General features: G+C 45.5%; 4 protein-coding genes across 12 annotated transcripts; 2 read left to right on the top strand and 2 right to left on the bottom strand.

The window, feature by feature from the left end:
* Positions 1-13,326: 13,326 nt before the first annotated feature.
* On the bottom strand, positions 13,327-35,567 carry LOC114785440 (uncharacterized). Its single transcript, XM_028971718.1, has 10 exons — positions 34,959-35,567; positions 34,679-34,853; positions 23,109-23,197; positions 20,140-20,340; positions 19,740-19,886; positions 15,479-15,781; positions 15,272-15,406; positions 15,129-15,176; positions 14,566-14,760; positions 13,327-13,899 (listed from the first exon to the last, which is right to left on the bottom strand). Exons 1-10 carry the CDS (start codon positions 35,565-35,567, stop codon positions 13,327-13,329), a joined length of 2,475 nt encoding a protein of 824 aa, XP_028827551.1.
* Positions 35,568-52,254: 16,687 nt separating this feature from the next.
* txndc11 (thioredoxin domain containing 11) lies at positions 52,255-62,960 on the top strand. Of its 6 annotated transcripts, XM_028972091.1 has the most exons (13): positions 52,255-52,348; positions 52,445-52,536; positions 53,085-53,301; positions 53,375-53,472; positions 53,601-53,730; positions 54,866-54,959; positions 55,043-55,155; positions 55,499-55,699; positions 55,770-56,481; positions 60,522-60,664; positions 60,751-60,863; positions 60,946-61,026; positions 61,955-62,960. In XM_028972091.1, the coding sequence occupies exons 2-13, from the start codon at positions 52,457-52,459 to the stop codon at positions 62,484-62,486; spliced, it is 2,514 nt and encodes an 837-aa protein (XP_028827924.1). In that variant the 5' UTR covers positions 52,255-52,348; positions 52,445-52,456; the 3' UTR covers positions 62,487-62,960. The 6 variants fall into 6 exon arrangements, 5 of the variants coding, with proteins under 5 accessions (XP_028827924.1, XP_028827922.1, XP_028827921.1 ...); XM_028972089.1 differs by having other exon boundaries at positions 53,375-53,730; XM_028972088.1 differs by having other exon boundaries at positions 52,255-52,536; positions 53,375-53,522.
* A 4,005-nt stretch (positions 62,961-66,965) lies between these two features.
* On the top strand, positions 66,966-68,023 carry LOC114785886 (lipopolysaccharide-induced tumor necrosis factor-alpha factor homolog). Its single transcript, XM_028972536.1, has 4 exons — positions 66,966-67,182; positions 67,318-67,355; positions 67,485-67,617; positions 67,698-68,023. The coding sequence occupies exons 1-4, from the start codon at positions 67,022-67,024 to the stop codon at positions 67,804-67,806; spliced, it is 441 nt and encodes a 146-aa protein (XP_028828369.1). The 5' UTR covers positions 66,966-67,021; the 3' UTR covers positions 67,807-68,023.
* A 140-nt stretch (positions 68,024-68,163) lies between these two features.
* Positions 68,164-114,454, bottom strand: mslnb (mesothelin b). Of its 4 annotated transcripts, none has more exons than XM_028971959.1 (121): positions 114,411-114,454; positions 113,500-113,553; positions 113,223-113,312; positions 113,049-113,073; positions 112,765-112,813; positions 112,165-112,290; positions 111,565-111,746; positions 111,124-111,227; positions 110,899-111,011; positions 109,677-109,892; positions 108,912-108,986; positions 108,479-108,714; positions 108,323-108,404; positions 108,090-108,233; positions 107,630-107,832; positions 107,327-107,430; positions 102,517-102,635; positions 102,240-102,416; positions 102,118-102,149; positions 101,816-101,913; positions 100,623-100,648; positions 100,429-100,450; positions 100,303-100,330; positions 100,143-100,209; positions 99,845-100,003; positions 99,547-99,755; positions 99,352-99,452; positions 99,138-99,256; positions 98,871-99,044; positions 98,655-98,686; positions 98,434-98,531; positions 98,320-98,345; positions 98,211-98,232; positions 98,071-98,098; positions 97,904-97,979; positions 97,645-97,800; positions 97,351-97,562; positions 97,162-97,262; positions 96,966-97,078; positions 96,648-96,818; positions 96,512-96,543; positions 96,180-96,277; positions 95,969-95,994; positions 95,861-95,882; positions 95,699-95,726; positions 95,547-95,622; positions 94,631-94,789; positions 93,995-94,206; positions 93,700-93,800; positions 93,517-93,626; positions 93,240-93,416; positions 92,062-92,093; positions 91,871-91,968; positions 91,756-91,781; positions 91,658-91,679; positions 91,554-91,581; positions 91,380-91,464; positions 90,841-90,999; positions 90,540-90,745; positions 90,363-90,457; positions 90,156-90,268; positions 89,860-90,033; positions 89,408-89,439; positions 89,229-89,326; positions 89,117-89,139; positions 89,009-89,030; positions 88,817-88,844; positions 88,663-88,735; positions 88,419-88,565; positions 87,964-88,172; positions 87,793-87,890; positions 87,596-87,702; positions 87,297-87,461; positions 87,187-87,218; positions 86,857-86,954; positions 86,708-86,736; positions 86,600-86,621; positions 86,485-86,512; positions 86,320-86,401; positions 86,074-86,220; positions 85,784-85,995; positions 85,542-85,642; positions 84,289-84,398; positions 84,023-84,190; positions 83,888-83,919; positions 83,701-83,798; positions 83,595-83,617; positions 83,396-83,417; positions 83,280-83,307; positions 83,097-83,175; positions 82,694-82,840; positions 82,408-82,616; positions 82,067-82,170; positions 81,861-81,973; positions 81,613-81,768; positions 81,325-81,527; positions 80,009-80,094; positions 79,764-79,891; positions 79,509-79,634; positions 79,236-79,426; positions 78,300-78,388; positions 77,478-77,605; positions 76,822-76,952; positions 76,610-76,727; positions 75,883-76,098; positions 74,222-74,392; positions 73,969-74,118; positions 73,828-73,877; positions 73,623-73,752; positions 73,448-73,533; positions 72,531-72,654; positions 72,274-72,464; positions 72,055-72,145; positions 71,852-71,975; positions 71,584-71,771; positions 71,221-71,376; positions 70,577-70,713; positions 70,348-70,487; positions 69,972-70,066; positions 68,868-69,108; positions 68,164-68,704 (listed from the first exon to the last, which is right to left on the bottom strand). In XM_028971959.1, the coding sequence occupies exons 3-121, from the start codon at positions 113,272-113,274 to the stop codon at positions 68,616-68,618; spliced, it is 12,777 nt and encodes a 4,258-aa protein (XP_028827792.1). In that variant the 5' UTR covers positions 113,275-113,312; positions 113,500-113,553; positions 114,411-114,454; the 3' UTR covers positions 68,164-68,615. The 4 variants fall into 4 exon arrangements, with proteins under 4 accessions (XP_028827792.1, XP_028827793.1, XP_028827791.1 ...); XM_028971960.1 differs by having other exon boundaries at positions 113,223-113,315; positions 114,411-114,433; XM_028971958.1 differs by lacking the exons at positions 113,223-113,312; positions 113,500-113,553; positions 114,411-114,454 and adding an exon at positions 113,593-113,740 and having other exon boundaries at positions 102,118-102,146.
* Positions 114,455-122,763: the final 8,309 nt, after the last annotated feature.

Here is a 122,763-nt window from a genome sequence, read left to right as displayed (position 1 = left end):
AAGCTCTTCTGAAAATGTACGCTGAACAGGTCCTGACTCCTGATCTGGCCACCCGATTGGCCGTGGCGAGTCGGCTGTCCCTGTCCTCCAGCTGGAGCTTCAGGAGCCTGTTGGTCTCCGTCTGGACGGTCAGCATTCGGCCCGACTCTGCATCTCCTTCCTTCAGCTTCAGCACCAAACTCTGCAGGATCTGGAACTGGTGCAACTCACACTGACCACACAGAGTCAACGTGAGCTTTTATTTCATTTATTTTACTTGACATAAATAAATTAGACGTGTTGTATGGTTTTAATGCGACAACACACAACTTTACATCTGTCACAATAATATTTCTGTAATAAAAATGCATTTATGAAGCATTTACGTTTGATGACATCACGTTGCATTTCAAACGGACTAATTAGCACAAAAAAGCTCAGCAATTCTAGTCAGTAGAAGGTGATGAACTAATTGTGAAGAATACCAGAATCTGCAGCCCCTCCGTCCATCCTGATCACTGTTCTGTCAGGAATTCACCGGCTGCTAGAAATTTCATAAGCAAAATTATAAACGACAAAGAGCAGATTTTTCTGCTTCTGCAGATAAAAAAGATGAGTCCGAAACGTACGGACAGCGCCACCCTGAGGCGGGAGAATAGAAAAGCAACTACGCCTCATTTTCAATTACAAAGTCGGTTAGTCCCGCCCACTCATTCCTGATTGGTCAAAAACTTCCTCCTCTCCTGATTTTATTGGCTGAGCAAAGAATGACTTCCTTAATAGCCAATCACATGGAAGCAGTTCATAGACCGGCGCTTTGTCAGAAGTATTCGCTCCTGACTAATTTCCTGAGGGATTAATAACGTTTTCTGATTCTAATTCTTACGTTTTCTGATTATGATTCATTTCTGATTCTTACTCTATAGTTGGGCCGCATGGCGGCGTGGCATTTAGCAGTAGATCGTAAGTGTGACAGCGTAACAGGACTAAAAGATTCAGGATAATGAGAAAGGGAGTGACTATATAGTAATGGTTATTTTGACATTTATATAGATTAATATACAGTGAACGAGTGAATTTTTCATTTCTATGCCGTACAGGCTCCGCATCCCCAAATCCCGCACTAGCATCCTCACAACAACAACAACAAAAAAAAAACGAAATGTGATGGCTGGATGAAATCACAATGTTTCTGAGCTCTTGTTCTTTAGCATAATCAGCTGAATGAAACCAGCCAATCACATTCTTTCTGAGCTCTAGTTGTTTAGTGTGACTCACACAATGAAATCAGCCATTCACATTGTTCCTAAGGTCTTGTTCCTTAATCTGATTGGCTGTAAAAAAGAATGACGTCATCAACATTTCTATATTTAAGTGGCGAACTGACAAGAAACAAATCATTTCAGATTTTAGAGAGTTAAGTACAGAGCTACAGAAATGAAGCAGTGGAAGAAGTTTGTTAGATTGATCAAGCGTCCCTTCTGCAAAAAGAAGGTTCCTGTTGAGCCCAACATGACCGGCCTGAAATCAGTTCAGAATGGTCAGATGGAGGGATTGACAGAACAGATCCACAACCTCGAGGAGGTGATGGAGACGTTCCAGGACAAGGATAACTATGCAGAAAAGGAGCAGATGCTGAGGGCCTCTAATGATAAACTGAAGATGGCTCTTCATGAGGCGCGTGAGAACAATCTGGCTCTTGTTGGAGACCTGAAGCGCCTGAAAGATAGAGACCTTTCCATTCAGGTCCTTCGGCGAGAAAAAATAGCAGAACTGGAAGCGGCAAGAGACCGCGAACGTCTGCGATATGAGGATCTCCAAAGACAGCTGAGCATGGAGAGACAAGACAGAGAAGAAGCAGAAAGGCGTTTCTCTGATGAAGCAGAGACTAGTAAGCAGATGGAGAAGAAGAGTGAAGAGGCTCTTTATGAAGAAATGCTGCAGAAGGAGAATAAGGAGAAGGACGAGTTAAGAAGGGAAATGGAAGATGAGCAGAGGAGAAGAGAGGAAGTTGAAAGAGAACTTGAAGCAGAAAAAGAACACATGGAAGAGGCAGAGAGGCTTCTCCTGGAGACCAAGAAAAAGTTCCACGAACAGCTGGAGATCAAAGAAAGTCTCAACGAAGAGACACTCCAGCCAATAAAACAGGAACTTGAAATGATGAGAGCCGTAAGAGACTATGAGCGCGAAGGACGAGAAGAACTTCTCAAAGAAACGGCTACCAGGAACGAACTGGAAAAACGTTGCCTGGACATAAATCAAACAACTGGGAGTAATGAGATTGAGGAAATTCTGGAGATCCTCCTCAAAAGGGAGAAGGAACTGTCTGGGGAACAGGAGAAGACAACAGAAAGGAAAAGAGAACTAGAGCGTCTTCTAGAAGCTTCACAAAAAAACGCGAAGAAAGGAAATAAATACAAGCCCAGGCCTGGGCAGCGACAGAGAAGAATGATGGATGGAGGAAACAGCAAAGAAACAAACATGTTTTACATGCGAGGAGGGGTCGGGTGTGGATTAAAAAATGTGTCTTTCGAGATGAATCTAAAAAAATTGTTTAAATAAAAAATATACAAATAAAAAAGAATGAAGTCTGTCTGACTGTCTTAAGCACCACACATCTGAAACACCTGGTCTTACATAAGAGAACCATTACAAATCATTTAATAATCCAGTACAAATGGTCATATAATAAAATGTATAAACAATAAACAAACTTGCACTGGTGTCCAATTGGCCCATTTGTATAGGGGGCGTGGCAGCTCGTGAGGTAGGATTGGTTTTTAAATACCTTTAGCTTAAATGTAGATGACTAGTTTATTGTGTGTTACGTACACTTTCTAAAATAAATGAATAATAATAAAAAAAAGGTTGTATTGTGATTTGTTATGGGAACGGTACGTACAGACCAGGTCTGGATAAGGGTGTCTGTAAAATTGTCACGACTACGGACTTACGGGGGAAGGAAGCGCAGAGGTCTGACATGCTGGGAAGGGTTTTATTATAACAAACAATAAAGAAATACAAATAAACAATGGCGCGGTGGCCGAAAACAATTTAACTTAAATAAAGAACATAAACTAACCCGTAGGCGTGTGGCGATTGCCAGAACTCAAAAACATAAAGACATTCACTCACTGAAGTCAAGTTCATGTCTGAGTTCACGAAAATGCCAGAGACAAGACGAATTTGAAAAGAAGAAGTAATCTGCTCTGGCCCACTACCGCAGTTTCGGCGCAGCGACGTGTATCCTCGACACAAATTGCTGGTTGTCGCTCGAGTCGTGTCCAAAAAACCAAGTGGGTTTTATTAATAACTGGCCAACAGTTCGGGGGAAGCCTGGTCTTTTTGGGCGAGACGGCATCCACCCCAACTGGGCGGGCGCCACTCAGTTGTCTAAAAACGAATCTGACTCGCCAGAGCCGAGACCAGGCAGCAGACAGACCGGCTAAACCGAGCGTCCGCCATTTGCGTAGAGCCGCCACCCAGCGTGTACAGTAGTGTCTTTACCTCGCGCTATTAAAACAAGAGATCCTACAAGAAACGTTATTAATAAAACTCATAAATATGCTGACACTGTGTCTGTTCCCCGGGCTGGACGGGGTGTCTGTTTCAGCAACTTACTACCCGTTACTATCATTCCTTCTGAACGTACCACCAGCACCCCCGATATAAGAATAGGATTATTAAATGTTAGATCCCTTACACCTAAAACGCTCATTGTCAATTAAATTATTACAGATCAGGGGTTTGATGTACTGTGCCTGACCGAAACTTGGTTAAAACAAAACGAATTTGTAGCATTAAACGAGTCTAGTCCTCCTGGATACAGCTATGTACACCAACCTCGCTTAACTGGAAGAGGAGGTGGCGTTGCAGTAATTTATAATGTGTATAGATACACAGTTGTATCCATCAGCAATGCCAGATGAGAGGCAGCAGCTGAACAGAATAGAGAATTGTCTGAAGGACATTAGACAGTGGATGCTCACCAACTTTCTTCTGTTGAACGCTGATAAGACAGAAGGTCTCGTACTTGGGCCTCAAGCAGCCTGACCACAAGCTGTCTGACCACATCATAACCCTGGATGGCCGTTCTACCTCACCATGTACTGAAGTAAAGGATCTAGGTGTCCTCATTGACACAGGTCTCTCATTAGACTGCAACTGGGAGCAGATCCTTCTCCTATAGAGCTCCGCAGTTATGGAACGTCTTGCCGTTCACTCAGACACAGTCTCAGTGTTTAAATCTAACCTGAAAACACATCCCAGACACAGTGTCAATTATTACGTTCACTTTATCACACAGTCACCCTGTTAAGCAGACAGTGTTAAATTCACCCTAGTTAGGCTGTCCTAGTTAGGGTACCGGGCCACCTTAGCACCAATATACCACAATAACCACATATTTCAGTGTCGGTCGTACGAGGCTTCTGTTTGTTCTCTCCGAGATACTGAATAAGGCGCCCAGACTACTGGCAGACTCCAGTGAAGAGACCAGCAGACAAATCCTGGTTCCTGGCAACTGCTAAACAAGGACATACCATGAAACAAACCAGAGGGTCACCACAGCCACCACCACCGTAACACCTAAAGCTTCAGGGATCTTTAAATGGACCAGTAGCATCATAATAGACACATACTTTTCTCTTATTGGACAATCACCAACCCTGCACTGACACCACTTGCAGGCTCACTCTACCCTCTCTGTATCACTCCTTCCCAAGGTTTCTTCCTGTCTGTTTTCTCTCTTCTAGAGTTTTTTTTCATGTGGAGATTTTCCTTGTGTGCAGAAGGGTCAAGTGTGGGGGGTGTCAAAGCCCATTGAGACATACTGTATGGGATTATGGGCTATATAAGAAATAGCTGTTGTTCCATGTGTTCTTTTTCTGCTTCAAGCTCTCTTTCAGCTTCCTCTCTTCTCCTCTGCTCATTTTCCATTTCCCTTCTTAACTCGTCCCTCTCCTTCTTCTCCTTCTGCAGCATTCCTTCCTTCATAAAGAGCCTCTTCACTCTCCTTCTCCATCTGCTCACTAGTCCCTCCTTAATCAGAGAAACGCCTTTCTGCTTCTTCTCTGTTGCATCTCTCCATTCTCAGCTGTTTTTGGAGATCCTCATATTGCAGATGTTCATGGTCTATTGTAGCTTCCAGTTCTGCTGGATATCTCACAATTCTGCATAACGACCGTCAGGAGTCCTCTATACAAGCCCCGTGGGATCCGGAGTCGGGGGTTACGGTCACGGACAGGCAGACCTCGGGCGTGACAAATCTGAATGATTTGTATCTGTACTTTTCCTTGATATGTTGTAACCAAGAGAAACACACTGGACAAAAAAACAGTTTATGGATCATTCTCATGCATTCATTGAAGGCCATTTATTTAGAACGTGAACGCACAATTCGACCTGCCGAAATGCAAAAAGTGTTCAGTTTGTGGCTTTTTCCAGTCCAAAGCTGGGTTCTTCATTGTCCCGCAAACACCCTCCCACTTCGAGGACGTGGCTATGCAGAGGTCTGGCCTCTGAGACGATGATGGAATTGAAGCAGACATGTTTCACCTCGGCCTTGACATGATCCAACGCCTGCTTCACCTGTCTGAACATCAAGCAGGGCACGTGAAGCACGATGTGTCTACAGACTGACACTGTGTGGTCCTGAGAAGAGACATGTTCATGTCCTTCCACTGGAACGCATTATGAGCGACGGAAGAACTTGTCTTTGGTCGAGCTCCTGAAGGATCTCCTTGGCTGAGCAGTAGATGTCTCTAGATGTTCAGTGTCTGCAAAGCGCACCAAAGAAGATGCATATTCAGATCTATACTAAATTACATAATACACCCTCCTCTAATGTGTTCGCTTGAAATTTAAAACGGGATTGTTGTAATGTGAATTTAACATTAAGTGACTGCAACCTTTCATTCCAGATCCGGGTTGATAAAGAAGAGAAGAACGATCACTGATAAATCTCTAACTATGAAAACGCGGTACTTACGCAGTGTTGTTCCCCGTCTGGTCAGTCATCCACACGACACTCCAGATACGACGGTCCTTCAACTGACAAAACACACCTTTTGTTAATAATGTGGAAACCTTTAGAACATGTTCTCAGAGTAAATTAAATATATGAAGTGTGAGGGCATTTTTGATGGTCGACGGCAAATGTGCCAACTAAGGATATGTGGGTGAGTCAAACATCTCTCTGACTTGTGATCTTAACTATAACTTGAATGTTTTTTTTGTTGTTTTTTTTAGGATATGAGAAACGCTGAATCACAGCACACGGTGACACAACGAAATGGGTCCTCTGCATTCAACCACCACCCTTGGTGAGCAGTGAGCAGCCATGACAGCCATTGCTTTCTGTGTGATACATTTCTAAAATTACAAACAAACATACATACACACTCACACACACGCACATATATATGTGCGTGTGTGTGGTGGATGTCAAGGTTCTTACGTGTCTGATAAATAGCCTTTCTAATTTTTAGATTAATTGGTGGCCTTTCTAATTTTTAGTTTTAGTCTAGTCTTTGCGTCACGTCCAGGACCATTTTAGTCTAGTCAATTTTCAGTCGATTATTTTAGTCTAGTTTTAGTCAATAAAAACTTGTGACATTTTTGTCTAATTTCAGTAATGCAATTCTTTTTTACCTAGTCAATATAGTACAGGTGCCTAGTAGGAAGAGACGAAAACTAAATTATTTTGGTCACACCCATTTTACAATTAAAACAAGGTTATCTTATTAATATATTATTGTTATGTTATAGACACAAGAATACTCTACATCCATTCCAGACACGGAAGACACTCTGATTTATAACATTTATTTGCCAGCAAGACATGTTTCAACTTAAAAATAGAAAACCACATCAATACAAAGCGCAAATAAATGTAAAATATGTATTTATATTGACATAAAGTCTTCACCCTCAGAGTGTGTATACAGTTAAGTACATGCATGCTTCTTGCTTGTCTGTTCAAGCTGGTCCAAAACTACCATTTAGGCTTGTTCACTTTGAGGAAAGCACTTCTTTCCAAAATGGTCCTAGGTCTGTTCCTATGGCCACAAGTGGGGCAACCAGTTAAACTGAAGCCCCTTTCTGTAAAGGTCTGAGAGGCAGGCATTGCCAGGAGGTCCAAGGCCAGAGGTTTCAGTGTTGGAAACACAGTGGAAGAACACTGAGTTAACCAATAATCCTCAGCACTAGTAGCAGCGGTCTGGTGGCACTCGGACAGTCCCTCTTTATACTTCAAAATCTCCTGCATAATGTTTATTGTCTTGGCCGCCTTGGGCCTGGATGGACGATTGGAACTGAAGAGCTTGAATCGACGCCGCTTCGCAGGGGTTGTCGCTGGCTCCTCTGTACCCTCATTTGCAACTTGCTCATCATCTGTCAAATGCTCTTCTCGTGGCACAAGATGAGCAATGTAGTCCTCGGCCCTCCTGACAAGCTTCTGTACTTCATCGTCATCGTTTTCCAGAAGGGTTTCAGCTACGCAAGGGTCCACAAAGCATGCTGCAGCAGGAAGGGGTGAGAAGTTGTCAGCTGCTATGTCAAGAAACACACTAAAGCGGCTATCCATGCTGGAAAGCATCTTCTGAGCCAGGGTAGCGGCATCTTTGTAGGTTCTCCCATGTGCAAGGGAAAACTCTGACAGGTGGTTCTTCAGATCAAGGAGTGCTGGCACAACAAGGGAAAGCGATTGGGTGTCACTTTCGAGTGACTTAGTGTGCTCCGCAAACGGCAGAAGGAGCTCCCTCAGCATCCCGATCTCCTGCCACTCGCTGGGCCGCAGGTCGTCCCAGCCCATGAACTCAGCCACAGCCGCGAGGTGCTCCTTCACTTCAAGACAGCGCGAAATCATAGCAAAGAGACTTGACCACCTGGTGGGACAGTCTTTTGCCAGGACCAGAGCGCACTTCTGCCGCAGCCGCTCGGTGGCGACAGGTGACTTCCTAAACTTGTCCACCAAGCGCCTCACTTTGTCCAACAGCCTTCGGATTGAGGGCTCCTTCTGGACCATGTTCACTACAAGCTGTACTGTGTGAGCCACACATGGGGTCCTCTCTATGGCTCCAAAGTCATATCTACGTGGAAAACATGTAAACATCACATTAGTTCAACTAGTTAACTTACACAAACCTTTCAGATTTTATGTATATGAAAATAAATCATGACCAGTTTCAAACAGAAACATTTTTATCCTTTTACATTTCTACGGATTATTGCTCATTGTCATCATTGGCATTGTCGTGCTCCTCCACCTCTGATTCCTCTTCAGAAGTCGTGGCCACTCCTGCATATGTTCGTGACACGCGAACCGGGACCAGAACGAGAGAGACGTGTAGGAGGAAACGAGAGACCTCAGTGCGGTGGGACGCAGGGAGGCAGGTAAGTTCCTCCACGTTAATCTGCGAACGTGGACGGCGCGAGCCGCAACACCACACTGATGCTGTCGTTCGCGTATTAAGACACAAGACAGGGCAGGACAGGGTGACAGGAAGGAGTTCAGGAATCAGGAGAACATAGAGGACAGGTACGGTCTTACTGGGAGCGGGTTTTCGGAGCCGAGTCGAATGGCGTGCGTCATTCAATGACTGAGCAATTGGCAGCTGCTCTCCAGCCTAATATATAGGAGTCACGTTACCTCGTTTCCGTGTTACTCCCGGTCACATGATGGGATCATGTGACAGTACCCCCCCCTCCAGGGCCGACCCCCGACGGCCCCGGAGCGGCGGCGGTACGCTGCCGGTACTCAGCCACCAGAGACGGGTCCAGGATGAAACGACTCGGGATCCAAGACCGTTCTTCTGGTCCATAGCCGGTCCAATGCACCAGGTACTGGACCCCCCGACCTCTGCGGCGCGAGGCAATGATGCGCTCCACAGTGTAGGCGGGTCCCCCGTCGACGATGCGTGGCGGTGGCGGATCCGGAGCAGGAGGATGAAGCGAGGATCGGACAAAGGGTTTGAGTTTACTGACATGGAAGACTGGATGGACACGGATGGCAGGAGGGAGTTGGAGACGGTATGTGAGGGGGTTGATCCGACTGAGGATCCGGAATGGTCCGATGTATCGAGGGGACAGCTTGTGTGACTCAGTCCTGAGACGTAGGTCTTTGGTGGACAGCCACACCCTCTGTCCCACTCGGAAGTGCAGTCGACGAGGGTGCCGGCGATCGTGCTGGGTGGACATCCTTCGGGAGGCGATGAGGAGGGCCGACCGCGCCGATTTCCAGGCCTTTCGACAACCGCGGATCATCTGACGGGCCGAGGGGACCCCACCTGCAGGCACCTGGTGCGTGAAGATGGGGGGCTGATATCCATGGCAGATCTCAAAGGGACTATGGCCGGTGGCGGAGGAGATTTGCAGGTTGTGGGCCAGCTCTGCCCACAGGAGAAACCCGGGCCAAGTGCGTTGGTGTTCGGACGCGAAGCATCGCAGGTATCGTCCCAGCTGTTGGTTGGCCCTCTCCACCTGACCGTTGGTCTGGGGATGGTAGCCAGAGGAGAGGCTGCAGGTGGATCCGATAAGGCGACAAAACGCCTTCCACACAGCTGAGACGAATTGGGGTCCCCGATCAGAGACGATGTCTTGGGGGAACCCATGGAGGCGGACCACGTGTTGAAGCACAAGGTCAGCGGTTGTGGCAGAGGACGGTAGGCCGGGCAGGGCGACCAAGTGGACCGCTTTGGAGAAACGATCCACTATGGTCAGGATGGTGGTCATACCACTAGCTTCAGGGAGGCCGGTGATGAAGTCCAAGGCGAGGTGGGTCCAGGGGCGATGAGGAATGGGAAGGGGACGCAGGGGCCCAGCAGCCGGAGTGTTGGGAGTCTTGGCCCGGGCACAGACATCACATGCATCCACGTAGGCCTGTACGTCCCGTCGTACTGAAGGCCACCAGAATGCTCGGCGAATGAAGGAGAGGGTCCGTTGGCGTCCTGGATGGCCTGAGAGGACGGAGGAATGGCCCCAATGTAGTACATCGGGCCGGCAGGTATTTGGGACGTACAGGCACCCGGGTGGGGTGTTGTCTGGGCCAGGGTCGGATGCCTGTGCTGCCCGGACCTTCGTCTCGAGGGACCACCGGAGAGGGCCTAGGATGCGATGAGGAGGAAGAACGGGTTCGGGGTCAGAGGATGGTGAGTCTGGGGCGTGTTGACGGGACAGGGCATCGGCTTTCTGGTTTTTGGAGCCGGGACGGTAGGAGAGTTGGAAGTCGAACTGTTCAAAGAATAGTGCCCACCTCGCCTGGCGGGGATTGAGCTGTTTGGTGGTTTTGATAGAGATTAGGTTTTGGTGATCGGTCCAGACCAGAAAGGGGGTGTCACTGCCTTGCAGCCAGTGCCGCCACTCCTCGAGGGCCCACCTGACTGCCAGCAGCTCACGGTCCCCCACCCCGTATCGCTGCTGTGCAGGGGTGAACTTCCGCGAGAAGAAGCAACACGGGTGCAATTTCCGGTCCGGACCGCGTTGAGAGAGGACGGCGCCAGCACCCACCTCTGACGCGTCCACTTCTACAACAAACGGAAGGGTAGGGTCTGGGTGTTGAAGAATGGGGGCGGTGGTGAAATGATGACACAAAGATTTAAATGCTTGAATGGCCTCCGGGGTTAGGTGAAGCGGACCTGGTGACGGTTTGGTGAGAGCAGTGAGGGGTGCTGCGACCGTACTGTAGCCACGGATGAAGCGACGATAGAAATTTGCAAACCCAAGAAACCGTTGCAGTTGCTTCAGCGTCGTGGGTAGGGGCCACGACGCCACTGCTTCTAGCTTCTTGGGCTCCATGGCCACACCCTGGGACGAGATGGTAAAACCCAGGAACGTGGTGGAGCGCTGGTGGAAGGCGCATTTTTCCAGCTTACAGTACAGTCGGTGGGCGAGCAATCTCTTTAGTACTGCCCTCACGTGTTGAATATGGGATTCTAGAGTGGGTGAATAAATGAGTACGTCGTCCAGGTAGGCGTACACCCACCGTCCCAGCATGTCCTGGAGAGTATCATTTATGAACTGCTGGAAGACGGCGGGTGCGTTGCATAGACCGAATGGAATTACTAGGGATTCAAAATGACCAGTGGGGGTGATGAAGGCGGTTTTCCACTCGTCGCCCTCCCGGATACGAATCAGATTGTAGGCAGACCGGAGATCCAGCTTCGTGAAATACTTGGCTCCCGAGAGGGCGTCCAGGGCGGTGTTGGTGAGGGGTAACGGTGTTCGATTTTTGATGGTGATTTTATTGAGCCCCCGATAGTCCACGCACGGTCGCAGACCACCATCCTTCTTGGTCACAAAGAAGAACCCTGCCGCGGCCGGGGAGGTCGAGGGGCGGATGGTGCCGTTTTGAAGCGCCTCTGCCACAAACCGCTCCATGGCCAATTGCTCTGCCTTGGAGAGGGAGTAGAGATGTCCTTTCGGAGGAGTGGTTCCTGGCAGCAGATCAATGGCCATGTCGCCTGGTCGATGGGGAGGCAGCTGGGCGGCTTTGGCTGAACTGAAGACGGTGGCTAGGTCATGGTAACAGGAGGGGATGTTGTCTAACACTGGAGGACTCGGTTCTGGGTTCGTGGAGACAGACGAGGAGGGTTGTGGCAGAAGGCAATGGTGATGGCAGTGCGCTCCCCACTCCAACACCATGCCCGACGACCAGGAGAGATGGGGTTCATGTAGGGACAACCAGGGGAACCCGAGGAGGAGTGGTGAGGTGATGATCTTGGTCACCAGAAATTGGATTTTCTCCACATGGGAGTCCAGCCGGAGTTGCAGAGGGACCGTACGGTGAATGATGGGTCCTGCGGAGATAGGATGACCATCCACGGAGGTGATTGTGAGGGGACTTGGGAGGAGTTCCAGGGGAATGTGATGTTGTCGGATGAAGGAGTGGTCTATGAAGTTTCCAGCCGCCCCGGAGTCCACAAAGGCTGTGGTGGAGATGCTTCGCTGATTACATTCCAGGACGGCCGGGAGAGTGAGTCGGGAGGTCGGTGGCATCAGATGTGGAGGAAGGGGCCTAGATGGCCGTGCCGTGCTGATCTGCTGGGTGTCCCGTCTCCCCGGACGAATAGGGCAGGTCAGGCGGATGTGTGAGGGGGAAGCGCAGTATGCACACAAACCCTCCCGAAAACGCCGTTGCTTCTCTTCAGGCGTGAGGGTTGTCCGTCCCAGCTGCATGGGTTCCCCCCTATGGTCTGGAGGAGTGACGGTGGGCTGAAGTGGTGATAGAGGCGGTCGAGGGGTCTGATGCAGGGTCGGAGTGGGGGCCGCAGTTTTCGGGAGAGCCAGCAGATGGCGATCAATCCGCATTGCGAGTTGTATGAGGGCCTCATACGTTGCTGGCATCTCCCGACTGACCATCTCACCCCGAATTCGTGGGGCCAGTCCCTCATAGTACATCATCCGGAGGGCGTGGTCGCCCAGCGGAGTCTTTGCAGCCAGGGTCCGGAATCTGGCGGTAAACTGGCTGACCGATGAGGTACCCTGGCGCAGATGGTAAAGCTGTGACGCGACGTCTTCCACACCGTCCGGATGACAGAAGGTGATTTTTAATTCCTCCACGAATTCGGCATACGAGAGGGACGCAGAACTTGGGGAATTAATTCGCGCAGCCGCCCACTCTGCGGCGGAACCACCGAGCCGGGTTAGGAGTAAGGCGATTCGGGACCGGGCACTGGGGTAGCGGCTAGGCTGTAGCTCGAAAATCAACGAGAGAGCGGTGAGGAGCACCTCGCCGCTCCCCTCGGTCCCGTTCCAGCGCTCCGGGAGCGGCAAACTGGGTTCGGGAACCGCGGGGGGGCGAGGGCTCTGCGCCACGCTCGCCGCTTCATGGTCTCGGTGCGCGGCGGTCACTTCCTGAACGCGCTGCCGCAGTAAGCGAACCTCCTGCGACAGACTTCCAAAAAGACTCTCCTGCCGCGCTATCCGATCGCACAAAGCAGCGAGTTGTGAAGCGCGTAATTCGGGCTCAGTCATTCTGACACGCGAACCGGGACCAGAACGAGAGAGACGTGTAGGAGGAAACGAGAGACCTCAGTGCGGTGGGACGCAGGGAGGCAGGTAAGTTCCTCCACGTTAATCTGCGAACGTGGACGGCGCGAGCCGCAACACCACACTGATGCTGTCGTTCGCGTATTAAGACACAAGACAGGGCAGGACAGGGTGACAGGAAGGAGTTCAGGAATCAGGAGAACATAGAGGACAGGTACGGTCTTACTGGGAGCGGGTTTTCGGAGCCGAGTCGAATGGCGTGCGTCATTCAATGACTGAGCAATTGGCAGCTGCTCTCCAGCCTAATATATAGGAGTCACGTTACCTCGTTTCCGTGTTACTCCCGGTCACATGATGGGATCATGTGACAGTTCGGAACGAAGCCACCGCATTGCTGCCATTGCCAGTAATGGTCGTAAGGACCTTCCCTCTAGGGATCCCCCATTCTTGCATTGACTCCTCCACAAGCGCACTAATCGACTCTGCGGCGTGAGGGTGGACCATCTCCTTCAAATTCAGGAGTTTGTGTTCAGCCTTGCTTTCCTCGGGGTTGAAGTAACAGGCACTGACTGCAAGGAAGGATGCGGCGTGCCCCTTTGTAGTCCAAATATCCAGCCCTGTAGTTATTCTGCGTGCTTTGGCCAGGTTTTGTTTGACCTTTTCTTTCTCTTCATTGTACATTTTTTCAATCAAGTTTAAAATTTCAAGCTTTGTTGGCACTTTAAACTTTTTGTCCATCATTGCCATCATCGTGATGAACTCCTCATCTTCGACCATGCGTGCTGGGAGTCCTGTGCGGCCTACCCACTGCGCGATCCCCTTCTCTTTGGCATGTTGCTCTGAAGAACTGTCGCTGTATCTCCTCGTGGCAAAGAGATCCTGAGCAGTGGTCGGCTTGTCCGTCTTCTTGCATGGGACTGCTGTTTCTGGAATCTAGCACAGGAGTAGATACCATGTCAGGACAGCTACAATCCAACTGTTGTAGATATTAAGCAGCATAAAGTCCTGCTATTAGGCCTATTGGTTGTAATTTAGCTTTTTCATTTCAGCTACAATTCTTAAAAAAAAAAAAAATAATAATAATATAATAACATCCACAAGAACATTATTTCACAACGTGGATTGGAACTAGCCTGGCAAGGATTCAAGACAACTCTGGAGTGACTTGTCATTGTCAATTTACAGTGGTGGCCTAGCCGTGGCGGCCCCGTAATCAGAAGGTGGCCGGTTCAAAGCACCGTCCCCACACGCTACTCCCCGGGCGCCTGTCATGGCTGCCCACTGCTCACCAAGGGTGATGGGTTAAAAGCAGAGGACACATTCCGTTGTGTCACCGTGTGCTGTGCTGCAGTGTTTCACAATGACAATCACTTCACGTTCACCTAGCTTTAGCTTGCTAAAATGCCCTCATAGTCTTCCCTTTACCCACATATATCTTATAAGACCTCTTCTCATAAAGGATGTTGGTGTCCATGCTTATGGAATATCATTTTCTCCAAAACGTCTAAAGACAGCAGGCTGACATCTATTGCTGATAATGACATGTTAACCACAGTTTTCTAAAATAGAAAGTAACGTTACGGTAATGTCTTTACTTACCTCAATGTCATGGTGGAATGCCTTGAGATGTCTTTTGAGGTTTGTGGTGTTTTTCCCAGATATTTTGTAGCCGCATTTCTCCCCATTGGTTCTGACCACGCACTCGGTTTTCCGTTCCACTTGTCTGTACAGAAAATGTTTCCAGAGGTCGCGTCTTCGTTTTCTCCCAACCATCTGCTTACCCACCACTGAAATCTAAAACATTCCGCGAATATGTATTGAGGAGGTGGCGTGATCTGCGCGACCAGATGGGAGACACAGGAAACAGAAATACTGCATAATAAAAATAGACACGATTAAACGAAGGGAACTAACATCTCGGCTCGTTTTTGTCAACAGAAACAAAGAGACATTTTAGTGTACGTGACATATTTTGTTATGGTCATTGTCACATGACCAGCACGACGGAGATATTCGGCAGTAAATTTCCGCGTCCGGGATCTTTTACTCATCTAGAGGTCTGTTCTCTGTGGCTTACGTTTGGCCTGTGAGACTCTTCCCACTTGTCACGTGATGTAAAGGTGACAACTAAGCCTAGCCCTGAAGGAAGTAGGAGCACTCACCTCTTCCACTGGTGAGGAATGCTCAGCACCGCTATCTGACGTAACCACCTGAAGAAGAAGAAGAAGAAGAAACAGCCCTCAAGTGAGTGGACGTGAAGCAGGTCAGAGGACCGTGCAGCCAGTGACATGCTTGGTGTCGCTACCTCGTCGAACGGAAGGATGAACTCCGACAGGACGTACAGCGCGCCCTGCCCGCAGAGCCGGAGGACCTCGGACCCGTTCCACGGCACGTCGTGGGACGTCAGTGGCGTCGTGAGGAAGCGGGACCCAGGCAAACACTACACACAAATGCACAAAAGGCGCGGTCGGGGACACGAACCAGCAGACAAGGCGAGAGCGGCTGAACTTACCTGGAGGAACGTGAACTGCATTTCGTCTCGCAGGCCAAACGCATCTTGGAAGAGGGCGCTGATCTCCGATCGCACACAGTCTGCGGACCACCCGGAGCGTATGTGCAGTTTACCGATCAGCCCCCGCGCGGCAAAATTCTCCCGCTCCCGGCCTCTCGGCACCTTCCACTTTCCTTTATGGGAAGGGGTGTTGTTCGGGAGACAAATCACGTCCTTCGTAACGATACGCTCCTTCATCCGGCACCGCCGGCCCAGGAAAGAAGGTCTTTGACCAATGAAGGCTGAGGAAGAAGTGGGGAATCTCTGTGGGAAAACATGGTTTTGTGGTAAATGATATTTGAAAGACTCCAAGGGATTTGATCAAAATCATTGAAAAAAAATATTAATTTACAACAGGAAGCAAGAATATCTACTGCAAACGGGGGGTCAATAAAAGTTACTAGAGAGGAAACTCAAGTTGTATCCTCTGAATCTACAAAGAATGTGGATGTCTGGCCCTATCGCTGGTACGTCAGGAGGGTTCTCGTCCTTTTTGGAGAACTTGAGCTTGGATGAGTTGAGGTTCCCTGTTTTGAGACTTGGCCCACCCAGAACACTAGAAAGAGGACCGGATCTGATGTGCTTCTTAATCCCATCGCCACATTTGGACAACTGACACTTGTGAGCCGGGACCAGAGATTTGGACCAGGTCTTGAACCCAGATCATCATAGTTGTAACCCAGGGCGTTTCCAAGAGAAAAACATATTATCACCGCAAATGATGTGCAAGTTCCTCAAGATTTATTTTTATTCTAACCTCTCAGGTGATTAACCCAAAGAGCTGGTCCCACGCCTCGCTCAAGCACTTGTGCTCCTTCAAACCCTCCGTTCTTCGCTTCTGTTTGGCTTTACAGGATCTGTATGGTGTGAAGTGATATATGGATTGTCTTTTGGGGGCTGGTCTGTGGTTCTCCCAGCTACTCTACAGCTAAGTGCTTATGCCATGTAGGCATGATTACAAAACATTAATAACCAGTAGGTTCCTGGGTTATCCCTACATGGATGCATCTTGACCAGTGCCATATTGCTGATTTTGAATGACATGGACTTGCAGAGTTTATCAAATGTAGTGACACTTCACTGCCTTAGAAGACGGAGTAGAAGACTGAATGTGAAGTATTCAATTGTGTATTCCATTGATGTTTATAGAAATTATATGTATTCAGAATACAATAAAAACACTGTATCCTTCTTTTCTTTTGAAATATTTCTGGGTGGTGAAAACCGATATGAATGGACAACACATGAAAGACCAGAGTTCTCCAGTGTTCATTTATTTGATATTTTATTGACTTTTATTAACTGAACAGAGAATAATAAAAAAATAACATTGGATATCAAGACAAACACATCGAATACAGGACATTAGGAATAAAAAAAATTAAATAAAAAAAACACCGTTAAATGCAAACAATTACAACAGCACTAAAAAAGCACATATATTAGCTAGTGTCCATCAATCGTTCTAACAGAAGCGGTGGGGATCCACACCTTCTACATGAACAGTATACTGTATTCCATACAGTCTTCCGTACAAATAGCTACATGAAAAATGTAATCACATCTGAACATCTTATGGCCAGTCAATATAAAAATCACCCCAACGTTACAAACTCGATCAATACTATAGTGATCAACAATCTGTAATTATTCGCATCAAGTAGGAGTAAAGTAAAGAAGGAAATGTAAAAGTGCTACATATACATGCATCAGAAGACAATGTGCAAGTTGCAAAAAAGTGATTGGGAAAATTTTACAGTAAGATTCACTGTGTTGAGCAGAATTGTACTGCCCCCCCTTTCATTGTTTCATGACACGATAAACAAGTACAGAATATGGAAGTTACCAAATTACTAAATCTAGTAATCTTGCAATGAAAGGTGCTTTGTGCCAATGTTCTTAGTAAAAAAAGCGCTTTTCTAAATAAAAGATTGTTTGACTAGTTAAATAAGTTCATAAGTGAATTTGTTCCTCCTTATGAATGTGTTACAACAATTTCTCATAAAACCTTCAATATTTAGGGCAATAGCATCCACTGTTTACCCGACAGTGTGCCGATCATATTTCTCCCCATACTCCCCTTTGTCCCGCACCAGATGAGTTGGTGACCTGAAAATCTCTCGTTCTGGTGAGAAGACGAACGAGTGATGAACTCCATAGAAACCTTCGTATATTTGTGGGCGTATGAAACGTTACTGTTCTAAGGATTCAACCCTCCCTGCTCGGCCTTGGTCAGTGCAGGGTGCGTCTAAGGGGGGGGACAGCTTCCATCATTCCGCTGCCTTTTCAGGCATTTCATGGATCGGGGTTTTTCTTTAATGTCCATGTTTGCTGTTGTAGATTCACAGCTAGCAGCAGCAAAACCTGCACTTTTTACTTTATGACCTCAAGCTGATGAAAACAAAATTTACATACATTTAATCGTTCTTAAAATCACCCCAAATAAAAAGGGACCTCCAAATCTTCTAAAACAAAACCCTGCATGACGAACTATGCAATCATTAACAATGACACTGTACGAAAGACAAGCCGTGAATAGGTACCGATCATGATGACCAAACTATGGTTTTAATTTGTTACGTTTTTTACTATACGTAATATACGTTCACATATACGTAAAAATGGTGTTCTCAGGGACACGGACAAAGTGGAAAAGCCCCGCAAATACTTTTGCTAATTCAATGCTTTTTGGTTGTCATTCTTCTAGCAAAAGGGAGGATATGGGACCGTTGTATCGCAGCAAAAGGACCTGCTCAAAGTGCACATCGCTCAGTCGGCAGCGATTCGGCGTGAAGGGGTCTCCGCCGCGGACGCAGAGGCGCTCGACGGTGGCGCCCGACGGCAGCGCCATGTTGTACTTGAGGAATATCTCTTTCACGGTGGGAAAGTTGGTCAACGAATCCAGGTTTTTGTTGCAGCTCTCCAGGTACCTCGCAAGTTCGTCCTGCGCGTTTCTTTGCGGGCCACTCTTGGAGCCAGGGCCGAAAGAGAAGAAGTCCTCTTCCGGACTCTCCGAGCACGCCGGAGCAGCGGAGTCGTGAGTCCTGGGTGCCATGTGAGAGGCTTCGCTCAACAGGGCTTTACGGACATTTTTCTCATCTTCTCCGGACAGCCACACATGGTGGTCGTGGCTGGAGAACAGGTCTTTGAACCGAGAGTCGATGGCATCGGTAATAGCGCGGATAACGTTAGCGTGAAAGCGGACGTGGGGCTGCTTTTCGGAAAGCTTTCTCTTCAACGTAAGGAGCGTGGGCAGGACCAGGCCCAGGAAGCACTTCTGCTCATCCTGAAGGAGCTCCAGGGCGACAGCTAGCGGCCTCAGGACGTCGACATGTTCCCTGAGGAACGACATTTCGTGAGGCTGGAATGTTGGAAGGCCGAGACCTTCGCACACCTCCTTCAGCCGCGTCTCGGCGAGGGACGCGATCCTGTGCACGGCGGCGAATTCGGAGCTCCAGCGCGCCGCGGCGGGGACGAAGGGCTTCGTATTCCCAATCCCTTCCCAGATCTGGCCAGACGCGCGAGCCCGGGTCCACACCGCGGAGCACTTGGCCATGGAGCCCAGGTAGAGCTTTCGCGTGGCTTCCTGCGACATCGCCCTCTTCAAGTCCTCGGAGGCAATCAGACTCAGCGTCTGCGAGGCACAGCGCATGTGCGGCGGCAGGAAGAACCGCGGCTCCGGGCGCTCGTCGCCGCCGTTATCAAGCGCCACACCCAGATCCTCAAACGAGAGCGAACCTTCCTCATTGCCGTCCTCCTCGTCACGAGAAAACTCCCCGAACGCCTTGACAAAGGCGCTCCCGTTGTCGGTGAAGGTACACTGCACTTTCCCGCCGATGCTGTACTCCGCGTGGATCTCCTGCAGTTTAGCCGCAACGACGGCGTACGTCAGGGGCCCCTTTATTCTGGCACAGGCGAGGGCTGCGGACCTTCTAACTAGGTCCTCTTCTTCGATCCAGTGGCAGGTGACGGCAAAAAAGCTGCGGCCGCGGGCCGTCCAGACGTCCGCGGTCGTGCAGACGTACTTTACCTCGCTAAGCTTTTCTTTCAAGACCTCTTTCATTTTCTGGAAAGCCTTTTCAACCCTAGCCGCCAAGCCTTTACGGCACATGACCTTCCTCCCGCCACTTATTCCTTCAACCAGGTCCTGAAAAGCAGGCAGCTCCACAACAGAAAAGGACTGCACGTCCTCGACGACAAAACGCAAAATCAGACCGTTCACCTTGTTCTGGGAGCAGGGGTGTGGCGCAGTGTCCATTTTTTGCTGCTTCAGTGGCCTTTCTTCTTGAACTTCCGAGCTGCTTGTACTTGGATCGTCCAAGAGAATTCTTTTCGGTTGGCTTGTTTTATACACGGCAGCATGTTTTCTCTGGTGGAACGGCAAAAATAAAGAGGAGTTAAACCTATTTTCTTCTTTGTGAAATTCTAAACATATTCACCTACCAAACGAACCAGTACTTTGAGCTTTCACCATCAAATAAAACACTAGAAAATGTTAATTCCACTTGCACAAAGTTGTGTTTAATATGCTGGTCATCAGCGTCTACCAACAAGAGTTAAAAAGCTAGCTGGTCAACTCTAGTTTGATATATATATATATATTACTTGAAAAGGCTGCTTACCTCAAGATGTTTCTTTAAATTAGAAGTTGTGTCCTTTGACGCTGACAATGTCTTTGTTAACGGCAGGCACAACAGGCATTCAACGGTAAACGATTTCCCACTTTTTGGCCGAAAGTTGGAAAAATGATGCTTATATTTCCACGACGCAAAAGCACCATACTCAGTCATGGTTGCGTGTGCTGATCTACTTCCACCGTACCACTAGGGGGGGCAGTGTACCAGCAGTGCCCGCAAAAAAAGACAAAACACAACAAACAAAAAAACATGTTTTTTTTTTTTTATACTAGAGCCGAAGTATTCTAAAAGTATTTCATCATTTAAATACTACCTTGTAAAATTCACCACCAAGAAAACTGCAATCAAAAAATGTTCTCTTTGCATTTTTTATTCCTTTAGAACAATAACAAAGTTCAGATTTATTTATTTAAAAAAAACTCCATAGTTTTTTTTAAACACAAGCCTCTACCAAACGGTTGAGATTTCCATTCGAAGTAAAATATTTTTAAAAGCTTAATAAAACAGGTATAAACTTCTGTAACTTAGCAGCAGAATAGACTGAACAGGTACGAGAGAGTTGTGGTGCTACAGAACCAACTACATCTGCAATCTCTTTATTTCTGGTGATATGCAACAAAGCACTGCTGGTGGGCATTCAGACACAGAAACACTTTGCACTTCTGACATTTCCACCTTGACACTCCCTTCGGACAGAGGCTACATCGGCCCCGGTTGTCAGAGTGAAGTGGCAGGTGTCCCAAGTTGTCATAACGCACATCTCGTTGTGGATGTGAAGGTCTTGGGGTGTAGCGTTTCTGCTGAGGCAACACTTGAGGTGGAGAAGAAGAGGACGGTCGACCAACCTTTGATACAAGCTTGTTCACCTGCATCAAACTGTGTGCAACTGCGAGACAAAACCTTTTGAGAGAGAGTGGTTTCTCATTCAGTAGAGCACAGTCCCTCTTGTGCACAAGCCAGGCATTTGCGATGCACAGGTCGAGGATGTAGCCAAACAGCGGAAAATACCATCTCCTTGATTTTGCTGGAGTCTTGTACATGTGGACCAGCATGTCTGATAGATCAGTGCCTCCCATATGGTGATTGAATCAGTGATGGGCATGGGACATCGATCTTTGTGCAGGCCTCTTTACTCCATCGTTTGACACATTTTTTGTGGACATGATCCCACGTGCGTTGCTTAGAAGGTTGACACATTTATTGTCAAACCATTTGACAGCAAGAACCCCTTCAGCAGACCTGAAATTAAAGGCTCCACAACCTTTTTTGACCAGTTCTTTGTCTGTGATGAGTGTAGCTCCACCCATTCGATTGGGTCTGACAGTGTCAATGCATTTGACCCCCAGATTTGTATGGAGGTTTTGTATCAGATCAAAACTTGTGAAGTAGTCGTCACAAAAGACAACTGAGAGCTGTGGCTCTGTGATGGTTTTTGATAATGTTGTCACGACTTTGGCTCCAAGAGGTAGCATTTGTTCCTCCTCAGTAAGAGGGACATTGAAGAATGTGGATGCACCTTGGTAGAGCAATAGGTCATGAATGATGCCAGAGGAACTTGCACGGCAGAACAGTTTAAAGCCCCACTTGTCTGGTTTGTTGGCTATGTATTGGCGGAGTGTGCCAGCTCTAGTGCCTTTATAAGCCACCATAACTTCATCCTCACTATGCTTGTGAGTAGATGGAATCTGAAGGCATTGCTTGCGAAGCATCTCAAAAAGGGGGCGGATTTTGTAAAAGCGTCTGGGCTCCTGCATAGGAGCTTGAATCTTTTCCTTGGAATGATATCAGCTATCATGTTGTACCGGGAATCATGGTGCCAGTAATCTTCCATGGCTGGGAAGCTGAAAACCCCCATGAAGAGTCAACTCAGGGCTACAGTTGATTGGATCCCCCAATTCTTGGGCAGAGTAAAGGTTTGTGTGGTTAGAAATATGTTGAATCATCTCATCTGTGAAAAGTGTCTTGAAATACTGCAAAGGTGTCTTCACAGCATCAGGAGCTTCAAATACAGAATCAGGAACATTGAATTCATTGATGTCTTCATGTTTCCAGATTCTGCGAGGAGCTTTCCTTGGGTCTGGAGATGAGCTTTGCTCAAGAGTTTCAACTGGTTTAGTTACTGAAATTTTTTTTCCGTTACGTCTTTTCTTTTGGGGTGGTGGTAGAGACGATGTGCTCGTGGTTTGAATCTCCTCCTCACTCATGGACTCAAAAGAAACTTCATCTTCCTCTTGTGTGGGATGATAGTCAGGATCTTCTGTTTTGTCATTATTATCATCGCTCAGATCAGCATCAGAATCTTGTGGCTGTTCTGGTATCAGAGCCTGAGAAGTGTGTGTCCTTGAACCATAAACCATGTGTCCATCTAGCATACGTTGATCAAAATTAAGGAAAATGGGGACATGGTAATAGGTCAATATGGAATGTTTTTATATTAAATCATTAGAATTTACAGTAAAAAGAAAATTTTCAACAATATTAGTTTTGTATCAGTGCCATTATTATAAATGGACAAATCAACCGTTTGGTAACATGTGTTTTAAAAAAAATTATTTAAACCTCATAACATTATCTTTCCTTCATAATATTATTATATTTAGTAAACCTTTTGACATTGTACAATGTTGAAAAAGTATGCCTACCTCTGATTATTTTGTCAAAAAGAGCTCTCTTCATATAGCAAGCTCAACTCTTTGCTAACATCCTGTGAACCCCTGTCTTAAACAGGTCTATCCTATTAAGTCACAATTTCTTTGGAATTACAGATGTAAACCCATTGGTAGAAAAGACTCAATGAGGTAGGGCGATTTCAGTGAAAGCCTCAGTTACATATAGGGCCTCAAAATGTACTCGACCAATTGGTTGACCAGAACGCTAAAGGGTAAACCCCTAAGGAGCTACAAAATGGAGTAAAAGCTAACTGGTTAGGAGAGACTAACAAGAGCCCTACTTACCATATACAGCTGACCGCTGGTGTTAGGACTGTCCTGGCTGGCCGACCTCTGAACACGCAGCAGAGTGGGGTGTATGATCGCAGCTCCATCTGCAGTTCAAGACACCAGTGATTCCACCGGGATTGGTAAAATGTCTGACCTCCTTGATTAAAAGCAATTCATAGGGGCGTTCTACACACACGATCCAAACCACATTTTACCCTGACACTTGTATCATTTACGATGGCTTGATTTATACAGTAGTAACACCGTAAAAAAAATTAAATGCTACGGTACAATGTAAAAATATGGTAATGCACATAAAAGTTAAAAACCATGCGAACCAGTAACTATTGCAAGTACTACCAGCTTAGTTCTTCATGACCCTTAAACAAAAGCACCGCAGGTATGGCACTTAAACCAGGAATGGTTAAGTGAGACCAGATTTTGCTCACGACTAAAAAAAAAAAAAAACGGTACATAACGGGCTGCATAAATGTCGAAAATGGATGTGTTGTATCGAGAGTAAACAGAGATTTATTAAATATATAACTATGAAAGTGAAGTGATGGTCATTGTGAAACACTGCAGCACAGCACACGGTGACACAACAAAATATGTCCTCTGCTTTTAACCCATCACCCTTGGTAAGCGATGGGCAGCCATGACAGGCGCCCTCAGTGGCACCTCAGACTCGAACTGGCAACCTTCTGATTACGGGGCCGCTGCCTTAACCGCCAGGCCACCACTGCCCCAAACATGAGGGTAATAACCACTAATTCTTTCATTTCAACAGGACATGACCTACCAAGGTAGGCATCATCTTCCATTTTTTCCTCCTTCACGGTTCGCTTCAACTGCGCATCCGTTTGGTGATGTTCCACCTCTTCGTGGTGGAACATCTCCTGATCCTGTGGCAGAGTTGGTTCTCCCACCAACTCCGGACCCACACCAGTTTGCGTACCGTAGCAATAGGAGCACAAAGGATGCAGTCTCCATAGCTCTGCGATCTGTACTCACTCACCTGGACAAGCAAAACACATATGCACGGATGCTGTTTGTTGATTTCAGCTCAGCATTTAACACTGTCATCCCCTCTAAATTAATCTCTAAACTTAGAGCCCGGGACATCAACACCTCACTTTGCAACTGGATTATGGACTTTTTGACCAGCAGACCACAGCATGTAAGGTCAGGCCACATCCGCTCCACTACTGTCACGCTCAACACTGGTGTACCACAGGGCTGTGTGCTGAGCCCCTTCCTCTACTCCCTCTTCACCCATGACTGCCGACCTATGCATGGATCAAACTCCGTTATTAAGTTTGCAGATGACACCACGGTGATAGGTCTCATCGACAACAACGATGAGACTGCCTACAGGGAGGAGGTCCAGCATCTGGCCACTTGGTGCACAGAAAATAACCTTCTCCTAAACACCACCAAGACCAAGGAGCTCATTGTGGACTTCAGGAGGGAGAGAAGAGGCTCGCATGATCCCATCCACATCAATGGGATGACTGTGGAGCCTGTCACATCCTTCAAGTTGCTGGGGACCCACATCTCAGAGGACCTGTCCTGGAGCATTAACACCTCCAGTCTGGTCAAGAAGGCTCACCAGCGCCTCTTCTTCTTGAGAACATTAAAAAAGAACCAGCTACCCACTACCATCCTGTTGAACTTTTACCGCTCTACAATAGAGAGCATCCTTACCAGCTGTCTCACAGTGTTGTATGGAAGCTGCACTGTTGCTGAGCGTAAGGCGATGCAGCGGGTGGTGAAAACTGGCCAGCGCATCACAGGGACTCCACTTCCATCCATCGAGGACATCCAGAGGAAGCACTGCCTGCGTCGCGCTCGCAGTATTCTTAAGGACTCCTCCCACCCGGCCCACGAACTGTTCTCTCTCCTGCCTTCGGGCAGACGCTTCAGGCTACCACGGACAAGAACCAGCAGACTTAGGAACAGCTTTTTTCCCAGAGCTGTTTCCTTGCTGAACTCCTCTGCCCCCCCCCCATACACTCCTGATAATCACTGCACTGTACTACTCCTGCACATATCACTTTGTCCTGCACATATCACTTTATGTATATATATAACTTATTTGAACTGTATCCTGCACTTGCTGCTTATTGCACTTCTGGTTAGACCTAAACTACATTTCGTTGCCCTGTACTTGTACATGTGTAATGACAATAAAGTTGAATCTAATCTAATCTAATCTAAGATGACCGCATGGACGTCAAGTGACGTATTTGTGTCACTACATTCACTCTGTGTGCTCCTGAAACAGGAGGAAAAGTTACAGAAATTGAAGTGGTAAGTCCAAAATACACATATGTACGTGTGTGTGTGTGTCTATATATCTATCTTGAGGTGCATCCATGCATCGTCACTTGTTCCTACCTCAACTGCCACTTCAGCTGTTCCTGGAGCGCCTGTCAAAAAATGTGACCTCTTGTCCCTGGTTCTTGTTCATGATTAGAATTCAGGTAACAATTATCGTGTATTATAATTTTTTTAATCTTTTGTGGCACAGCGCCATGGAGTCATGTATTTTTTCATTACACTTTTTTCTCAAAATTAATTCCTAATAAAATCCTTATAAAGCCCTGACACAAGTTTAACTTGACACGGAGCCCCGCCCGTTTTCCGTGATTCCAGTTTCTTGTGCTTCCACTTTTCCCGTGCCCCACTTCAGGTGCGCATCAGGTGACACCGGGGCAGTCCGAGAGCGGCCAGTTGTTTTCGGTAAGTAATCCTGTATGACGATTTTTTTTCCAATTGTAGACATGGACATCGGTTTCCCTGATATCCACGCGTCTTTTCCAGTGCGCTGAAAAACAGAAGAGTAGAAAAAAGCGAATTACTGTTGCTCCGCTGTCTTACTGGAAAACGGTGTTACCTCAGTCCCATAGAAAATGTCATTTGTGGAAAAACAACAAAACAACAACAGATTACTCTATCCGACATTGTTTTAGCCAGTTCAAGCAACTCTATAAAATTATCTTTAGCTATTTCCAACTGACGTAGCTGGACATCCTTAGTACTGATACTGGAATATAGCGCTGACACAAGTTCCTGTTTGAGACAGTCATTTCTGTGAATGCCTGCGCACTTCTATAGGCCGCACTCCTCCTTGTCCCGCCTCTCATCTCCTCGCCCCGCCTCTCTCCTTCTGGTCCAGCCTGTCTATTACTCATCGCGCCTCTCTCCTCCTCGTCCAGCCTCTCTCCTCCTGGTCTTGCCTCTCTCATCCTCGTCCCACCTCTCTCTTCCTCATTGCGCCTCTCTCCTCCTCGACCCGCCTCTCATCTCCTCGTCCAGCCTCTCTCCTCCTGGTCTCACCTCTCTCTTTCTGGTCCTGGCTCTCTCCTCCTTGTCCCACCTCTCACCTCCTCATCCCGCCTCTCTCCTACTGGTCCCGCCTCTCTCCTCCTCATCCCACCTCTCACATCCCCGCCCCGCCTCTCTCCTCCTGGTCTCGCCTCTCCTCCTCGTCCCGCCTCTCTCCTGGTCTCACCTCTCTTTTCCTGGTCCCGCCTCTCACCTCCTCGTCCCGCCTGTCACCTCCTCGTCCCGCCTCTCACCTCCTCGTCCCGCCTCTCTCCTCCTCGTTGCGCCTCTCTCCTCCTAGTCCCGCCTCTCTCCTCCTGGTCCTGCCTCTCTCCTCCTCGACCCGCCTCTCATCTCCTCGTCCCGCCTCTCTCCTCCTGGTCCCGCCTCCCTCTTCCTCGTTAGATCCCACTTCACCATTAATAACTCTCTCAGGATATGGCGTCAGATTAGTAAGACATTTAAACTGCCAAATACTTCCACCTTTGCTCCTGTCTTTCGTAACCTTGCCCTTAAACGCTCACTATTAGACCCGATGTTCATAGATTTGGCAAGAAAAGGAATACTCACCTTGAGAGACTTATATATATAGACAATAATTTTGCCACTTTTTCTCAACTAAAAGATATATTCAACCTTCCTGCCTCACACTTCTTTAGATACCTAGAAATTAGAAATTAAGTTTATCCACTATGCCAGACTTCGATATTCTGCCAACTCATAATGAATTACACAAATTTCTTACTTGCGTTCCCAATAACCCAAAGTTAGTTCGCTTGGTCATCTTTTTTGGGCATGCCCTAAAATCAGTGAATTCTGGTCAGAGGTTTTTCAATTTCTTTCAGAAGTTTATGCTTGTGAGCTTCCCTTAAATCCTGCAACTGCTATTCTTGGCTGTAGTGTCTTAATAAGGCTTTCAGAGTGCCTATACAGTACAGTATGATAAATGCAAAAAAATCTATTCTTTGCATGTGGAAGAACATGTCAAAGCCTCTATTCAAGATCTGATTGTCTGAGCTTTCCTCCACCCTTCATGTAAAAAGGCTTAGATATAGTATGTCTGGAAATATAGATCTATTGGAAGCTTCTTGGAGGCCTCTTTTCAATCACCTGTTAACGATTTCTGATAATTGCAACGCTACTTGAAACTCTGTAGTTGTAATGTAGGTGTTAATACACATTTTTTATTTTATTTCATCATTTATTTTCTCTTCTGTTTGTTTTCTCTCTAAATCTCTTATTAAAGTTACCAATAGTGCTGACATTTGCAAACCTATTTGATATCTATCTCCATATCTTCTTCCCCCCTCACTGGACCCCTTCCAGTTTGCATATCGGCCCAACCGCTCAACCGATGATGCCATCTCCACTGCACTCCACTCAGCACTCACACATCTGGACAAAAAAGACTCATATGTTCGAATGCTGTTCATAGACTTCAGTTCAGCATTTAACACTATAATCCCACAACAGCTCACACAAAAGCTGATCCAGCTGGGGCTCAACACCTCACTGTGTAACTGGCTGTTGGACTTCCTCACAGGAAGACCACAAGCAGTACGGGTTGGCAGTAGCACATCCAGCACCATCGTCCTTAACACGGGGGCTCCTCAGGGATGTGTGCTGAGCCCCCTTCTCTTCACTCTGCTGACCCACGACTGCACTCCGTCACACTGCTCCAACCTCTTCATCAAGTTTGCGGATGACACGACTGTGGTGGGACTCATTAATAACAGGGATGAGTCTAACTACAGAAGCGAGGTGAGCCGCCTGGCCACGTGGTGCGGAGACAACAATCTCTCCCTGAATGTGGAGAAGACGAAAGAGATTGTTGTTGACTTCAGGAGAGGAAACACTCAGCATGCTCCTCTGACCATCAACGGTGCATCTGTGGAGAGAGTGAGCAGCACCAAGTTCCTGGGTGTGCACATTACTGAGGATCTCTCCTGGACAAAAAACACCACTGCATTGGCCAAGAAAGCACAGCAGCGTCTCTACTTCCTCCGCAAACTTAGAAGAGCAAGAGCACCAGCCCCCATCATGTACACATTCTACCGAGGAACCATCGAGAGCATCCTCTCTAGCTGCATCACTGTGTAGTTTGGAGCCTGCAATGCGTCCTGCCAAAAAACTCTCCAACGCATAGTCAGAGCAGCTGAGAGAATCATCGGTGTCCCTCTCCCCTCCCTCCAAGACATCTACAGCACACGCCTCACCAAGAAAGCCCTCGGCATAGCAGCTGATCCCACCCACCCAATGCAAACCTTCTTCAGCCTGCTGCCATCAGGGAGGAGACTGCGGAGTCTCCAGGCCAGGACCAGCAGACTGAAGGACAGCTTCACCCATCAGGCGGTCAGGAAACTCAACTCCCTCCCGGCTCTGCCCCCACTCCCCTCACTCCCCTCTTCAGCTCCACAAACTTTCTGAACTCTAACACACACAAACTGACCATGCACCAGTCACTCTGTGCAGCTCTGGTCTGCCAACTACCTCACTTGTCACTTCGTCACTTTAAACTTACCTCTGTTGCACTATTGGTTTTGCACTCTCCTGGTTTTGCACTCTCCACCATGTGCCCTTATTTGTATATGGTGTTTTTAAAATTGTATATTGTGTTTTTTTTTAAAATTGTATTTATACCTTTGTATTCAATGTTACTGTTACTGTTTTTGTATTTAATGTTACTTGTATGGGTCAGAGAGTAACGTAATTTCAATTCTCTGCATGTCCTGTACATGTGGCAGAATTGACAATAAAGCTGACTTGACTTGACTAGTTTCAAGCTTGAGCAAATTATGTAATTATGTAAAATTATATTTTTTTCACTCCCCCTATCACTCTTGCTATAAGTACCTTGGTGACTATATATTCCTATTTGTATTTCTATTGTCATTGTTATTCACAATGTTACAATTTTATTCTAAGTTTTTTTGCCTATGCACAGTGATGTGGTTGACTGCTGTATTGAATCTATCTGAAGGAGATGTGTTTTGTTTTGTGATTTTTTTTATTTTTGTATGTCTGTAAACTAAAAAATGACCTCAATAAATATAGTAATAAAAAAAAAACAGGTCTCGACACTAATGCATTATCAAGCTTTAGGCCGATTTCAAAGTTACATTTTATTTAAAAACTTTATTTAAAGGTCCAGCTACAGCCCTTTTTCAGCAGATATGCAATCCTGGAAGATTTTCTGTTTAGGTTTAAATCACATCACGGTATACATTTGGCTCTGTTAAGAGTTTTTAATGACAATGTCTTAGCAAATGATTCTGGGGACTTCTCGATTTAACAGCAGTTTTTGACACAATTGATCATGTTATTCTTTGTTAAAGTCTGGATCCTTGGGTGGGTATTAGGGGTCCAGCCCTTAAATGATTAAAATCATATCTGTGTGATAGAAGCCACTGTGTCTCTATTAAGGACTCTTTCTCATCTATAACTGTACTTCCGTGGGGGGTACCTCAGGGCTACCTTCTGGGTTTTTTTTTCTCATTGTACTTACTCCTCCTTGGAGCCATTTTTGAAAACCCAATGTTTCTTTTCAGTTCTATGCAGATGACTGTCAAGTCTACTTTCTCCTTAAGTGTAACAAGGGAAGCTCTAATCCAACCTCTCCTTGACTGTCTGACTGATGTCAAGAGGTGGATGGCCTTAAATTTCCTGGAACTAAATGAGAGAAAGAGAGAATGTATGCTTTTTGGTAGTTGTGACCCCCATATTGACCTTGCTTCCCTAGCCCCTGTTGTAAAATCGTTGATTAAAACCTAGGCGTTAAAATGGATTTAACTCTGAAAATGGTTAACAATATTGAGTTAACAATATTGTAAAATCATGCTTTCTTCAGCTGAGGCGCCTAACCAAACTCAAGCCAGTCCTTTCTACACGAAATCTGGAAACAGTGATTCACGCTTTCATTACATTATGCCTTTACGTCTGGTGTTCATTGCTGCACGTTTTCTCACTAGTACAAAAAGGTGAGCTCACATAACCCCAATCTTAACCTCACTACACTGGCTCCCTGTCTGTTTTAGAGTCCATTTTAAAATTCTAAAAATTAGTTTTTAAATAAGTTCAGCGGTCACAGGGCATTTAAAGTGGCTGCCCCACGTCTATGGAATGACCTAGCAATTAGTGTCAGACAGGCGCCGTCAATCACTGCGTTTACATCTCATTTAAAAACTCACTTTTACACCCTGGCCTTTAACCCAGTGTGAGGTAGTTCTTGTACGATGTTCTTGTGCAGTGTTTTATGTGGTTTCTTAGGCAGTCCTTTCTTAACTATTTTACTATGTTGCCTGAAATGTTTTCTGTTTTATTCGACCGCTTGTTTAATTCAAATTGCTCCATGTTTCTCTCTTATGGTCACGTCCATCCCGGCTCCGCCCCCCCAACACACTCACCTTCCCCAGAGTATTAGACTGTGTGTCCGTGTCTGTGTGTCATGTCGTATAGCTGCGGGTGCTCCGGTAAGTCCCAATTCCCTAGTGTGCACTGGGCGTGTCTGTTATTACAGTCCTGGGTCGTGGGTTCCTCAACACATTCCCTCCCCAGGCTCCTTTGGCGCGAATAGTCATCCTCACGGGATAACGAGCATCAGGTCTAATCCGCCTCGTCATAAAAGACCCGCGTGATCCAGAGTCTACAGAGCGATTCTCCAACGCGACTTCCGGAGTCTTATCCCCTTTGTGTCTGTGGAGTGAGGTTTGTTTGTGTGTCTAAGACCCCTGTGGAGTCTCACGACCCTGCATGGCATCTCATGCAGGAGCAATTGTGAGGGAGGACTCCCCAGCTGAGCACCGCACCAGCCCGAGGGTCTAGTGGGACTCCGCCCCTTCCCTCTGTTCAGCGCACGCCATGGTGGCTTAGTTTATTGGTTTTTGGACATTTTCCCTGGCTTTTTGTTCCCTTGCAAATAAACTGTTTTCTCTGACACCTTGCCGTCCATCATCCTTCCCAGGAAGTCTCCGGCATGACAGTGCCCCTGGTAGGGTCTCCCATGACAAATTGGTCTCAGGTAAAGGATGAGACAAAGAACAGTTCAGAAGATCTTTCATGGAAGGAAAAATAAAGAGTATGAATACCCGTCCCAGAGGGTTACCAGAGTCCCACCCTGGAGCCAGTCCTGGTGTTGGGGCCCATGAGCGAGCGCCTGGTGGCCGGATATATGGGCTTATGCAACTGTGGACCCAACACCCGAAGGAAGAACATTTAATGTGGATCGGGTGGCAGACTGTTGTGGTAGCTTTGGCAGTTCGATCCCCGTACAAGGAAACTGGCTATTGGGACATGGTGTGGTGGGAATTTTCCTGTCTGGGGAGCTGCAAATGAACAATCAACTGAGTTGATTTTCCAAGTTACTTCCCCATGCGCATGGGGGGGACTCACAAGAAGAACTCCCACCGTTAGTAAGTTAACAAGCATATGTGGGTAACGAAGGGTAGGAAAGCAAAATCACGCCAGCTTCATCATAGGCGCCTGGACAATGATACCAGAATCTGTCTTGTGTCCAGCATAACACACTTGTTTGGAAAATATCTTAGCCTTGTACATCACCAAGGTTTAAAGTGAGATAGAGTTGTTTTCTGACTGTTCCATGACCAATGGTGAAACACGTGGAGTGACCAGGCCTACACATTCTTCCCCTTACACATTTTAATGATCACCACTATAGGCACAAAAATGTATATGACCTAAACGTAAGGAAAGTAGTAAAATAATGCAAAATAATGAAGAAACATGACATACAAACAAACATCAAAGTGTACCATTCGAGCAAGGGTATAAGGTAACAGTTGTGTTATAAATGAAAACTGAAAACAATTAAAAACAAAGCAATCAATGTTTTGGATTACATGTCTGCATCGTTCTCATCCGAGGAGGAGTCAGATTCAAAGCATGATTGATCACTAAGACATCAGTGTCATCAGGGTCTGGGGTCTGTTGGGGTTCTGTTGGGAATAGAGAAGGTGAGGGACTTTTTGACCTATGGCGGTATCAATAATTCTGACTACCAATGATCTAAGAGCATCCACAACAGCATCCACACAGAAATTAAAACAAAGGGCAAAGGCCATGCAAATGGAGACAGCTAGATTTTTAATTTTCCCAAACATATTTTAGTGTTCTTTCAATTTAGCACTGAGGGTTCTGAGGTTATCTACCGCACGAGTCAGCTTCCTCAGGGGAGCCGTGTTGTTGGGGATAAAGGAGCAGCATTAGTCGCCAAAATCAAATTCCACTTTTCTCTGGCAATAACATATCAACAGTGATGCGGCCCTGGAAGGCCATAAGTGAGGTGGCTTTGAGTTGTTCATGTACAGCTTTAAACACGTCTCTTGTGAAGTTTGATACGTTTGATGGGACTTCTATGCAAGCTGCAGTTTGGCTATAGAGAACAGCATGTGCGAACATAAGGATGCCCATTGGTACACTTAGTACCAGGGCAGCCTAGGTCGCAGGTCAGTGATTGACTTTATAGTCGTATCATCTGACCGGCGGCCATATGTTTAGGAGCGGAGCTGCCACTTAGACCTGGCAGACCCATACATATAGTGAGGATCTGCTGGGAACGTATATCAAGATGGTCTTCAATTCCCACCTCCTTTTACCACGTTGCGAGAGCAGTGGGGGACATTGAGTCTGAATGGACCTTGTTCTGCTCTGCGATTGTTGTTGCTAGCTGTGGTTGCAAGGTGGCCTGTGCCAGTTGTGACGGTAAACACCGTACCCACTAGTGGACAACAGAGGTTATGGGAGCCGTCAGGCTGAAGAAGGAGGCCTACAGGGCATGAATGGCCTGTGGTTCTCCAGAAGCAGCAGACATGTACCGAATGGCCAAGCATTGTGCAGCAGTGGCATTCGCCGATGCAAAATCCGCAATGCCGGCAGTAAGTTGGACCTGTTCCTGGTGAGGGTTGGACTCCGCAGGACTGCTCTTCTCTGCTTTTTGCAGATGAAGTGGTCCTCCTAGCTTCATCAGGCTCTGACCTTCAGCTCTTGCTGGGTAGGTCTGCAGCCGAGTGTGGACGGGTGCAGCCTTTGAGATAGGTTCAGTACATTGTACATTCGGGATTAGAACTGCTGCTCCTCAACATCGAAAGGTGCCAGTTGAAGTGGTTTAAGCATCTGGTCAGGACGCCTCCTGGACATGTCCTGCCAGCAGGAGGCCCCCGGGTTGACCCAGGACACTCTGGCACCTTAGTGTATTGTGATTTGAACAGCCAACCTACAGGGCCGCTTCCTTAACTGCTAGTCCACACCTGCTTCAGGCTGTCTGCTGGCAAGGTGGACGTGAGGCAGCCATGACAGCGCTGAGTGGTATGACTGACCGTTAACTCTACAGAATTATCCCTGAATTATCCATGCATGTCTCTTTTTGCGTGTGTGTTCATTTGAAGTTAACTGTGTGAAAAGACAGGCTTCATAATATGGATCAAAAATATACTACAAAGGTTCTCATATATTACAACAGTAGCAGCTTTTGTTTCGTTTCACTATGTACTGTCTAACCTGTATGTAGCTGTACGGACAATAAAACTAAACTTGATCTTCAGCTGAATTTCTCCTTCCCGCATTGTGGATTTACATTCACCAGACGCCGTCACCCTGAACCAATTACTATCAGTATACTTACAGGGACAGTCCCCTGGGGACACTCAGGGTTAAGTGAGGCAAACGCAATATGTGTACTAAAGCACTAATATAATCATAAGGGGAGTAAACTAAGGAATAGGCCATGTTTCCAAATAGTGACCATCAATGGAAGAAAGCCTTGTGATGGTCTGGAGAGCTGCTGGAACACTCTCTAGTTCTTTTCTTATTTCATCTGTCTCCTGAATTAGCCCAGCACAGTATTTTCTCTAGTTTCAGCAATTCCTCTTTAGTCATCTCTTCGTAAAGAGCCTGCTTGTTCTCCAGCTGATCATGGAGCTTTGTCTGTGTCTCCAGGAGAAGCCTCTCTGTCTCTTCCCTACTTTCTTTTTCTGCTTCAAGCTCTTTCTCGACGTTCTCTCTGCTCCCCTGCTCATCTGCCAAGTCGCTTCTCACCATGTCCTGCTCTTTCTTCAGTGTCTTTTTGTAAAAACCCACATGGCTCTGTAGCTGCGTGTGGATCTGCTGCAAGTGTTGTTCTAGTTCATTCCTGGTTACCGTTTGTTTAATATGTTTTAGAAGCTTATTTATTTTTCTGCCCCCGTGATCTCTTATCATTTCAACTCCCTCTTTTATTTTCTGGAGCGTTTCTCTGTTGAGACTTTCTTTGCTCTTCATCTGATGACGGAACTTTGTCTCCCGGAGAAGGCTTTCTCTCTCTTTCCTGATTTTTCTTTCTGCTTCAAGCTTTTTGTCGACTTCTTCCAATTTTCTTCTCAGCATTTTCTTCTCATTCTCCATCGTCTCTTTATAAAGAACCTGCTTCGCATGGACGTGCTGGGAACGTTTTACCAATTTATTCATCTTAGCCGTTTCTTTGAGGAGGGCTTTTCCAAGTTTTTCTCGTCTTGTGCACTCATGGTAAATTTAGTCAACTTTCACTTTAAATTGCTGGAGCATTTCTTTGCTCTCCAGCTGAATATTGTACTTTGTCTCTGCCGCTTTGCTGATTTTTCTTTCTGCTTCCAGCTCTAATTTGACTTTTTCTAATTTTCTTCTCAGCATTTCCTTCTCATTCTCCATTGTCTCTTTGTAAAGAGTGTGCTTTGTATGGACGTGCTGGAAACGTTTTTCCAGTTCATCCTTCTTAACCGTTTCTTTGAGTAGCGCTTTTTCAAGTTCTTCTCGTCTTGTGTTCTCATGCTCTCTTTCGGTTTTCATTATTTCAAGTTCTTCTTTTATTTGCTGGAGAGTTTCTCTGTTGAGACGTTCTTTGCTGTCCATCTGATCAAGGAACTTTGTCTCTGTCTCCAGGAGAAGCCTCTCTGCTTCTTTCCTGATTTTTCTTTCTGCTTCGAGCTCTTTTTCGACTTCTTCCGATTTACTTTTCAGCATTTTCTTCTCATTCTCCATTGTCTCTTTGTAAAGAACCTGCTTCGTATGGACGTGCTGGAAACGTTTTTCCAGTTTGTCCTTTTTAGCCGTTTCATTGAGTAGCGCTTTTTCAAGTTCTTCTCGTCTTGTGCTCTCATGGTCTCTTTCGGCTTTCATTATTTCAAGTTCTTCTTTTATTTGCTGGAGCGTTTGATTGTTGAAATTTTCTTTTCTGTTTATCTGATCACGGACCTCTGTCTCCTTGTCCCGGAGAAGCCTCTTTAATTGTTATTTGCTTTTTCTTTCTGCGTCAAGCTCGTTTTCGAGTTACTTTCTCATTCTCTGCTCATGAATCACTTCATGTTTCAGCTTCTCCTGCGCCTTCATCACTGTCTCTTCGTAAAGAGCCTGCTGGCTCTGCAGCTGCGTATGGAGGTTTGTTTCTATCTCAATCTGCTTGCAAGATGTTTCCTGTTTTTCTATGACCAGCTGTGTTTCAAGCTGCTCGAATTGCACGTGTTTAAGATCATTTTCTATATCCAAACTTAATCTCTTTTCTATCTGAATAACCTACAAGGAAGACTGGGTATCTTTCTCTTGCATTAGGTCTACATTTAAAGCCAGACTCTCCTTATGTGGGTCATGAGTAGCCGTCTTACCATGATTATTAGAGGTCTTTTGTATCTCTTCCACTTCTGCTTTACGTCTGTGATTCTTCCTCAGGAATTTCTTCAACACCCGCTTGAAGTTGTTGGTGTCTTTATTGATCCTCTTTTTTTCATCAATCTGAACCGATATCTTGTTGGTTGCATTGCGCTCAGAAGGAACTTCATCCTTGGCTTATTTACCCTTAATCTTTCGAACAAACTGTTTCCAGTATTTCATTTTTATTTCTACTAAATCTGAAATTAATTATTTTAACTTATATAGTTTATATATAGACAATGTCACTGTTCATTTGCATTGACGAATACCAAAGAAAACTAAAAACTAACACTAACTAATACTAATACTAAAGAATATGAGCTCAGAGACACCGTCACTGACTGGGGAGAAACATCATTTCCATTTACTCAAACCGTTTTGCTTCTCTAACATGTTCATGTAAATGTTACATTAAAAGTTCCCTACTTCATTAACAATCGCCATCTTTTCTGGTTCCAGTCTGTGTTGGGCCAGCGTACAGGGCCCACAGTTATTCATTTCATCCTCAGTATCGCAATGAAGGCACCAAAATTGTACAAAGAAGACTTTTCATGGAAAAAACAACAAAGAGCCAGTTTACCCGTCATGGATTGTTACCGGGGTCCCAACCTGGAGCCAGGCGCGAAATGGAAGGAATACTTTGAGTAGTGGTGCCTGGGTATGGATCTCATCCACCACCGGGGCTCCACTGCTGTGTACTGTTTGATTACTTCAGCATCTTCTGCCCCTGAGATTGAACAGTCCTAGACTGATTCGTCCTGGTATCTCATGGCTATGGATGTTGAAGGGCTGTCATGGTTGACACATCTCTGCAACATTATGTGGTCATCAGGGGCAGTTCCGGTGGAGTGGCAGAATGGAGTGGTTGTCCACGTTTTTAAGAAGAGGGACGAAGAGTGTGTTCTAACTATAGGAAAATCACTCTCCTCATCCTCCCTGGAAAGGTCTACTCCAATGTACTGGGGAGGATGGTCTTCAATTCTATATTGAGATCTCTACACATATGGCAGATGCTCGGTTTAGCCTGGTCTCTGCTCCAGCGAGTCAGATTTGTTTTTTGGTTCGTTCAATGCTCACGTTGGCAATGACAGCATGACCTGATGGGCATGATAGGGAGGAACGGCCCGCCAGATCTTAACTCGAGTGGTGTTTCGTTATTGTACTTCTGTGCAAGCTGCAGTTTGGCCATAACAAACACCATGTTCGAACTTAAGGATGCCCATCGGTACACTTGGTACCAGGGCAGCTTAAGTCGCAGTTTGATGATTGACTTTGTAGTCGTATCATCTGATCACCGACCATATGTTTTCAACACTCGGATGAAGAGAGGAGCGGAGCTGTCAACTGATCACCACCTGGTGGTGCGTTGGATCAATGGCAGGAGTAGATGCCAAGTAGATATGGCAGAAACCAAACATATAGTACGAATCCGAATGGACCTTGGAAAAGTCTACTCCAAGGTGCTGGGAAGGAGGGTCTTCAGTTCTGTATTGAGATATCTACACATGTGACAGATGCTCGTTTTAGCCTGGTCTCTGCACCAGCGAGTCAGATTCATTTTTTGGTTCTAAGACTATGAGCCAGATTTTTAGATAACTGAGTGGCATCCGCCCCGTTGGGGTGGATGCCATCTCGCCCAAAAGACCAGGTTTCCCTCAAAATATTGGCCAGTTATTAATAAAGCCCACTTGGTTTTGGTTTTACTTTGTTCTTCTCTGGAATTCCAACCTTTCCCTGTCGAACTTCAGCTCCATCCCACTAGAAGATGCGTTGTCGAGCTTGAGGTAAACACGGTGGGCATTTGATGAAGCTGAGGCCAAGCATCGTGTCTTGCCAACCCAAGATCTTCCCGGTCCAAAAACGACTTGCCATTCCGCGCCTGGCCGAGTCTTCTCTTACATTTTAACATGCTAAATTCCATTCTTATCTCTCGTTAACGGCCTCAGCTGAATCCCTTGAAAATTTTAAGCATTTATTTATGAAACAAGTAGAATGCATTAGGGCCCAGATTGTGCCACCTCTTGGCCACCCATCGATTACACCACTCTCCATCATTAACAGTAAGCCTCGTCTCCAGTGTGGTGCCCAAAAGGTTCAAGCATGCTATTGTTCAGCCCCTGTTTGAAAAAATCAGGTCTCGACACCAATGCATTATCAAGCTTTAGGCCGATTTCAAAGTTGCCTTTTATTTCTAAAGTTCTTGAAAAGGTAGTTCATGTCCAGCTACAGCCCTTTTTGAACAGAAATGCAATCCTGGAAGCTTTTCAGTCTGGGTTTAAATCACATCACAGTACAGAATCGGCTCTGTTAAAAAGTTTTTATTGACTCTCTCTTTGCACTGACTTTCTCTTAAAGGAGTCTCCAGGAGAAGCCTCTCTGCCTCTGTCCTGAGTTTTCTTTCTGCTTTGATCTCTTTTTCGACTTCTTCTTATATACTTCTTAGCATTTTCTTTTCATTCTCATTGAGTAGCTCTTTTTCAAGTTCTTCTCGTTTTGTGCTCTTATGGTCTCTCTCGGCTTTCATTGTTTGAAGCTCTTCTTTGATTTGCTGGAGCGTTTCTCTGTTGAGACTGTCTTTTATGTATATATGATCACGGAACTTTTTCTCTGTATCAGGCAGAAGCCTCTCTGACTCTGTCCTGAATTTCCTTTCAGCTTCGAGCTCTTTTTCGATCTCTTCCAATTTACTTCTCAACATTTCCTTGTCATTCTCAATGGTCTCTTTGTAAAGACGCTGCTTGCTCTCCAGAATCGTATGGAGCTCCTGGAAACGTTTTTCCAGTTCGTCCTTCTTTGCCGTTTCTTTGAGTAGCGCTTTTTCAAGTTCTTCTCGTTTTGTGCTCTCATGGTCTCTTTCGGCTATCATTATTTGAAGCTCCTCTTTGATTTGCTGGAGGGTTTCCCTGTTGAGACTTTCTTTGCTGTCCATCTGATCATGGAACTTTGTCTCTGTCTCCAGGAGAAGCCTCTCTGCATCTTTCCTGTATTTTCTTTCTGCATCAAGCTCTTTTTTGATCTCTTCCACTTTACTTTTCAACATTTCCTTCTCATTCTCTATGGTCTCTTTGTAAAGATGCTGCTTGCTCTCCAGAATCGTTTGGAGCTCCTGGAAACCTTTTTCCAGTTTGTCCTTCTTAGCCGCTTCATTGAGTAGCGCTTTTTCAAGTTCTTCTCGTCTTGTGCTCTCATGGTCTCTTTCGGCTTTCATTATTTCAAGTTCTTGTTTTATTTGCTGGAGCGTTTGATTGTTGAAAGTTTCTTTTCTGTTTATCTGATCACAGAACTCTGTCTCCTTGTCCCGGAGAAGCCTCTTTAATTGTTATCTGCTTTTTCTTTCTGTGTCGAGCTCGTTTTCGAGTTTCTTTCTCATTCTCTGCTCATGAATCACTTCATATTTCAGCTTCTCCTGCTCCTTCAGCACTGTCTCGTCGTAAAGAGCCTGCTGGCTCTGCAGCTGCGTATGGAGGTTTCTTTCTATCTCAATCTGCTTACAAGATGTTTCCTGTTTTTCTGTTTCCTGTTTCTCTATGACCAGCTGTGTTTCAAGCTGCTCAAATTGCACGTATTTGAGATCATTTTCTATATCCAAACTTAATCTCTTTTCTATCTGAGTAACCTACAAGGAAGGCTGGGTGTCTTTTTCTTGCATTAGGTCTACATTTAAAGCCAGACTTTCCTTATGTGGGTCATGAGTAGCCGTCTTACCATGATTATTGGAGGTCTTTTGTATCTCTTCCACTTCTGCTTTACGTCTGTGATTCTTCCTCAGGAATTTCTTCAACACCCGCTTGAAGTTGTTGGTGTCTTTATTGATCCTCTTTTTTTCATCAATCTGAACCGATATCTTGTTGGTTGCATTGGGCTCAGGAGGAACTTCATCCTTGGCTTATTTACCCTTAATCTTTCGAACAAACTTTTTCCAGTATTTCATTGTTATTTCTACTAAATCTGAAATGAATTATTTTAACTTATATAGTTTATGTATAGAAATATCACTGTTCATTCGCATTGACGAATACCAAAGAAAACTAAATACTAACACTAACTAACACTAATACTAAAGAATATGAGCTCAGAGACACCATCACTGACTGGGAGAAACATAATTTCCATTTAATCAAACCGTTTTGCTTCTCTAACATGTTCATGTAAACTTAACCTAATGACATTATGCAGGTAGAATGTTACATTAAAAGTTCCCTACTTCATTAACATCCGGCATCTTTACAAACGCGTTTGTGGTTCCAGTCTGTGGTGGGCCGGCGTACAGGGCCAACAGTTATTCATTTCATCCCCCCATGTTTCATTCACAATGCAACTTATGAATGCTATGAGGGAGTATCGCAATAAAGGAAAAAATTTTTACCTTCTTACCTCCTCCTTGAACTGTCACCTTATCATGGTGGAGGAGTTTGAGAACCCTAATGATCCCATGAGCTATGTTGTCTGGGGCACTTGGTGCCCTTGGTAGGGTCTCCTATGACAAATTGGTCTCAGGTAAAGGGTGAGACAAAGACTGGTTTAGAAGACCTTTCATGGAAAGAGCCAGTTTACCCAGCATGGAGTGTTTCCGGGGTACCACCCTGGAGCCAGGCCCGGGGTTGGGGACCATGAGCAAGCGCCTGGTGGCTGTGCTTTTGCCCATGGGGCCCGGTTGGGCCCAGCACGAAATGGCTCATCCAACTGAATGAGGAACATAAAGAGTCCAGTGCAATGTGAATCGGGTGGCAGACCCAGGTGGGAGTTTTGGCGGTCCAATCCCCGGACAAGGAAACGGACATGTGACAATGGGGCATGGAACGTCACCTCTCTGTCGAGGAAGGAGCTCGAGCTTGTGGAATAGGTTGAGCTAGGTACCGACTAGATATTGTTGGACTCACATCAACACATAGCATTGGTTCTGGAACCCAAGTCCTTGAGAGAGGTTGGACACTCTCCTTTGCTAGAGTTGTTCTAGGTGAGAGGCAGAGGACTGGGGTTGGATTTTTGTTAGCCCCAAGACTCTCAGCCTGTTTGTCGAGAGGGTAGCTTTCCTGCACCTTCAGGTCGGGGAATTGGTCCTGACTGTTGTTTGCGCTTATGCGCCAAATAGTAGCTCAGAGTACCCACTAGGCAACCCACTAGGGCTGCAACTAACGATCTGTCGATTATTTTTTTGGATTAATCGTAGAAGCATTCATTTCCAACCCTTTATTCAAAATCAGAACCAAAATCTTTAGAAAGTGCACAAACATGTTGCTCCTTGAGCTGTTATAATAATAATAAAATAAAACTAGAAGCCAAAATTCCAGGGGAAATTTTGATGGGTCTGTCCGGGCATTGGTCACAGCTGCGGGCATGGGATTTGTAAAATGGGGCTTCTTTACTGTGGTACTGCAGTATCACTTCAAAGAAGTTTTATTTTACAAATCCGTTGTTTCTTTACGTTTGACGGTCTTCGCGTGGCGGTCTTTAACGTAAGACATGTTCTTTTTTGCCATTCATAGCACAATAATAAATGGTCTGTCTTCCTGACAGACCCAATAAAAATTGACGAACACTAAAAACATACACATGTATGCTTTACATCTGCCAAATATAGACTTTTTTTTTTTAATAAAGTGCCACCTGAGCTGCCAGAACGATAAATAATTTATAGAAAAATAAAGAACAATACAAATCAGAACTGAATGTCAGAACTTGTTCTCTACACTACACTACACTGCAGATGCACACACTTGCAGACGCACACACTCACAAACTCTCACACTGACTCACACACACACTGCAAAAAATACTTTTCTAACTTAGTAGTTTTGTCCTGATTTCAGTCCAAATCTCTTAAATCAAGATACATTTACTAGACACATGAAATAGCATAAGAAATTATGTCTTGTTTTCTGATAAAACATCTCAAAATTAAGTGATTGTTTGTTTAAAACAAGCAAAATTATCTGCCAATGGGGTAAGAAAACTAATCTTAATGAGATATAATCTCAAACAGAAGTTTTAAGCATCACTTAATTTTCTCATGCCATTTTTCTTGTCTAGTAATCTTGATTTAAGATTTTTTTTAGATATTTGGACTGGAAACGAGACAAAATTACTAGGTAAGAAAAGCTTTTTTTGCAGTGTAGCTATACATGACAACAGATTGAAAAATGAATGGTCCAAAAAAGGCTACTTAATAGTCTTTTAATGCAAAGTAACTATAGCACCCCTGCTTTACTACTGTTATTTACGAGCTAACACTAACTTGTCATTCCTGTCAAGCTGGATGACGGGTAAACATTTACATTTACAGCATTTATCAGACGCGCTTATCCAGAGCGACTTACAATCAGTAGTTACAGGGACAGTCCCCCTGGAGCAACTTAGGGTTAAGTGTCTTGCTCAGGGACACAATAGGCGATCGTCCGCGGAGACGCTGTTTCATCCCCCCTCCACACCAACAAAAAGTAGGATTCAGTAGCGACTTACCCTGCTGCTGAACTCCCTTCTTCCTCCTCAAACACTCCAACATGTTTGCGTTTCAGGTGCTGGATCTTTGCCGTGGTGCTCCCGTGCCGTGCCATGTCGCTTTTGCATATTTTCGTGCAGATTCTCTGCCTCCGCCATGTATCTGTCCTCTACCTCCGCATCTGTACCAGTGCCGAAACATTCTAGCCCAACATGCCTGAATGACTACCGCCCTGTAGCACTTACACCCACAATCATGAAGTGCTTCGAGCGGTTAGTCCTGGCACATCTGAGGGACTTTCTCCCACCAACTCTGGACCCACACCAGTTTGCGTACCGTAGCAATAGGAGCACAGAGGATGCAGTCTCCATAGTGCTGCACTCTGTACTCACACACCTGGACAAGCAAAACACATATGCACGGATGCTGTTTGTTGATTTCAGATCAGCATTTAACACTGTCATCCCCTCTAAGTTAATCTCTAAACTTAGAGCCCTGGACATCAACACCTCACTTTGCAACTGGATTATGGACTTTCTGACCAGCAGACCACAGCATGTAAGGTCAGGCCACATCCGCTCCACTACTGTCACGCTCAACACTGGTGTACCACAGGGCTGTGTGCTGAGCCCCTTCCTCTACTCCCTCTTCACCCACGACTGCCGACCTATGTATGGATCGTTATTAAGTTTGCAGACCGTTATTAAGTTTGCAGATGACACCACGGTGATAGGTCTCATCGACAACAACGATGAGACTGCCTACAGGGAGGAGGTCCAGCATCTGGCCACTTGGTGCACAGAACATAATCTTCTCCTAAACACCACCAAGACCAAGGAGCTCATTGTGGACTTCAGGAGGGAGAGAAGGGGCTCGCATGATCCCATCCACATCAATGGGATGACTGTGGAGCCTGTCACATCCTTCAAGTTCCTGGGGACCCACATCTCAGAGGACCTGTCCTGGAGCATTAACACCTCCAGCCTGGTCAAGAAGGCTCACCAGCGCCTCTTCTTCTTGAGAACACTAAAAAAGAACAAGCTACCCACTACCATCCTGTTGAACTTTTACCGCTCTACAATAGAGAGCATCCTTACCAGCTGTCTCACAGTTTGGTATGGAAGCTGCACTGTTGCTGAGCGTAAGGCGATGCAGCGGGTGGTGAAAACTGTCCAGCGCATCACAGGGACTCCACTTCCATCCATTGAGGAAATCCAGAGGAAGCACTGCCTGCGTCGCGCTCGCAGTATTCTTTAGGACTCCTCCCACCCGGCCCACAAACTGTTCTCTCTCCCGCCTTCAGGCAGACGCTTCAGGCTACCACTGACAAGAACCAGCAGACTTAGGAACAGCTGTTTCCTTGCTGAACTCCTCTACACACCCCCCCCCCCCCCCCATACACTGCTGATAATCACTGCACTGTACTACACTTTATCCTGCACATATCACTTTATGTATATATATAACTTATTTGAACTGTATCCTGCACTTGCTGCTTATTGCACTTCTGGTTAGACCTAAACTACATTTCGTTGCCCTGTACTTGTACATGTGTAATGACAATAAAGTTGAATCTAATCTAATCTAATCTGTGCGCGAGAGAGACCGAGTGTGTTCACCCCCATTGTCCTGCTGGGGGACTTGCTCACGTGGGCAATGACAGCTGACCTGGAGGGGCGTGACTGGGAGGAACGGCCCGCCAGATCTGAACTCGAGTGGTGTTTCGTTATTGGACTTCTGTGCAAGCCGCAGTTTGGCCATAACGAACACCATGCTTGAACATAAGGATGCCCATCGGTACACTTGGTACCAGGGCAGCCTACGTCGCAGGTCGATCATTGACTTTGTAGTTGAATCATCTGATCTCCGACCATATGTTTTGGACACTCGGGTGAAGAGAGGAGCGGAGCTGTCAACTGATCACCACCTGGTGGTGAGTTGGATCAATGGCAGGGGAAGATGCCACATATACCTGGCAGAAACCAAACGTATAGTCCGTATCCAAATGGACCATGTTTCGCTCTGCAATTGTTCTGCTCTGCAATTGGGCTATAGTCGAGCGGTGGAAGGAATAGTTTGAGGAGCTCCTCAATCCCAGCAACACACATTCCAAGGCTGGGATGCCTGGGTATGGACTGTCCAATCTCAGGGGCAGAATTTGCAGAGATAGTCAAATAGCTACACAGCAGTGGAGCCCTGGGGGTGGATGAGATCTGTCCTGGTATTTCATGGCTTTGGATGTTGTAGGGCTGTCATGGTTGACACGTATGTACAACATTACGTGGACATCGGGGGCAGTTCCGGTGGAGTGGCAGACTGGTGTGGTGATCCTTGTTTTTAAGAAGAGGGATCAAAGGGTGTGTTCTAACTATAGGAAGATCACACTCCTCATCCATCAACAACCGCGCCTGGCCAAGTCTTATCTTGGCACAGAGGTCTTATCGGTAAATAAAACCTACATCCTCAAGGTCTTTTTTACTTCACATTAACTGGACACTCTTTGCTTGACAGAAACCTGGATGTGTCCTGGTGAGTCCAGTGCTCTAGCCGAACTGCTGCCATATGACTGCTCCTACTTTACTTCCCTGTGATGTTCTGGTTGCAGAGGATGTTTAGCAACAACGGGAGGTGGGTACTTTCAAGCCCCAGGTCGGAGCGACAGGATGCGACAGACGGTCACCATCCCCGCAGGCAATGCAGGTCGCTTCATCCCGTGTGGAGCGGGAGGAGAGGAGGCGGCGGCTCCAGACAGGGGCATGTCTCCACTGTGGGAGCCGGCTCATTGGAGGGACAGCTGCCCACGCCTCCCCTGGTCGGAGGGTCAAGAGAGGAAGGTTCCCTCCCCTACTAACTGTGGACAGTTCCTTATTCAAGTGTTGATGACCATCCCTGTGTTTCCTTCCGTGCTCTTGTAGACTTAGGATCAGCAGGTAATTACATCGCATGGTCTGTTGTGTCTACCTGTTGTATCCCTACCCATCCTCTGCAGTACACGATCTCGTTACAAGCCCTGCACACCTGTGTACGCGACGTCTGTCGAAAGCCCGCGAGCGCAGTGCACTCCATTCCTCCCGAATTCCTGGATTTGCACGAGGCCTTCTTGATTGACAAGGTGACGCGTCTTTTCCACCGCACCGTCCATGGGATTGCGCGATCGACCTCCTGCCAGGTAAAACCCCTCTTCGGTCACCTATTTATTCGTATTCCTCCATTGACCACAGCAGCGGTCAATGGAGGAATACGTGGCCGAGGCCCTACATCAGGGTTATATAGGCATTCACGTTCTCCCGCCTCCGCCCGTTTCTTTTTCGTGAAGAAGAAGGACAGGGGTCTGCGCCCATGCATTGACTACTGGGGGCTCTATGAGATCACGAGGATGTATTCATATCCTCTTCCAGTGATTCCCGTTACCATCGAGCGGCTCCGGGGGGGGTGACCTTCTTCAGGAAAGTGGACCTCTGAAGTGCCTACAATCTGGTGTGCCAATGCTCCGTCCGTTTTCCAGGGGTTCGTGAACGACGTCCTCCGAGACATGCTGGATAGGTTTCTAGTGGTGTACATAGATGACATCTTGGTGTTCTCCAAAACCCGGGCTGGACACCTCCAGCATGTGAGGTCAGTCCTCTCCCGCTTGCTTGCGCATCAATTGAATGTGAAGTCTGACAAGTGCTCGTTGTGCATGAAGGAGGTGGCATTTCTTGGCTATCACATAAGCTCAGCAGGAATCGCTATGGAGGAACCCAAGGTAACCACGGTGACTGAGTGGTCTGAGCCCACGTCTATTAAAGGGCTGCAGCGCTTTCTGGGGTTCGCAAATTACTATCACCGCTTCATTAGGAATTATAGTATGGTGGCAGCGCCGCTCACATCCCTCCTCCAGGGACAGCCAAACATGCTCCAGCGGACCGGTGCTGCAAAAGAGGCATTCTGTGCCCTAAAGGAGTTGTCTGTCACAGCACCGGTTCTCCAAATTCTCGACCTGACGAAGCCGTAGGACATGGTGGATGCCTCGGAGGTGGGATTGGGGGCGGTGCTGTCGCAGTATCATGGTAGCGGCAGGAATCTTCACCCTTGCGCCTTCTATTCACAAAGGATGACTGAGGCCGAAATTAATTAGGATGTGGGAAATCGGGAATTGTTGGTTGTACGAGCAGCGTTGGGGGAGTGGCGGCACCTGCTGGAGGGAGTGCAGCATCCCTTTGAGGTCATTACTGATCACAGGAATCTTGTTGGACTCGTTGGAGGCGCATTGGAATTTGTGGTGACGGTGCTTTGCGACACCTCAGTGGCACCTTTCAGATCGGAATTCGAACCTGCAACCTTCTGATTACGGGGCCACTTCCTTAACCGCTAAACCACCAATGCCCCAGATCAGAAGAAGACTGCTTACAACAACCAGGATACAGGGTCAATTAATCACTCTGCTTTTACTATGTATGAACTTGACCTTGGCCAAAGCCCTTCTGGGTTTTGAGGCAGGGCGCCACACGCCACATGTGAGGTTACCCATCTCCATTTGCTGGCCAGGTGTACGTAAGGCATCCATGACAGCGCTGAATTGTCTGACTGACCTTTAACTCTCCAGAATTTTCGCTGCATGTCTCTTTGTGTGTTCGTTGGAAGTTAACTGTGTGAAAAGACAGGCTTCATATAGCCCATAATTCACAATATGGCTCAAAAATATACTACAAGGCAAAAATATACTACAAGTAGCAGCTGTTGTAAACCCTGGGGTAACTCAGGGTTAAATGAGGCAAACGCAATGTGTGTATGAAAGCACTAATATAATCATAAGGGGAGGAAACTAAGGAATAGGCCATGTTTCTAAATAGTGACCATCAATGGAAGAAAGCTTTGTGATTGTCTGGAGATTGTCTCTGCTCATTCATGTTCCTTTTCTCCATGTCCTTATGTGGAGCTTCTGGAAGATAAGTTCTTTTCTTATTTCATCTGTCAACTGAATTAGCCCAGCACAGTATTTTCTCTAGTTTCAGCAATTCCTCTTTAGTCATCTCTTCGTAAAGAGCCTGCTTGTTCTCCAGCTGATCATGGAGCTTTGTCTGTGTCTCCAGGAGAAGCCTCTCTGTCTCTTCCCTACTTTCTTTTTCTGCTTCAAGCTCTTTCTCGACGTTCTCTCTGCTCCCCTGCTCATCTGCCACGTCGCTTCTCACCATGTCCTGCTCTTTCTTCAGTGTCTTTTTGTAAAAACCCACATGGCTCTGTAGCTGCGAGTGGATCTGCTGCAAGTGTTGTTCTAGTTCATTCCTGGTTACCGTTTGTTCAATATGTTTTAGAAGCTTATTTATTTTTCTGCCCCCGTGATCTCTTATCATTTCAACTCCCTCTTTTATTTTCTGGAGCGTTTCTCTGTTGAGACTTTCTTTGCTCATCTGATCACTGAACTTTGTCTCCCGGAGAAGGCTTTCTCTCTCTTTCCTATTTTTTCTTTCTGCTTCAAGTTTTTTTTCGAATTCTTCCAATTTGCTGCTCAGCATTTTCTTCTCATTCTCCATTGTCTCTTTGTAAAGAACCTGCTTCGCATGGACGTGCTGGGAACGTTTTACCAGTTCGTCCTTCTTAGCTGTTTCTTTGAGTAGCGTTTTTTCAAGTTCTTCTCGTTTTGTCTTCTCATGGTCTCTTTCAGCTCTCATTATTTGAAGCTCCTCTTTGATTTGCTGGAAAGTTTCTCTGTTGAGACCTTCTTTGCTGTCCATCTGATCAAGGAACTTTGTCTCTGTGTCCAGGAGAAGCCTCTCTGCCTCTTTCCTGATTTTTCTTTCTGCTTCGAGCTCTTTTTCAATTTCTTCCGATTTACTTTTCAGCATTTTCTTCTCATTCTCCATTGTCTCTTTGTAAAGAACCTGCTTCGTATGGACGTGCTGGAAACGTTTTTCCAGTTCGTCCTTCTTAGCCGCTTCATTGAGTAGCGCTTTTTCAAGTTCTTCTCGTTTTGTGCTCTCATGGTCTCTTTCGGCCGTCATTATTTGAAGCTCCTCTTTGATTTGCTGGAAAGTTTCCTTGTTGAGACGTTCTTTGCTGTCCATCTGATCATGGAACTTTGTCTCTGTCTCCAGGAGAATCCTCTCTGCCTCTTTCCTGATTTTTCTTTCTGCTTCGAGCTCTTTTTTGACTTCTTCCGATTGACTTTTCAGCATTTTCTTCTCATTCTCCATTGTCTCTTTGTAAAGAACCTGCTTCGTATGGACGTGCTGGAAGCGTTTTTCCAGTTTGTCCTTCTTTGCAGTTTCATTGAGTAGCGCTTTTTCAAGTTCTTCTCGTTTTGTGCTCTCATGGTCTCTTTCGGCCATCATTCTTTGAAGCTCCTCTTTGATTTGCTGGAGAGTTTCTCTGTTGAGACTTTCTTTGCTGTCCATCTGATCACGGAACTTTGTCTCTGTCTCCAGGAGAAGCCTCTCTGCCTCTTTCCTGATTTTTCTTTCAGCTTTGAGCTCTTTTTCGATCTCTTCTAATTTACTTCTCAACATTTCCTTGTCATTCTCTATGGTCTCTTTGTAAAGACGCTGCTTGCTCTCGAGAATCGTTTGGAGCTCCTGGAAACGTTTTTCCAGTTCGTCCTTCTTAGCCGTCTCATTGAGTAGCGCTTTTTCAAGTTCTTCTCGCCTTGTGCTCTCATGGTCTCTTTCGGCTTTCATTATTTCAAGTTCTTGTTTTATTTGCTGGAGCGTTTGATTGTTGAAATTTTCTTTTCTGTTTATCTGATCACGGAACTCTGTCTCCTTGTCCCGGAGAAGCCTCTTTAATTGTTATCTGCTTTTTCTTTCTGCGTCGAGCTCTTTTTCGACTTTCTTTCTCTTTTTCTGCTCATGAACTACTTCATGTTTCAGCTTCTCCTGCTCCTTCATCACTGTCTCTTCGTAAAGAGCCTGCTGGCTTTGCAGCTGCGTATGAAGGTTTCTTTCTATCGCAATCTGCTTGCAACATGTTTCCTGTTTTTCTGTTTCCTGTTTCTCTGTGACCAGCTGTGTTTCAAGCTGCTCGAATTGCACGTGTTTGAGATCATTTTCTATATCCAAACTTAATCTCTTTTCTATCTGAATAACCTACAAGGAAGGCTGTGTGTCTTTTTCTTGTATTAGGTCTACATTTAAAGCCAGACTGTCCTTATGTGCGTCATGAGTAGGCGCCTTACCATGATTATTGGAGGTCTTTTGTATCTCTTCCACTTCTGCTTTACGTCTGTGATTCTTCCTCAGGAATTTCTTCAACACCCGCTTGAAGTTGTTGGTGTCTTTATTGATCCTCTTTTTTTCATCAATCTGAACCGATATCTTGTTGGTTGCATTGCGCTCAGGAGGAACTTCATCCTTGGCTTATTTTTTACCCTTAATCTTTCGAACAAACTTTTTCCAGTATTTCATTTTTATTTCTACTAAATCTGAAATGAATTATTTTAACTTATATAGTTTATATATAGAAAATGTCACTGTTCATTCTCATTGACGAATACCAAAGAAAACTAAAAACTAACACTAACTAATACTAATACTAAAGAATATGAGCTCAGAGACACTGTCACTGACTGGGAGAAACATCATTTCCATTTACTCAAACCGTTTTGCTTCTCTAACATGTTCATGTAAACTTAACCTCATTAGGTTAAGTTCATTAACATTCGCCATCTTTACAAAAGTGTTTGTGGTTCCAGTCTGTGGTGGGCCGGTGTACAGGGCCAACAGTTATTCATTTCATCCCCCCATGTTTCATTCACAATGCAACTTATGAAAGCTATGAGGGAGTATCGTAATGAAGGCAAAAAATTGTACCTCCTCCTTGAACTGTCACCTTATCATGGTGGAGGAGTTTGAGAACACTAATGATCCTAGGAGCTATGTTGTCTGAGGCACTTGGTTATAGTATAGTAGCTCAGAGTACACACCCTTTTTGGCGTCCCTGGGACGAGTGCTAGATAGTGCTACGACTGAGGACTCCATTGTCCTGCTGGCGGACTTCAATGACAGCATGACCTGTAGGGGCGTGACTGGGAGGAACGGCCCGCCAGATCTTAACTCGAGTGGTGTTTCGTTATTGGACTTCTGTGCAAGCCGCAGTTTGGCCATAACGAACACCATGGCTATGAGTTGTCATGGTTGACACGTCTCTGCAACATTACATGGACATTGTGTGCAGTTTCGGTGGAGTGGCAGATTGGTGTGGTTGTCCACGTTTTTAAGAAGAGGGACCAAAGGGTGTGTTCTAACTATAGGAAGATCACACTCCTCATTCTCCTTGGAAAGGTCTACTCCAATGTACTGGGGAGGAGGGTCTTCAAATCTGTATTGAGATCTATACACATATGGCAGATGCTCGGTTTAGCCTGGTCTCTGCTGCGGCGAGTCAGATTCATTTTTTGGTTCGTTCAATGCTCACGTGGGCAATGACAGCATGACCTGGAGGGGCGTGACTGGGAGGAACGGCACGCCAGATCTGAACTCGAGTGGTGTTTCGTTATTGGACTTCTGTGCAAGCCGCAGTTTGGCCATAACGAACACCATGTTCAAACTTAAGGATGCCCATTGATACACTTGGTACCAGGGCAGCCTACGTCGCAGGTCGATCATTGACTTTGTAGTTGAATCATATGTTTTGGACACTCTGATGAAGAGAGGAGCGGAGCTGTCAACTGATCACCACCTGATGGTGAGTTGGATCAATGGCAGGAAAAGATGACACGTAAACTTGGCAGAAAACAAACATATAGTACGAATGCGAATGGACCTAGTTCCGCTCTGTAATTGTTCCGCTCTGCAATTGGGCTATAGTCCGGAAGTGGAAGGAATACTTTGAGGAGCTCCTCAATCCCACCAAGGCTGGGATGCCTGGGTATGGACTGTCCAATCTCATGGGCAGAAGTTGCTGAGGTAGTTAAATAGCTACACAGCAGTGCAGCCCCGGGGGTGGATGAGCTCCGTCCTGGTATCTCATGGCTTTGGATGTTGTAGGGTTGTCATGGTTGACACGTCTCTACAACATTACGTGGACATCGGGGCAGTTCCAGTGGAGTGGCAGACTGGTGTGGTGATCCACGTTTTTAAGAAGAGGGGTGTGATCTAACTATAGGAAGATCACACTCCTCAGCCTCCCTGGAAAAGTCTACTCCAAGGTACTGGGAAGGAGGGTCTGTATTCCTGGCGAACTTCACCTCAATCCCACTGGAAGATGCGTCGTCAAGCTTAAAGTAAACACGGTGGGCAGTTGACGAAGCTGAGGCCAAGCGTGTCTTGCCAACCCAAGAAGATCTTCCCGGTCCAAAAACGACTGGACACTCGCCATTCCGCGCCTGGCCGAGTCTTCTCTTACATTTTAACATGCTAAATTCCATTCTTATCTCTCGTTGCTGAATCCCTTGAAAATTTTTCCAGTATTTATATGTAGACAATGTCAAAGAAAACTAAATACTAACACTAACTAATACTAAAGAATATGAGCATATATATACACACACACACACACACACACACACACACACACATATATATATATATACACATTCACACACACACACATATATATACATACACACACACACGCACACAAAATAATATTTTATCTGTTCTTGAAGTGTGACAATGCGTACGAGGCTCTAACTCAAAGAGATTGTCGTTAAGGCGACAATCTCTTTTTACGTTTTTCGTTTCTACTCGATAGCTGCGCGACGGTCCCTAACTGACGTAAGCGGAAGTGTTAAGTCTACGTGGGAAAGGAAGGTTGGCTCAGAATGGTTGCGAGTGAATGCGGCTTCGCTGGTGGGTGGGTGTCTCGGCGTTGGTCCCCTGGCTCCTTCCCGCCCCTTTAGGTAAACGTCCCGGCGCCCGGCGGGCCGGAGAGAATAAATGGGAGGGACGGCGCGACATCTGTAATGCTGCGCCGGTCGCGGGTGTTTCTCCGGCAGGTGGTGAATCTGATGGCCCGGAGACCCGACCTGTTCTGCGGAGCCATCGTGCTGAGCTGCCTGCTCGTCCTAGCGGTCAAGCTCACCTGCAGGTAAAACCGGGACAGCAGGCCAGTATGCACGTCGCGTGCGAGACACGCGTTTCGTTTCGTTTCTTTTCACGTCACATGTCGCCGCTGCCTGTTCTGTTCTGGCCGGATTATGGACCGTGAACTTCACTTGACTACTAAATTACTTCTTCCTGCATGATCTCTCCATCTGATGAGGTGGGAGGAGAGACCAGGCCTTGCTTTCTGTCGGTCATTTTAAACAATCCGGCCATTCATACACTTCTTTTAAGCCCATCAGAGAGTAATGGCATAAATTACTTTTAGTTTTAGTAAAGTGTCCTTGTGGGCTAGAACTTTTGACAACGACACACACAGTTTGCAGAGAATAGTTGTCTGCTTCTGTTTCTCTCTCCTTCCTCTTTGTCCAGCGTTTAAGAATAATTGCGTACATTTCAATAGTTTCTGGGTTGAAGGTGTCGGCATTTTGGCGTTATGTGCTGAACAGTTGGCAGCCATTCTCAACGGCATTAAGACCGTTGAGAATGGTCGCGTGTGCGACCCTGAAGTAACCACGTGGCCTCGCCCTGCAGCCGAGCGAAGAATGTGGTGGCCCCGCCTCGTCCCCCGGTGCGCTTCTTCTCGCCCGACGTGCCGGTGGTGGACCTGTTCCTGGGCCAGCTGGAGCAGGTGGACCGGCTGAGGGCCGTGGCCGAGGTCTCGCTGGTCTTCTTCTACGCGCCGTGGTGCGCTCACTCCATCGCTGGCCGCGAGGAGGTGCAGCAGGTGGCGCTGCGGCTCGCCAGGGAGGTAAAGCGGCACGACGCCTTGTCCTAATGCACATTTTTACAGGGGGCGGTGCTGACCGTTGCTGAACCCGCAGGTGCAGTTTGTGGCGGTGAACTGCTGGTGGAGTCAGGGGAGGTGCAGACGGAAGCTGAACTTCTACCGGTACCCCGTCGTCCATCTGTTCTATCGCAGGTGCAGGAAACCACATCTAGGCTCCGTGTGTCAGTTCATCATGGTTTGTGGTGCGGCTCGTTGGTCCTGAGCTGCTTCTGTTTCGGTTCCGGTCATTGTTCCTTAACTCGTGTTTTTGGCTTTTGCAGTTTTGGGCCGATTGAGTACAAGGGACCCTTCACGGCGGCTTACGTGGAGCGTTTTATCAGGAAGGTGGTAACCCCCCTCACCTATCTTCCCTCCAGAGCGGTCCTCCGAGAGTTCCTGTCCTACCACGAGGTACGCTCGGCAAACCACACGCATGAAATGCCTGATTCCACTAGAATCTGCCGATTAATGGCCCTGTTGGCTTGCCGTAGTGGAGGCCTCATAGTAAAGTTACTCAAATCATTATTAATTATTACTACTACTTCTTAATAGGCTTTGCTAAGGAGTTAAATTCATGTGGTCTTGTTCTTTTCATATTAAGTGACATTAGTACAATGTCACTTAATAATGTCACCATTAGGGGCGCCCCTCTGGATGTGTCTCCCGCCGTAGTCACAATGAAGCCAAACGCTCGTCATATGTCCTCGTCTTCGATCTCAGGAGACTTGCGTTTGTCTGATCATCTCCGTCTATCTCCGCCTCGGCAGGAGTCCCCCATGATTAGAGAGGTGCTGCACTAGACCCCTGCTAGACCACTATAAGCATTTTATATCAAACTGGAGAGGGCGTGAGAAACCATATGGGCTGAGAATAGGTCAACCTGTCAGTATGTATGGAGCTGCTGGAGATGTTTTTCTACTTTGTTCCTGGTAACCATTTTTTAAAAAGATTTTTTGCTAGTTTTTTTTTTTTTTGGTTTTCTGCGTTCATGGTCTCTTTCATCTCTCATCATTTCAACTCCCTCTTTTATTTGCTGGAGCGTTTCTCTGTTGAGACTTCCTTTGCTCTCCATGCGTGGACCTGCTTGAAATGTTTTTTTCAGTTCGTCCCGCCAGTGGCAGTTGTGACAGCGACGTGATTACGAACTGTCCGATTAGGGTTAAAGACGTGCGTTTTTTACATTTCTATTCATTTTGCGACTGGTTCTGTTCTGCTGTGGTCTTTATTATCATTATAAAGACTTCAATTCTACACTGACAGCTAGCGTAGTGAAGTTTTTATTTATTTATTTTTATGTAAAGTCACTTGACTGGTTTTGACATCGGTGCTCCAGTCCGGATGTTTGTTCTTGGCGCTCAGAACACACACGTTGGCATATCAGCGCCTGTTCGAGTTCAAGGACACGCTAAACAGCTTACAGTTACGTTGTGTCCTGCTTTGCGAAACGAGGGCGTGGCGTTTTGCATCTGTTTTTACTGCCCTGGCAGTTCCAGAACAGTACAGTACTACAACGCCACTAACTTTTGCGTACTGTTAATTTCCTCAGCCAGGTGTGGTGGGATTCTTTGAGTTTAACTCCTCCCCTCAGCCTCCTGGCTACACCACCTTTCTGTCTTCTGCACTTCACGCCCTAAAGAGAGGTGAGACTTGACAAGACCCGGATCGTTGCAGCATGACACCATGCTTGAAGCTGATTTGCTTTGTTCCTCTGTAATTGGTCCAGATTTCCGAGGGGCGGTGCGGTTTGCGGTTGTGACTAATAAAGACGTGGCAGCGGCTATCTCCGTCCACGAGGATGAAACCGTTTACCTGCACAGACGCTTCAACTCTTCTCTGGTATGCATCTTTTAATAGAAAACAGTTCTTTCAGATGCCTTTATGATGTCAATAATATAAAAAAAAAAAAAATTCTCAGATACTGACAGTTGAGGGTCAAAGGTCAAGAATATTATAGATTTATTTCTTTAATTGTGTAATTTCCCATTTTATTCTTTTTATCAATGTGCCATGGGCCCTGGGTGACATGTTCTTTCAAAGATTCTTTTCTATCACACGTATACATATAAAATACATACAGACATACACATAACATGTTATATAATATATGATTTTATATGATTCATAGTGACATTAAAGATAACATCATTTGAGATATCATTCTGTATCTTCCCTCCCCCAGACCTTCCCACGGCAGGAGCGCAACTTCACGTCGCAGAACATCTGCAGCTGGGTGTTCGAGCACAGTGAGAGCATTCTGCACTGGCTGTCCCCCACCGGGGCCAAGAGCCGCAGCCTGGAGGAGGAGCTACGCAAGGGCCCCGCCCTACTGCTCTTCATCCCACACAACCCGCTCGGAGCCCATCACCCGCTCCTCACGCAGGTTGGCAATGTCCTTGCTGCCTAGATAAAGCTTTACTCGAACCCTAACGCCCACCCTGTCTGCTTCTCAGATCGCCGATGTTGCCGAGCGGTACCACTCCTGCAGCAGCCCGTCATTTTCGCACTTCCAGGGTGGCGATGGCTTCACGCTTCGTACCCCAGACGGCTCTCGACCGCTGTGCTGCAACACCCTGATGCTGCCCGGCTGGAGGTCCGTCTCTCGCTCCTCTCAGAGCGTCTGTGAGCTCTGTCTCAACCGCTCCATCTTTGGCTCGGATGCGGGCCTAGGTCTTGGCGTGGCGCTGTCTGCGTCCGGTCGCTGCTCCGGGGTGGAGCTGGAGGCGGCGCTGGGTCCCTACCTCCGGCAACTCTCAGTCTCAGGACCCCAGCAGCTCCTGTCCTTCTCTGCAGCCTGCAGCAACGTCCCCGACGCCTACAGCCCCTTCACTCACTACAGTGCCTGCTGCCGCAGCCTTCAGCCTGGTGCAGGGGTTCCGGAGCCCCGCCCACAGGAATCAGGGCAGCAGACGTCCAAACCTCATGCACTTACCCCGTCTGCAACTGGAGTCGATTGTTCATTAGCCGACTCGATCACAGGACTTCGCTGTCGGACCAATAAGACGCTACGGTTCTACCTGCTGGACTCACACTTGCACTGGACATTTGCTGCTGGACTGGGAGCGCTGGGAAATGGCAGTGGACAGGTGTTCGCCACCATAGTGAACCTCCCGGACGAGACACACTACGTTCTCAACCACCAGGAAGGCCTGAAGGAGTCGTTAGGTAAAGATGCCTTCATACAATAAATAATGAAGGAACTGGCTGAAAATTATTAATTTGCAGCTGAATGATGTATTACAGTGAACCAAACTGTCATTTTAGTTTTTATTAGTCTTAGTCATGTCTAGACTCATTTTAGTCTAGTCAAATTTTATTAGAATAAAACATTTTAGTTGTATTTGTCAGTCTAGTTTTAGTCAATAATTTTTTTTTCCTCGTTATTCATTTAACCCAGTCAATATATCAAATTCAAATTTAATTTGACATGTACACAGTCATAGATGGTATGATATGCAGTGAAATGCTTTTGCTACTGCTATTGACCTTAATATTGCGTGAAGTGAAACATAGTCTTCGTCTTCCTCCGCTTATCCGGGTCCGGGTCGCGGGGGCAGTATCCCTAGTAGGGAATCCCAGACAGCCCTCTCCCCAGCCACCTCCATCAGCTCCTCCGCCAGGACCCCAATGCGTTCCCAGACCAGACTTGAGTAGGGCTGCACGATTTGGGGAAAAAGACATATTGAAATTATTGAGATCAATATTGTGATATGCGATTGCAATATGATAAAGGACACTTGCTTGCATATCAATGAAAAGTCGCATACAAATTACTAATAGTGAAATGTTTAATTTCAAAGTGAAACATACAAACTACTTATAACAACTTGAAATGCCCAGTGCTTTCAAAATGCAATATTCTACAAGATTAAATAATCACAAAAAACTCTTTACATTACTGTCGAACGACAAACCCTGGTAAGGCTTAAACAACTGTTTTGATTATATTTGGCCATTATAAAATCCTGTATTATAGTTCTTACGTTTAACAACCAAAACGTTGTTTGGAGGCTGACTTGAATGCATAGCTTCGCTAGCTTAGCCTCTCTTAGCTAAGGTTAAGCCTAATAAAACGGCCAAATATATTCAAAACAATTGTCCAGCCTTACCTATGAAATGTAATCCCCCGGGATCTGGTTTGGAGCGTACAGCGGTTTGTACAGCCCCAAGCAGTTCTACTCCCTCCCAAATGTCCGAGCTCCTCACCCTATCTCTAAGGCTGCGCCCGGCCACCCTACGGAGGAAACTCACGTTGACTGCTTGTATCCGCGATCTTGACCGGCAAATCGAGAGCCTTGCTTTCTGGCTCAGCTCCCTCTTCACCACTCGTGAACAAGACCCAGAGATACTTAAACTCCTCCACTTGAGGCAGGACCTCTTTCCTGACCCAGAGTTGGGAAGCCACCCTTTTCCGCTCGAGAACCATGGTCTCAGATTTGGAGGTGCTGATCCTCATCTCAGCCGCTTCGCACTCTGCTGCGAACCTACCCAGCAAGAGCTGAAGGCCAGAGCCTGATGAAACTAGGAGGACCACATCATCCGCCAAAAGCAGAGACGAGAACAGAACTGGTGAAACAGAGCAGCCCTGGCAAAGTCCAACCATCACCAGGAACAGGTCCGAGTTACTGCTGGCTATGCGGACCAAACTCAAGCTCCTCGGGTACAGGGACTGAATGGCCCTTAACAAAAGGCCATCCACCCCTTACTCCTGGAGCGCCCCCCATAGGGTGCCCCTGGGGACACGGTCATAAGCTTTCTCCAAATCCACATGTAAAAAAAGACCATGTGGTGTGGTAGAAGAGAATAGAGTGTGTAAAACTCTTTCTCCCTCCACACAAAGCACTGTATTCAACCACTCCAATTTGATGTTACCTGGCAGAAAGAGGCATGGCACAATAGAGGTTAAAAATGAACAGTTTCTAATTTATTAACACCGGTAAATAATTATTGTAGATACATGTGAATATTGAATGTAAAAAGGTACCAAGGTTACAGAGAAAATAAAAATGAGAAGAAAGAGTAAAGGGGGAGAAGAGAAAGAGAGGGGGAGAGAAAGGCTCAGAAGCCTTCTGGCTTCCGATGGAAAACCCCCTGAGCAAGAAAGCTCAGAGGTCCCTTTTTCCACATGTGAGCAGACTTTTATACCCCTGGCCTACAGGAAGTTGTCACTGGCCTACAGGAATGTCACACCTCCCCCTGCAGACATCTGTTATGCAAGGCAAAAGCAGGCTCCCGTGATGTCCATTCTTACACACAAAACACAGGTGCATTGGTTGGGCAAACTCCCATGCCCCCTCTATCCCCCCAGCAAGGGTAAAGAGCTGGTCCACAGTTCCATGGCCAGGACTCAATCTGAGATTTAACTGTCGACTGGACCCACCTCTCCAGTACCTTGGAGTATACCTTTCCAGGGAGGTTCGACTACCTCAGCAACTTCTGCCCCTGAGATTGGACAGTCCATACCCAGGTATCCCAGCTGTGGTTCCTCCTCGGAATGCGCGTCGATGGGATTGATTACCTCCTCAAAGTATTCCTTCCACCGCCCAACTATAGCCCCAGTAAACATCAGCAGCTCAACATCAGCACTGTACACAGTGTGAACGAGTTGCTGCCTTCCTCTCCTGAGGCGTCGGATGGTTTGCCAGAACCTCTCCTGAGGCGTCGGATGGTTTGCCAGAACCTCTCCTGAGGCGTCGGATGGTTTGCCAGAACCTCTCCTGAGGCGTCGGATGGTTTGCCAGAACCTCTCCTGAGGCGTCGGATGGTTTGCCAGAACCTCTTTGGAGCTGATTGGTAGTTTTTCTCCATGGCCTCACTGAACTCCTCCCACACCCCTGAGATTTTGCCTTCTGACCACAGCTAGCAACAGCCGCCTCAACAATTGCAGAGCGGAACAAGGTCCATTCGGACTCAATGTCCCCCACTGCTCTCGGGATGCGATCAAAGCTCTGCCCGAGGTGGGAATTGAAGACCATCTTGACAGGTTCTTCTGCCAGATGTTCCCAGCAGACTATTACTATACATTTGGGTGTGCCAGGTCTATGTGGCATCTTCCCCTGTCATCTGATCCAACTCACCACCAGGTGTCCCAGCAGGACAATTGAGTCCCCAGTCGGAGCACTCTCTCTCAAGGTCTTGGATTCCTGAGCCAATGCTATGTGTCGAGGTGAGGTACTACTCAACCTCTTCCACAAGCTCCAGTTCCTTCCCCGCCAGAGAGGTGACGTTCCATTTCCCAATAGCCAGTTTCCTTGTCTGGGGATCGGAACGCCAATGTTCCCGCCTCGGTCTGCCACCCGCTCCACATTGCACCGGACCCTTCATGTTCCTCCAGCGGGTGATTGGTCCACAGTTTGATGAGCCCATGTATCTGGTTCGGGCTGGGCCCGGCCGGGCCCCATGGGTGAAAGCCCAGCCACCAGGCGCACGCTTACGGGCCCCAAACCCAGGCCTGGCTCCAGGGTGGGACCCCGGTAACCCTCTGGGATGAGTACTCTGACTCTTTGTTTTTCCTTCCATGAAAGATCTTCTGAATCATTCTTTGTCTCAGCATTTACCTAAGACCAATTTGTCATGGGAGACCCTACCCCAGACAACATAGCTATTAGGATCATTAGGGCTCTCAAACTCCTCCACCACGATAAGGTGACTGTTCAAGGAGTATTCCAGTGTCCTACGGCCGCTTAGTCTTTTTCTCCCAGCCATCTGCTCACCCACCACCATATATCTATAACCCACCACAAGCATTCTGAAATCAAAATAATGCGTGAGTGGGAATTGAGGAAGTGCGACTGAATATGATAAAATCATTTTTATTATGGAAATTTACTTATCAGGGAGAATGATAATCACTCACTCACAAGTTTTTTTTTTTTTTTTTTTTTACATTGCAGATCGAATCTGAAGACTCAAAATAACACACTTGACATTATGTAGTAAAAAGATTTTGTCTCCATGAGCAGTGGGCAGCCATGACAGCCGCCCGGGGAGCAGTGTGTGGGGACGGTGGTTTGCTCAGTGGCACCTTGTTGGTTCGGGATTCGAACCCTTCTGAATACTGGGCTCACTGACTCCTAAAAAACGTTGAAAGGGATTTCGTTTAAATGCAGAATCCATTTTTAAAGGAATAGTTTTGTATTTTGGCGACGTTGAACTGACTGAAACGGACCGTTTTAAAATCTACAATGGTTGTTTTGTTGCTTCAGAACACTTGATCCGGAACTTCAGTGCTCCTTACAGTCTGCTGCAGAGGCACCTGGTTGGTGAGCGAGATCTTCGCCCCCCGTCTTCCCTCATTCAGGAGGTGACGACCGCCTCTTTCCTCAATGTTGTGATGGACCCTAAAACGGTGTGTATTTCAAACTGCCTATTTCTCAGTCATTCGCGGTGCTCTGGACAGTCCACGTGAAGCTTCTCCCTCTCGCCCTCCTGCAGGACGTCTTGCTGTTCTACTACACCAAATGGTGCGGGTTCTGCACGGCCCTGAACCATGTCGTTGTTCAGCTGGCCAGGCTGTTTGAGGGCGACGGCGGATTCACCGTGGCCAGGTGAGCGGCGTGGGTCGGGGGGTTCTCGCGGGATCTGACTGTGGATGCGGGGGTGTAATGTTTTGTCCCGTGGTGTCACCAGGGTGAACGTCGGCAGTAATGACCTGCCGTGGGAGTTCATGGCGGACCACGTCCCTGCTGTGCTCTTCTTCCCCAAACACAGGTAGGAGGAATAGTGTGTGCTGACTTTCCCCCGGGACAAATCCCAAAACAACACTTTATTTCAAATTCAAATACTTGCTTTTGATTATTGGTGTTGATTTGACTGGTAGCATGGATTCAAGTTTCCCCTTGTTATGACTGAAGTGCACTGAAGTCCATCAGACCGAAGAGCATCTTGCGCCATACTCAACAGAGCGACTCGCAGAGCCTGTAGAGCAGGGGTCACCAACCCTGGTCCTGGAGGGCACCAGTCCTGCACATCTGTGTTTGCCTTCATTTTGCACCCCTGGTTCAACTTCTGTATGTGTTGAACAAGGTGTGGTGGAACATGGAAAGTGCAGGACTGGTTTAACTTTGACCTCCGCGTGCTGTGAAGAATTAGCGCTGTGAAGAATTAACAAAAGCATCGAAGCGGCGCTCAAACAAAGTTGGAGGAGAGGTAGGTTCTAGCAGTGATTATTTAATTCTGCCGTATGCGCCACAGGAAGGCGGTGAGAGAAAAAAGGATGCTGTAGGTCTGCCAGGTTTGTTCTGACCGTGAACGTTGTTGGCAGTGTAGTAGAAATAATGAGACATAGTCATGATCGCGGGGGCAGTGCTCAGTCATGGCGTTAACCCCTTTATCAGGAGTCCATTCCTTTTTTTTTTTATTTGTCCATTCTTTTTTTTACATATATCATTATTATATTGTATTTATTTTTTTACATTATCCATTCATTTTATACATTCCCAAAATATATATTTGTGATCTGCATTATTTTTTTTTTCCACATCGTCTCTTACTTTATCTCTCTTAAGGTTAAAAATACCTAACAATTAATTTTCCAAAAATTTCCTTTTGTTGTGTGTGTGTGTGTTGTGTTATGATGGCCATGTTACACCATTATTATAGTAGTGTTTTTTTTTTTTTTTTTTTTTCTGTCTTACAGGAAGCACCTGAGTGTGAAGTACTCAGACAACGCCCCCATCACCCTGCCCAACTTGGTCCGGTTTGTCCTGAAGCACACAGATCAGGCAGGGCCAGGGCCGGCGGCGGGGTCTGGGGCGTGGTCTCTGCTGGAGGCGGAGCTGCGGCAGCTGCAGGGGGAGGTGCGCACGCTGCAGCGGGCGCGGGAGCGCCTCTCACAGCAGCTGGCCACGCTGTGGCGTGACAACCGGCGCATCTCGCTGCACGCGCATGCCGTGGAGTCCCAGAATGCCGAGCTGCAGCGGCAGAGCCAGCAGCTGGAGGAGCTGCACCGGCAGAAGAACCTGCAGCTCGGCGACGCCGTCCGCAGGCTGCAGGAGCTCGCTGACGCCTCCGAGAGCCTGCTGACGGAGAACACGTTGCTGAAGGTGCTGCTCACCGCCATGAAGGAGCGGCGAGCCGAGCAGGAGGAGATGCCGGACGATGATGCAGACGAGATGACGGACGATGAACTCGATGGAGAACAGAAGGAGGGCAAAGAAGCTGCTTCTTGATTATAAGAATGATGTTCGGAACATAATTAGTCCAGACGAGGATAACGAGACCCACCAGAGCAGCAGGATCTGCTGGAACGGGATCTTGTTCTTGTTGGCAGAACATGTGCAGATTTGTGGAGGGGGAAAAATGTTCTGAACATTTCAGGTATTGATCTGAGCATGATGAAACCAACCAAGACCTGGACTTGGGTTCTGAATTCTGAGGAGACGGGGAGCCAGAAATCTGATCAAACCTTGGACATGGACGTTGTTTGGCGCGTTATGTTTTTCCTTCAGAGCCACGTCTGTCTGTCTGACTGTCTATGGTGGCAAACCTTTAATTGCCAAAGACCATTTTCTTTGATAAAAGTAAGTCTATTTTTACACAAGAAGCATCTATTCTTATGTAATGATTCAGGTATGAAGAACAAAACTGCTGCATCTGTTTACAGATAGATTTCTACTGATTAAAACCTGTTTAATTTAATTCTTCTCCTTGGCTGCCTGGTTTATTATAAAGCACTTTGGGGGTCCCAGACGTAAGGGACCTTGATGGTCATATTCTGAACCAAACTAGTCCTGGCTACAGGGCTTTCTGTTTGAAATATTAATTTTTTCAATTTAAATATTTGGGTTCGACAAATTACTCAAGAATTTAATGGGTTTATTTGGCAGTAAAAATCTTCATAAAATAATTTAGTATTTTTTAAAAACAAATCTTGTATATTATTAATTTATACGTCTCCGTGCCATACCTGAATAGATTTTTTACTTTATTTATTTTGCCCCAGTTAATAAATGATTGTGTATTTCAGTGCAGATTTCCAGCTCGAAGGACTTTTATTTTGGGGCAGTGGTGGCCTAGTGGTTTAGGAAGCGGCCCCATAATCAGAAGGTTGCCGGTTCGAATCACGATCCGCCAAGGTGCCACTGAGCAAAGCACCATCCCCACACACTGCTCCCCGGGCGCCTGTCATGGCTGCCCGCTGCTCACTCAGGGTTATGGGTTAAATGCAGAGGACAAATTTCATTGTGTGAACTGTGTGTTGTGCTGCTGTGTATCACAAGTGACAATCACTTCACTTCAGTAGGACATGCAGAGGACATGTTTAGTTGTGTGCACTGTGCTGCAGTATCTCACAATGACAATCACTTCACTTTCTGTCTTTATGCAGTGGTGTTAGATATTTTTGATTAACTTCATCAAAAAGTAGAGGAGTTTCCATCTCTTTTAATGTTCTGTGCAGCTTGGCCAAGTTGCCTCGTATTCTGTATAAGACACTCTAGTATAAAAAAAAGTTACGTGATCACTCATAAGGGGCTTTTTTTTTTTTGTCGGGAAAATGCCAACACGTCTTCCTGTCGGCGCCACACATTGTTCCTAGTGAACCAGATTTGATTACTTCATTGATGGTAACATGAAAAAACTCTCGATAAGGGCGTCTAGCCAAATGCCTTAAATGTAAATGGTGGTGCTGGAGATGCTGTTCCCGATCCGGACAGACTGAGATCTCTGAGTCAGGAAGTCCAAGATCCAGTTGCAGGTGTTCAGGCCCAGCAGGCTCAGCTTCTCGACCAATTATGGTGTTGAATGCTGAATTGAAGTCTATGAACAGCTTTCGTGCGTATGTGTCTTTATTGTCCAGGTGCGTGAGAGTCAGATGCAGGGTGGTGGCGATGGCATCTTCCGTAGAGCGGTTGCAGTGGGTCCAGGGTGGAGTGCAGCAGGGTCTTCATACAGGGAGTGCAGAATTATTAGGCAAATGAGTATTTTGTCCACATCATCCTCTTCATGCATGTTGTCTTACTCCAAGCTGTATAGGCTCGAAAGCTTACTACCAATTAAGCATATTAGGTAATGTGCATCTCTGTAATGAGAAGGGGTGTGGTCTAATGACATCAACACCCTATATCAGGTGTGCATAATTATTAGGCAACTTCCTATCCTTTGGCAAAATGGGTCAACAGAAGGACTTGACAGGCTCAGAAAAGTCAAAAATAGTGAGATATCTTGCAGAGGGATGCAGCACTCTTAAAATTGCAAAGCTTCTGAAGCGTGATCATCGAACAATCAAGCGTTTCATTCAAAATAGTCAACAGGGTCGCAAGAAGCGTGTGGAAAAACCAAGGCGCAAAATAACTGCCCATGAACTGAGAAAAGTCAAGCGTGCAGCTGCCAAGATGCCACTTGGCACCAGTTTGGCCATATTTCAGAGCTGCAACATCACTGGAGTGCCCAAAAGCACAAGGTGTGCAATACTCAGAGACATGGCCAAGGTAAGAAAGGCTGAAAGACGACCACCACTGAACAAGACACACAAGCTGAAACGTCAAGACTGGGCCAAGAAATATCTCAAGACTGATTTTTCTAAGGTTTTATGGACTGATGAAATGAGTCTTGATGGGCCAGATGGATGGGCCCGTGGCTGGATTGGTAAAGGGCAGAGAGCTCCAGTCCGACTCAGACGCCAGCAAGGTGGAGGTGGAGTACTGGTTTGGGCTGGTATCATCAAAGATGAGCTTGTGGGGCCTTTTCGGGTTGAGGATGGAGTCAAGCTCAACTCCCAGTCCTACTGCCAGTTTCTGGAAGACACCTTCTTCAAGCAGTGGTATAGGAAGAAGTCTGCATCCTTCAAGAAAAACATGATTTTCATGCAGGACAATGCTCCATCACATGCGTCCAAGTACTCCACAGCGTGGCTGGCAAGAAAGGGTATAAAAGAAGAAAAACTAATGACATGGCCTCCTTGTTCACCTGATCTGAACCCCATTGAGAACCTGTGGTCCATCATCAAATGTGAGATTTACAAGGAGGGAAAACAGTACACCTCTCTGAACAGTGTCTGGGAGGCTGTGGTTGCTGCTGTACGCAATGTTGATGGTGAACAGATCAAAACACTGACAGAATCCATGGATGGCAGGCTTTTGAGTGTCCTTGCAAAGAAAGGTGGCTATATTGGTCGCTGATTTGTTTTTGTTTTGGAATGTCAGAAATGTATATTTGTGAATGTGGAGATGTTATATTGGTTTCACTGGTAAAAATAAATAATTGACATGGGTATATATTTGTTTTTTGTTAAGTTGCCTAATAATTATGCACAGTAATAGTCACCTGCACACACAGATATCCCCCTCAAATAGCTAAAAATAAAAACAAACTAAAAACTACTTCCAAAAACATTCAACTTTGATATTAATGATTTTTTTTTTGGGTTCATTGATAACATGGTTGTTGTTCAATAATAAAATTATTCCTCAAAAATACAACTTGCCTGATAATTCTGCACTCCCTGTATGTTTCATGACCAGCCTCTTGAAGCACTTTATCATGATTGGTATAATTACAACGGGATGGTAGTCATTGAGACACGACACTGAAGACTTCTTCGGCAGGGGTACAATGGTGGTGATGAGCGAGATGTTGAAGATGTCAGTGAGAACATCTGTCAGGTTGATGATTCGTGGCTACTGAGGCCTGGCCATTTTTGTTTGCGTTGGCAAAAGTAATAAACAGTCTACTATTAAACATTGTACACCCATCTGTGACACTGCCTTTTTCTGGGCCTTCCGAACCTCCACATGATTTATTTGGCCTTGGCTGGGCCTTGCTAGTCTTATCTCAGTTCTTCCCATACCTCCCAAACTTTGGTTTGCCTCTGACCTCTAGGAGTTTTCTGCATGTGAGCCCATGATCTAAGAGTACATTTACATTTACAGCATTTATCAGACACCCTTATCCAGAGCAACTTACAATCAGTAGTTACAGGGACAGTCCCCCCCTGTAGCCATTTAGGATTGTCTTGCTCAGGGACACAATGGTAGTAAGTGGGATTTGAACCTGGGTCTTCTGGTTCATAAGCGAGTGTCTAACCCACTAGGCCACTACCATTGGCCCACTACCACTACTCATTGAAAGGGCATATAAAGTTTAGAAGCTTTGTACCTTCTGCAAAAGCCCACAGATGTGGTTCAAAAATATACCATTCCTGAAGGCGGAGTCTCAAGCTTTGAGCGGTTCATGTACCTCTGCCGTCATCCACAGCTTCTTGTTTGATCGTGTGGTGATGGACTTGAGGACTGTAACGTCATCAGTGCAGTTGCTGCTGTGGCTGTTCACTGATGTTGCGTACTCCGCCAGGTTGATGGTGTTGCAGTCTCCCGAAACATTTGCCAGTCGGTGCACTCAAAGCTGCCCGCCAGGTTCTCACGTGCATCAGAACAGGTTTTTGGCGTTGTTTTCCCCGATGCCCATGTGTCTCCGAAGAAAAACGGAAGAATACACAAAAAAAACACCATTGTGGAACCAGAGAGGCCGCTGCGAGGTACATCTCACCATCTTACGGATATGACGTAATTTCCTCTCCTCCTCCTCATTAGCATTTAAAGCTACAGACACCGGAAATCTCATTGTGGGACTGGATCAAAGTGGCTATAATTCTGCACCAAGGCTGAATTTCGGAAAGACACTTCAGATTCAGTATTGGGGGACCAATAAGACCGAAGCAACGTTTGATGTTTTATCGTTGAATTGGTAGGAGATAAAACGGCCTGTAATGCTGAAAGGGAGCCTATCCCTGAGAGCGGACAGAAGGTCCCTTTCACGTCTCAGTCATGTGAGCAGTGGTCAGTGGTGCCGCGTGGGGCAGGATCGGGACCGACTGTGCGCCGTTTGCTCTCTGAAACACTTTTTCTTTACCCGGAGAACTTCAGCACAGTAAGTACCCCACACCTGCACATTGACACATGCCAAGGCGGCATTTTTGCACCTATTGTGAACTTGTAACTGTAAGCATGGCCGTATTTAGCTCCGCTCTCCAGAATGTTAACAGTTGCTGTTATCTAATCACAGAACAATGGCCAGTTCTGCAGGTCTGCGTGTTCCTGTGGGTACGTACCCATCTGGTTTCGGTGCTGTGTTTGTTGGGGAGGCTTCGGCGCGTCACTCAATTTGATTTTAATTTCAAGCATTTGACTGCGATTGAAGCTTGACACAGAGTTGTCAAATCATCCAATCAGCTTCCATCGGTCCATTCGGGGACAGTCCAGCGCAAGTGATGTGTCCCAACTGCCAGCAGATGGTGGTCACTAGAGTGGAGTTCACGGCCGGCCTGCTGTCCTACCTGTCCTGCGGTGGTCTCTTCTTTTGTGGGTACGGGGGCACACGTTCATTTTAAGGAGTGAGGTCGGGGTGACAGGCTGATTTTTATGATTTTATTTTCCCTCCTGCAGTTTTGTGCTCGGCTGCTGCCTCATCCCATTCTGTGTGGATCGTCTGAGAGATGCCAAACACTTCTGTCCCAACTGCAAGTCCCTGCTGGGGCTTTACAAGCGCCTCTAACCCCCGACCCACTGTGCTCCTGGGCTCTCGCAGTCCGTTTCTGTGCCAGTTCAGCTCATTTCCCAATTCTTCAGGTCACATGGCTAATTTACTCTACAGGCCTCATCTAATTTTCCTAAGCAAGATTACTGCAGTTGTTCAAATTACGTTTGTTTCCCTTGGAAACAGCCCGTGCATCATCTCAGCAGGGGATTTTCATTAAACTGTCCAAACAACTGTCAGATTGTCGTGGTGTTCTTGGTTTAAAAAAAAAAAAAAAAAAAGTCTTGTTTTCTGCTTTTAAATTACTCAAAAGGTTTGAATTAGCAGAATATGTGGAAAACAATCATTACACATGTAGTTGTAGTAAAAATTTGCTTGAAATCATTGGTAAACATTTATTTTTAGACAAAATGGAGACGTAAAGAGATGCGTGTAATAAAGTGCAGAAGATTTTGTTCAGATGTTTAGATGTTTCTGAATATCCACGCTGTTCTTAATAGCTCAGTGCCTGGGCCGAGGGTATTTAAATCTTACCATTCATCTTTGGTCTTACTTTCGTTACAGTTTCTACAAGAAATATGAGGTGTTTTCAAATGGCTAAAAGGCTAAAACCAGAATGCATTGAAAGTATGCAGAGCAGTCCACATTCAATTATATTAAATATATTTCCCGTATGCAAATCCATCCAACTAAAACCCCTGTGATATTTACAGAATGGATATTGTTAACTTTACACTCTATTGTCTTGTTTTTTATATATTTATATATATATATATATATATATATTGATGGCTTTAATGTATCCTTCAGTGCACTTGTTGTTTTCCTCAATGGAAGAGACAGAGTGCAGTAAGAGCGAGGGCCAGCAGGAGGCAGTGTAGACTTTGTGTGGATCTGGTGCTCATCCCTCCGTTTCCTGAGTGGCACAGAGCAAAACGAACATGTCAGAGTCAGACGCAGAGTCACCTACTAGAATCAAATTCAGATTGAACACCCCATTAGTCCTAAACCATGACTGAATTCTGAAAGCAAGGGTCTTTTTTTTTTTATGGCCACTGATAATTTTTCAACCCTCTTACCGGTGGTTTGATTGGTGGTGGCTGTGACGGAAATATTGGAATTGGTTGTGTTTCCCGTTCCTGATGGTGAAGCTGTGGCTGAAGCAGTTCTGCCTCCGGTGAGACCCAGTCCAAGTGTGTCCAAGTCGGTCTGCAGCTGCCGGCTGATCCAGTCACTTATGATGGTGTTGTTGTTGTAGGCCTTCAGGTCGTTCACGTTCGTGTTTCCCAGTAGTGCCTTCACAGTACTCACGTTTAGTGCCTGGAAGAGACGGAGCAGACGAGTACGAAGAACACCAAAATTGTTATTTTTAAATGATTATTATATTTTATATATTATTTGATATATATATACAATAAAATTGTAACAATAAAAAAAAATAGTTGTGTTAATGATGTTAATGTGTTTCACATCTCCATCAATGGCCACCGGAGCAAAATGTAGGATTGAGAAAAGTAGATTAAGTTGGCCATTGAAAATGGAGACACCGGTCTGTTCCACCTGCACAGCTTCAACAGGGAGTGTCCTTACTTCCCAAACACGTATTGAGCTTTGATGAAAGATAAAAAGGTGATGTAACACAGTGGTAAATGTGCCCCTGTTCCAGCTTTTATGGAATGTGTTGCAGGCATCAAATTCAAAGTGAAGATAAAAAAAAAAAAAAACAATAAAAACTGTCATTCTGAACAATAGTAATCTAGTCTTTGTAGTGTATTCAGTTGAATATAGTTGGAAAAGGATTTGCACATCACTGTATTCTGTTTTTAGTTATGTCCCAACTTTATTGGAATTGGGGTTGTATGCGTGTCAATACATTAATTGTACAAACATCATTAAAGATTGCTTTTCTGGGCAGTGGTGCAGGTTAGGAAACGGACCCTTAATCAAAAAGGTTGCCGGTTCGAATCCTGATCCGCCAAGGTGCCACTGAGGTACCAGCGAAGCACCGTACCCACACAACGCTCCCCGGGTCATGCCTGCCCACTGCTCACCAAGGGTGATGGTTAGAAGCAGAGGACACATTTCGTTGTGTCACCGTGTGCTGTGCTGTGCACTTCACTTTCGCTTAATTTATGTAACTTGTCTCTTTGTTCTCACCCATGAAATATGAGTGTATGCTTTACCTGAATGACAGTTGGATCCAGGCCCAGGAACGTGTTTATGTCCATGCTGATGTTCGAGGTGGCAAGCGTCCTAACAAAGTCCAGTGGGGCTCCACCTGCAAACCAAAACTCATGAATAAACCGATTTCCACTCATCTCACCGCTGTACACATCGGTGGCTAACAAGGTGCCACTGAGGTCCCCTTGATCAAAGCACCGTCCCCACACAATGCTCCCCAGGCGGCTGTCATGGCTGCCCACTGCTCACCGAGGGTGACGGTTAAATTCAAAGGACACATTTCGTTGTGTGTTTCACAATGAAAAAACTTCCACTTTCCTTCAGTTTGCATGACACAAGTAGCTTCTTTAAGTGAAAAAAAAAAGATGTTTTCCGTACCTAAATAGGGCTGCATGAGTTGGTACTGGTTAGCTGAAAGGGTTAAGGCTTTCACCGCGACAAATGCCGGCTGAGCAATGTTGAACAGAATCTTCTTTGTCTCGAGGGCACAGGTTGTTACGTTCAGCGCCGCTGCCTGACTGCGAGACGAATAAACACATTATAACACACGACGGGTGCGCATAGATATACAGCACAAGAATAATTCAAACCCCCCAGTAATACTCACAGAATGCTGCCGGAGGTGATGGTCTGCACAGTGCCGGTGAGTAAGGCACACAGGTTAGGCCCTCCGATGGCATTCAGTTCCAAGCTACCCAACGCGTTGCCGCTGGCATTGACGTATTTGGAGAGGATGGCCTGAACCTGCGAAATGGAGGTACAGCGTAGCGCCAAAACCATATTACAGCTGTAATTCCTATGCAGACTCCGACCTTTCAGCCTCAGCTGAACACCATGATTTTGTGGCCAGTGCCATTTTCTAGTGCCGGAGTGGCAGAACAGGTCAGGAAAGCTGGTTCTGTGGTGGGTGAGGAACTGGACAACACGAAAACTGTGTCTGAGAGGACTTCAGTCCTCCACAATGTGGTGGACAAACTGAAAGGTGCTTTTAACCACAGACTGACCACAGAGCCCCACTGAACGCCACAGAAAAATCCTTCCCGCCCACTGCTACTAGACCCTACGGCTCGGTTCCACCCCCACACAGTAACCTGTGCATCAGCCCGATGCCTCTGCTACGCATACGTTTATTACAAGTTAAAACTGGCATTGTGTCAAAGACAGAATTCTATGTGCAATACCTATTAGGCAAAGACTGGTCTCTGCAAAAACAAGCCTTCTTCTGGTGTAGCAGATGGGATTTAACGTCACCTGATCGGGTGTCCAGCTTCCATCATAGGACTTCATCAAGGCAGACAGTGTATCGATTCTGGTCACATTCCAGTTGCTGATGTCATTGGTTGTGGCTGCTCGGGACACTGGGCCCAGAACCATGAGGATGTCGTCCGAAATGCCGGCGGGGTAGGCCTAGAACGTGAGCAACACCGTGACCATAAAGAACCGACAAACATGAACCCGTCGTAATTCTACAAATCCGAGCACCTCCCTAACAGCAAAAATTTCTCCTCTTGAAGCATTCTGCAAAACTGTGAAGCTCCATGGCAGAAAATTAAAATTTTATTCTATTCAAAAGGGACAATTAAGTAGAGCTAGTCTGCCATTGTTCAGCCTTACTTGATTCAGCTTCTGCATTATGATTTGCTGGTATGCCGGATCATTCGTCTTGTCCGATATGGCTGCCAGGTTGTCTTTCAGCGCCGGGACACTCAGGCAGGCATCGAACTGCGACGGGTCGTAGCTGAAGGGGAAGGCGTCGTCGCTCACCTCCACCTGAGTGATGTTTCCCACCGTGCACAGGCTCGCTTCGGGGGTAAGAACGGACCGGGGCAGTTAGCAGGTGAGTAGAAATCGGCCGGGAAACAGGAACCGGATTCCAACTCACACGTGTCGCGTCTGGACCTGACGGGGCCCCTGGCCTGCGCCATCATGGAGTACAGACGGGATCGGGACATGCCCAGGCCTTTCAGCATCTTGATGAAGGTCCTCAAGAATGCCTGCCTCTCTCGCTGTTGGTGGTAGGACAAATTCATGAGGCGACATGCGAGTGTGAGGGAGAATGCGTGTGAGCCCACAGAGGTCGCTCACCATAGCGATGTTTTTCCAGAAATTGTTGGTGAGGTAGAGTGGCAATGGGCTCAGGTTATTCAGGGTGTTTTGATTCCAGGTAGATGGATTTCTGTGCAAGAAAGGAGGGAAAATCCGTTCAAAATAGAGCATTAAAAACTGATATAGTTCCAAAACTCTGTAGACACCTTCTTCTGTTGAGGTTACAGATAATGGCATTGCGCATGCCGGATTGCGTACCCATATCTGGTTGTGCCAGAGAGGAGGAGGGTCTCCATTGCAGCAATTTGCTTGCTCGTAAAGCCGTTGCAGTTCTTGAGGTTCTGCAGAATGGACTCGTCCGAGTTCGGAATGTAGGAGCCGTCTAGTACGCAGGCCAAGTTGCCCAGGATGCCGACGCTTGTTGCGCTGAGATTAACGCCTGTTATATTCTGAAATGGCATTTGCAGACATTATGGGGGTGAAAAGGAAGGGGAACACCTCACCGAGACACTTACCAGGCAGCCTCTGGCGTTGCTGATGAGGTCTTGTATTCGTGACGCATATGCACTGGACAGGACGGAGAAGTCTGCCGCTCCCAGCTCGGTGAAGTAAGATTGGCAGTTTATCACCTTCGAAAAGCTGCAGACACAAACGCACAAACGCACTTTCTTTAGTGACGCAATCTTACATCACAAAATATGTTACTGTATGTAAGGAAGCCACCTTGTGACCATCACAGATCTACGGCCAGTTGGGGGAGCACGTAATTGAAAAACGTGATTAATCATAGTCATGCTTGACATACGTCATGGGTGGTAGCAGCCTAGTGGGCAACACACTCGCCTACGAACCAGAAGACCCCGGTTCAAATCAACAACAACAACAACAACATTTATTTCTTATATAGCCCAAAATCCCATACAGTATGTCTCAATGGGCTTTGACAGGCCCTACAGTTGACACCCCCCCACACTTGACCCTTTCGCACACAAGGAAAAACTCTAGGAGACAGAAAAAAAAGAAAGGAAGAAACGTTGGGAAGGAGTGATACAGAGAGGGTGAGTCTGCAAATGGTGTCAGTGCAGGGCTGGTGATGATTTGTACAATATAATAATAAGTCCTACAGTTGTAGGGTTTGAGAAGTCCAGAATGTAGTCCAGTGTCATGGTCTAGATTACGTGTCCATAATGATGCTACTGGTCCACTTGAAGATCCCTGAAGCTGTAGTTGTAACGGTGGTGGTGGCTGTTGTGACCCTCTGGATCGTTTCATGCTATGTCCTCGTTTCCCACTTACTACCATCGTGTCCCTGAGCAAGACACTTAACCCTGAGTGTCTCCAGGGGGACTGTCCCTGTAACTACTGACTGTAAGTCGCTCTGGATAAGGGCGTCTGGTAAATGCCGTAAATGTAAATCTGAATGTAAACATACTCATAGTACAGCAGAAGTTCCGGAGGGTAGTCGGAGTAGGTAATGATATCATTGTCGTTCTTGATGAAGTTGTACATGCAGGTCAACTGGAAGAGATGATCAGTGTGTATGTCAATTCTTTAATATCTCTGTTTTTTACTGCCATCACGATATTATGTCACCAACGTGCACGCACCTGTGTTTGCACCAGGCTCACTTTTTTGGAACCTTTGCGCCTGCAGCCTTTGATCAGGCTCTTGACTCTTGCACCGGTGAAGGTTTCCACGCGGGTGCAGGAGAAGCCCTGCATGACCTGAGAGGAGATCCTGCAGAAGGAAGGTTGACAGGTGAGCCATGGCAGCAGAGGCATTCTGGACCAAAAGTAATGTTTCCCAACTCACTGGCTTGCATCACTGATCCCATTTGCTACAACGTCGAAAAACAGAATAGCCTGTAGAAAGAGAGGAGAACAAGGTCAACTCTGAACCCAAGTCTTTCCATGTAGGAAACAATGTAAGAAATCTCGAATTCTCTCTACCTACCTGGTCATATGTCCAGGTTTTTTGGTTGAGCCTCGTAATCTCCTGGGAGGTTTGCGAGAACCCTTGCAGGAACGACCTCGGAACCTGTCCTGCCATTGCATCTGGAACATTAGCGATGATGGACTGCACATTTGTGCTCACAGTGATTATCTGGGGGGGGAAACATGATGAATCAGTCTCACCGAGATGGCGTGTACATGTTTGGTTGATATTTTCACGTAGTTGGATGGTATTTTCTTGCCGGTGTGCGCACCTTGTTAACGAAGGTCTCCTGCACAACGGTTGGTGCGCTGATGATGTTGTTAACGAACGCGGCCGACTGCGAGACCTTTAGGATCTCCGCTGAACTGATGTCACTGATAGTGGCTGAGGGGACGCCGGTGATGAGGGTTCCCAGGCTCAGTAGATCACTGCTAACAGAGATCTGGCGAGAAAAAAAAGTCTGGATTAGTGCATATATAGTATTGTGGGGGCTGACCTCCGTGAAAGGAGACTTTTTGGGGCGCCTTCAGGCATCCAAAAAGACAGTTGGAGCCCCAAAAAGTCTCATTTCACAGAGGTCAGCCCCCACAACACTGTCATTATGTTTCACCCTCACTAAACAAGGAGACACTTTTGTGTAGGTGGAATATGTTATACACATATATATTTTGGGGGCCACTCTACCTATCCCATAATGCCCCACTGAACCGATAACAGTTATCATGACTTTGGTCCACGACAAGTTAAATAACTGAAATCTTATTTTGCCAAGTACACCAAACAGGATGATCTTTGTCTAGCAGGGGCTACACGAACAAGCAACACACACCCTCTCTCTCTCTCTCTCTCTCTCTCTCTCTCTATCCCTCTCTCTCTCTCTCATTCAGCCTTGTTCGCGCTTCTGTCAAGTACGGCGATGTACACACTACTGTCTCATGTTTGCGTTTTCAAGTTTCCGGGATATTTTATTCAATTCGCCGCAGCCATCAATATGCGAGAGACTCCCGGGAATGTCTTGGAGACTTGGGATGTCTGCAATACTATTAAATACTATACTATTACTAGTTTTCTTTTCTTTAGTGTACTTTGGTGAGGCAGGACAAAATCACCCGCCCTGGCCAGGTCCCTGCGGCAGATGGAGGGAACGGGAGAACGCACATCGCCACAGTGAATAATAATACTCCTGCCGGCTGAGGGCGGCATGTGACAGGTTCAGCTCCGTGCAAGGCAGGGCTCAGCTGCACACGCCACCGGAAGGGGTCGCTCACACCGCTACATCTCTAGGAGTTTAGTTTGATGTGACGTTGTGTGTTGGATGGTGTGTCTGTTTCTGGTTGTTTCTCTCTCTCTCTCTCTGTATTGGTGCAGGATGATAACTCATCAGACCATGGTTGGACTCCTCCCCCCTCTTGCTGTGATTGGTGGCCTGAAGTAGGGCAGAGGACTCAAAATGGTGACTGTTTGGGACAGACATTTGAGAGGGGTGTGGCAGGAGTGATAAAAACCAGGAGCTGAACAACAACAACTCAACTGTCCAGAACAACCATATGGGAGGAGAAGAAAGAAGGGGCGAGGAGAGAGTGGTGGCCTGCATGGTGGCCCTTTTGTCAATTGCTATTAACAGATTAACACCCTTTGGCTTTGGGTTTTACCTCTGTGTGTGTTTGATTAAGCAGTTTCCTTCGGGATTAATAAAGTTTTCTGATTCTGATTTGTTTAATTTTTGCTTAAACCAGTCACCGTTCAACGTATAAGCCTTTTGCATCATTTTGAGCCTCTGCTCCCCTCTCCCTTTTGTTATGTCCGTGACCCTAGACTGGGGCCGTGACATCGTTGACACAACGACTTTCCTGTTAATGCCTTAGTCTGGATAAATTCATTGGACAAACTGTAGGTATAATTTAAAGGACCCCTGAGGAGCTCTCACCGTACCGTGAATTTTCCGGATGCCAGGAGCTTCTGGACGAGCAGCATGGTTTGGCCCAGGTTCCAGCCCACCAATGTGTTCAGGGCCGATAGTGAGGAGAAGATGGCCGTGGGGGTTGAACTTGACAGCTGGCCAGTGCTCAGGCCAATGCTGGAGTTGCCCAGCAAGCTGAAGCTGGAGGCCGAGATACTTTGGAGATTACTCGCCAGGGCAGAAGATACCTGATGAGCAGCCACAAGATACCTGATGAACAGCCTCTACACTACACCAAGGTCGTGGACATGCAGTATTTTTACATTATACCCTGATGGAGTATTATTTCTACAGTATTCTACTGATCCCATTTGAATCAACATTCCAATAATAACCGAATACTTTTATTAGCCGAAACAACTAACTAAACAAGTTTGTGTCTACCATTAAATGATATAATAATAACGCTTAGGAATGGAACATTTTCTTCTTTCCTGGTGAGATAACAGCAGGATTCGTAGCTCTTCATGTTGACTAATGAGTGTTTTATGTTGAACATGGATCATGTTGAAATGGCTTGCATGGAAACCAAAAGTAACACATAACTATAAATGGTTTACATTTACAAGATCTGTGTACATCCGTGTAACATTATAAAAGTAAATACGTCAGCTGTGCAGTAATAGATCCTGTACTTAATGATGCACGTAGACTTAGGAAATCAATAAACCCTAAAACATGAAGCCTTCAGACACTCACATCGGGATCAATGGAAGAACAGCTCTGGGACAGAGATGTGGAGAGGACACTGGTGTCGTGCATGTTCAGTCCAGCGAAGGCAGAGGCTGGGGCCAAGCATCGGAAGGTCATGGGAAGACTACGGTAAAAACAAAACGGCGTATAAGTGATAAGCATGGATGGAATGTTCATGAGAGAAGAAATCAGGCTATTTTAGTGTGAAGCCCACATACTAGATGGGGTTAAAGTTGGGGTTCTCCTGGAAGAGTAGCTCTGTGTAAAAGTTGACCACACTCTCCTGGATGAGGCCGGCTGACTGGTTAAAGAGCTGGATGTTCTCAAGGTTGACAGTGAAGGGCTGGAGCTGTGAGTAGAAAAATAAGATAAGATCTGCCATTGGTGTACTTGTGTATAAATAATAATAATGATTACTTTTATTTAAAGGCGCCTATCAAGACATTCAATAACACCCTTTACGTACAATATTACAGGAGGGCATAGTGAGAAAATTGGAACAAGCTGATCTGAGAGTGTATAAATAGGAAGAGGAGCAGAAAGGTATGGAACAGTATCCAGAGGCCAATGAAACTGAATTGCACATTTTCTTAAGACGTTACACAGTGACAGATAATTAATAAAAGCTGTCTGAAACGCTGCAGTCAAGTTTTATTTTTAAAAACTTGTTTTAAAAAAAATGTAAAATAAAATTTTAACAAGTGGCCATTTTGAGAGCCGAAGCAACAAAACCAGAAGTAAGGGATGATATAGGTTATAAATGGAGCAATGGAGAGCACGTACACTTTTTTACCAAATGGGTTGAAAGTGGATAAAACTGGACCTAGTCCATTCACCTGACACAGGCAGATACATGACAGTCCTTTTTACTCACCAATGAGCCACCAAAACTATTGAAGTCATCCAGTGAAATGAAGGAGATGAAGACGCCAATGTTGTTCACGAACCAGGCCATGGAGCTTAGTTGTGGATCAGAGGCGCTGTAGCACTTTGGGGGAGTACCTAAAAGATGAAAATGTTTCACATGATATCAGTGGACATTTTCAATATATATATTAACATCAGACTGTGATGTTTGCTGTGGGCAGAGCCAGGTCAAGGCTGGAGAAAAGTAAGCGGTGCTTTGGGTTCTCAAGAGCACTTGAAAGAGCACTAAGGTGGTGGTGGGGCTTGAGGTCCTCAAGCCCCTTTAAGCAAGATACCGTCCCCACATGCTGCTCCCCGGGTGCTTTTCATGGCCACCCACTGCCCACAAAAGGTTATGGTTAAATACAGAGGGCACATTTCATTGTGTCACCGTGTTCTGTGCTGTGCTTTACTTCTGGTTGAACCAGAAGACCACAAAGGCACGCTTACTGCCATTGTGTCCCTGAGCAGGACACTTAACCCTGAGTGTCTCCAGGGGGACTGCCCCCCTTGAAGTTATAGTCATTGTGATACCCTGCAGCACAGCACATGGTGACACCACGAAATGTTACTCGAACCGGCAACCTTCTGATTACAGGGCTGTTTCCTTAACCGCTAGGCCACCACTGCCCTTGGTTGTAAGGCGCTCTATATAAGGACATGCTGTAAAAGAAGTTTCTCCTCTACAATATACAGCCAACAGACAAAGTATATCTAAAATAACACTGAACAAGACTCAATGTCTATAATTAAACTTGTTGGGTTGTAGAAATGACAGAGCAGTGCTGACCTGTGGAGAGGTAGTTTCTTATGCTGGAGTAAACGTCCTGACTGGTAAAGCCAGCATTGGTCAAGTCACGAGTGCCCAGGACCTGAACACTAAAAGGGGAGCAGAAATTCATTAACGTCTCACACACACACACACACACCCACACACAAATCTGGCATACCAGTGAACAAAATGTAACGAGAATGTCATCTTTATTTAATTTTTCAGACATTAAATGAGACACAGAAGTAATCATTAACTTAACAGCTTAAATTGTGTCCTTGTGAAATTGACCTTTTATGTGTAACCCCTTTTTTGCCGTAGTTGTTATAATCTACTCTGGAGTTACACTCAGATAGCTTAAACAAACTGAGAACTGGGTCTCCAGCTAGTGATTGCGAATTTTTGGATTTTCCTGTTTATCACGAAAACATAGTGAAAAAAAAAATTATACCAATCAATTACCCAACAAGTGCAGTTATTATCACTGTAAAGGAGGAATTGGGAAAAACCAATCAACATTTATAGATTTTTTTCTTTGACTGGTAAGATTCAGGTAACGAAGTAAACGAAGGGAAGGGAACACATTAGATACCGAAAACTGCTGTAGTCACACCCAGGATTTCTCCCACCCGGTTACACTGAAACAACTCCAATGTCTCTGCACTAATGAGCAATATAACATTTAACTCAAAATGTTACGTCAATTCCGCAAAACCACAAAATCCCCTTTTCTTCCTCTGACCCCCAGAACCAGCCGGAACCAACTCACTCTCCCATCTCTTTTCAATACCCATTGGTCATTATCATCCACAATCCAGAGATAAGTGCAATGACTGGTTTAAGGAAGTACTTTCATGGATAGAAACATGAGCCTGGGAATCCTGGGAAATGGAGTCTACTGCTAGAGCAGAACACAAGAGAGCCCTACGTATGTATAACCTTTCAGACACTCACAACTTCCTAAAAGCGAGGCACTGTGCATTGATGATGATGGAGGGACTGATGAGGTCCTTGTTGAGGAGACCGAGGTACTGAGTGAGACCGAGGTCAAACCACTGATCCACTTCAGCCTGGGTTTGGGCATTGAGTGCCTGCGGCCATACGCATGTCAGAGTCGGCTGCTGCAACGACTTGGGGACTGACTCCTGAAGACAACAGCAGAAAGACGGATGGATGGACGAGTCCAATGTAAATGCATTTCTCTCTGTCCCACACACAGACACACACCGTTTGGAGGAACTGCAGAGTCTGACTGTAGCTGTTGAAGATCTGGCAGAGTTTGGTCTGGTCATCAACAGCTCCTGGTTGTCTGAGGAAGCTGCCAAGGTCAGCAGGCGTCATGGAGTTTATGGTCTAAGAGAGAAAAACATGCCTCAGTAACCCAGGCTGGCCGTGGACCTGGGATGGTGTCCAAACACCCGTTGAGTGCAGTTGTAGAAAGATGGCAGATTGAAGGATTAAAAATGCTGTTTCGGAGGTTACCTCCGTGAATTGGCCGGCAGGTATTAGGGCAAGGAAGGTGGTCAGGCTGGGGAACTGGAAATTCAGGAAAAATGTCTGCAGGAATGTGTAGTAGCTTTGGCCACTGTAGCATCGGAGAGGTGTAGGTCCTAGACACAATTTTGAATACATTTAAAATATTCTGCTCATTTAAAAGACATATAAACAAATGCATGTTTGAAATGACTGATAATAGTGTGGATTTAAGGTGAAGCTCTTTCGAATACCTTGAAGTAAACTGAGGATATCATTATAGATGTTTTTCTGTGTGTCGCTGGAAAGGGTAGACCTGGTGGAGCTCAGCAGCCCCACTCTGTCAAAAATGTGGAAAGGCAGAAGTTAGGCAGGGCAGGGCAGGGCGGGGCAGTAGTGGTATAATGGGTAAGGAAGTGGACTTGTAATCAGAAGGTTGCGGGTCCAAACCACACTCTGCTCCCCACACACTGCACCTTTCATGACTGACCACTAAGGGTGATGGGTTAAACGTACATTTCCTTGTCTCACCGTGTCTTAGGCTGCAGTGTATCACAATGTAAACCACTTCACTTTTTACTTTTACTTAAAATATAAAATATATTACAATATTATTTATTAAATTGTGGAATGATTTATGAACATTTCAATAAACACTAGTTGTCATTCTTACATTGTTATAAAGAATCATTAAATAATAATAACAATTTCTGAAACAAAAAAAAACTAAACCAAAAACACTGATCCTCTATCTAACTGTCTAATTCACTTGTCTTTTTCATCTAATCTAAATACCTTTTGTTACTGTGGTCCCAGCACCCGTGAGGGCCAGAATTCTTGCTTGATGTAGGTACTAAATACTTTGATATAACATACATGTAACGTACGTTTTAAATGGGGCAACTTGCACAATTGGTGGCTGTTTATTTGCCCCACTGCATATAAACCTTGCTGGTGTGAGGGCTCCGATCTGACCTGCATAAGTGTCGAAAAAATGGCCCAAGTAAAAACAAAAAAAAACTTTCCCCCCACTACTGACACTGAACTGCAGGCCAAATGTCAAAATGTTGGTCTTGGCAAGATCTACGAGACGTTTTTTGGACTAGAATAATAAATGAAATTGTAATTTTAGGAATTGCGTGCAACCCGTAATCAGAAGGTTGCGGGTCCAAACCACACTCTGCTCCCCACACGCTGCATGGAGACAAGCCATATGTTCAATCATGTGGGAAGGAAAGCCCCTGGCATGTTATCGCAAACCCCACAAAAAAAAAAATTTGTCCAATTTTCCAACTTTGTTCCCCGTTTTTGGGTGACCCGTAGGTCCCACCGAAGCAACCTAAATGTCAGACCACGCGGAGAAAAAAAATATTCTGTTCTTTGCAAGGGCTTGACCCAAATTTGTGAATAATGCACTTGTTTAAATTGTAGCTTTGTGAGGATTGAATGCATGCATGTACACACTGCTCCAGTGAATGATGTAATTTTGACAGACATTTAGCATCATTAAAAGTTAAAGTTTATGTGATACAACATAAAAAAAGAGAGATAATATAGAATGCAGGCTTACGCATTTTGACAGGTGCTGCATTTTCTGTTTTTGAAAATATTGAAGTAGGGATCAACATTGCTGGGCAAGAGGTCGGGCAGGAGGAAGGTCATACGATTGTCCAGCCATACCAGCACCTCTTCATCGGACACGGTCGGCTGTGAGAGATTTGCCCGCTGGAACACCTGCTGTAGCAGCGCTGAGCGCACTTCTGCCGGAAGTGGCTGAGACGAACAATCATCAGACGTAAAACAGTGAATACCTCCGAGGATTGAAGAAGAATTAGGGGTCAAGGAAGAATTACGCTACCTGGCTGGCTGATGCGAGTGAGTCAAAGAATGCGGCAAACTGGCTGTCCACAACGTACTGCATGAGATTGACGACATCAGCAGCGCTGGTCAGGACCCCGGGAGTGAGGGCCACCTCTGCCAGCTGCTTCACGCTCACATATGACAGGACCTCTGTCTATAAAAAACAAACCAAAGAACTGAATAAGACATTAATTAGGCAGCTGACGCATTTTATGTTGCATGAAATTAAAGGCAAATTTTAAATACCACTGAGAAGCCGCTATTCAGCGACTCCAAGTCGTTCACTGAGGCGAAGCTTGAGAAAGGCCCAAAGTTCAGCTGCAGCCAGTCCGAGGTCAGCTGACCGCCAGCAGTACAGGCTGTTCAGATGGAAACACCCATGGGTCTTCAATTGTTCTCTGTCATGGGGTGTCGTCCATCTTTGTTATAGAAAATGAGTAGAAGGCTCCTACCTGACGTGGCTTTCTGTGAGAGGAAGACTTTGATGAAATCAGTGTAAACTAGGATCTTAGTGGACTGGTCCATCGCAGTGGAACTCTGGCCCAGGGCGTTCACGCTAGAAAACACAGCAGTTCAGAGTAAGAACACAGACACGATAACTTCGCTGCTAACCAAGGTGAAAAAACTTCACGATTCCATCATCACATAAGCTCCCTCAGAATAAACTCCGCATGAACTGAAAAGTTTTCTACATTTATCTGACAAGGCATTAATGCATTCAGAGTTGAGAAGCCAAGAACTAGTTTGGCCAGAAGCATATGAGCCAGATACCCCTCTTTACTGCTTTACTTACACGGCCTGGTAGGTCTGACAGCTGAAGTTCCTGGTGGCCAGACAGGACAGGAACTGCTTGGTGACAAATGGCAGGAACGGCTTTAGTCGTGTCTGGAACCAGAGGTTTACAAAGGCCATGTCTGTTGCTTGGTCCGTGAGGAAGCTGTCAAGGATCACCTCACTGATCATGTTGACAACTTGCGTGACGGACGGGCTGGGTGTCAGACTCTGAGCATGAGATTCACCAGAGTAAGCAGTGGAGGGAAGAGGGACAAGATCCATGAAATAAAACGGGTGTGTTTTACCGTGCTTGTAAAGAGGTCCAGGGCTGGCCCCAGGATGCTGCTGACTTTGGTCATGAACAGCTTCCACGTCTGTTGGGATTGGCTCTCATTGCTGTCCAGCTTGCAGGTAAACAGCGTCGCCAGATCCTCAGCTGTCAATGAAGACAGCTACGCCGAGTAGCAAAGGGGAAAAAAACACTTATCAGTCCACAAATTACAAATTACCATTAATTAAAAAACTGTATCACGTTATGAAAATAGATTTGCTTTAAAACATGTTTGAAATATGCACTGCATACGTAAAGGGAGTGGATGCATTTCTAATATTTGCACCATATCATACGCAGTGCATTTTGACATTAAAGCCTAAACGGGACAGCGAAGTGAAATTTGACTTAAATTAATTATAAAGTTGTGAACAAACCTCTGCACAAGCATACTGTACAATGCTGAAGTCACAGACAGAACCTTGATTGGTGCTCAGGTAGCTCTGGAGGGTGGTGCTGTTTTCAATTAATAAAAAACTCAGATTATAGATATCATTTGCCAGGATTATTGATGAATCATAATGTACAACGTACAGAGACGCAGCGATTAGATGAATTACCTGTCTACATTTGGGCAGATCTCTGTCTCTACAGAGGCCAAAGTATGAGGGAAACTCTATTAGTGAAAAATACACGACTTCAAGACTGTTGGCATGTATCATAGAGTCACACTTACCATTGTATGGAGTGATATTGCACTGGGAAAAAAAGAAGAAGGAGAAACAAAGGATGTGTCAAATGAGGAATCCTGCTTTTCATTTATAGTTGTGTATGATACGGATATGAATATGATGTGAGTCGCTCTGGATAAGAGCATCTGATAAATACTGTAAATGTAAATTTAAATGTAAATGTAAAATGTATGAAAATCTCACCTCTCCAGTATAAATGGTGCAGCCTGAAAGTAAAGGGGTTATATAAGAATATGATTACCTAATATTCATCAATAACTCAGAAAAGAGCAATGCCTTGATACTGTACCTGGTTGGACTCCGTTCAATAGCTCCAATTTTGTGGATGTGATAATTGTCTCCACTGCTACAGACACCACTGGGATGAGGGTGTCCAATCTGTTAAGACTAATGAATAACACGTGTGAGTATGTTCACATAATGTATTGGACTACACCTTAGTGTGAGAAGGTGTAGATAGATTTTACTGTACTTACATAACTTTCAGGGAGGAGCACGAGATGGGTTCCTGTGTCATGAAGAAGTATGGTCATTTTCTTTTTTATATTCATCCAAGATCAGAGAAACCCAAAGAGCACTAAGACACAGTAATGGAAGGGCATCCACTGCACCTGCTGGGTGGTGATCACAAGGAGCTGGAGCACTTCAGGCAGGAGTGGAGATACTGCCAGGAAGTCAAACACTTGGTTGATAATGGCATTGTGGTTTATTGGTAGAGAGAGATTTAGCAGCATCAGATCAACAATCTGCATGGATGAGAGGACGTCCAGGGCTGCCAACTGAAAGGCGAGACATTGCAGACATTTTTTCATTGGAGTCCACAAAGTCACTGGTCTCAGGCTCAGTATTGAAAGTCGTATTATGCTTTTAGGTTTACCGGTTTAAAGTTTGTGTTTACAGCCAGCAGGTCAGAGAGGGACATCAGCGTTGAAAATTCCCCAAAGTTGTTCCATAACCATGTTGCACTATCATTAGAGAGGCAAGATTCTGAGAGAGGAAGAGAAAAGTCACACAGTACATGCGGGATTATTAATATTCGACTGGGTTAACGCATGTAACTCAACAGCTGCAGCCACAAGATATATATTATATATGATCGTAAGTTGTTTAATTCATACAATATTAAACAGTTGGTTGCAAAAGTATTCGGCCTGCTTGAATTTTTCCACATTTTGTCACATTACAGTCACAAACATGAATCTATTTTATTGGAATTCATGTGAAAGACAAATACAAAGTGGTGTACAGTTTAGAAGTGGAACAAAAATCACACATGATTCCAAACATTTCTTACAAATAAATAACTGAAAAGTGGGATGTGCGTAATTATTCAACCCCCTTTGGTCTGAGTGCAGTCAGTTGCCCATAGACGTTGCCTGATGACTGCTAATGACTAAATAGAGTGCTCCTGTGTGTAATCTAATGTCAGTACAAATACAGCTGCTCCGTGACGGCCTCAGAGGTTGTTTAAGAGAATATTGGGGGTTATTGAGAAATTTAAAGCAGGCTTAGGCCCCAAGCCTTGAACATCCCATGGAGCACTGTTCAAGCGATCATTCGGAAATGGAAGGAGTATGGCAAGACAAGGCCGTCCACCTAAACTCACAGGCCAAACAAGGACAGCGCTGATCAGAAATGCAGCCAAGAGTGTTAGAATGGCCCAGTCAAAGTCCACATCTAAATCCAATCGAGAATCTGCGGCAGGATCTGAAAACTGCCGTTCACAAACGCTGTCCATCTAATCTGACTGAGCTGGAGCTGTTTTGCAAAGAAGAATGGGCACGAATTTCAGTCTCTAGATGTGCAAAGCTGGTAGAGACATACCCTAAAAGACTGGCAGCTGTAATTGCAGCAAAAGGTGGTTCTACAAAGTATTGACTCAGGGGGCTGAATAAATACGCACACCCCACTTTTCAGTTATTTATTTGGAATCATGTATATGGTACGATATGGTTTTTGTTCCACTTTGGAATCTCGAGTGTACGCCACTTTGTATTGGTCTTTCACATGGAATTCCAATAAAATAGATTCATCTTTGTGGCTGTAATGTGACAAAATATGGAAAAGTTCAAGGGGGCCGAATACTTTTGCAACCCACTGTATTATATATGATCCTTTACTGTGTCGTACTTGGATTTGCAGTATTGAGGAAAGGGAAAATGAAGTTGTAAAGCACTGATTCATGCTGAGACGTGTCCATGAAGGCAAACTGCTGACTGAAAGCCTGAAGGCTGAAAGCAAAAAATGGACTTTAAAAACAGTTCTATAAACACAAAAAAACTTAAATTGAATATTTACTGGCTTGAACCTTGATGAAAATGATTACAATTAGTATTTGTGAATGTGTAATTGAATTGCCATTGTGTACATACACATGCAGATAGGCTGCACATGTGAGGTTCTTGCTGCTCAGGCACTGCAGGAAATCAGTTGACGCTGAAGACAAAAATGGCCTCAGAATTCCTCCAAACCACTTCGAAACAAAGTCAACATCATTCAGCTGGTCTGGCCTGAACTGGTCCAGTCTTATTTCCATAAGCACATCCAGAATGTTGGACACAGAGGGTCCACTAATGTTGTCAGACTGTAAAAAAAAACAAAGGGAATAATAAGAATATGTTCATATTTCCTGCAGAGTTTCATCAGTTTAAGCAACTCCCACCTGGTTGGAAAGCGTCTGAAGCGCATTGTTGAGGATGGCTGAGGTATCGGTGAGGAGCAGCTTCCAGGTCTCTTTTGAGTATGTTTGTGCAGTGGGCAGCTTGCACTGAAGTAAAGTGACCAGCTGGTTGGATGTCATGTTCAGTAGCTTCACCAAAAAAAAAAACAAAAAAAAAATGCATATTGTAATCCTGATTGAAAGTAAAACCAAATGTAAACCATGGACGGTTGATTCTTTCATACATACTGAAGCACAGGCGTATTCTGGGATGCTGAAATTGCACAGATCTGTGGCGATCCCTGTGTCCAGATGTTGCTCCAGGGAGGTACTGCAACCACAGACGTGCAAATTGGTGCTAAAACATGTATGAAGTCTGCTAATGGACCTTGAACAGATTACAAATATTCATACCTGTTCACTCCATCACATACAGATGAGGCTGAAAAAGTCATAAAGAACGAGTTTGCATGGATGATAACTTAAACTTTATTTAATATAAAAAAATAAAAAAAAATCTCAGGTGTACCATTATACGGAGTGGATGGGCACTAAAAATAAAAAACAGGGAACAGAATAGTTTAAAATATTGCTTTTGAAGATTTTTTAATGGATTATATATCTGATTTGAACTCACCTCCTTTGTCATTGGGAAAAGAGTACAACCTGTGTGACAAAAATGGGAAATATCAGATGAACTAGTGCATATGTGATTGGTATTTAAGAATAATAATGTAGGTTGTTGTTGTCATCGCCTTATTGCTAATGTATATTAATTGAATTCACCATGTGGCGCTGCATCGACGAGGTCATAAATGCTCGCCCAGATAACTGGCTCCAGTGTCCCAGGTGATGACATGAGGAAGTCGTTTAGTCTCGTGAAACTGTTTTATGCAATTAAACAAAGTGATTAATGCATTTCATCTCGGTCTCTGTCCTTTTGTGTGTCTTCATCAGCTTGTATTGACTTGTCTCACTTCACTATTTTATTGTCATACATCTGGACATGATGGCTGATGGTATATCTTGTATGCATGGCTTGCCTGCTCTATCCTCCCATCATGTACAATGGTGGCATTACATGCAACAGTACAACTAACAGCAGCTTTGACTTACACGGTCTGCAAAGACTCACATCCCAGAGGATTCTGAAAGCAGCAGAAAACGTTTCAATTTTGCGCAGAGAAAATAATGCATTGAAATGGTGACTCTGAACATGTATTCACCAGTCTTGAAAGAACGACCAGGCTGTGTAAGAATTCTGACAGCCCCCTCTGCAGAGGTGAGTCTACCAGGTAGTCAAACACACCGTTGATGACAGTTGAATTGCTGGAGGGCAGAGCGACCAGCTCAGCCATCTGCTGTGCAGACAACTGACCCAGAACCTCCAACTGCGAGAAGAAGAAGGAAAACTATTCACAATCACGTTGGCGTATTCGTGTGAAGACAAGTCATCCAATAGAAAATAAGCAAACAATAAGTAGAATATTTAGTATTGGTCGTACACTGAAGAACACAGACTTACTGGACGGAACTGGGGGTTCACTGAGATCAGCTCCGAGATTAGAACCAGCTCAGAATAACTTCCGAAATCGTCCTGCAGCCACTGTGAACTGTTGCTCGATATGCAGGCTGATTGAGGAGAGCATGAACATACGCGGAATCAGCAAAAAAAACCCCAAAAAAACAAGGATAGTCGCAGAGTTCAGAGTGTGAATTTACTCGAAGAGTTGGAGAGGAAGGGTAGCATGAAGTCTGTCACCACCAGCCCTCTCCTGGCTTCTTCCATCTGGACGAAGTAGCTGCTGAACTGCTCCACTCTGTGTAATACACCAGACAGGAGTTATGCTGGTGCCAGCGCCTTACATTAGAAGTGGACGATGGAGCACGCACATGAGCTGGTAGGCGTCACAGCTGAGGCTCTTTGCGCTGAGGCATTTCAGGAAGATCCCCGACATGGACGGCAAGAATGGCCTCAGTAGGTGACCGAACCAGGTGCTGATGAACTCCACGTCCAGCAGCTCCTGAGGTGTGAAGTCCACACGCATTTCGCTTATCACGTCAAGGACGTTGGACACTGTGGGGCCACTGAAGGTCACGGACTGCAGAAGACGGAAAAGAGATTGGTAGCGGGACAGTTCAGAATCAGTACGTTGATATATTGGCATGTTCAGAGGCCCTGGTCTGATCACCCTCAGCCACTGAACGGCTCAACGAATGGGAAAGTGCCTGTCTCATGAAGGCCCATCGTAAATGTATCAACAACATGGCAGCGTATAATAAAGAGGCATATTACTGTATAATAAAGAGTTGCCCAGCGTCCTGGTTGCAAGGTTGTAAAAAATTACCATGTTCGACAGCAATAGCAGGGCATCGTCTAGAACTGCGGAGGCTTTTGTGAGGAGCAGCTTCCAGGTCCCCCGAGCGTATGTGACACTGCTGGACAGCTGGCAGTTCAGAATGCTGCTCAGATTACCTGCCGTCAGTCCTGTCAACTTCAGAATGAATATATATATATATATATATATAAATCAACAGTGCGGATGCTTAGAAATCGGATAAAAAAAGCGGAAAAGTTGTGACAGGTCAAACCTCAGCACAAGCAATTTGTGGCAAAGTGGAGTTGCAGAGGGACTGAGTTCCACTCCCAGACAGGAGAGATGAGCTGACGGGGGCAAGTTAAGATAATGACAGTTCATAAAATAAAGTGTTGCACTATTTACCTGACAGACTGCACAGATGTTACCTGTCCACGCCATCACACATCTGTGTTTCTGTAAAAAAAACACAAGGAAATGTATAAAAAATGATGTATTATGAGTGCTGGAGAAATGTTTCTGGATGTCAGCTCTTGCCTTACAAATCCCTCCCCATACCGCCACGGTATTGTGGGTAAGGGTGAGGGTGACATTACTAAAGAAAAGAAAAAGCAACTTACCATTAACCGCAAAGAGTGGGCACTGTAAAAGAAGCATTATGGCCACATTCAGCACTTTAAAATCAATATTTAAATTACAAATATCCTTAAAAGGGGTTCTTCTCTTACACTTCCAGCGTCAGGCAGGCAAACTGTGCAAATGAAAGAACACAATGAATATCATATTAATCATTGCCAAAAGGAAATAACCGAAAGTTCTTGCTAAATTTGACACTATTACCTGTAGGAGCATTCAGCATCAGGTTGTCTAGCACTTCCCAGACTTGAGGCTCCATCTCATGCGGAAGGATGGATACTGCCTGGTACAGCCTCTCAAATCTGTATAAAAATTCAATATTTATAATATTTTACAGAATACACCTCTGGAAGGAGAGAAGAAAAACCAGCTACAGCACTTACATGACTTTGTAGTTGTCACATTTTATCACAACCTTCAAAAAAGAAACGAGTGTTAGGCCGGATATTGTACGCATGAAAAGGAGAGGTTGCATTGGGCAACACACTGCCACACCCTCAGTGTGGCCCGAATTTCTCTCTGTCATTTTCCTGTCATTTTTTTGTATGAAATTCCAATGAAAGTGATCTCGGTCTTTACCATGTACAATTCTCACCATGGCGGTGGCTGCCTAGTTGGTAGCACACTCCCCTATGAACCACAAGGTCACAGGTTCAAAGCCTACTTACCACCATCGTGTCCCTGAATATGACACTTGAAAATCATAATGACGTCTGAAAACTGCTGTAAATGTAAAATTCTTATGATAAGAACAGATTTACACGAACATAATGACTGTGTGCTATTGACATTTGTCTCCTGTGGTGGCACCCAGATATGAATAATGTAGTTGTACCTGCTTGGCAAGCAGAAGCAGGCGCTGCAATGCCTCAGGAAGCCCTTTTGTCACCGGCGCCTCCACCAGGATATCGAACACTCTGTTAATGACGTCTTCATCTGGAGCTTTTGGAAGAGGCAGGGCCAGCACCTCGGCGAGCTGTTCCGGAGCGAGCTGGTCCAGGACCTCGGCCTGGGAAACAGAGAAAAGAGTATGGAGCAATCTTCCGAGTTGTATTTCATTTACTCTTTGAACATATAGTTTTTTTTCCCATGGTAGCGGTAGATTGGGCATGAGGGTGGTCAATATAATACCGGTTTGAAGAAGCTGTTGACAGCGAGGACATCCTGGAGTGACACCAGCACTGAGAATGAGCCAAAGTTATCGGAGAGCCAATTTGCGCTGTCGTTGGACGAACAGGCACCATCTGAAAACCGAGGGTTTAAAACATGACATCAGCAACGTGTTTCAAGCGGAAACAAAAGCATGGTCTGCATGGTGTCCATGCTCCAGCCTTGTACCCGAGTTTCTTAAGAAGGGCACGATGAAATAATTGAGAACAGTCTCCCTCTCCATCTCGTCCATAGACGGCTCCTGAAGGCTGAATTCGTGGACGCTGGGGAGACAACGAATGTGCCATGAGATGTGACGAATTCCTGAGGTCGATGAATGTGAAGCGAGGTCAATGCTGGACCTACATGTACTGGAACGTGGCGCAGCTGAGGTTGTGGTTGGAGATGCAAAACAGGAGAGCTCCTGAGGCAGCCGGCAGAAACGGCCTCAGGCTGTCGTTGAAGAGAGCTTGAACGAAGCGCAGATCGCCCCACTTATCAGGGCTCAACCTGTCCAGCAGTACCTCCCCAAGAACCTCTAGGACTTCAGATGCAGTGGCGCTCGTGGCATTCTATGGCCAAAACCGATACAAGTTAAACACATCTAAATAGGTTGGATGTGATCATTATGGAGGTGATGGACAGAGACAGCAAGTTCTGTTCCCACCTCGACAGAGACCCCTTGGGCGAATTCGATCAAAGCTTCATCCAGAACTGCAGAGACTTTAAAGAACAGCAGCTTCCAGATGTCCTTCGAGTAGACAGTGTTGCTGGACAGCTGACATCTCAGGAGCCACACCAAATGTTCAGAAGTGAATCCTTTCAGCTAAATCAATCAACAAATCAATCATGTATCTGCGGAATGATACACCCCCGCATGTGGTCCAGTCAGAAACAGTGTGTTCATTTTCCTTCTTGTGGCGAATACGGAACTGCTGAGTGCTGGTAGCGGGCCCAGTTCACAACCCAGAAAAGGAAAAAGGAGACCTTTTGTGAAGAAAAGGCAAAGAGGTCTAAAAGAGGACGAGGGGAGGCGGAAGAGAAGAGGAGAAGCAACACAAATCCTACATTTTCTATATTAGAAAGTCTGAAGAACTTGCAAGGTTGCAATTTTTATAAAGATATACCGCAACTTCCAGTTCTAAGTGGTTTGAATTTTTGTGTAACATTTTTGGGGGCGAGTCTGACCGAGCTGGAGACGCTTACCGCAGAGCATGCGTACTGATTCAAGCTGACGTTGCAGGGAATGTCGGTCGGCTGCCCGGCAGACAGGTAAGAGTCCAGGGAATCGCTGCGGACACGTAAACACAAAACCCGTCCTTTTAGTCAGGCGCGACTTCCCGGCAGTCGCGGCGGAGACGTACCGGCGTTGCTGCCTACCTGCTGACCCCATCACAAATGGCAGTCACTGCGAAAAAGAGGTTAACAGACAATGTAAAACAATAGTAAACTAGAAATTTCTTTCATTTTCAGTGGGAACATACCGTTGATCTTTGTGACGGGACACTGAAAAATGAGCAATAAACAATGGTCATGCTCTTATTACACGTCATGTTCTTATTATACAGAGAAACAAACTTACCAAAGGTGGTGACGGTAATATACAGTCTGTTAAAAGGGAAATGAAATTTACAGTACTTGTTAAACAAAGACAATGAACAAGGTTGATTTGAATATTTTTATGGTAAATAAGGCACCTGCTGTGACACCGCTCTTGAGATTTGCTGTGGCTGCATAGATCATCTCATTCATGCCATATGGCACAAACGAAAGGGCTTCATAAAGCTTCTCAAATCTTAAAAAAAAAAAAAAAAACAATCAGCCACTTCTGCTTGTCTGAGAATAAAAGATAAATGATTAGTTTCATCCTCTTAAACATTCTACTTACAACATTTGGAGGGTCACACAGGTCACAGCATTCTATTAAAGAAATAAAAATAGAGTCCTTAAATAACACAGTAAATTCTGGTCTTTTTTTAATGTAAGTATGAGGAATTACAAAGTCAACCAAAACTGACATGTAAACTCATTTTGGGCCATTCTTTTCCAGACTGTTTTACACCACAGAACAAAACTGACGGCTCAAAATCATGAACGTGAAAAGTGAAAGTGAGGTGAAACACTGCAGCACAGCACATGGTGACACAAGGAACACCCTTGGTCAGCAGTGGGCAGCCATGACAGGCGCCCGGGGAGCAGTGTGAGGGGACGGCGCTTTGCTCAGTGGCACCTTGGCAGTTTGGGATTCGAACCGGCAACCATCCTATTATGGGGATTGATCTTTTCTCCCCTTTACTCCTCTACCGCATCGCCCTTGCCTGTCTTCTGTTTGCCTCTGATGTTACCGACCACCTGCCACCAGACTGAACTAACCGCGTGGTGCCCTGTACTGTTCCCCTGCACCCAAGCATTCCCCCACCATAGCCCACACCCTTCCACCCATGGTCTTCCTGCTTCCCCCAACATATCCAACATGTTGGCAAATGCGCCCTCTGGCCCTCCCCTCCTGACTATTCCATATTCGAGGCTTTTCAAAGCAGTGAACTTTCGCTGTGGTGACAGCATTTCAATATCTTCTTGCTTCTCTCAAGCACTCTCAGGTTTCCAATAGTCCTCAAAGGACCTTTCTTCTCATGTCAAGAAGCTGATGACAGTCATGAAAATACGGCCACGGTCTCCAGAGACTCCACAGAGTAGGTGAAACTAAATTTCTGACTGGTAGAGTCCTCCTCTGAGCGATAAGCAGTCCCACCCATTTCATGAGGGCATGGGACACAACAGGGACTTCTCTTAAGGTAAGTTACCAACACAGGTAGGGGCAGTGGTGGCCTGGCAGGTAAGGAAGCGGCCCTGTAATCAGAAGGTTTCTGTGTTTGAATCCTGCACCTCAAGATGCCATTGAGGAACCGTGCCCACACACTTCACCAAGGCCGAACATTACGATTGATTTGTTAAATCCGACTGCTTACTTTCAGATGACTGTCAAGGGCCAGAAACAGAAAGTGGGTTTATGTTGAATCGGGAGGGATGTGGTGCCATTTGCTGACACTTCAACAGTACACTTACCTCTTCTGAGAACTGGACAAGGTATGTCAGAAATTCCGAGAATCTCTGCTCCACTGGGGCTTTCAACAGTTGATCAAAGACTGAATTTATGATCACATCCACTCCTATGGCATAAGGCAGAGGCTGGGACACCAGCTCCGCCTTCTGTTGGGGAGAGAGGACCTCCAAAGCAGCCAGCTGAAAACGGGAACGCCATCAATCTCAATCAATGAGATCAATAAGACTCAATCATATTTCTGCTAGTTAGCTCATTTTGGTAAGTGTATTTGCTGAATACCGGATCAAACTCTGGATTGAGTGTGAAGAGGCTCTTCAGCGGCACGAGGACAGAAAATTGTCCATAGTTGTCAAGAAGCCAAGTCACGCTGTCAGCTGAGAGGCACGCCCCTGTGGATTTATTATGCTCGTGACATAGCTGCATGCTTCTCGGGTGTGGGAGATTTAAAAGGCCGCCCCTTACCAGTGCTGTTTCTGAAGAGGAAGGCCTGAATGAGGAATTTGATCACCTCCTCCTGCTTCGGCTCAGCCAGGTTTTGGAACTGCGCGCTCATCTCGCTCACTCTAAAACAACCAATCACAGAAGGTGATTTCAGCTTTAAAAAAGGAAAAACATTCTTGAAAATGAATATAAGATTATTATTATGTGACATCTGTTTACAGCGTGATGACAATGAATGCAGCAATTGAAGTTATGAAACTTCGTGTGAACAATGGCACAGTGCTAGGGCGGGGCAGCCGTGGCATTTATGACGTACACGTGCTGGAACGTTGCACACGACAGGTTCTGGAGGCTGACACAGTGGAGCAGGCCCGGTGAAGCTGCCACTAAAAACGGCCTCAAGCTCACGCCAAACAGGGTGCTGACGAAGTCAGGATTTGCCCACTGTCCATCGCTAATCTTGGGCAGCTCTACTTCTCCCAGCGCATCGAGTGCAGGGGTCACGGAGGGACCAGCGACCGTGAGGTTCTGCCAAAAAAAATAAAAAAAATTCTATAAATATTCATTTGCTGAAACTGCAACATCATATACACATATATATACACATATATACACACACACACACACACACATATATATACATATATATATGTATATATATGATGTTGCACACACACACACACACACACACACATATATTTATATTTATGATGTTGCACACACACACACACACACACACACACACACACACACACATATATATATATATATATACAGTATAGTCTATGTATATGTGTGTGTGTATATGTGTGTGTGTATATGTGTGTGTGTATATATACACACACACACATACACACACACACAATTATATACACACATATATATATACACATATGTTATATGACGTTGCGGTTTCAGCAAATGAGTAAAGCAAGAAACTATCATGGCTCACCATGTAGGGGACCAGGTGGGAGAACATGATGAGGGCTTCTTCCAGAACATCAGACACATTTGAGAGCAGAAGTTTCCAGGTCTGCTTTGTGTATGTGGCATTGGTGGACAGCTGGCATCTGAGAATGTCAGTAATGTTCTCCGCAGTGAAGTTGACCATCTGAGGGTGCAAACAACACATTGATTTGACATTTAACTGCACTTAACATTATTTATTGGACATGTATGTGAGTGAACACGTACAAAGAATTTTATTCTGGTTGATGGTGTCTCTCAAGCACAACATTATAAAGAACAACAACAGTATACAATATAAACAAAAAATACTAATATTACAGAAAAAATACAACAAGTGTACATATAGGTGTTTAGCAGTGTGACAGGCCAGCCGTCAACTGGTCCTGGTCTGCAGGCTTCTAGATCATCTGCAAGAGCTTCTTCCCACAAGCCATCAGAGCTCTCAACTCACTACCATCGCTTAAAGGTTGTTAAACTCAAACAACACTTCACCTTTACACAACTTTTGGCATTTGCACAATTTCAACTGTCTACCTCATACTAAATCTACATTTGCATGTTTTGTGAAATTTGCAAGTTTGTCTTGTCTCGCCGGTGTCTTGTTAGAAATTTCCTGATTATACTTGTACCAGAAACAATAATTTCCATACCACATTGCACAGTGCGCATTGCAACTTTGAAGCATCTTATCTGATGTTGTCCCTTGTTGAGTGTACAATTTGAGTGTAATTTTCCTAAATTCATTACTGTGTGTAATCTTTCTATATATGTGTAACTGCACTGTGTGTGAAACAGCATTTGAATGCTGTTGACAATAAGCCAGGGTGTCCTGGCCCTTTAATGCGCCCTAACATCTTCATGTTTTAACATGCTGTGAGTCAGAATCAGAAGGTGATCACCTGTGAGCAGGCATAGTCCTCTAAACTGATGCTGCAGGGACCTGCGACATCAGCCAGGTCCTGTTGCAAGGCACCACTGTAGAGGTAAAGAAAGTTTGGTTGTCCTACCAGATGTGTGAAAGAAATGGAAAGACAGCACTAGCGACACCCACCTACTGGATCCTTGACAGACACTGGTCACTGTGAAACACACAGTAATATTATTTTATTTAAGATATACTATATTATATACATTATATAAGTTATCAATCAGTATGTATGTATGTGTATATGTTAATATCTCAATCAGTCTTCTTCATACAGTAGATACTCACCATTGACTTGTGTTCTTGGGCACTTGATAAAAAAAGCAAATAGATCAGTTAATAACAATCACTGTAACAGTCACAATAACTTGCTGAGCGGTAAAAAAGTGTCTTTACCGTGGACGGTAGAGGCACTGGGCAGTCTGAAAAAAAAAAAGAATAAATAAATAAGTAAGACTTGCAATGTAGAATTGTTAGAAAATCAGGAAAACACTAGGAAAACGCGTGCAAATACACTAAAAACATGCAAGAGAAAAGATTCTTGATGTGAAGAAAACAGCTGCTTATCGTCCAGATGCACGCAGCTACGTGCAAACTCTTAACTGACCTAGTGGACTGGACAGCAGCAGCGAGTCTGTGGCGTCACTGACAACAGCTGCCACGTAGCCGTCCACTGACGATGAAACGTTGTACAGCCTCGGAATTCTAAAGAAAAAGCATCACATTAGGGTGGTAGTAGCCTAGTGGGTAAAACACTCGTCTATATAAACCAGAAGACCCAGGTTCAAATCCCACTTACTACCATTGTGTCCCTGAGCAAGACACTTAACCCTGAGTGTCCCCTGGGGGGGGACTGTCCCTGTAACTACTGATTGTAAGGTGCTCTGGATAAGGGTGTCTGATGTAAATGTGAATAAGCATCAACAAACTTTTACGTACATTATCAAGTAGGGCTCACAGGATATTTTGACCTAATTCGAAAAAAAAAAAAAAAAAAAAAATCACGTTAGGCAGCAACAGTTACCAAAACTTGAAAACTCAATTGTTCAAAAGTGCTGGATAGGCATGGCTGTACCGTTTGGGAAAGGAGGATGACTTCACTGAGGACTTCTACCAAGAGTCCTTCTTCTGGAGACTGCAGCATGTAGTCAAAAACCTTGTTGATGAATACCTGTTTCTCTAGAGGAACTGGCAGGAGCATCATCTGTGCAATCTGCCTTGGGGTAAGAATTCCCAGGACCACCAGCTTTGAATGAAAGAAACATGACAGAATGAAACAAATCTGGGTTGATGAGTAATAAATGACTGATAAATGATCTAATTGTTGGTCGTGACGAAGATGTAAGTCACAGCGCAGATTTTAACGAAGCGGAATCCTGAAATTGTCACCTACCGGATCAAACTGGTTGTTCACCGTGAACAGATACGTGGCTCCCGCGAAGATGGAAAATGGCCCAAAGTTGTTGTGAAGCCAGCTCAAGCTGTCATTGGTGAAACAGGCTTGTTCTGGAATGGAGGAGAAGTTTACAAAAACAACTAAAACATTCTAAATGCAGAATCAAATCATTAGAAGACCGAGTTGCCGGTACCTGAGGAAGTGCTGTTCAAATAGGGCTGGATGAAGAAACTGAAAATCTTCTCATTCTGCAAGTCAGACCCATGACCGAACTCATCACCGAAATCACTCAGTCTGAAAAAAAGGATTTCTATTGAAATCGAATGTTGTCATTTTATTAAAATGTGGATTATTTACAATATTATTTGGACATGGTACACACATTTGTTGGTATGTTTCACAACTAAGGTTCTTGCTACTGGTGCACAGGAGAAACTCTGATGACACGGATGACAAGAACGGCCTCAGGTTGTCACTGAAGAGCACGGTGATGAAGCTCAAATCTCTCCAGTTCTCATTGCTGAGCTGGTCCAGGCGGACCTCTCTGAGGACGTCCAGTACATCGGACACAGCGGGACCGCTGAGGGTCAGAGACTAGCATGGACACACAAACACACACGTTTGCTGAATATGAAGTAAAAGAAACCTTCGATAAGATGTGGAAGGAGATTGGTACCCCATTAGAGAGCATGTTGGAGAGCGTGATCAGGGCTTCATCCAGAATGGCCGAGGCTTCGGTGAGGAGAAGTTTCCAGGTCTCCTTTGAGTACTCAACGTTGCTGGACAGCTGACATTCCAAGAGCGAGGCCAGATCCTCTGCGGTAAGGTTTAGCTTTGGGAATGAGACAAATTCCAATACATTATTTTAAGCCAATACAATTCGAGGCAAAGAGAGAGCACGTTCCCTATTTTCGTGGCGAGATTAAACCGCTGACCTCTGAACAAGCGTACTGTGTCACACTGTGACTGCAGAGGTCATATGCAACATCCGTGTGAATCTGCAGGTCAGTGCTGCAGGACAGGATCATGAGAAAATAACATGAGACAAGAGAGTCCTCGACACAAGTGTAGTTCTTGTAATATATCATTTTTTTTTTTTCACCTGTTGACTCCAAGACAGATTCTGCTTTCTACAAAACATGATAATGTGTCATAGTTCATCCACTCAGGTATAATTATTGAAACTGAATACATTCAAATTGAAGCTACAATTGAAATAACCAATAAGAGTCTTTGACTTACCATTAATGAAGGTTGTTGGACACTGAAAAAAATAAAAAGTATATTTAGACCATTCTATTTTTGGTGAAAATCACATAACCTGCATTTAATTACATTTTTGCATACTTACATTTGGCTCTTCGGGCAACTGGCAGCCTGTTAAAAACAAGCAAAAATTGAAACCTATCTGATCAATGCACAATTGATGTGAGAACAACATGAAATGTTGCTTCTGAGAACTGACCCATTGGTGGGGTTTGCATAAAGTCACGAACTGTTGCCCAGATGAGGGGCTCGACTCTTCGTGGCACAGAGGACAAGGCTTTGAGGAGTCCCGATGTGCTGTGGTGGGGAAAAACACTTTTTTTTACACCAGTACATTTCACTTTTCTTTTGCTGCTCACGACGGGCGATGGGTTAAATGCAGAGGACACATTTGCTGTGCAGTGTGTATCACACACTTACATGAGCTGGTAGCTTTCGCAGTCCACGCCCCTCTGAAGAAACACAAGCACAGTTGTGAACGAGTGATAAAGAACAGCACAGGCTGAAACAGTCAAAGTGTGCATTGTGCCTCTAAGACCCTCAAATCCTTAAACTATGAGAGATATGTACCATCCGTTGATGTATGGCATGGGTGACAATGAGGCATTATTAATAGCTGTGCATATTTCTCATTACCTGATGGCTGAGGAGGACAAGGTGCATCAGGAACTCAGACAGTTGCTTGTCCTGCAGAACCAGGACGACGGTGAACACGCCATTGACAACGTCAGCTTTGTCGGACAGGTTAGGCAGCAGCACGACCAGCAGCTCTGCCAGTTGGGCAGGAGAGAGCACAGGCAAAGCCTCCAGCTGCGGGAACAGAGAACCCAAAACCAGGTCCAGGGACCACTGTGTTTCCGTTCTAAGCAGGGTTTACTCTTATGAACCGTAGCACATGCTTACCGCCGAGAAATTCTCATTCAGATTGTATATCACCTCCAGAGTACTCAGAAACAAGAAGCTACCCATGTTCTTCAGCAACCAGTCTGCACTGCCTTCAGACGAATTCTGGCACCCTTGACCTTCATCAGAAATAGCCAACATGTGTTAAACATCTAACCCTTGTTCTTAACCAACATCATGATCCAGTTGATCCAGTTTAAGCCACTGAGGGTACCTGAAGCATTGCTGTACAGGTAGGTCTGAATGAAGGAAAGAAGCACCTCCTCCTTCTCTCCTGGAGTCATGTGAGCAATCTGAAGACTGAACTGACTCACTCTAAAAAGACGGCACAAAATGTGTCTTCTCAATGTACAGAAAAAAAAATGTAACATTTCTACTTCCTACCCTTGATATATGCTCAAACACATACATGTACTGATATACTTCACAGCTGAGGTTCTTGCTGCTGGTGCAAAGCAGAAGGTCTCCAGACACGGATGGTAAGAATGGCTTCAGGCGGCTGAAAAGCATGCTGATGAAGCCCAAATCCCTCCACTTTTCATCGCTGAGTTGGTCCAGACGGACTTCTCTGAGAGCATCCAAGACATCAGACACTGATGGACTGTTGATGTCCAAAGACTGGCCGGGGAAAGGACAGACAGAAATCAAACCCTAAAAGTCAAAAACAACGATGAAAGTAGAAGAAATAAAGCGGCAATTTTCTCTACCATATTTGCAACCATTTCAGAGAAAGTGATGAGAGCTTTATTAAGAACTCCATTGGCTTTGGTGAGGAGCAACTTCCAGGTTGGCTTTGTGTACGTGCCATTGCTGGACAGTTGGCAGTTCAGAAGATCGACCAGACTCTGGGCAGTAAGGTTTGTCAGCTTTGGGATAAAAAAGAAATGAAAACAGAGTAAGAGTCCAACTTTGTCCCAAAGGCGCATCCCACCAAAAGCAACTGAACCAAGTCAATAGCGAAAATCACAAGAGGTTAGAACTGGTTGTCCATGCGCATCAGCTCACCTCTGAGCAAGCATACTGAGTCAAGTTGTAGCCACATGCAGCATCTGTAGGAACCTGAAGTTCCGAGCTGTCAAAGAGAAGCAAAACATGACGCTGAATCAAATGGTCTTTCTTCCCGTCAGCTACACCTTACTTCACTTTTATATGAGGTTTCCATCACCTGTTGACGTCTTGGCAGATTGTAGTCTCTGCAAAAAGGATGTCAAAATGTCAAATACAAACGTGTTCACTGTAACATTCCAAAATGGTACTTTTTTAAATGCTTCTTTTACAATCAACTACTCACCGTTAACTTGTGTTATTGGACACTTTAAACGAAAAGAGAAAAATGCCCTATGTCACTTGTCTGAATCAGTATTGTAACACGTAATGTAATGGTTTTTTAAAGTATAGCCGTAACAACTGATAACAACCATGGTGAAAACAACTATAACAACAACTATAGGAAATGTAATGCAAATACATTATGCATATACATACCTTAAAATCTTGTGGCAATGTGCAGTCTGCAATTTTAAACAAATGAAAGTCAACCATACATTTAAAAAAAATGAGCTTGAGGTCGTCCCCAAACCACTGAGCATGTCAGCTAGAGAATGTCAGTAGATCCACAGCGAGTAAATAGGATTATGGACGACATTGTAGAATATTAGTCCATTACATTCAATGATTTAGTCCAGGGATATTGCTTAATAAGGTGCAGCCTAATATCGACTCGACTACTGTAACTCTCTCCTGGCTGGAGCCTCTGCAGTCACCATAAAACCACTCCAGATGATCCAAAATATGGCAGCCCGTCTCATTTTCAATCAGCCAAAATACACCCATGTTACGCCTCTTCTTACCTCCCTCCACTGGCTCCCGGTAGCTGCTCGCATTGAGTTCAAATCCTTGATGCTGCCTACAGGGCTGTAAATAGAACTGCGCCCTCCTACATCAACACACTACTACCTAGCTACACTCCTACAGATCGGCAAACGAAAGGAGACTAAAAATTCCTTCTTCACGGGGTCTCCGATTCCAATCATGTCTGTTCTCCGTTGTTGTCCCTGGCTGGTGGACTAGCCGAGACTATCACCACTTTTAAGAAGGTGAAAACCCTCTTATTCCAAAAATATTACAGACAAATCTAACACTTACACACGCACATGCGTACACATTGAACAAACGAATACAAAATGTATAAATACATTATAATTTTTCTTAGTCTAGCACCCAACAATCTCCGAGCATGCTCTTCACTGACAAGTCTAAGCCTTATCAGGGCTCTTAGTTTGTAAACTCGATATTCTATAGAAATCGAACGAGAATTGCTGGTGTCTTCCTCTTGTAAGTTGCTTTGGATAAAAGCGTCTGCTAAATAAAGTAAAGTAAAGTAAAGTAAAGTAATATAGAAACATCTTGAATGAAATAAACTTGTCTAAACCATTAGAATGTAACAGATTGCTCTTGCAATGACAGAAAAAAATCTAAATCTCTTTCACAAAATAACATTTAAAATAAAGAAAAAGTCCCCAAAATAGTAATAATCTGAAATCATATTATCATATAATCATATTAATAAATATTTTTTGTTTTCAATTTTGTTAAATACTGATCATTTAATTGATAATTTTGCAGTAGTTTTGGGGGCCATTTTAGTCCGATATTGGGGATGTAGTCTCCGTACTTACCTCTTGGTGGAGTCAGGGTCAGTTGTTGGATTGCTCCTGTGATTAATGGCTCCATGTCTTGTGGTACGGCTGGCAGGAATTTGTAAAGACTTATTACTCTGCAAGTTGAAAAGAAGGGTACGCACCGTCATACTCTTATGGAAATACCCGAATAAGTGCAGAAAGGTTACCTACTCCTACATCTGCATTGTTTCTTTCAGATGTTCTAAATCTGTTATTCTCTTTTCATTTTTTTACCGCCTAGATATGGAAAAATTACCATACATGCTCAAATCTTATTGCTCAAAGGTTCTCGAACTTACATGAGCTTCAAGGTGTCACAGTCAACACCCTGCTGGAAAAAAATTACGAAAATAAAATAAGCAACAGACGGTAAACCACAGATGTAAAAAAAAAAAAAAAAATTAGGAACCACTCTCATTACCTCGTCAATGAAGACAACCAAATATTCCAGCATTACAGAAAATTGGCTGTCCACTGGAGAAAACAGGAAAAAGTCAAACACTGTGTTGATGACTTCACTTTTTGCTGGCAGTTGAGCAAAGGGCACGACCAGTAACTCTGCTATTTGCTTTAGTGAGAGAACAGACAAGGCCTCCAGCTGGCGAAGATGAAAAACAAAATTGCATTATGGAACAGCTTTTTATAAAAAAAAGTTCTTATGCTAATGTAAGCGAATGTTTGCAACTGTTCGTTCTTACTGCTGAGAAATTGCCATTCAAACTGTAAATTTCCTCCAGGGTTGCCAGCGAAGAGAAGGAATCCATGTTTTTCACCAACCAGTCGGCACTGTCTGCAGCTGAGTTTATGCATCCTGGATCTATAACAACCACAGTGATGGTATGAATTGTATTGTAATGGCGTTTGAAACTCCTATTGCTGACACAAACCCTAAAACATTCCCCCTTAAATAAAAAAAGGGAAGAAAATTGCATATTAAACAAATAAGACAAGGACATGTACATCTGGACAATTATCCAGTTGAGTGGAAAGAATGTAAATGTCACGACTACGGACTTACGGGGGAAGGAAGCGCAGAGGTCTGACATACTGGGAAGGGGTTTTATTTATAAACAAACAATAAAGAAATACAAATAAACAATGGCGCGGTGGCCGAAAACAATTTAACTTAAATTACGAACATAAACTAACCCGTAGGCGTGTGGCGATTGCCAGAACTCAAAACACATAAAACTAAACCAGGTCAAGTTCGTGCAGAGAGTTCACGAAAATGCCAGCGACCCCGAATGGGCGGAAACTTCCGGCATTTATGGGGCGTCAGGATTGGGTTCCGGTGTGGAGCCCAGCTGCAGGCAATCCTGACAGAGCCCCCCCTCCAAGGGCTACGTCCTCGGAGCCCCAACAGTACCATCAGTGGAGGCGGCGGGGCGGACGGCGGCAACCACAGGGCTCCTGCCCTGCTGTATCCTCCCCTTGGAGGACCCGGTCCCTCGGGCTGGCTCCCCGGCGTGGTCAGGCGTGGCGGCCCCGGTCCCTCGGGCTGGCTCCCCGGCGTGGTCAGGCGTGGCGGCCCCGGTCCCTCGGGCTGGCTCCCCGGCGTGGTCAGGCGTGGCGGCCCCGGTCCCTCGGGCTGGCTCCCCGGCGTGGTCAGGCGTGGCGGCCCCGGTGCCTCGGGCTGGCTCCCCGGCGTGGTCAGGCGTGGCGGCCCCGGTGCCTCGGGCTGGCTCCCCGGCGTGGTCAGGCGTGGCGGCCCCGGACCCTCGGCCTGGCTCCCCGGCGTGGTCCCGCTTGGCGGCCCCGGACCCTCGGCCTGGCTCCCCGGCGTGGTCCCGCTTGGCGGCCCCGGACCCTCGGCCTGGCTCCCCGGCGTGGTCCCGCTTGGCGGCCCCGGACCCTCGGCCTGGCTCCCCGGCGTGGTCCCGCTTGGCGGCCCCGGACCCTCGGCCTGGCTCTCCGGCGTGGTCCCGCTTAGCGGCCCCGGACCCTCGGCCTGGCTCCCCGGCGTGGTCCCGCTTGGCGGCCCCGGACCCTCGGCCTGGCTCCCCGGCGTGGTCCCGCATGGCGGCCCCGGACCCTCGGCCTGGCTCCCCGGCGTGGTCCCGCATGGCGGCCCCGGACCCTCGGCCTGGCTCCCCGGCGTGGTCCCGCATGGCGGCCCCGGACTCCCGTACCTGCACACAATAATCAGGGCCGATCCATCTGGGTACGTGTGGGCCCTGTCTCCACATGTCCCCTCTGACACGTCTTGTGTCACCCCCTGCACCGCGCAGGGAGATTGTCCCAGAGCCTCCGGCGACTGTTCCAGGCACCCCAGGCTGGTGCCTTCTGGGACTATGCAGCCCCTCTCGCTGCACGGCCCTGGTGCCAAGGGGGGGGCATTGCCAGACCATCCGGCTAGCCCCTTCTGCGTCCGTTGGGACAAGCAGGCCCTCTTCCTGTCTGTCCCAGCTGGGTCCTCATGCCTACCCGGGGGCTCTATGGCGCTCCACCCCTCTGGAGGCAGACGCAGGCCCATGCCTGGCCCGCCCTCCTCACTGGCTACCGGAGGACCCAGCTCCATCGCTTCCCCACCTCCCCTCCCCTCAGGAGGAGTCCCCAACCCGAACTGCACCCCCCCAAAAAATTCTTTGGGGGAGCACCCCCCCCGGCTGGACTTAGGGGTACCTTGGGGCTCGTCCACCTCGCCTTGGACCGGTGCAGTCAGGTTGGGAACTCCCTCCCTGGGGTTCGGCTCTGCTGCTGGGTCACCATCTGGTGGACACAAAGAGGGGAAGTGGGGGCGACATACGGACACATATGCCACGCACACACACACAGACAGAGACAGACAGAAGAGAGGGTCGTCTAGTTCCCTCTCTGAGCACTCCGGGACCTCCTCAGGGGGCACAGCCAGGATCTCGGGAGGCGCGACCTTCTCGTCGCCCGCCAGTGCTTGGTCTTCTTGCCCCGGATCCTGACTGGCGCTGGATGTGGTGGAGGGGCAGAGTTCGATCCCTGGCTCAGGCTCAGGCCGATCAAACTCCGCCCTCAGTCTCTGCTGGAAGTCCCGAAAACTCCTGTCGGTCTCTCCCTGCTGCCAGGCAGCGTCGCTGGAGATGGTGGTGGGCGTGTGGCGTGGGGGGTGGTGGACGTCTTCTCCAGCATGCGGGGGCGCTGGTGATGCGCTGCCGTTCAGCTGGGGAACGTCCGAGCAGAGGGAAGGCGGGTCGGCGACTGGAACTGGGAGGGCATCTTCCCTGTGAGGCAGTTCCGACAGTGCAGTTGCTGGTTGGCGACCTCCTGTCGCCCTGTTCCACCAGCTTACGCCCGCATCGCTGTCCTCCTCCTCACTGTTGTCGCACCTCTGGGACTGACGTGGGTTTCCACGGACCTCGCAACGGACGGGCACGATGGGCGGAGCCATCCCGGCACCGACTGCCCAATCGGCGTCATCCTCGTGTTGGTCCGTGTCGACCTCATACCCTCGGAAGTCACGTGGATCTTCACGGATGTCGCGACAATCTCGGACGCGCGCGCTGGGTGGAGCCATCCCGGCCCCGACTGCCCAACGAAAATCCACGTCATTGTCGCTTTCGTCATCCGTGTCCTCCCACCTGTGACTCCGAGGGTCGTCCACCCTGCGGACATCCTGGACCCAGGGTGCGATCAACTCCCAGGGGCAGTACTCTGGCCATTCGGGCTGGAGGCTGCCCACCTCCTCGCTGGAGGAACGCCGCCGTTGTTGCCGCTTCTCACCCCCCTGGAAGTGACGTGGGTCCCCACGGACCTTGCGACGATCGCAGACTGGCGCGATGGGCGGAGCCCAACTCTCGTCTCCCGTGCTCTCGTCGTCGTCCGTGTCATCCCAGTCCACGGGGAGCCTTGCCAGCAGAGCGCAGAGTTCTTGGCTCGACATGGCGAAGATCGTGGGGGTCGCATCTTCTGCGCTCGCTGCCCACGTCACTTCCTCGCTGCTGCCGACGCCAACGTCCTCGCTCCGCCCACTCACCCGCCGACGTTGTCGCTTCCGGGTTTCGCGGAGTTTCCCGGGGATGACGTCATCACTCGGCGCCGCGTACCACGGCTTCTCGGGGAGAAAACGCTCCACCAGAACGGGCGGCGCGTCTCTCCCCTGCCGTCCGCGTTCGCCGCGCCGCGCTGCGTCCTTTGCGGCGTTTCTTCTCCTCTGTTTTTTACCTCTGCGCTTTTGGGTGGGTCGCTGGCATTCTGTCACGACTACGGACTTACGGGGGAAGGAAGCGCAGAGGTCTGACATACTGGGAAGGGGTTTTTATTATACAACAAATAAACAAACTCAAAGAAATACAAATAAACAATGGCGCGATGGCCAAAAACAGTTTAACATAAATCAAGAACTGAAACAAACCCGTAGGCGTGTGGCGATTGCCAGAACTCAAAAACACATAAAACTAAACAAGGTCAAGTTCATGCATAGAGTTCACGAAAATGCCAGCGACCCCGAACGGGCGGAAACTTCCGGCATTTATGGGGCGTCAGGATTGAGTTCCGGTGTGGAGCCCAGCTGCAGGCAATCCTGACAGTAAACCTTTGAGGTGTCTGCAAATTTGAGACCATGACAGAGGAGTTTTATAAAATGGAATTCATTTTTGACACTTTTTTTTTGTTAATAATAATAATAATAAATTAGTGCTGTCTATAAGCTCGAATTATCCTGTGCATTCTAAATAGTCCCTTGAGACTTATTTTGGCCATGATCATTAATGTAAGATCACAGTCGGATGTAATAATATCCTGTTTAACAATGTCAGGATAAATGGGGTACAGTGTGTCGATTGTCTAATTGTGCACATGACAAGCCTGTCAGCCAACAGTAAATGAAGACATAAATTAAACGCTCCTTGAGAGCAACAGACGTGCAGAGCGTGGATGCTTTATAAAGCCTACAAGCATTCCTTTTGCTCAGCTGTTTGATAGGCTTTATATAACTAAGTTGATGGTTGATAAATTCTCCAATCTCCCCGACGTCTGTCCTGTACGTCTCACCAGGAAATGTATGCACTTCTGCTCTATTATTGTCCTGCTCCAGCGCTGAGAAATTAGCCACCAGAGACCTGGACCTGTTTCGCACGCATGGCCGTTCACTACAAACAATGTCATTTGCACACACAGAGGGATTCAACACAATCTCAAGGGGGATATATTCACAGAGCTCTTGTTCATCAATCAGCAGTCTTGAATTAAAGTGCTAATATTTTTAGTTGCATGTTTAATTGGTAGTCGGTGTAGTTCTGAGTCTGTGATGTTCACTGGGGGGTTAAATGATCGAGAATGAAGAAGCAGGGTGCATGTGAATAGTAATGAATATGGACTGTCTCCATTTTACAAAATTATTTCACAACAACACAAAGGACTTACCAAAAAAAAAAAAAAAAAGACACTGAAACACCAGTTAATGACAGTTGCATTTGATATGATTTGTAAATTGATAGTACTGGAAAATGTAATAATTGGTGCACCAAATTAATGGTGCGTACAAAAAAAATAGGAAATAAATAGCATGTGTAAGGATTAATGAAAACATTGTCTTACCTGAGCTGTAGTGCTTGGACAGGAATGGAACGATGAAATCTTTGAAAATACTTTCGGGGCCATTTTCAGTCAGGTAGGATGCATAATCGCTGAGTTCCTTCACACTGCAAGACCATGCATATGAAAAATTAGAATGTGCATGGATCCAATCTGTTATTCATATTTTGCTCTTTGACATTAATAGTAACAATTCTTCTCTAAGTAAGAACATTGTGGGGAAAATTGCTCATTGTTGCAGTACAATTTCACTTCATTCGAGTTTCAAGGTAAAGGCTCTGTGGTCGATGTGATTCGGATACTCACAGGGCTTGGTAGGCCTCACAGCTGAAGTCTTTGGCACTGAGGCAGGAGAGATAATCCGGTGACAGGTGTGGTAGGAGTGGCTTCAGCTTGATCTCGAACCACAGTTTGATGTAGGTCACATCCTGAAGGTTTTCCTGTGTGAGGTGTCCTGAGGTGAGTTGGCTTTGGATGTTGTAGAATGGGGAGTCTGGGGAGCTGAAATTCTGGGGACAGCAGGATAAAGGTCAGCCATCAGAAGCGGACTACTGGGGCTGAATTATTTTTTTTTAATTGGCAAGATCTATGCCATCTGACCCAAACGAATCACAGTATTTCTGACCTTTCTGACCTAAGTGTTCTACTTGGGGGACTAATAAAGGATCCTATTTTCTACTAATCAGTCATTTTCTTTGTGGTGGCTCCTACTTTTTCCTTCTCATCGTGGACTCACACAGGGAAGATTGCTCTGCTGTACTCATACCTCCAAGGAGAGTTGGTCAGCGAGAGCGTTGAGATTGGAGGAGAGCTCAAGCACCAGGGTCATCAGCACATCTTCGGTCAGAGTGAGGTTGGACACCGCTGCGCAGCGCATAACTCGGGCTATGTCCTCCACCATGTTAGATAGCTACACGTGGACACACAGGCGCATGTTCGTTATTGGCTGTTGACCAATTAACAATATCTCAACACTGGAACCTACGATGAGCAACTTACAGCACATGAGCTGTTGTCTATCGTCACACTACAGAGGTCCATGGTGCTGTTCACATCGGGCTGAAGTCCAGTCTCAATTTGGCTTGGAAAAACAAAATGTTAAACTTTGGTTCTTGAAGCGCCATCAATTCATGCAACGCTTTTCTCAATACTTACAAGACTTTGTGAAAGACTGCAGTGAGACTTTGTGGTATCTCTGGCAAATCGTAAGGCAGAAAACGCCTCAGCACGGGGCTCACAACATACTGGAACCAGTCGTTTATGTCCAGAGGGTCAAAGGTTAGCTCTTCTGGCACAGTGCCATTCTGCTTATAAGGGGCAGCGAGTTTTGCCAGTGTCCAGTTCAACATTGCCTGGACCAGCGTGGCACTCGTCATGCCAGTGAAGTTTTGCTGCAGGCAAGCCAAGAAAACAAACAAATGAAAAACAAAATACATAAAATGAGAAAGCACAGAAATTTGAAACTGAAATAAAACAACTTATATATATAAAAATAAATGAATGAATATGCACAAAAACAAAATAAATATTGAAAAAGCGTGGGGTGGTCCCAGTGCTCTACAGTCACATTTCAGTGTGACTGTGTTACCTGGTGTGTGAAGGAAACAAAGTCCAGGACAAAACTCCCTGTAGGCCCCAGGGCAGACATGAATCCATCCGGGAACTGTGATTGGACATTGTTGATCATTATCTGATATGCAAAAACTAGCTACTCCCTTAAATCTTTAGAAGGTAAATAATAATAACAATAACAACAACAAAAAGACAACAAAAAACACAACAACAATAATAATAAAGAAAGATAGAAACCAAAATTTGAACAGGCCTGTCTGGGTTCAAGCAAGTTCACGTATTATGAACTTGTGTTCAAATTAATAAATGTTGAGGGAAACATTCTCACTTTATTTTTTAGTATGATTTATAATATGTCTAAGAGCGGATTTTTAACCTTAATTACAACCTGATGGAAAATAATGAACTCCATTGTTAAATATGATCAGGTAGCCGTTGGTTACGAACATTAACCATATATGTAATCTATATTTTTTTGTTCTTTGTGTGTCATTACTTTTAAATCGGCATAGCGTTTAAGGAAGCGGCCCCGTAATCAGAAGGTTGCCGGTTTGAAATCCGATCAGCTGACGTGCCACTGCTCACCAAGGGTGATGGTTAAATGTCGAGGACACATTTCACTGTGTGCACCGTGTGCTGTGCTGGACATGAAAACCTTCCAGCTCTATCATGATGCATCAGTTTTTCTACGTTACTTCACAATGTGTTTTCAAATGCTTCAGTGAGAGGAGAGTTAGGGCCTCGTTCACATAGACGTCTGAACCAGGCGCTTTTTTTATACCTGTGCATAAGAGTCTGGAGAAGTGGGCACCGCTCTGGTGCCAGGTGGGCCTGTTGCGCTCCCGTTGGACGTGTAACCCGCGTGCGGGAGCGACATGGGCTGCGCCAGGCTGCTGAAGACCATGCCCAGGCCGCCTTCATCCAGCTGTCCGTCCAGCTCCGGGTGGAGCAGCAGCTCCGCCTTCTGCTCCGGGCTAAGGAGGTGCAGCACGTCAAACTGAGGACAGAGAGAAAAGAACGTGAGCGACGATGTCCAAGCTCAGAAATTCCTTTTTAAAGCACAGTGCAAAGTTCGCTGTGTTTTTGTCCAGTAACTACAGCGGGTGGACTGAGGTCAGAGTTATCTGACACCGCCATGTTGCCAATTTACTACACACAGAGAAATGGAAGTACCGCAGTGTACCTATACGGGTGGCTGGGGCAGGACTCTTCTGAAGATCAATAGTGTACTTTATTGTACCTTAGTCAACTGTCCCAATCAAGGCACACTTGTGTACCTGCCATGACTGTAATTTTAAATGATCTTTACGTATAAGTATGTTGTAGTGGTCTGCAAAGGGCAGTAGGGAGCTGCCCAGCTGGGGGTTAAAGACCATGCGTAAGGAGCCACAGACCGTCATTGATGTATTTTCATGTACTTTCCTTTTGTCCTTTGTTGTGTTAGTCTGCTGTGAAAAAAATAACTTTCACAAACATGAACATCAGCCACAAACTGGTCAGATCCACTAGCCATTCACACGCATTTATGTTGGTACATTGGTGTTAATCGGGATCATTTCCATGTGGTGCAGGTTCATGGGTACAACTACGCACTTTCCCAAATCATGTACCTTTAAAGGTACAACACGCTATCACAAAGGACCTGTCCTGTACTTTTTGAGGTACAACCAACTGAAAGGAACAGTTTTGTACCTGGAGGTTACCCTGTGTGTACCTTTATTTCTCTCTGTGTACAGAAGCAGTAGGGTTACATTTACATTTACATTTACAGCATTTACCAGATGCCCTTATCCAGAGCGACTTACAATCAGTAGTTACAGGGACAGTCCCCCCCTGGAGACACTCAGGGTTAAGTGTCTTGCTCAGGGACACGATGGTAGTAAGTGGGGTTTGAACCTGGGTCTTCTGGTTCATAGGCGAGCGCGTTACCCACTAGGCTACTATCACCCAGTAAAGCTCTACAGCAATGCATGGATAGGATTTTACTCCATTAAACAACTTACCCCACTGAAAAACATGTTCAGGGCTCGAAAATCTTTCATGCTGGCCATGGCTGAGAACGAGCCAAAGTTCTTCAGCAGCCAGTCCTCACTGTTGTCATAGTCACTCGCGCAGCCTGAAAAAAAAAGTCAGAGCAGTGCCCAGCGAACGCATAATCTCACTCATCTCATAGTTTCTTCGTGCAAAAGGTCACACCACACACACACCCCACCCACACACACACACACCTGCGGTTCTGTTGTCAGACAGGAAGGGGTACATGAAGAACATGTAGATCCACTTTTGCCTGACAGGGTCCATCCCAGAAAAATGGACGCTGAGCTCCCTGACCCTGCAGTTTAAAATACAAAATCAAGATTTCGCCCTTATTGTCCATGAATAATGATGCATCATTTATTACTTGATTTGCGCTCGAACAATTTCTTGAACAATAAATAATCGGATGAATTATGAAGTTATTATTCAAATTCGCCTGCACCAGACCTGCAGACATGACTTCAATGCGATGATTGATAACAACATAATTTATGAATGTGATCGCTTAATCCGAGTTGCTTAAATAACAAATATAACAATGGCGTCATTCTCATGCTGGCGAGTGGGTAGAGCAGGCTCATGAAATGTGTACTCAGGCAACAGGTTTGGCTGGTTTTGGCGGGAGAACGCACATCGTCTGGTACGCGTCGCAGGTGAAGTTCTGGCCGCTGAGGCACGTGAGGAATTGCCTGGACACCGTGGCCAGGAGGGGCTTGAGCTTCACTTCCACCCACACCTTGACTGAGGCATCGCCATCGAAAGCACTGGCGCCAGCCCAGAGCTCCAGGGCGGGGCTTTGGCTCAAGCTGGACCTCTGCACAAAGGAATGCGCTGCACGTTAGATTTGGCAGAAGATCCAGCATATGAGCCTGCCACTTTGTGACATTCTCAGCATTTTTTTTTTATGTTTACTACCTTATTTTTCATTTAATATTTTAGAATTGTCTCCTGTATTTATATTGGGAATGCAAGTCAGATACATTAGATTATTTTAGGAACAAATCTATTATATTAAGCAATTAAAACATCAAGTTTAAAATTTATTACATGGAAAACATTACAAATTACATTACATAATTCATAACAAAATGGTGAAATTGATTTTGATTTTGTAATGTGTGGTATGTGCATACTTACTGATAAAAAAAAGACCAAAAAAAAAAAGTATAAAATCGTACATGAGCAATGTGGAATTTGAGAGCGTGAAGTATGTGTGTTAAAAGTTGCTCTACCATGAAGGAGTAGATGTCCAGCGTGGCCTCGATCATCCCCAAGAGCTCCTGGACTTGAACATCACCAGTGACTGGTTCCACTGGCAGACCAGCACATGTCAGGAAGTTTTCCACAGGATCTGGGGCCTTAAAAAGCCAACAGAAAGGTGAGATATTTATAATTTACTTTTATTACGGTTTCTTTTTAAAAAGTGAAATATGAGTACAATGTAAAAGTTAGTGATAATATTAAATATTCATAGAAAAGTAGTTAATAGTGAATATGCAGCAGACTTGTCTGACTACTGACAAACAGAATGGATGGGGGGGTAGTATACTTGTGTGTAACACTGCCCATGAACCAGAAGACCACAAAGTAACAGGTCCAAACCCCACTTAATACCATTGTGTCCCTGAGCAAGGCTCTTAACCCTGAGTGTCTCCTGGGGGGACTGTCCCTGTCACTATTGGTTGTAAGTCGCTCTGGATAATGGCCGTCTGGCAAATGCCATTTTTAAATATGGAATGTTGAAAAGCTTTGTCATTTCATTTAAAAAAGTCATTATTATATGTTTCTACCTTTTCTTAACTACTTGTACTAACGCCGACGGAATAACTCACATAGTTACATCCCTCTTGCACAAGGTTGCCGCTGGTTTTGCAGGTTTCACTGTGAAACAGTTCAATTTAGAGTGAGCAAATAAACCACAAACATGTTTTCCAGAGTTTTTTTTTTATTAATAATAGTATAGGACCAAGATATGCCAGATATGAGCATTTGAATGCAATGACTACATTGTGTAATTATTTGGTTACATAAAAAAGAACCCAAATTGGGGTGGCTGTGCTACTAATTTACATTTAAGTAAAGTTCAGTGAATATTATCAGATTTGATATTACTTACTTTTGCACTTCTATGCAATAAACACCTGAAGGAAATGAATTATAAGCAATGAATTATATTTATGTTTTTGTTGATTACTTGAATGTTGAATTAAAAGAAAATTGTAAAGAAAAAACTTTTATTTTAAGTTTATGAATAAAACATTAAAAAAGCATGTACACAATATTGTCTCACCTATCCCAGATAAAACCGAATAAAGGAGCAGAAATACACTTTGAATCTCCATGACGATGCACAGGTTTGTCTCATAAGCTTAGAAAATCACTGCTGGGAAAAAAAGTAAGACTGAAATAAATTCTTTACAGACATGTTTCACAGAAGATAAAGAAAAAACATATCACATAGATAAAACAGTGATAGTACAATAATTCTGTGCCCTGTTCATGTCGTGATTGCTCCTGTCAAGTAAAACTGGTATAGGAGAACCCACGCATACGCGATCAGTGCATACCTGAAACAAAGGATGAAGACATGTGATGGTGAGCTGAGGACAACTGGTCTGCTCCTATTAAGACACAAATGTCAGCCGCTATCTGTCACATACCTGCATTCCACATCGCACAACAGACCCTGCCGAAACATGTCAAATAAACCTGGTTTTCCTGTTTCTGCATATAAATGTAGTCCTGTATTTAATCTGGACCAATATATGTGAATTCCTTTTTTAGTTCTTTCAGTTCTTTCAGTCTGTGGGGCAGGGGTTGGCCTAGCAGGTAAGAAAACAAACCCGTAATGAGAAGGTTGTTGGTTTGAGTACCAAACGGCAAGGTGCCACTGAGGTGCCACTGAGCAAAGCACCGTCCCCACACACTGCTCCCCGGGCGCCTGTCATGGCTGTTCACTGCTCACCAAGGGTGATGGTTAAAAGCAGAGGACACATTTCGTTGTGTCACCGTGTGCTGTGGTGGTTTACTTCACTTTTCACATATTACAAAACATATCACAAAAATGTCAAAATCATTATAGGAAAATATGGGTTTTATGTCACTGACGATAAAAAATTAAGGCTCTAGTAAGACCAAAACTGAATCCTGAAATGTAGGAATGAAGTTGCAAAGTGAGGTTCTGTACAGACTGTCAAATACATAAGAATTTCCCTTAATGGACACAGGCCAGAGCAACACAGCAACCACACCAAATGAATCCCTGTGCTAATTCCCAGTCTAATTAAAATTTTTGATCTGCATTCACAGCCCTGATGTGCTCCCGTGCCACCTTACACAAAGCCGGAGTGACTCAGAAGGCCATTGCTGCCACAAAATGGACATTTTCTCATTTACATTCACAGTTCCATCATCCTAATGGAATCATTTCGTTCCCACAATACACCAGTAGACCTGCGGACGTAAATATGAACTGTACCTGCCTGCTGTGCTGAAGGCTTCCTCCCCGTCGGCGAGACAGTCATAGCTGCTCCAGGAAGCGCAGATATTTTCAAGTAACGATGAGGGAGGGATGGAGGGAGTGACCAAAGACAGGTTGTGGGTGGAGGAGAGTGAGAAGTTTGGCGTGTTGTGGTTTGGTCTCCAGCTTGTTGGGGGGGGGTGACCCTGACGTTGCACGGTGGTTCCTCACTTCACAAAGCCTGTGGACGCCTTTCACACACGGTGAAACTGATTCACTGTAAACTGGCTGGACCACACCCTGCTCTTTTCAGGAGATGAAACATGAGCCGTCGCAGGCCAGGTTGAGTCGCAGCCACTGAGCAATAATGATTTTAATACTCAACCTGCTCAGTGCGGGAGCATGACAAAGACTCTTCAAACCACCAACGGGATCTGCGGCTGTCTTCTCAGAATTCAGGGGGCGGCCATTGTATCGGTTTATTTCAACTGGACTGATTAATTCATGAGTTTATTGATTTATTGCCCCGACAGGGCTGTAGACAACAAAAAAATGTCAGAGCTTTAACCTGTACAGAATTAGATTTAAATATGCATGACAGCAGTTTATTGCCTGAATGAACATAATTGTACCGACAAAAAAATAGTCCTGGTGGTAAGATATGGGCGGCATTTATCACAATAGTAATAACCACTGTGATAAAAGTTTAAGTCAAATTTACAGATTCGGCTGGATGGTGAGTGAAGGGAAGATCAGTGTTAGGGCTCTTCCTATTTTCTTCCCGTAGTTGTCCTTACATCATTGTATCAGCATTAATTGAACATTCGTGGCTGGTGCGATACTGAGCGCAATGTCGCAAATTCACATAGCAAAAGATGAAATTCTGATTTCCAGACATTTCTGTTCTCACAGATGGAATTAATCTGCAATATCTGAACACGCCGTTTCATGAACGTTTGTAGCGGTAAGGGAGGAAGGTACGTGGATTTATTCTAATACCGTAGGGTGGAATGGATCGAGTCGTCCTGTTTGTTCGGGCCGGTGTTGGCATACTTTGTCAGAATAGCATACCGGCAGTGCAAACTGATAGCTGTTTGTCAAAAAAGCATACCTGCATTTACACTGACAGAACCACACACCTACAGTTTTATACCGTGGTGTCCCGTTCAGATTATACCTGCATTTACCTGCATGGCTACCACTAATAATCTACAGCCTGCGGTATGTTGAATTTATACACAGCAGACTAATTCGGCAGCCTGTTGGGCGCATAAAAGTATGACTGTTTGGTAAGAATTTACACGTCTGGAGAGGCTGTTTATTCGGGTCACCATGTGAAAAGACAGTAGGGGACTTAGGAAAAGTTGGCAAAAAAATTGGCAGATTCGATCTGAAGGGATGTGTTGCTGTGTGCTGCCTCTCCTAAGGGTTCTCAGGGTTCTCTCTCCTGAAACACCTAGAGAGGGAGACAACACAGCTTGGGGGACAAAAACACGCAGTTTACATTCTGGTAACCTCACTGGCACAAACAAGTGCTCTTCTACTGGGACACAGGTCCTGAAACTGGACGGAGGACTGCTCTGACCCGGACAGGGTCTTTTGTATGCAGTGATCCATATTTTTTTATAAGAATGTGTCTTTAAAACATGAATTAAACACACAAAGCCTTTTGCTTTTGCTCTACTGCAGAGTATTTGAACACATGTATAAGTACATATATTCACTTTTTGTTTAATGTTAAGTTAATTAATTACTTCTTTTAACCTCTAATGCAGATTATATATTCATGATGAGTAATTAACATTTTAGCACTAGGATCACTTCTGGCATGTATCTGTATCTATAAGATGGGAGAACTAGAATTATATAACTAGATTTTATATATCTTTACCCACATTGTGAACTATTACCAATATAATGTATGCATTTAGACATGGTGTACTGACCATATACAATGGCAATGATTCATTCATTCACTCTTCTTGCTCCTTTCACACATCACACTTCTATAAGTACACGTTTTATTTGCAGATTATAACCACATACAATTAATGAACACTACATTGCTTGTTTGCATCAGACAGTATTTAGATATTTAACCATACAGTGTTTTATATAGGGTGCACACTACACACAACTCTTAACAAGATATTTTTATTGACTTTAAGCAAAAGAAAGACAACAACAACAAAAAAGAAAGAAAAAAAAAACAATGCACACAATATAAACAAGATCAATTCTGTAAGAGTTACATACACAGCTCGGGTAACATTGCGGTAGAGTATTATAGGACAAATGGCAATTTAGTCATATTCGAAGAACAATAATGATAATAACGTGTGCAATTCTAAAACCAACAACCTTTCCACATAATAATAACCCCATCCTCATGCCAGTTTCAATATTTAAAAAGAACAAGACGACAATATTGTTTCTGGGACTTTACTGGGTAATATTAATGGTCGGATTCTGAGCCTGAAGACTTGTAAAACAGTCCAGGAAGCGCCCCCACATCTTATGAATTTCTTTGTTGGTATCACTAATTGAGTAGAGTATCTTTTCGAGGCCTAGACAGGACATAAGGTCCCTCATCCATTGAGCATGGGTGGGAAGAGCAGCACCTTTCCATCCGAGTAAGACTGCACGTCTGGCTAAAAGGGAAGCAAAAGACAGTGTCCGGCATTTTACCGGGGTCAGACATGCATCATCACTGATGCCAAAAAGCGCAGTCAGAGGATAAGGTTAGTTTAAAATAGAGGTGGGCATAGATTAATTTTCTTAATCTAGATTAATCTCACTGTAATCTTGGAATTAATCTAGATTAATCTAGAGTAAGCGAATCTAGATTCTAGATTAATCTAGAGTAAGCGAAATTAAAATGGCTCATTTGAATTCTGCCGAAGGCATTCAGAATATGTGTGCTACCAAATAATGACTAAAAGTACGTCTTTGAGAACGGGTTTCTCAAGGCAGGTGGCGCATTAGACCAGGGGCTCATCTCCTGTTTCCAAAATGCATCACAAAATGCTTGAGAAAGCTGTTCTACTATGATAATTGGTGATGAAAATAAATTATGTTCAATAAGATGTACTTGTGTTTACCAACTGTTTATTCCGTTAAATAGCTGCATCCATGTTACCACGTCACGTTTGATGTGGTAATTTCACAGTTCGAAGACTCGTTCTCGCCCCCTACAGTGCAATTCGGCTAGGTATACATCCGCACTAAAATATCAAGGTGAAAGTCATCATAGTGTAGCGGTTCTTCTTCTGCATTGTGTAACTTTTTGATTTCGTTTCTTGAACCACAAATGATGAGCTGACACCCAAGAGATTTTCTGTGCAAAGTGTATTCTGTAGAAAAAGCAAGGTTGCGTCAGAACATCGCATCACACATCGCGTCTTTCTGCACCTCTCTACTCACGCCATGTGTCCAAGATAACTGAACATTAACATAAAGCATTCACAATGTAAATAACTTTTTGCACACAAACCCCACGCACCTCTCACAGCTCACGCCATGTGTCCAAGAGACCTGAACCGGGTCACAGACCCAGCTCCCAACCCAACTTTGTGACTAGATTAACGGCAATATTTTTTTTATCGCGCGATAAGAGTCTCACGTTAATGCAGCACGTTAACGCTGATAACGGCCCACCACTAGTTTAAAATATCTCCCTCCAATATTTTTCAAGGCTAGGACACGACATGTTGAATTTACCAGTTTAAATATTGAGTCCCATGTGTCCTCACATAATGACATGTTAAAATCCTGTTCCCAAGCAGTTTTGATTCTATTAATAGAGGGACATTTCATACCAGCAAGTTTGTCATAAATAAAGGAAAGTAAGAAATATATCAGCTGTATTCATAGCTGGTGTATCAGGGAAATTCTGAATTTGAGATTGAAGAAAGTGTCTAATCTGCAGATTTCTAAAAAGATTTGTATGTGGGAGATTAAATTGATCAGAAAGTTGAATAAAAGATGCAAAGCTATTGTTAAAAAGTCATTAAAACACACACATTCCCTTCCTATAGCAGTCATAAAATACAGGGTCGGATAAAGAGGGTTGAAAGAGATGATTTGATATAATTGGACTCAAAAGAGAGAAACCAGTTAGATCGAAATGTTTTCTCATCTGAGCCCATACTCTTCACAGTATGCCAAACAACCGGATTATCAATTGACTTGTTTCGGGTTACAGTGGAGAATTCAGCTGAATTCAATTCCAATGACACCCAGGGGGTGGCTTCTTTGTCTTTGAAATGTTTTAGTTTTTTTTGTGGGAGGATCCTTCCTGGTGCTCTTAAAGGCTTCTAGACTAGTTACTGATTTCTTGGCTGGCAAGGTTTTTGACATGATTAAAACATTGTTCATCATATTACTTTTCACTCCCTATACACTGATTGATTCAGATAAACTGTAAAAATGAATATAATACATATGCTCAAGAGATTACATCTTAAAAAATCAGAATAATTTTATTTCAGCTTAGTAAAAGTTCATCCTATGTTAAGTTCATCTGCTGTGTGAGAAGAAGAAGGCTCAGGCCCAGCGGCAGTGACCAAATCTGAGACAAAGCCACAGCGTCCGATGTCCCAGGACCTGAAGGAGCTCAGAAAAGGAGGCACTTTTAGATACACTGCTGGTATGAATCCAGTTATGACCTTCGGCATTGAAATGATATCTATTTGCAGGTGGTGTGTGGGAATTGAGGGAGGTGTGTGAAGTCATGTTGTTACCCTGTGTGCCAGATGCTTGACTGGCAGTCTGGTTGGCTGTTTGGCTGGAGGACGGGTTTGCTGCCTGACTAGAGGACTGGGCGGCTGCCTGGGTTGGGGCAGCTGTGATCGGCGATGCCTTCCCACCACTCAGGCCCAAACCAAGTTGATCGAGAGCAGACTGGTACTGCTGGGATATCCAGGATCTTACCACGGAGTCATTTTCAAAGGTCTTTAGGTCATTCAGGTTCACAGGGCCGAGTAGCCATTAACTCACAGTGAGACCTGAAGAAGCAGGAAGTTTTACAAGAAGGTTTAAAGGTTGCCTACCTCCTCATCCTCAGACCACATTTTTTTATTATCCAGGAAGCATTTTCATGACCTTTCAGTAACAATGTGTGTGTATGTGTGTGTGTGTGTGATCCGGCATCTGCTTGCTGTCTTTTGTTCTGTTTTACTCTGAAGCAGAGCTGCTCTTAAACTGGTTTTTCTAGTGCGGTGCCACCACCGCACTAGAGCTATCTGCTGAAAAGGCCACACTGCTGGCCTTTATTGTGTACACAGCATTGTGAGGCACATGCAATCCTGATAATGACTTCACAATGCTTGTTTTCAATCTGACTTAAACCTGATACTAAAAGGCTTTCCATGACACCAAGCAAAAAGCACCTATCATTATGAATATAAATATAAATATGAAAAATAATCACAATACAATGACCGTAAGTAGTAGTTTGAAAATGCAAAGCTCTTTTACACAGTCATTTTTCCAATCCAGTCATCTGGAGTCAACAAAGGTATTTTTCATCGGCTGAAAATACAATTCAGCAAGTGATTATCTGTGTGTATTTAGAGATATTGAAAGAGATGGAAAGAGATATTTGATTTGCATCTATTTGATAAAATTTTTGATTTGCTTTGTGTTTGTTCTGCTATTGTTAGGTACTTGATGAAGCGGTATTAAGCTTTTTGTTATGTATGTGTAGCAGATTCAAATATGTCTTTTGGAAAAGCCTGCAGAGTTGATATTTACTATTTGTCTTGTGCGGCATGGTTACAATAAAGAAAACCATACTGACAAGCCATTGCTTTGTTCTGACTTATTTAAGATAAGAAAAGTCCCACAAGTGGGGCAGTGGTGGCCTCGTGGTTAAGGAAACGGCCCCATAATCAGAAGGTTGCCGGTTCAAATCCCGAGATGCCATGGTACCACTGATGTGCCACCAAGCAAAGAACCGTCCCCACACACTGCACACCCGGCGCCTGTCATGGCTGCCCGCTGCTCACCAAGGATGATGGTTAAAAGCTGAGGACACGTTTCATTGTGTCACCGTTTGCTGTGCTGTGTTTCACAATAACAATCACTTCACTTTCAAGTGGGATCCCCCCCCCTCTTAAATGGTTCACTGAAGTAGAACATGTATTATGTGATGCAGGATTAGTTTGACCAGTTAGAAAACATTGACCGTTCAGTGTTTCAGTTCGTAAAACAGACATTCAATTAATATATGCAGTTGTATGATATACGACACACTTATGGAGTCCCTGCTGTGGTGTTTCCAGATGCCAATTTAAGTCAAAACTGCAGAATCCAACTGTTACTATGTGCCTATGTGGCAAGAATTTTGGAGAAAACAGTTCAGTCAAAACTGTATTTAAATAATTATTATAGTGCTTTGCTGGACATGTGTAGTCCATGTAAATGTAAACAAATCTATATGTAAACTTCAGTAAAAAAGAAAGGAGTAAAATATATGTAAAAAGGTTGTATACTCACCTCAGGACCTCTGATTCAATGATCTGAAGCACTGAGGTGTTCAGAGAACAGATTTCAGTGCCAATAGCGTTTAGATCCCTGGTACCCAAGACCCAAACTCACTCTCAATTTCAGATGAAATGTTTGTAGTATTCAGCTAAAAAAGTATGAACATTTCAATCACATTTGTCCTCTATTGACACGTCCAGTTCCCAGCTCATTTTAAAACCTTCCTCTTACCTTGGAATCACACATCCCATCAGATGTGTCCATGTGTCCAAACTGTCGATTGTAGTGATGTTCCATGTTCTGATGTCATCAGTGGTGGCCACGCATGATGTTGGAAAAATCCACAAAATTACAGAACATTCATGTCTGTAATTGAAAGACAAGCTGATACCTGATTCAGTTTTGATAAGATGATGGCCTGTGTAGACCTTTGGCGTAAGAGCCGCATTGAGTCTGTAGACAGACAGACTGCTGTTCTCAAACTTAAGGCTTCTGCAGAGGAGATGCTTTAGCTTGAGCTTGTGTCAACTCACCACTGCAAAGTTCTTCCAGAAGTTTTGCATAAGATTGAGAGGTCGATTAGCGAGGTCCTTCAGTGTTTGTGAACTCCACTTTGATGGGTTTCTGTTTTTTAAAATAGAAGAAGATAGAATATTCGTTATTAGTTAGAAGTTTTCCCAAATCAACAGAAACCGTTGTTCATGTTGTGGGTCTTTGTGCCTGGATCAGACTGGTTCTTCATTTGTGAGAATAATTCTGAGCACGGTTAAGTCTGGTGTTGTGTGTATAACAGATACAATTTAATTCAACAGGAAACACGTAGATCTGAGACTCTGGACCAATATATATAAAAACAATACTCATGTTTCTGTGTTGTTTGTAGCACTTGAAGAAAACCGCAGCCTGCACGGTAAGAGTTTTGTCACGGATGGGGCTGGACATGGCGATGAAGGAGGACGCATTCGCACGATTTCACGCGACAGGGGTTTAATACAAACTGCACAGGACAAGGGAACATGCACAATGACCCGACGGCGAACAGACACGAACAGGATAGTTTTATACAATTATATAAATATACACCAGGTGAACACGATCAGGACATTACACGAAGTCCGTATCCGGAGTAATCCCTGCCGGTCCGGGTCATGACAGTACTCCCCCCACAAAGGCACTACCTCCTGGGAGTGCCCCACAAAACGGTCCATGAAAGGGGGGAGGAAGTCCATAAGGACGAGTGGCGGCAGTCCTGCACCGGCGGCGTCAGGCCCGGGCCAAAGCACGGCTTGTCCGTGGGGGGACCGGCATCCTGACCCGGACCGGTAACCCCTGCCGGTCCGGGTCATGACAAGTTTATTAATATGCTGTCTAGCACAGGGTACTATTCACACCTATTCACACCTATTCACACAGGGCAGTGGTGGCCTAGCGGTTAAGGGTTAAAAGCAGAGAACACATTTCGTTGTGTGCACTGAGTGCTGTGCTGTGTATCACAATGACAATAATTTCACTTTCACACCTCCAGCACCAAATGCTGAGGGTTTCTTACCTGATCTAATGCCCAGACTTTTTGGTTGATCGCTGCAACATCCACTGCACTTGAAGAGACCAGCAGAACCCTTGGGATCAACCCAGCCAGTGCATCCAGAACATTCCCTAGCACGTTTGTGACATTCTGATTGACTAAGATTATCTACAGTAGAAAAAGAAAAAAAGGTGGATTAATGCTAACACTATTAAACAGTCTGGCTGTACTAGTTAAGGTGAATAATCGGGCTAGTATGTTTGTTGTAGTATGTTGTATTCTGTAAGATGGGAAGTTGCAGGTCCATGACATTCTGCAGTTTTGTTTTTGTGTAGAGGTTCATCACCTCTGTTCTCCATA

Source organism: Denticeps clupeoides, chromosome 3 (assembly GCF_900700375.1).
Source record: "Denticeps clupeoides chromosome 3, fDenClu1.1, whole genome shotgun sequence".
Taxonomy (NCBI): Eukaryota; Metazoa; Chordata; class Actinopteri; order Clupeiformes; family Denticipitidae; genus Denticeps; species Denticeps clupeoides.
The sequence above is the reverse complement of the archived record's forward strand: the minus strand, read 5'-3'. Positions and strand labels throughout refer to the sequence as shown.

Excerpts from the sequence above, each read along its gene's own strand:
- mslnb (XM_028971957.1), bottom strand. The coding sequence starts at position 113,662 with ATGCAGAAACAGGAAAACCAGGTTTATTTGACATGTTTCGGCAGGGTC. Across the intron at positions 81,528-81,612 it reads CACTCGCATCAGCCAGCCAG|CCACTTCCGGCAGAAGTGCG; the intron begins GTAGCGTAATTC and ends TGTTCGTCTCAG. Across the intron at positions 74,119-74,221 it reads AGGAGACCTTCGTTAACAAG|ATAATCACTGTGAGCACAAA; the intron begins GTGCGCACACCG and ends TTCCCCCCCCAG.
- txndc11 (XM_028972087.1), top strand. The coding sequence starts at position 52,285 with ATGCGGCTTCGCTGGTGGGTGGGTGTCTCGGCGTTGGTCCCCTGGCTC. Across the intron at positions 53,731-54,865 it reads AGTTCCTGTCCTACCACGAG|CCAGGTGTGGTGGGATTCTT; the intron begins GTACGCTCGGCA and ends TAATTTCCTCAG. Across the intron at positions 60,864-60,945 it reads GGCGGATTCACCGTGGCCAG|GGTGAACGTCGGCAGTAATG; the intron begins GTGAGCGGCGTG and ends TGGTGTCACCAG.
- LOC114785886 (XM_028972536.1), top strand. The coding sequence starts at position 67,022 with ATGCTGAAAGGGAGCCTATCCCTGAGAGCGGACAGAAGGTCCCTTTCA. Across the intron at positions 67,183-67,317 it reads ACCCGGAGAACTTCAGCACA|AACAATGGCCAGTTCTGCAG; the intron begins GTAAGTACCCCA and ends ATCTAATCACAG. Across the intron at positions 67,356-67,484 it reads AGGTCTGCGTGTTCCTGTGG|CTTCCATCGGTCCATTCGGG; the intron begins GTACGTACCCAT and ends TCATCCAATCAG.
- LOC114785440 (XM_028971718.1), bottom strand. The coding sequence starts at position 35,567 with ATGAAAGCCGAAAGAGACCATGAGAGCACAAGACGAGAAGAACTTGAA. Across the intron at positions 23,198-34,678 it reads TCAGATGAAGAGCAAAGAAA|ATGGAGCTGCGATCATACAC; the intron begins GTCTCAACAGAG and ends CTTGAACTGCAG. Across the intron at positions 20,341-23,108 it reads CCAGCGGTCAGCTGTATATG|TGGTACGGTGGAAGTAGATC; the intron begins GTAAGTAGGGCT and ends TGCCCCCCCTAG.